This window comes from Mirounga leonina, unplaced genomic scaffold (genome assembly GCF_011800145.1).
Source record: "Mirounga leonina isolate KUSES-001 unplaced genomic scaffold, KU_Mleo_1.0 Mir_151, whole genome shotgun sequence".
Lineage (NCBI taxonomy): Eukaryota > Metazoa > Chordata > Mammalia > Carnivora > Phocidae > Mirounga > Mirounga leonina.
The window spans coordinates 95,255,638-95,399,816 of NW_023270377.1; the positions used below are offsets into that span (position 1 = coordinate 95,255,638).

Below are 144,179 nucleotides of genomic sequence, written 5' to 3' on the forward strand. Positions count from 1 at the left end.
CACAGAAAGTAGTCTTCGTCCTTCCTGAGCTGCACAGAAAGTAGTCTTTGGTCCTTCCTGAGCTGCACAGAAAGTAGTCTTCGTCCTTCCTGAGCTGCACAGAAAGTAGTCTTCGGTCCTTCCTGAGATGCACAGAAAGTAGTCTTCGGTCCAGTTAAGGAATATTTATCAGGTCACACTACTTCAGGCTCTCTTCCTATGAAAATGTGAACGTGCTAAATGCCTTTTCTTTAGATCAGTGTGACTCAGGAACAGCTTTCAACAGGTCAAAGCTGAGAGCTCCAGCAAATCTACTGTTAACAGAAAACACTCTTGGCGCCATCAAGAGAGCAATACGGGACATAGGGCTTCTCTTCACAATAAAGACAGCAGCGCTTTCCAAAGTGCACACCTATCTGGAAATTGCAGTGTCTGTGGAGGTATGAAAGCAGGAACAGAGGCTGCATGCTAAGCCCACAATGCTGAGCTTCTCCAGGTGTTTCTTTTAAGGAATCCTGAGGTATGTTGCTGAATTACAGGCTCTTTGATGCTGACAAAAAACATGGTGAAGAAAACACAGAAAAGACAACAAAGATGCAAGTTTTAGAAAGAAAGAGAAAGAAAGAGAGAGAGAAAGAGAGAAAGAAAGAGAAAGGAAGGAAGGAAGAAAAGAGAAAGCAAGCAAGCAAGCAGGTAGGTATTTTGGGGGGATTAGTGTTAATAGGGGTACATGTGTATATATATGCATACTGACTCCAATTTCAACTTATTTAGAAGAAATTACCATTAGTATCTACAATGGAGAAGCATAGATTCAAGCATATTTAAACACTTTTAACATAGGCTAGAGAAACAGAACCAAGAGTCATAAAAGAAAGCACAATATTTCTAATATATCTATGTACAAACACATACATACATATCCATACAAACGCACACATGTATATAATGCACACACACACACACATATATATTTATAAAATATAAATTTATGGATAAAGTGAAAAGATCATTAAGAAAAGATACAAGAATTAGGACAGACCAGAAATGTCAGTAAGCTGTAATTTTTCTCGTTTTCACAAAAATAACTGCTGGCTAGAACCAACATGGTGATCCTAATTAGTATCAGGACTACCCTTTGGGTGAGGTGTCCTGTTCCACCCTCTTCCCTCCCCCCATCACAGTTGACTGCTCCCCTCTATGACCCAGAATACTTTCACTTTGAGTCTTTCTTAGCATCCGTCGCAATCATGATGTGTTGTCCTATGTGCTTCATTTGTCCTCCTCCACTAGGCTTTGAAGTCCTTACGATGAGGGCTGTGTTCCATTCATCTTCATATCTCTGGCAGCTAGTGCAGTATTTGGCCAATAGACGTACCCTGTGTCCTCATGGAAACCTAGCCACTGTCTGTCTCAGACATCAGTTGTACTGTTAAAGCACCTTCTCCCTACCTTCCAGGCCAGTTCTCCCAGCATGGCTCTCTTCTTTATGCAGAGAATCAACATCTGTCCTGTTCTGTTCACAGGGGCTTTCTTTTACTTTCTTCTATAGGGGAAGAAAGGCCAAGTCTTTGCCACAAAGGCTGATGCTAATTGTTCTTATGTGCTGTTTAAAAAATAGGGGCGCCTGGGTGGCTCGGATGGTTAAGCGTCTGCCTTTGGCTCAGGTCATGATCCTGGGGTCCTGGGATCGAGTCCCGCATCGGGCTCCCTGCTAGGCGGGGAGCCTGCTTCTCCCTCTGCCTCTGCCTCTCTCTCTCTCTCTCTGACTCTCATGAATAAATAAATAAAACATTTAAAAAATAATAATAATAATAAGACTATTAGAGACCTAAGATTAAGTGCTGAAGTGGAAAAGCAGGGAACTTGATCTAGACAGGAGGCAGAGGTCTAGGAGCCCCTCATAGATGAGATTTAGGAAAGGAGAATGGGGGTAGGTCTTTTTTTTTTTTTTTTTTTGTAAGATGTTATTTATTTGAGAGAGAGAGAGAGAGCACGAGCAGGGTGAGGGGCAGAGAGAGAAGCCGACTCCTCGCTGAGCAGGGATCCCGATGCAGGGCTTGATCCCAGAACTCCTAGCTGACTGAGCCACCCAGATGCCCCAGGGGGTAGGTCTTTTAAAGCCAAAACTCTTAAACCTTGTCTGTCCCATATTAACAAATTAAAAGGTTTGAGTCATGTTGTTTGGCTGGTGATATCTGCATTTGTTGTTGTGTAATTACAGGGCTAATTAGGATGGTCTTCTTTGGAATACAGTATGCATTTGGGCTATTTTGGGATTATGGGATGCAGGTGCCTCATGACCTGCCCGAGGGAGATTATGTCATCCACTTGGGTGTCAGCAGATGCCCTGGTTTCGGCAGGCTTGGTGGATTGGTCAGAGTTCAGCAACACACACAATTACCCTGGGGTTTGAGGGTAGAGTTTCCACCTCTATTTCTGGCAGGGAGATCAAGCCCCAGCCCTTGTCACGTAAACTGTGTGTGACTCAGCACTTCAACAGTCCTTCTATGAGGTAAGGGAGAGGAATGAATATTCATTCAATGTCTATTATGTGGCAGAAACTGTAGTGCACTTAGAAACTTTATAAATGAGGGGCACCTGGGTGGCTCAGTCGGTTAAGCGTCTGCCTTCAGCTCCGGTCATGATCCTGGGGTCCGGGGATCAAGCCCTGCATCGGGCTCCCTGCTGGGTGAGGAGCCTGCTTCTCCCTCTCCCTCTGCCTCTGCCTGCCACTCCCCCTGCATGTACTCTCTCTCTCTCTCTCTCTCTCTGTCAAATGAAAAATAAAAAAATCTTAAAAAAAAAGAAACTTGGGGCGCCTGGGTGGCTCAGTTGGTTAAGCAACTGCCTTCAGCTCAGGTCATGATCCTGGAGTCCCGGGATCGAGTCCCGCATCGGGCTCCCTACTCAGCGGGGAGTCTGCTTCTCCCTCTGACACCCCCTCGTGCTCTCTCTCTCATTCTCTCTCTCAAATAAATAAATAAAATCTTAAAAAAAAAAAAGAAAGAAACTTTATAAATGGTAGCAAGTTGATATCACCACTTTACGTAGGATGCCATATAGCTATTAAGTGGTAAATCCAGGGTTAAAAGTCGGGTCTAGCCTGGCTTTAAAACTTTGGTTGATAGCCCCTGATGCCCTTTGACTACCTCAAATGGCCGCAGTGGCTCTCACGATACCAATGAAGGGCTGGGCAGTTGACTATAATATTAGGGTCCAGATATTTATCCCATTGTGAACTTTCTCTAGGTCTTCTAGGTTTTGTGTTACTTTGCCAAGTGAAAAACTAGAAATTTAGAGCATCAACAGAACTGACCAGGGGCATAATAACTCTCTAATCAGATGGAAAGAAAAAGGCAAAACTGAGTGAAAACAAAGAAAGGTTGAGAGTATTTAGGGTATAAGAAACTAATGAATTAACCAGGTCTAATGTTTTATTGTTTTTTTTTTTTTTAAAGATTTTTTTATTTATTTGACAGAGAGAGACACAGCGAGAGAGGGAACACAAGCAGGGGGAGTGCGAGAGGGAGAAGCAGGCTTCCCGTGGAGCAGGGAGCCCGATGCTGGGCTCGATCCCAGGGCCCTGGAATCATGACCTGAGCCGAAGGCAGATGCTTAATGACTGAGCCACCCAGGCACCCCTGTTTTATTGGTTTTGATAGTGGAAAAGCAGTATGTAAAAACACATGATATAGAAAATGCCCTGTATGATAGAATTCACCAAAATTCCAATGAAGTAAGTCATCTGAAAGTGCTCTAAGAGCATGAAACACCCCACAATTATGAGAGATCCTTTGTGCAAGGAGAAACCTTTATCTATGTATTTTTTAAAGATTTTATTTATTTGAGAGAGAGCATGTAAGCACATGAGAGAACAAGCATGAGTGGGGTGAAAGGCAGAGGGAGAAACAGGCTCCCCCTGAGCAGAGAGCCCCATGTGGGGGTCGATCCCAGGACTCAGGGATCATGACCAGAGCCAAAGGCAGATGCTTAACCAACTGAGCCACCCAGGTGCCCCAAGGAGAAATCTTTATCAGAGGAACTTGAAACATCCTTATGTTTGCCTCTCCTTCAAGAACTAGAGCAGGTTTAACAGTTGCTCCTTGATGAAGAAACAGCTCATGCTTCTTTTCTCAGTTTGGCAGGTAGAGAACAAAATTAACCTTGAGGAGAAGAAACTTTCTGGGACTATATGAGGCTCCATAACTGTATTCTGAATTGTGGCCAAGAAGGTTGGGTAGCACTTTTCAAACTATTTTTAGAAAAATACATAACGAGTGCGATAAAGTTGTATAATCTAAATTAAACATTAATGGCATGCCTAGGGACTTTGTACCATGAAAATATTTTTACTTAAAAAAATCAATTTTTATTTTATCTCTTATATTCACTCTCCTTCCACTAAGTTTCTTAGTGCCCTGTCAAATCCTCCCCTGCCACTTCTCATTCTTTTCCTCTCCAATCTTAACATCTCTCACTGTACTTAGGAGAAATGGTTTTTTTGCTGTTCCTTCCCTGATTCTTTGAGGTACCTGATCAAATACTTTTCTGAGTCTGAGTGCACATTGTGCCTTCCTCCTTTTATTCTACCCTTCTCCTTGTTCTTTTATTCCTATCCCTACCTCCTTAGAACTTCAAGTTCCCACTACAATTTCAAATATAGTATATTTTGCTGTTCCTTCTACAAGAGAGTTTAAATGCCTCTAATTACACCGTTTTTCCCATTCTTCCTCTCTTTTGCAATTCAGATGAAGCATAGCAGTACCATTTACTTGATTCTGCTCTCTGATTTGTCATGTCATGTTGATGGATTTCATTTTACATGAGTCTTGCTTAAATGGTGTCCCAGCACCCCATCTGTGTCTGAAAGAATTGCTTCACAGGCAAAGCAAAAGGGCCACAGAGCTGTAGCCACAATGGGCTTTCCTATTCAAACAGTGCCAGGTTGCTATTCAACTCTTGGTTGGAAAGTAAGTTTAGTTACATTTGCCTGAAAAGATCCCTTCTATTTAGTCAGATTGGCAAGGTCTTGTTTTAATCTGGACATGGTCACAAATGAAAATTACTATAACCATATTTCCATGGGTCTAGACTAGTATTCTTCAAATAAAGTGGGGTCTGTGCAACTTCCTTGGACAATGCTTGGACATCCTCATTCCTTCCTTCCTTCCTTCCTTCATTTATTTAGAGAGTGAGCCAGGGGGAGGGGCAGAAGGCAAGGGAGAGAGAGAATCTTGAGTAGACTCCATGCCCAGCACAGAGCCCAATGCAGGGCTTGATCTCAGGACTCTGAGATCACAACCTGAGCTGAAATCAAGAGTTGGATGCTTAACCGACTGAGCCACCCAGGCCCCTTCTCCTTATGCTTGACAACTACCTGAGAAGTTGTGTTGAGAGAAGAATAACACATGTATGTGGCAGGACAGTATTTTGAACATTAACTTACGTTTTCCTCTTTTCCCATCCATTCTTTCCTGTTAGCCCTATCCCTTCCCTGACACTCACCCTTTAGGCTACTAATTCTTTTTTTTTTTTTTTTTTTAAGATTATTTATTTATTTATTTGACAGAGACATCGAGAGAGAGCACAGATAGGCAGAGCGGCAGGCAGAGGGAGAGGAAGAAGCAGGCTCTCCGTGGAGCAGGGGGCCTGCCACAGGGCTCAATCCCAGCACCCCGGGATCCTGACCTGAGCCGAAGGCAGATGCTTAACGACTGAGCCACCCAGGCACCCTAGGCTACTAATTCTTTTGCCTTTATTGCCTCAAGAAAAGAATGGAAGCAAACACAGATTTTTGGGTTGTTTTTGTTTTTTGGGTTTTTTTAGTTAGAAAAATAGACTTTGAAACTCTAAGCAGGAAAGAGTTGGAGTCTGTGAAGGTAGAAGATTAAGCTTTTGAAATTTCAAAGCCAATGCCTTAAAGGACTCAAGGCTTGGACTGTGTATAATATGTCAGAGCCAGACTTTTCTGCCTTTTGAGACTAGCAAGGGTCTGGATCCAGGAGAGCCAGTGAGGAAGCCAGTGGTGGTTTCAGAGATGTACACTTTCTGCCCGAGAGCAGAGGGAACATGAGCCTCCCAGGCTAAGGTAAAGGCAGTGGGATCCCAGAGTTCTGTTCCCCGGCCAATAAGGAGCAGAAAGCAGAAGGAATGACTGGGAGAGCACCAGGGCTCCTGAGCCTGAGGCACCTCCCTAGCACAATTCTAGGGAATGAGTGGGAAGTGGTGAGAGGAGAAAATCCTGACTTAGCTGATGTCACATCTCTACCACTTGGTGGCATTTAAGGTCACATATAGGAAAAGAAAGTTAAACAGTTCTTGTACATTTATTTTCATGGCCTGAAATTCATATACACTACTCAGTGGGAACAGATCTCAGTTCAGGTCAGGAGTCTCTTGAAGCTGTGTGTGTCACTGGGCAGTTACTCGGCTTTTGGGAACCTTGGGTTCCTCATCATTAAAATGAGGATGTTAATATTAGCTGAATGTAAGCAACAGACATTTTTGTAGGTCAAAATTGTTAAAAATCAGCAATTTCCTGTGATACAACCTAATAACTACTTCACAGACATAAGAAAAAATTAAATAGAATAATGTTCTAGTACTGTCCCTTGTGTTTAGTAAGTGCCTAATAAATATGTGATTTATAAAAAGCTATGTAAATAAAACCCTGTGATCTAATGGTCATAGCATAATCTGTGCTTAAAATATCTGCTCCATACTACACAGAATATGAAATGCCTGTTAGGAGTTCTCTTTCTTCTCCTTTGATCCTCTTGCCCTTCTTCCTCCTCCTCCTCCCCTCCTCCCCCTTCTCCTGTTGCTTCTTCTCCTCCTCTTCCCCCTTCCTTCTTCTAAAAGTCTAATTCTTATTCTCTTTCTTCTTTATACAGTTTAATTTTTTAAAGAGTTAATATGTTTTCATGGTTCAAACACCAGAAGAAATACAGTGAAACATCTCCCATCACATCACCGCCCTCCATCTATCTAGGGTATTATTTCTTGTATATTTTCCTGATGGTAAACACATGTAAAAAAGTGAGCATTGTTGTGTGTGTTAGAATTCTAAGATAGCTTTAAAAGTATCTGTATTTATATGTATATGAACGTATGTATGTATATACTTACACATGTTTTAGCTGTAGTCCAAGCCTATCATCTAATGAATAAGAAGCTGAGGCCCACAGAAATCCTGCCTTTTTGCCCGAAGTCACTCAGAGAATCAGTAGGGCTCGAACATTAATTATACTTATACACCACTCTACAAGGTCTCACGTTACAAATATGAACCTTAAATGTAAATAACCTATTTTGTTAGACAAATAGAGCCTTTTTTTTTTCTTTTGACTTATGGGTCATGGAAGCCAGATTAAAGTACGTCACTATTCTTGACTTCCATGTTTGGAAATTCTCCTACTCAATAAAAATTTTTTTGTAACCCCAAAATCAATACCCATGACACTTTCATGCTCATTCCCAGACATGAACAGAGTGGCAAAATTTGAGTTGCTGACTGTGCATGTTCCCAGCTAAGGTCCAACAAGGGGATTCTTTGCCTTCTGATACTATAAATAAACATCCCTTTTGTGGTCTATCTACTGCTAATTTTTTGCATTTTTGTGCTTTTTGCAGTTGATTTTGCTGTTTAAAATGGCCCCCAAGCAGAGTGCTGATGTGCTGCCGGCTGGTCCTAAGTGCAAGAAATCTGTGATATGCCTGAAGGAGAAAACAGTTAGACAAGCTTCATTCAGGCAGGAGTTGCAGTGTTGCTGGCCATGAGTTTAATATTCATGAATCAGCAATGTATATTAAGGAATGTGCCTTTAAACAGAAGCACATATAAAATAAGATTATGTATTTGGTTGACAAAAATGTTGTGACCAGAGCCACATAGGAACCTAACCCTGTATTTCCCTTAGGAGCAATGGCTCAGTACTTGCTAATTCCATGGTGACAGAGACTATACAATATAGATCCTGTGACTATTAAGAATCAGCTGTGTATTAGAGCACAACACATAAAGCTTTCCTATCTTACTTTTTAGTTCTTAGTGTCAGTTTAAGTTTTTCTTAAATATGATAGCTGTGCCATCATATCCCACAATTTTGAGCCTAAAAAAGATAAATTTTCCATTGCAGTGCACACATGGCTTTTAAATGGTAGGGGTAGAGGTATTATAGGAGGGCACAGACTTAAAAGAAAGCCACTGCTGCTTTGAGTGGTTCAAATATCTTGCCAATTTCATAGATCTTGTACCATTTATGAAATAAATAATGTGGCAGTAGCTACCAAGTTTATAGTTCCTTCAGCAGTGTTTATGTTTTTTGTTAGTGTTAAAGAAGTTTACAGTAATCTTCAGTAAGAAATTATGAGTGCATATCATTCTCTCAATAACATGTAATCTAACCTTATTTTGCCAATAATAGAAAATGCAGTTCTTATCTCACTGATATGAGGAATTCTTAATTGCAGGAAACAAACTGAGGGTTGCTGGAGTGGGGGGTGGGGTGGGAGGGATGGGGTGACTGGGTGATAGACACTGGGGAGGGTATGTGCTCTGGTAAGCGCTGTGAATTGTGCAAGACTGTTGAATCTCAGATCTGTACCTCTGAAACAAATAATGCAATATATGTTAAGAAAAAAAAAAAGAAGAAGAAGGTAGCGGGAGGGGAAGAATGAAGCGGGGGAAATCGGAGGGGTAGACGAACCATGAGAGACGATGGACTCTGAAAAACAAACTGAGGGTTCTAGAGGGGAGGGGGGTGGGAGGATGGGTTAGCCTGGTGGTGGGCATTGAGGAGGGCACATTCTGCATGGAGCACTGGGTGTTGTGTACAAACAATGAATCATGGAACACTTTTTCTAAAACTAATGATGTAATGTGTGGGGATTAACATAAGAATAAAAAAAAAAGAAAATGCAGTTCTTATATTAATTACAATGAAAACCAAGGGCTGCTTAGCAAGTTTTACTTATAACCCCAAGTGTTGCTACCATTCACATTACAGTGAGGAATGGGTATATCCTTGTGATTTGATAAAAGGTACATATTTCCAGAAGGGACAGCATATTAAACTTTATTGCTCTCTTATTGCTGCTTCATATCCTTTTGGACTGTTATACTTTATAAATAGACAAAGACAATTCTACTGAATTATACTTCAATATGAATGAGTTTACCAAATGGGCTCCCAACCTAAATTCTACCAGAAGACTGTGGTGGAAAGAAATGGGTAGGTGGGCATGGGAAGAAAGGTTCAGCAAAAGACAATGAGCTAATCTGTGTAAATGACCAGTTAGAAGTTGAGCTGTGTCCCTCTCAACAAGATTTGCTGAAGTCTTAAGCCCTAGTACCTCAGAATGTGACTTTATTTATAGATAGGGTCTGTGCTGAGGTGATTGAGTTAAAATGAGATCATCAGGGTAAGCACTAATCCAAAATGACTGCTGTCCTGACGAGAGAGAAATTGGGGTGGAGAGAGACACACACACACAAGGAGAATGCTAGGAAGAGATCAGGATGATGCTTCTGCAAGCCAAGGAACATGGAAGATCACCAGCAAACCACCAGAAGTGAGGAGAGAGGCCTGGTACACATTCTTCCCCCCAGCCCTCAGAAGGGAGCCACCCTGCCCACAGCTTGGTCTTGGACTTCCAGCCTCCAGAGCTTTGAGACAGTAAATTTCTGTTGTTTAAGTACATCCCCCCCTCCCCCTGGTTTGTGTACTTTGCTACAGCAGACCCAGGAAACTAACACATGGCCCATCACTCCTTGGAGAATAAAACTAGTCCCTTATGGGGCTTCCAGTTTGGCTTCATCTCAACAAAACCAGAAACAGATTTGCTTGGGAGCTAGACCTGATGAACTGAATCCTGCTCAAGATCATGAAACCACAGCCTCAACCTTGCATGGAGCACAAATCTGATTTCAAAACCTATCTCAAAGGATGGCTCACCCCCAGGCCCTTTAGGTCACTGACAACTGTCTTAGACTCTCGCATCCAATGAAGCTTGACTGCCTTTGTGTCATGGGAAGTTCAAATTAATGCAGAGAGAGAAAGAGTGTCTGGGAAGAGCTGCAGGGGACTTTAGCAAGGTCTTCATTGTTATTTAACAGTAACAGTGTAAATGCGTCTTGATTCCTACCCTGGGTGCTGATTACTTCTTTTTTTCTTTTGTGCAGGCAACTCTACTTGGAACTATTTCGGGCTCAGAGTGGGCATGATTCTTTGTTCACTCTGCCCCATTCCCCGAGGTTTCCCTATTGATGGGAGATTACTAATGAATGAAGATAAGAACTAAGTGAAAGTGGCTTTAAAAAAATTAAATAACTATTTCCATTGTGTTATATATTTTCAACAACACATTCATTAGTTATTTTATATCTCTACTGGACATTTTGGGATGTGAGCCTTGCAGTACCTACATAAATTCTTCTGTGATGATAATTGTTTGGTTCTTTGCCTAACCACTTTCCAGGTATTGTGTCCTCAGGGTATGAGATGGGGTCCAACCAGAAATCAGAGCCCAAGTGAGGTAGTTCAGTTGAGGGAATTTAACACGAGGAACTAGGTACAAAGGTGTTGGAAGGATTGGAAAACCAAACTGGGGAAGGATGGGCACCCCAGTGAGTAGCCATAGCAGGAAGCCTCTCCTATCCATCCCTAGGGTCAACAGAGTCCTGGAGCCATTGATGCTGGCTGGACCTGGAATGGGAATCATAGAGAGGCAGCCACTGTGGGAGAAGCTCCCTGAATCAGAGAGGAGGAGAAATACCTTGGTTTCTCCTCTTCTTCTGCCAGTGCTCCTACTTTGTCTTTTTATCTTTCATTGTCCTAATTTCTTTGTGGCATAGGCAAGTGAGCCTAGCAAATGGAGTTGGCAGGAACCAACTTCCTTCAATATAGCTAGAACAAGAGAAGAGCAAGAAACTAGCACACGCATACCGAAAACGGTAAGTTGAGAAGCATAAAACAACCTCCTGGAGATCAGGGGAAACAGGAAGTTATAGGTTTTCACAATAATGAGGCTCTATGAAGTACATTTACACACACTGGGAAATAACAAAGGGTTAATAGGCTTAGAGAGGTACAATTCAGTATGTAAAAATTTAGTACAAATACCCAGTTTGAAATGTAGGCATTAGAATCCAAAAAATACTTTTTTTTTTTTTAAGATTTTATTTATTCATATGAGAGAGAGAAAGACAGAGAGTATGAGCAGTGGGGAGAGACAGAGAGAGAGGAAGAAGCAGACTCCCCAGCGAGCTGGGTACCCAACGTGGGGCTTGATCCTAGGACTTGGAGATCATGACCTGAGCTGAAGGCAGATGCCATCCAGGCGCCCCCCCAAAAAATACTTTTCTTAATTTTTGCTGATATCTTTGCTATTTTACATTTTTTGGTTATCTGAAGTTAATTCCCACATCTGCTTGGAAATTGCACTTTGAAATTGCTGATATTAACTTGCTTACTTGTCATTGCTTTTTCTCATGACAGTAGATTATAAAGAAAAGTAACTATTTGAGTTTTCTGTCTATTTGAAACTCTGTAAGTAAGATGTTCCTGTTTAGGGGTACCTGGGTGACTCAGTCATTAAGCGTCTGCCTTCGGCTCAGGTCATGATCCCGGGGTCCTGGGGTCGAGCCCCATGTCCGGCTCCCTGCTCAGCGGGAGACCTGCTTCTTCCTCTCCCACTCCCCCTGCTTGTGTCTTTAAAAAAAAAAAAAAAGATGTTCCTGTTTAGTACTCAGTGGGCACTTATCTGCAATAAGGAAGCCAAAAATAATAGGGAATAAACAAAAAAAGGAATGATCTAATCAATGAACAGAATGAAAGCATATACTTTCAAGTTAGCCTTACATTTTCTGTCCTATTATTTATTTTGCATGGTAGTGACTCCTTGGGGACTCTTATTTATTTATTTATTATCTTATTTATTCCATGTAGCATCATATGAGAAAAAGATTGATACCTTAAAGTGATCTACTTAAAAATAATCTCTGTAGATCCATATGCACTTAAATTGAATTGAAAATTACTCCTTGTCTTTAATTAATTAGCTTAAAAGTTTCAAAAAGTAATTTTTTTTATTAATCAAGCTCTTTTTGGTAGAATTTAAATATCTGTGGCAGATGCCTGATTCACTAATTACACATGCATCTTGCAATAATTAATGTTTGGAAGAAAGCACTGTATCTGGCATACTCTTATTCATCATAAAAATGTGTATTTTGGAAAGTAATAAAGGAAGCATGTAAAATTATAGAAACATAAGTTTCTATAACCACACACACACACACACACACACACGAGGCCTTAAAACTATACAGATAAAATGAGGCTGCTGTAGCTGTAATTATCTAGGTAATTAATAAAATTCATTCACCTAGAAACATGAACATCAAGTATGTGCGGACACTAGGGTAGGCTCTGAGAACATACAGTCACATAATCCCTGGCTTCAGTTTATAAGCGAGAGAGAAAGCCTAAGTAGCTACTAGAGGGGCTGTGAGAAATGACTACTGGCAGGGACCCCACGTAGCGTAAAGAAAGGGGGTATCCCCCGGTGGAGATCATTAGCAAGTTTTCAAACTCAGATCCGAGCCTCTGGATCTTGGACAGCCCAATCCCAAGCCTTGGCTTCCTGCCTGTGCCAAGCTCCAGCCTGGTCTCCCACCTTGAGCTAACATCACCTTGCTGTACACACAGCTGCGCCTCCTTGCTTGCCTCTTAATTCCAGTTCTCAAGGGCGCCCCTTATAAATTAGATTCCACCCCCATCCGCCCACACACACCACTTCCCACATCAAACAGATCGTTAGGCCCATGCGTTACGTTTCTCAGAAATATCTCTGAGTGTGTACCTCCTTTGCACCCCCACAGCCTCGGCTGTAGTGTGGGTGCTAGCCATTTCTTAATTTGTTCATTCACAACGGTCTCCTATCTGGTCTCTCCATCTCCTGTTTTGACCTGCTGTACTGCAACTTTCCACTGGCAAGGAACTATCGTTCCAAAACATGTTGTTCTCTTTCCCAGTATCCTCTGGAGGATCCCCGTTGTCTACATACGGTAGTTCTCAAACTTGCATGTGTTCCAGAATCACAGAGGGAACTTGCTTAAAACACAGATTCTTCCTTAACCCAAACTTCCAGAAGTGGTGCCTGGGCAATCTGTCTTTTTAACAAGCTCTCCAGATGGCTCTTTGCTGTCAGCTGGGTCCTAGTTTGGGAACCAGAGTTTTGGAACTGCAAGATCAGGTCCAAACTTAGCACACGAAGTCATTCACATTGACCCTGACCCTGTACACAACTTATACCACAGCTGCAATTCTATCCCGTTTCTTAAACTCCCACAGTTCCTTTAAGCTTTTGTGTCGCTGCACATGTCATTCTCTCCAGAATTGCCTGTCACCTGCTTTACCCTGGCAAGAATGCCCGACACCTTCTTTTGTTGAAGCATTGCCTGGTCTCTCAGTGAGTTATGGGTCCTCCTCTGCTTCTAAAGTCCTGTACAAATCCCTTTTCACGGTGTACTTTAACATTTATTTGTCTGTTTCCCTACCTGCACCTTGACTTCTTCAAGGGGCGAGGCTGCGAATTACTCATCTCTTTAATCTTATGTCCAGCCCTGTTCCTGGTTCGTAACTGGCCCATAAGTAAATGAACGAATGGATAAATGAATGAGCAGAGTTCTAGTTACACTGTGATAAAAATTAGCTATGTATGAGGCCATTACTCTTTATGAACTGAATAATTATATGCCTTCCACTGGAATACGATTAAGTGAAGTTAGCACAAGCTCATCAGCATTAGAGATGAAATGGAAACCAAAATAAACAAATGCTACTGCAAAACCATAATGGTTGCTTTCCCAGTGCAAGATTGAGGGAATAATTAATCATTTAAATTAATATAATGTTTGGCACATGTCCGACATCTTAATTTTTCATTTGCCTTTGTGTTCATTTGTGGACTGACAATATAGACATATACATGCCATACATTTTTTTTTTTTTGGCAAAATCAGTATTTTTCAGTGTATTTCTGTTTTTGTTTTTTTTTGGTTTTTTTTGTTTGTTTGTTTTCTGGTCTTGCAATATCCTCTTCTAGAGGGCTGGTAGTATTTTTTTTTTTTTTTTTTAATGAAAATACTATGAGCCCCCAATGACTAAGCAAGAAATTAGCATCAGTTACAATTAAATTCAGTTACAAATTTAATTGTAAATTAATTTTAATTTGTAAATTAAAACTTAATCGCATCAGTTTACAATTAAATTCAGTTACAAATTTAATAGACTTTGTTTTATGCTTGCCTTATATTTATTACTTCTCTTTGGGTAATAAACACTTTTTCCCCTGTGTGACTACCTCTCCTCCACTTCCTATCTACGTGCTTCTTTTTGGTGGGGTTGGTAGGGAAGAGGTGGAGTATGTGACCCAGGCTTAGCCAACTAGTCACCAGGAAGGGGCCAGGAAGGACACCCAATCCAAGCCAGCCAATGAGTGTTACTCCCCATTTCTTTGTTGGGGCCATTGAGAAAGATGTACTCTCTGTTCTGCTGTTGATAAATTGTTAGAACATAGGCCATTTTTGCCACTGTGTGGGTAATGCTGCCTGAGAATGAAGCCAACACAGTGGCAGGCAAAGCCAAAATGAAGGAAAGGCAGATTCTGATATTTTTGAGCTTTGCATCCAGAGATGCCTGAACCCATATGCCTCTCGGAATTTACACTTATTTGAAATCCACTCATTCTAAAGAAAAAAATCCCTTTTTATTTTTGAGCAGACTTGAGTTTGGCTTTTCTTATTTACTACCGTAAGTGTCTTGACCCACTGGAAATTATGCCAAGATTTTATAGCATCATTGAATTTGTTATATTTCACAAGAATTGTTTGGATTTTCTTTCTTTCTTTTTTTTTTTAAGATTTTATTTATTTATTTGACAGAGAGAGAGAAAGCAGGGGGAGAGGGAGGAGCAGGCTCCCTGCTGAGCAGAGAGCCAGAGATGGGGCTCGATCTCAGGACCCTGGGATCAGAACCCGAGCCGAAGGCAGCACTTAACCAACTGAGCCACCCAGGCACCCCAATTGTTTAGATTTTTCTATATAGCTTTTATCCTCTATGAATCTCTAGAGATATATTTAAGTAGAGGTACACTCTACTAGTTTGTTGTGAGAGCTTAAATAAGTCACTTAATTCTGTGTTCCAGTTCCCTCATTTGCTAAAGTGGGGAGGTATACCAAGCCTCTCATGTAAAATTATTATTCTATGAGAGAAACATCAACTCGATGTTAGAGCAATTGACTACTATTCAAGGACCATAATTTCCTAGGCATAAATGCTGCGGTGGTACATGGTGTATGTCAGGGAGGGTTGGGGTTAGGGGGAGAAAGCACAAGGAGAAAGTTTGATAACTTCATTTTGGATAAACCCCAAACAGTTAAGTAATTTATTATTTTTCAGGTTGTCATTATTAGGTTCTTCTATAATTAGTGGACTTGTTCCAGAAATGTGAGGACTGTCACAGGTTGTCAAATTTACCAAAGGATGAATATAAATGTGTCTGAAAAAATGTATTCACAATTTAGTTTCTTCTCCTCAAACTGGAACCAAATGCAGTTTTAGATTGAAATAAGAAGCCCAGACATTTTTCAAATATGTGTTTTCAAGAGCATTGTAATGACTGAGAGGCAAGCAGAAAAAAAAAGCAATAAATACTTAAAAATCTGAGTTGCTCGAAAACTAGAATCAGTTTTTTTTTTTTTTTAAGATTTTATTTATTTATTTGACAGAGAAAGACACAGCGAGAGAGGGAACACAAGCAGGGGGAGTGGGAGAGGGAGAAGCAGACTCCCCGCCGAGCAGGGAGCCCGATGTGGGACTCGATCCCGGGACTCCAGGATCATGACCCAAGCCGAAGGCAGTCGCTTAACCAACTGAGCCACCCAGGCGCCCTAGAATCAGTTTTAATAAAATAGCATAATATGTTAAGCTAAATGCAATGTACACATTGGCCACATTGTAATTTTAGAGAACTAAGAACATACTTGTTTTTATCCTTCATTGAAAAAATAATCAAGGTACCATTTCCTGGAACATTTTTTTTCTCTAATTGGCAAGCATATATATGTGACCTCCAGTTCATCTACACCTAACAAAAGTCACTGTAACCTACAACGTGTGTATGTTTTCCCTCTCAAATCTATATTTTTTAGTTTTAGGTATTAATACTTAAATTAATGACTTGCTCCTAAGACAAATCGAACTTCCTCTGATTGGGTTATCCTAAAAGCTTTCTATGATTATGTTGTGACATTTGCATTGGAGTTTCAGTCTGGCTAACTTCAGCGATTTTCCTCTTATCTTATTAGACCTTTTTAAATTACCAAATTAATGTGTATTCATTGTAACAAGACAGAAAATACAGAGTAAAAGGAAAAAGTTAATAACCTCCCTCTTCAATCTCATCCCTTTTAGGTTTCCATTGTTTTCTATGCAACCTTCCGTAACGTCTCTATGTTTATACCACATATAAGTATGTACAGTGGTCCCTCTCGATCCTTGGGTGATACATTCCAAGACTCCCAGTGGATTCCTGAAACCGTGGATAGTACTGATCCCTATATATGTTTGTCCTGTACGTACATGCCTATGATCAGGTTTAATTTATAAATTAGGCACAGTCAGAGGTTAACAATAACAATAAAATAGAACAATTGTAACAACATCCTGTAATAAAAGTTATATGATTGTGGTCTCTCTTTCTCAAGATATCTTTTTTTTTTTTTAAAGATTTTTTATTTATTTTTTGACAGAGAGGGACAGCAAGAGAGGGAACACAAGCAGGGGGAGTGGGAGAGGGAGAAGCAGGCCTCCTGCTGAGCAGGGAGCCCAATGCGGGGCTTGACCCCAGGACCCCGGGATCATGATCTGAGCCGAAGGCAGACACCCAACGACTGAGCCACCCAGGCGCCCCCCTCTCTCAAGATATCTTATTGCCCTTGTTGTGATGCTGTGAGGTTATAAAATGCCTACATGATGAGGTAAGTAGGGGAATGAAACAGGTGTTGTGATGTAGTGTTAGGCTACCGTTGACCTTTGAAACTACCTCAGGTGCTTCATCTGCTTGCAGACCATGGCTGTCCCTGGGTAACTGAAACCATGGAAAGCAAGACAGAAAGGGGGGACTAAGGTACATATAAAGTAATGAGAGAAAAACTCTCTAAAGGCCTCATATACAAGGGAAGCCATTTTAGCTTTCATTGTAAGTCAACATGACTGTACATAAACTTCGTTCAAACCCAAAGCCTGATTTATGGCCCGCCACGCATGGATAGTACATCTGCTTTGTGAATGAGCAGCCCAATGGAAAACCGTCTTGTCCTTGAGATGTCCATCAGTGCTCCCACTGCCTGCATTCCTTTACGATAAAATTCATGATTCCTCCCTGTATATGAATCTATTGTATGTTGAGCTTTGACAAGACGTATTTAATTCTGGGGGCGCCTGGGTGTCTCAGATGGTTAAGCACCTGCCTTCAGCTCAGGTAATGATCCCAGGGTCCTGGGATCGAGCCCCAAATCAGGCTCCCTGCTTGGTGGGGAGCCTGCTTCTCCTTTTCTCTGCTACTCCTCCTGCTTGTGCTCTCTTGTTCTGTCAAATGAATAAATAAAATCTAAAAAAAAAAAAGTATTTAACTGTGTTAAAAACTGTTCATTCTCCGGAGCACTTTCTTCCCTGTGAAGAGCGTGTTTCCTGGGCAGCTGTCCTAACTTGGGCTCGAATTAAACTCTCCTTCTTACTTTTAGAGATTCTTAAAGGTTTGTTCATTTTGCATCAGTAGAGCTTTCCTTCCTTTCTCCCTCTCTTATTCCTCTCCTTTTTTTATTTTTCCAAATATTCGATCACACTAAAGATCAAAGGTCACAAACTGGTGGCCTACAGTCTAGATAGAGCAAAGAAAATGTTTTGTTCGCAAAACATTGGGGAATATTTAATATGAAAAACTGGAAGATCTGGCTCCACATGCCTACATGGCAATGATATTACTGATGCTGCATGGGCTTTCCAATTTAACGTGGTCCTCTCCATTCCCTATTGCTCACCCACTAATCACCTGTAAGCATTTGAGTTTATATCCTTCTGATATTAAGCCATACCAGTTGCTCAGTAACAACTTGCTTTTTGTATTTAGCATTGTATCATGGCATTATCAATCAGGATTAGATTCAGCTGCATATAAAAGAAATACCAAATTATGGTGGCTTCACCACTAAGGGTTTATTTTTCTCTTACGTAAAATAAGTCTGAAGGTGGGTGGTCAAGGGCTAATATGGCACTTCAGGGCAATATGGGACCTGAGCTCCTTCCATTTTTTTCTGCTCCATTTTCCTTAGGACATGGCTTCTAGTCTCAAGGTCAGTTAATCATCCATAGTGGCTGAAGAGCTCCATGTACTTTATCCATGTTGTAGGCAGAAGAAAAGTAAAGGGAAAAAAATTGGTATTCTGAGTAAACCCTTTTTAAAGTTATTTTCTAGAAACTCCACTCAAGTACTTCTACTTATATCTCACTGGCCATAACTTGATGGCACTGCCACAACCTGGTGCAAATGAGATTGAGAAATGTCGCCTTTTGGCGGGCACATAGGTACCCGAGTAAAATCCAGGTATTGTTATTAAGGAGAAAACAAAAATATCAATCTCTGCTACATTTCCCTGCAGGTTATTACTGACATTTGAAAGAAATTGTGAATGCCTCTCAAGACCCAAGCTCCCCTTCTTCTATGTTAAAAGAAACCTGAGATTTATCTGGTCAGAGAGGCACTTGAAGAATGTATTTCCAAATCTCCAAATTTTAAAATAATTCTTTTTTTTTTTAGATTTTATTTATTTATTTGACAGAGAGAGACAGCGAGAGAGGGAACACAAGCAGGGGGAGTGGGAGAGGGAGAAGCAGGCTTCCCGCAGAGCAGGGAGCCCGATGCGGGGCTTGATCCCAGGTCCCTGGGATCATGACCTGATCATTATCAGACACTTAACCGACTGAGCCACCCAGGTGCCCCTAAAATAGTTCTTTGTGATCATAATCTTCTCTCTCTTCTGTTACAGTACTTTTATTTTTTTCGGATTCGCCAAAATGGGATTCCTAAGACTAATATGTACTAATACACAGAAATAAATGAATTGATATCGATAGCTAACTCTGTAGGAGGTAGGGCAATTCGCATTCTCAGGAACAGTGTACAGTGCATGTACATTTCTATACACTTATCAGCACTGGATTTTTTTTTCTCATTTTATTTTTTAAAAGGTTTCATTTATCTGAGAGAGAGAGAGAGAGAGAGAGAGCGCACATGCGCACAAGTGGGAGGGAAGGGGCAAAAGGAGAGGGAGAAGCAGACTCCCCGCTGAGCAGGGAGCCCGGGTTCAGGGTTCATCCCAGGACCCTGAGATCATGACCTGAGCCGAAGGCACCCGCCTAACTGAGTGAGCCATCCAGGTGCCCCTTTTATCTCATTTTAAATGTTGTGAATGATGGGTTAAAAATGGTATCATTGTTTAATTTGTATTTCCCTTACTACCAGCAATGAAAAGCCTCTTTTTCTATGTCAATTGCCCATTTTAATTATCCTACTCCTCTGTAGGGAGTTTGTGTTAATGGTCTTTGCCAATGTTTCTGTTGGATTATTTGCACTTCTTAAAATTCTTTTTAATTCTTAGAATACTAACTTTTGTTATATTTAATATAAATATTTTTTAATCTATAATTTCTAAAAAAACCCTTAGTCAATGAAAATCCAATTGTTTATGTAACCAAATCTTTCTTTCTCTTTTTTTTTTAAAGATTTTATTTATTTATTTGACAGAGAGAGAGACACAGCAAGAGAGGGAACACAAGCAGATGGGGTGGGAGAGGGAGAAGCAGGCCTCCCGCCAAGCAGGGAGCCCGATGCGGGGCTCAATCCCAGGGCCCTGGGATCATGACCTGAGCGGAAGGCAGACACTTAATGACTGAGCCACCCAGATGGCCCCCAAATCTTTCCATTAATGGCTATGGGTCTCTAATTAAGAAAGTCTCCCCCACTTTGAGATTATACAAATATTTTCCCAAATTTTCTCCCAATATATTTAAAGTCTTATTTTTGCTATTCAACTCATTCATTCAATTGATATTTGTTGTGCACTTATTATGAGCTAGTTCCTTTTCAAATTTTAGAGGGCACGTTTTCTAGTTGGGAGAGAGAGATAATAAGCAAATAAATCCATATATAAGTAAGGCATTTCATTAGAAAATTAAAACATGGTGACATGCGGGAGTGAGACAGGCTCCTTCAGAACAGGTGGTCAGGAAAGGCTGTCCTGAGCAAGTAAGATTTAAATGGATTCTGCAATAACTAATGATTAGGGCAGAAGTCCAAGGAAAAGATGCAGGTAGAGATGGCCTCGGTTTGTGTGAAGAAGAGCAAGAAGGCTGATGTGGCTAACTCATGAGGGACAGCAGAAGTTGGAAAGGGAGGCAGGCACCAGAATACGATGGGCTTAGCAGACTACCACGAGGAATATGGATTTTACTCTATACTGCAGATTTGTAGTCCATCTGGAACTTGTGTTTATATGTAATATGATGTGTGTGGGCGGCGGTTGGGAATCTAACCTGTATTTTCTTTCATATTGATTTACATGTTAAATAAATTATTCATTTTTTGTAGTGGTGAGGGAAACGAGACAGTGATAGATCCCACAGCATCTCACCTCATTTCAAACACTGTACAGATATTATTACTATATGAAATATATTTTCAATTGAAATCAAGCATATAATGAGTATAACATTTTTTATCCCAGGGATGTGGCCATTGAGTAAAATCCTTCCAGAACTTCTTTTTAGAAGTTCACGGGCAGCAGCAGCTGGTAAGTCACTTATGAAAACCAGTTTTATTACTTTATAGTCACACAAAGCTGCTGATCAAAAAACATAGCTCTTGTTAATCAGCCATTTTATTCACTGGACTTGGGCTCTGAAAAAAGTGACTTTAGACCAATTCCAAAAATCAAATCTACCCACAAAAGGCCAAGATTTGCCACCAACGGAGACATTTAAGAGAATGTGCCATGGGCTCTGAAGGCAAGTCTGTAAGAAACCTTCTAAAAATATTCTGCACAATGGTAGTATTAAAAGAGTAAACCCATAGGCCCCAAGATAACTTCTGTGATGAGGAGGACACATTTTTGGATGTTTAAGTCTGTATGTTTAGGTAATAAGTAAAAGAGTCATTACTTTATAATTAAACCACAGTCCTCTTGATCTGTCCATAAGATCATTCTGTAACTTATGCTTCCTTAAAATTCAAGCTTTACAACAACCCCATAGGTTAGTTATTTCTGCAAATTTACAGATGACAATAGATTAAAGAATTCACACTCAAGACTCTCTTTTTTTAAGATTCTATTTATTTATTTGAGAGAGAGAGCGAGTGCATGAGCAGGAGGGTCAGAGGGAGAGGGAGAGGGAGAGAGAATCTCAAGCAGACTCCATGTTGAACATTGAGCTGGACAAAGGCTTGATCTCATGACCCTGAGATCACGACCTGAGCCAAAACCAAGAGTCAGATGCTTAACCAACTGAGCTACCCAGGCTCCCCCACCCTCAAGTCTCTTGATTCTAAGTTCAGTGCTGTCTCTACACACTAAGTTAGTTGACTAAGATCACACAACTGGAGTAGGGAGAAGCCAAGGTTCATAGCCACTCCCTCTAACCACTAGGCTGCATGGACAGCTTGATCATTTATCTATCTGTCCTTAATCAATACTCTCTGTGGATCTGATTGGTCTGCTAATTTGCAAATAGTCATTCTTGTAGAAATTATGTTGATTTAAAAATAATAACATTTCCCATTTTAAAATAATGGAGATTGAGGGATATATGAATTTCTTGGACACTTAAAATCCAGAGACATTTGCTAAGTTGGCCTGAAAGCACAAATAACCTAGGAAATCTCACAGTAACTGGTAACTAGCATATCACTCAAAATTAAATAATACTGTGACATTACAACTAAAGAGCCCTGAAAAGAGCTGGGCTTTGGTCTGGGTCCTGTTCCCTAGTTTCTCTAAGATACTGGGAAAGTCACTTGCATTCTCTGGTCTTCTGTATCACTTAGTATTCTTAAATTTGATGTAAGTAATGAAAGCTGATTACTACCAACTTAAGCAAAAGGGGCTTTCTTGGGAGAATATTACAAGACTCACAAATGTTTGAAATGTTGGGGACCAGGCTTAGAAAGTGACAAGCACCTGGTTGATCTGAACTAAAAAGAAATCGGGGTGCTATTAGGGAAGAATGGATATGGGGCAGTCAAGCAAACCCCACCCATCCACCACTGCTTTCCTTTTCATGTCTAACAAGATCATCTTTGTGAGCTCTTCTAGCTCCGACATCCTCTGCTTCTCTGTATTTGGAGGAAGGGTACATATGCAAACAGGGTGGTCAGACGTGTTCCGGCTAGATGTGCATCTGAAGGCTGCATGCTGCTGAGGAAGGCTGAATCACAGCAGCACTACAGAGGTTCACCAATTTTGGCACTAGCAAGTAGGAAGTAGGAGGGGTCTTAAGCAAGCAAAGTGTTTGAGTAGACAAATTATGAGGAATAAGCACAAATCATTTTTCTGAGTGTTAGAAGCTTCCAAAGGTTTCTAACAGTCACATTCTTTACAAAGGGCAGACCTGACTACATGAAAGAGACTATCCTAGAAGGTTTCCTCATGCCAATGAGATATAGTATCTAGCACTGACCTGAGCTGCATATTGGAATGCAATATACATGTAAATGTTAAACAGCTTCCCAAATCAAAAGTTGAAAACTGGTAGCCCGCAGGTCAGATATAGCCTGCAGAGAATTAGTTACCAACAGATAAAAATACAGATTTTCAATTTTTCTGGAACAAAGGGAAGCTCAGGCAACACTGGGTCTACATCTCTGCATAGCAAGAGTTTTCTACTGCCTTTGCTGGGGATGTGGACTCTCCATATTGCCAAAATTCCTCAGGGTTCCCTTCAGTCATAATGGCACTTGCTTGGACCCTGGGAGCATTCCAGTTCTTGACCGTTGATGTAACTACTTCTGTGACAACCCACACAAAACCTGTGTGTGAGCAGCCATCTTGAGGATCCACCAGTGTGGGTTTCCCTGAGCGACCTGTTCAAGTTCCTAACCTCGGTTCTTGGGGCCCCTTTGGTAAGATCCTTTCACTCCGACTTACTACTGGTAATGCTGGAAACAACTATTTACCCCAACCAACCCACATGTCCCTTTTCTGTCACAGCTGATCTTCAGGCATCTTTTCTCCCAAATGACCATAAATATCTGATGTTGTAAAAGGCAGCAAAGAATCCCCATTTAGTATCTTCTAAAATGTAGGGAAAAAAACAACTATGCATCTGAACAGAGAACCACTTCTGCATGACTTCTTGTTAGACAGTCACTGAGAAAAGCCTCCCTGGGGGATTTTTATCTATTTTCTGTGAGTAGCTGTGGATGTGCTGGGCTCTAGTTGGTAATGATGATTCCCCTGTCTCTTCTGCACATATTTGATCCCATCTGGATGTTACTGCAAACATAATTCTATCCCTGATTTATAGCACACGATGTATTATAAGACCATTCACTTTACTCTTTACTTTGTGGGGTCCATTCCCTACAAAGCAGTCACATTTCCTTGCTTAAATCTCTTTGATGGCTTTCAGGCTGCTTTTAGGCTAAACTTTAAGATTCGTGGAGAAGTATACAGATCCTTGCAGTTTGATTCTTACTTATCTCCCCGGCTCCATCTCCTATTGCATCTTCCCCGGCTCACATCACTTTGACCATTTGGGTCTTCTTTGAATTTGTGAAAGAAGCCAAGCTCTTTCCCACCTCAGGTCCTTGACTCTTGCTGTTCCCTGTTCTGGAGGGCTCCCCTTCCTCCTCACCCTTTCCTCTATCTCCCACCTCACCTTTAAAATGTCACTTTGTCAGAGAAGCCTTACCTATATTCCACTTCTCTCCCATTCTCCCACCCTTATTCCGCATTTCTCATAGCCCCCTGCTCTCTGCGACTGCTTTTAACACAATTTATGTTTTCCCACTAAACTGAGAACTCTTAAGAGCAAGGACCTAATCTATTTTGTGCCCAGTGACTATTCTGGGGCAGTACGGTCCCTGCCATAACTGAGTAGGTGAGCAATACTTATGTCAAATGAATGAAAAACCCACTTTCCATACCGCAGCCCAGTCTAACAACTTACTGTTATCTTCTGTTGTGAATAAGACATCCATCCTTTCTTAGGGAAAATATTTTTTATTTCAGCCATATAAGCAAATTGATAATTTATCAGAAGATTAGCCTGGGGGAAAGCTGTTAAACCTCTACATTCCCCAGGTGGGGTCCCACACCATCACCTGAGAAGTTGTTGTAAATGCAAATTACCAGGCCCTTCTCCGGACCACCTAAACAGAAAACACTGGGGATGTGGCCCAGCAACCTGTTTTAACAAGCCTTCCAGGTAATTCTGATGCACATTTAAGTCTGGAAACCATTGTTCTAGGCTCTCCAGTTTTTAGCCTTTTTTCCCTATTTTTTTTTTTGTCCTTAATTCTTGGTATAATCCTCCTGGTAAAGTAGTAGAATCTTAAACTACCGCAGATGGAATCTCTGTCATCATCCAAAAGCCTTGAATAACGGCCTATTGGTGTAGGGTACATTATGCAGAACGTACCCCCAGGAGGTTTTTCCTCGTGGGTACAGGCCTGCCCCTGGGGGGCCTGCAATCTAGACAATGTTTTAACACTTGTTACGTGCAATGTTGTAACAACGCACAGGTGTAAATGACTAAAAACTCCGCACGAAGGCAGAAGAGCTACGGCGCAAGCCTTTGTTCACCCATCCCTCCCGACTGCTCACCCTCGGTCTGATATCGCTCTTTTCCACTCAGAAAAGCAGACTCTTCAAGTTACAAGAGTGTTGTGTGCCGCTGAGAACGTTTTCTATTAGGCCGGTTTTCCCCGGGGCACTGGAGAAGATATTCACGGCTGCGGGAGGCAGTTCCGTTCGTCTCTCAACCTAGCACACAAGTAATTGAAACTAAAAAGCCCTACCAGCTTCTGGAGAACCGGAGGCTCGGGCCGATTTCCCCGCCCCTACCCTCTGGGAAAACCCGAAGTGGACTTCCTTAACGTCGGGACGCGAGCGGCGGCCGCCGGCAGCACGTCACTGCGCATGCTCTCTCGCCCCTCCCGCTCGGAGCCGGAAGGGGGAGCGCTCGCGGCCTGGGCCCGGCCTGGCCGGGGCGGCGGCACCGGCGGCCATCTTGGCTTCCCGGGGCAAGGCGGCGTGGGGGAAGAAGTTGTAGGGTGGGGGCAGGAGGGAGGAGGAGGGGAGCGAGAGGGGGAGGAGGCCGCGGCGGGGCAGGGCGGGGACTGCATGCCCGCCTGGGTTGCGGAAGTGGTAGCCGCTGACCGAGCCTGCTGCTTTCTCGCTACTGCTTCGGCTTCCCGGCTCCCCCCTGGACGGAGAGGGCGACCCGGCTGTGGATGGTCAGATAGCTCCGATCTCCCGCCGCTAATCCCTGGCCCCAATCAGCACGGAGCAGACGGCGGCAGCGGCAGTAGCAGGCGAGGAAGATGGCGGGACGGCTGCCGGCCTGTGTGGTGGACTGTGGCACGGGGTAAGGGGGCTGACGGGCGGGGGTCGGGTGGGGGGGGAAACTGAGGCGGAGGTGGGAAAATGGCGGGGGAGGGTAGAGGTCGGGAGATGGGTGCTGCGGTAAGGTGCTGCCGCCGGCCGTGTCAGTCTTAGCCGCTCTGTGTTGCCAGGGGTGGGGCCCGGAGCCGGGGCCTCCCTTGTTGCCTCGCTTCACCCGTTGGGACCGGCGCGGGGGCGCGGGGCCGAGAACCCCCCTGGGAGCGGCTTGCTCCGCGCCACCCCTCCCGGCCCTTCCCGCATCGCGGCGGGCAGCGCCGCCCAAGGAGACGTGGGGCCGGTCGCCCCACCGGGGCCCGCGGTGCGGTCGGGGTGGTCGCCGACCCGGCGCACCCGGCTCTCCTTTTCCTCCACGTCCCTTCCTGCCCGTGAATTGGGGGACCGAGTGGATCGAGCGCGGGGACAGCCTGGCGGAGGAGCGAGAAAAGAGAAGCGCTCCTTGTAGGTTTTGCAAGATTGCTGTGACAACACTCTGCCCAGGGTGTGGGTGGGGAAAGGGAAGAATCGGACTCTGAAAATGGGAACCTAGTCGGGGCTTTTATTTGACCACCCACCTCTTCTTCCTTTCCGACTCCGGGTCTTTTCCATCTCCTACTGCGCTTTTACCGGTGAACCAAGTCACATTTTAATTTGAGAGAGAAAGATGTCATGTGTTACTTCTCTTGCCTCAAAAAAGTCCCCCAGTGAGCAAGCGCGCTGCAACTTCCTTAGTTTTGTCAAAGCCGCTTCCTGCTTTCGGCCTTTTATACCCTTATAAGGTAGTTTTTCGTTTCCAACCTGAACACATCTTATTAGAACTTTAAAAATTAAGCGTATTTCAAATAGATTGAATTACTGGTGCTAGTTACCAGGTTATGTGAACTTAAAAATATATGCATTAGTGTTTCGCTGGGAAGGAGGAAGGGAAGCACCGAGGAGAATAATTTGTGTGTGTTCATTCTGTGAAGGTATCTCAGATTGAGAAGGAAGGTACAGAACTATAAAGAGACGTGGTTGCTTTTCAAGGAGTTACCAGATCTGTAGGGTAGCCTTTTAGCATGTAGACTGGCGTTAAAGTGTATAAATAGGCATTTTAGAGTTTGGCACACTTTGTATTTTCATAGAAAATACTGTCTATATTTTAATGTGGAATGACTTCTTTATGTTACAGTGTTAGGAGTGTGTGTGTGTGTGTGTCCTGTGCGTATATATTTTTACATTTCTAATTCCAAACATAATCCAATGGGGGGGGGGCGTGGGTTGTGAGAGGTAGAGTATCAGCCTATTTTCCCTCCTTTTATTATTCAGCAAACTTTTGTTGCCTAAAGGATTGTGTGTGCTCCTAATTCCATTTGCTCTCTGTAAAACAGCTCTAATCTTCATGCTCAGAACTTCTGTCAGTGTGACAGTTTCTAAAATCCCAGCCATGCATGTGGAAACAACTGATTTATTAACATTTTCTTTTGGGAAACACCAGCCTACTTTAGCCTTAGAACTTCCAAATGTATTGTTTTGGTGGACAGCTTATTAAAGTTATTATTTTTTTATCCTAATTTCCTTGAGCCAGTATTTTTTTCCCTCTCTCTCAGTCTAATTGGTGAGTAGTTTCATGCTTAGGGTCAGTTTTAAAATTAGATTTGGCCCCAGTGAGAAGGAATTTTCAAGTGCATTTTGTTGAAGTGAAAAATACTGCTACATAATTAATATTTTATGTTTTAGAAACTATTGGGTTGTTAATAAAATTAGTGTAGATAATTGTAATCCTAATAAGTAACAGGGTAACAAGTAGGATGTTACTTTTTCCTCATTCTATTTTTCCTCTTTTGAAATCAGTTCTGGTTATTTTTGAGTTAGTATACTAGGTATTTCATTGAGGTTAACTGTCCTTAAGTGACCTCCTTCTGATAGGGCCACCCTGAATTTGAAACACATGCTGAGTAACCAGGAGGTGCAGGAGGGGTTCAATCTATACTTAGGATTATTTTTGTTTTAATATTTTCAGTTATTACTACATTATTACATTTTACTTTATTGCATTAGTTTTACCTCACAAAGGTGAGGTAGTTATCTGGACACTCATGATTTAAATGGAACTGATTAGGATTCCCCATTGCCTCTCACCTTTTTTAACATCTGTCAGAGCTCCATTTATTTTGGTCTTCAAAAGTTTTTTGGTCTTTTGTGTTGCCTATTAATGCAACTCCTGGAAAGTCACACCTGCAGCTTTATTAGCACATAGAAGATAGCTCGTTGAGATTGGGCCTGCAATAAGCGTATTTAAGGAAGGCCTTCATAGGGAGTTTTATGTTGCAGAGTACTGTGATCCCCAGATGCAAATTGTGCGCCTATAATTTGTGTGTTTCTTTGTGCTTTAGAGAATGCATTCATCTATTTGGTCTATAATTACAATTACCCACTTAATATAAGTGAAAAGCTATAACTTGAGCCTGGTTGCTCATTCCATTTCAGAAAAAGATAACTGAAAAAAGTGGCCATCTAGGAAACTTGATGTTCTCCGATAAGAAAAGCTGTAGGAGTTAGGAAACATGCGGCTTAATCCCCAGACTTAAAGTTAGAGATCCTCCAGCAAAGATCCTTTATCTCAACATAAGATAAAGAATCACCTAAGCTCAGGGCATAAAAGAAAATAACTCCTTTTGAAAAGAATTTAAAAAGAACTATTTCTTTAATACTGAATGATATCATATCTACACTTTTGGTTTGCATTAGAATAGTACTGCAGAAAAAAAATTTGGGTAGAGATTTTCATTGATCGAACTGGTTGCTTTAGAACTAATTAAGGAACTCAAATCTGCTACCAGTGGTGAGGGAAACTTTTTTTTCAAAAGCTATTTTATAACATTGTTACACTTGCGAATTTAAGAGGATCCTAAATTATTTTTTGCATGTTTTCACTCATTTCTTCAGCGTTCAGGCCAAATAAAGGAACTCCTTATATACATTTTATGCTATAGCTTGATTACAGAACTTTACATTGTTAAATTTCCTTTTCCCCTTTATGTCTTCCTTTTTTACCTGATCAGTACTGCTTTGGTAAATTATTTCCATTATGATAGCAGAGGTTAATACGGCCTTATTGTAGAACTATATATTGGTATCTAGATATATTCAGATTTAGAATGAATTCAGGAATTTCCGTAATCGACTTAAGCTTCCTAGCATAATTTTAAAATGTAAGCATAAATATTTTGTTGGAGTCCGTGGATGGGGAGCTTATATAATTCATACTGTGGTCACATTCTAGCAATTAGTATGGATAGGATGATCTTTGAGAACCAGTGGGGAAGGGCTGAGTGGGTGGGGGAAAACATAAATGGGAAGTTCATGTTTCCTATGTGAATTCTGAACATAATATTTAATAATAACACTATTTCTCCAGCCATCTCCAAGGGCAGAAACATTTGTAGTATCTTGTTACCAAAAAACACTTAAATTCTTATTCCTTTAGGGGTCATGTTTTGCATGCCCTTTGAAGTAAGTGTAACAGGCTCCTTCCTGTTGAGAAGTCACTTTTTTTTAGCATCTTTTTTTTTTTTTAAGTTTAAATTCAATTAGCCAAGGTACAGTACATCTTTAGTTTTTGATATTATGTTCAGTTATTCATTAGTTTAATATAACACCCAGTGAGGGTTGCAGAAAGGGAGATGGGTCGGGGGATGGCATATCTGGGTGATGGGAATTAAAGTCACTTTCTTACTTAGACTTACCTAAAATCTTTCTGCTTTCCTTTCCCACCAGTCTCTCTCCCTGCATGCATATTTTGTGTTGAAATATTGACTTTGGGTTGTGTATATATATGTAATCTAATGAACTTTACAGCCTAATTGTAAAACACAGTTGAGAAATTTATTTTTAAGCACAGAATGGGAAGCTCCACTAGTGGAGGACTGCTGGTCAGGATTTTTATTTATCTTATTTAGTTTTGTGACTGTCATTTTTACCCCATTTTACAAGTGAGCAAACAGGATTAGAGAAATTTAAATTACCTTTTTAGTGGCTGTAGTTAGCAGTTGGTAAGAGTTGCTATTTGGACTTGAGCTTTTCTGTTTTGAAGCCCTGTGTTCTATTACACTGTGGGCATTCCTGAGCCCCTTATCAGAACTATGCACGTTTCTTTGTTTTTGTTAGTAAGGTTAATTCTCTTCTTGTTTAAAATATTGTTATAAATCCTAGCCTTATGCATTTGATTTAATGAAATAGAGAAACCATTCTTGTGGAAATCTTTCAGATTTGAGATACATACATACATACATATATATACATATATATGTACATATGTGTATATATACATATATGTGTGTGTATGTATATGTGGATATGTGAATTCCTAGCTTATTTCCTTGTCACTTTGCTTAAATTGAAATTCTGGAAAAAGTTTACTCTCTACATTTTGTTTAATCAGGAAATACTAACAGCTGATATTTATTAAGAATTACATGTCAGACCAAGTGCTGAACGCTTTATTATCTCATTTACTTTTCACATCAACCTAAGAATTATTTCTGTTTTAAAGAAAAATTTAGGGTTTAGAAGAAGTTAAACTATATGCCCAAGGTATTATAACAAATAAATGTGGTACAGCCTCTACTCTATATAATAGTCTCCTTACATAGAGGATGAGCCTTTGACAAATCATTTAGATATTTTTTTGAGAGAATTCATTTATGATGTTTTAAAGGCAGAAAGCAGTGTTAGTAATTTAAGAATTACTTGCACACATAGAAAAGGTGGTATTGCCAAATCAAGGCTTACTATATACTTGGCGGCCGGTCAGACACTCTTGGAATTACAATGAAAATGTGTAATACAGTCTGCTCTCAAGAATCTTAATGAGATAAGAGCTAAAAATTATTTTAAAAAATTAGGATGATAAAAGACTGAACTTTATCAAATGTTAAGATATTTACTTTTGTTATAGTAATAGCTGCTCTGTAGGTTGTAAGAAAGATTATTGTGGTCAGGAAGAGTCAAGGAAGTTGCAGGGAAGGTAGGGTATGCGCTCTCCTTTTAAGGATTTGGATATATATAGGAGAAGGGAAAGCATATACAGCAGAAAGAAGAGAGTAGTAGCTGCTTCTTATGTTTAGCCCTGTTAGCATACATTGCACCGCCCCCTTCCATTCGAATTGAGGACCATGTAATAATGCACATCTAGATTATGTGATGTGAAGGGGAACTAACATTTATTGAGCACTTGCAGCAGAACTTTGATTCAAAATATTTTTACTTGATAGGAAATAAAAATCCTTTACAAGAGGAGTTAAATGTTGTAAATAGGGCTTTTAAAATATTTGCAGAATGGAATGCAGTTGGATCGGATGTAGAGGAGGTATTTGGGATGAAGTTATGGAACTTGACACATAATATGAACTCACATCTTTGTTGAATGAGCGAGCAAATGAATGACGGAACAAGAATTAGCGGTATGGTTTAAAAAAAAACTGCCTGGGAAACACCCCATGCCCAGTGACTCAGAATCTCAAATTTAGATGATCTTCCTAGATGATTTTTAAGCAGCCCTCTCAGCACCAGCTTTGCAGAAATTCTAAAATAGGATATTGGCAGTGGGAATAGAGCAGAAGAGAGAAGTTTGGGAAAGGTTGCTTCTTTTTTGTTTGTACTTCTGCAGTTGTTTTGTATTATGGTTAGCAAGGGCTTTGTAGTCATAGCTGTTTTTGAGTTCAAGCTTTTCTAGTTGTATGACTTTGTACACCTTAAACTCTGCAGGTCACATTTTTTCCATGTGTGATTTGGAGATCATTGTATCTACCTTGTGGGTGGGGTTTTTTGGTTTGTTTCTTGTTTTTTGAGATAATGCATGAAAATGGTTAGTCATACTGCTTGACACACAGTAAAAACTTGATACATCATAATTATTACAGTTATCGGTTAGTTCTCTTTTATTGAATTGACATTTTTTAAGGACAGGAACACGGTGTCTTATGCTTATTTATTTTTCTTCTGCACTGCTTGGCTTAACACAGTGCACAATCAGAATGTTTTGCTGACTTGAGAGATGGAGGTATTGCTAGGGCTTGGCAATTGATTTTGGTAGATTGTAGTCATCAATGAAGAGTTCAGAATTTTGAGTTTGAGTGGGACAATTAAGGGAGTTGGTTTTAAGAAGCTGAGTAAAATTGTTACTTGAATTTGTTACTGAATTTGGATGATTATCATAATTGGAAATATTCTAGAGGAAGTTGAAAATACAGGAACTTCAAGAATGAAGGTGGAGATGTGGCAATCATCGTTACAGTTTATAAATTGAAGCTAATAAAATGATAAAGAAAAACAAAAAGATTGGATATTTTACTGTTCCTTTTAAAAATCTTGGATATGTAATCTGGCTTTTTGAGCATCACAGCGAGAAGAATGAGGGAGCACACATGGCTTGGAAGTGATGAGTGATCAGGTATGCTGACAGCCAGTCTTCTGTTTCATCCCACTTTTTAAGAGGCAGAATCCATAGGAGGAGATTTTAGCTCAGCATAGGGCTAAATTTCCCTCCACAGTGCTCCTCCTTGTCCAGTGTGCTTCCCCACCAACAGGTGGAAACAGCTGAACGATCGGAGTAGGGGCAGGAGTGTGGAGTGGTTAAAATGTAGCTTCAAGCAGTATGTTTTCTGAAACCAAATTCCCCTATAATAAAGGCATTTGAATGCTTGTCTGCAATTCTATTGGAACTTGCAGGCTATTTAATGACATTACTGATCTATAATAGCCACTGGCATAAAGAGGCAAGACCAAAGCAGTTAAGTAATAATAACACTACATTAACACGCTTTATAGTTTATCAAGCACTTACAAATTCATGTATTATTAAGTAACAGCACAAGATAAGGTCATGTTATTGGATTAATGTTTAAATTTGGTTCTCCAAAATAGGATAGTGACTAATACTACTTTGTGTGCTGGTGGTTTTATATATTTATATGGACCTTTATATCATACAATAAATATATAAAAGATACCTCCATAATTGATTAATACCAGAACAAAAAAAACCAAATAATATCTTAATTTTTCCAGGGGACCATTCGTGTAATTTTATTTTCTTTCAAGATTTTTTTCAAAACCTTTCATAACTGTTGACTTAAACTCAAGTCATTCTTACATACTCCTTATAACCAGGAACGGAACAGCCTTGAATTTGTGTGGTCTGATATATTTTCCTTTCTAACTCCTCTCTACCCCTAACACATACTTCACAAAAATATTTTCTTCATCTGTTCTGATGCTGAACATTACATCTTTAAATATTCTCTCCTTTAAGTCTTCTTGCCCATTGTGGAAATGCAATTCCCTTGGGAAGGGTGTCTTTAAGACTTTTTTTTTTAAAGATTTTATTTATTTATTTGACAGAGAGAGAGACAGTGAGAGAGGGAACACAAGTAGGGGGAGTGGGAGAGGGAGAAGCCAGCTTCCCATGGAGCAGGGAGCCCAATGTGGGGCTTGATCCCAGGACCCTGGGATCATGACCTGAGCTGAAGGCAGACGCTTAACGACTGAGCCACCCAGGTGCCCTTGTCTCTAAGACTTTCTCAGTTACAGTACTTAGTGTGAATGAGAGGTTGCTACAAGGAGATTGAAAGTCTTAAGATGGGGAATTAGGGTGCAGAATGCCTTACAGTTCACGGTTGGTTTTGGAACTGTGTAAAATTACAAACTGTGTCTTTAGTATCGGTCCATGATAAAACTATTGTTTGCTTGCTTAAAGTCTTAGAGCTTAGTATAATTAAATATGATGCGTTTTTCTTTAAGCATTTATTTATTTATTTATTTATTTATTTATTTATTTATTTATTTATTTTAAAGATTTTATTTATTTATTTGAGAGAGAGAGAAACAGCATGAGAGGGGATAGGGTCAGAGGGAGAAGCAGGCTCCCCGCTGAGCCGGGAGCCCGATGTGGGACTAGATCCCGGGACTCCAGGATCATGACCTGAGCTGAAGGCAGTTGCTTAACCAGCTGAGCCACCCAGGCGCCCCTCTTGAAGCATTTTTAACTTCAGTTATTTCAAGACCACAAAAATAGCATTTAATGTGTATTTGTGAAACTTACTTTAGTGAATTAAGGGAAGTGCCTAATGACTTACATAGAATTATGGAGATGAAAAAGACTGAGAAATAATTTAACCCTCTTTATTTATAAATGAGACAGAAGTCCAGAGTTGAGAAATGTTTTTCAGGATTGCTCCTACTTATAAATTGATAGCATTGTTGAATTCTCTTAAATTTTCTTAGGAGTTCACATTTATGAGTTATAGTCGTTGGAGTTTCTTTTTGCCAGTTGAAATAACAATAAATGTTTTTTAAAGTTAAAGTAGTTTGGTTGAGGCCTGGTTCAATACATGCTTCAGAAATCTTTAAGCGTTTTTGTTGTAATACAAATACAAATGCATACTAGATGGCACAGATGCAAAACTAATTTTGTTTCCCATCATACCATATTTTTTTTAAAGATTTTATTTATTTGACAGACAGCGAGAGAGGGAACACAAGCAGGGGGAGTGGGAGAGGGAGAAGCAGGCTTCCCGCTGAGCAGAGAGCCTGACTTGGGGCTTGATCCTAGGAGCCTGGGATCATGACCTGAGCCAAAGGCAGACGCTTAACTATCTGAGCCACCCAGGTGTCCCCCCCATCATAACATTTTAACACAAATTCAGAAACTGTTTTCATAAAATGAATGCCTTTTTAAAGGAAATACGCTTTTTTATTGTTTCAGGCATTTAAATTTTAGAAGTACTTAATTTAGTTTTTGGATTTCAGTTATTTAAAATGTTACGTGGGATATGTACAAATCAGCCTTTCAGAGAGCCCTTTAGGAGTTATGTTTTTGAGATAATTATTTATAACCTTTTCAGAAACCCTATGAAATGTAGGTACTGTGATATAATAACTATCTTAAAGGTGAGGAAACTGAGGTATAGAGAACTTAAGTAACTTGCTCAAGTAAATGTAGCTATAGTTAAGTAGTAGATCTAGCATCGAGCCCTCAGGCAGTCTGGTTCCAGAGCCCACTGTTAATACTAGGCAGTCTGGTTCCAGAGCCCACTGTTAATGCTGCCTTCAGTTGGGGTATAGTCAGTATCGGTGGTTACATTGTTAACCTAGTCTTTGAAGAGTATTAAAATTTAAACATACGTTTTTTAAAAAAAAAATGTTTTTAGAACTGTTAATTTTTAGTACAAATATGAGATATATAGGGAAGTCTTAGTGACTAATTCATTGATTTGATTAACCCAAAACACAAGCAAGTTAATCGACATAGCATTATTTATTAACTGCAGGGACAGGCATTATATGAAACATGGTAAAGCTGACAATTGCTGGTTAATTCAAGACAGCTTAACTAAGGAAGTGATGTTTAATTACATATAACTTCAGAATAAAGGTATACATATTTCTGAAGCTGCAGTTTGAATAATTGATGCCATACAAAAGTTATTTCTCTCATTAATGCCTGCATTAAAAAAACAAATGAAATAGTCGAACTTAAGAATATAGGATTATAAAAAAGAAACTTTTTATTAGACTCAGAGTACTTAATGTTTGGTATTTGAATCTGAAAATAGTGAATATATAGATTGAGAGAAACACATGGGTTGCCAGAAAGTAACTTTTTTTTTTTCCTAAAATAGAATTAAAGAGATTGTTATCTTCTGGAGTTTAGGATGAATTTTGATGCATTTTATCTAAAAAGTACACAGTTTTAGTAGAAGCTTATGTTTCCTGTTTGAAAGTATGTATTTTAAAATTTTGCTTCATATTAATCAAAATGGTAGAGGTAATAGAGCAAAGGAAAGAGGCCTTTTTTTCTTTTCTTGATTAACCTGTTATTCAGATAATGGACTGGTTGAGCATTTTATTGCTTCCAAAATGCATTTCGAAGGGGCCTGCTTTACTTGTTTCAAGTTGCCTTGTTGTCAGGAAAGTTATTTTAAAAGTAAAACAAAACTTTTTTTTTTTTTTAGTAGTGAAACAGGATTTAAATTGATAGGAAGATTCTGAGAAGTAGAAATGAGAGAAATGTAATGTGGTTATATCAGTGAGAAATCTTGGATGCAAACAACAAAATAACTAGTTAATGTAAGCCAGAAAAGTAATTATTGTGAAAGGGTATGTAAGTGTAGATCACAAAATTGATGGGAAGGCTGGAGAACCAGGCTCAGAAAAGCAGAGAAAAGGAGAGACCAGGCAGCGAGAGTCTGCTATCAAAGTCATGTTGCGGGAATTCGGCAGGATGCTGGCAACTAGATACTAGCAATATAAATTATAAAACATCTCTTCATCTTGTAGTTATTCGGTCAAGATTCAAAGTTCTGACCTGAGCTCAGATTGGTTAGATAGATATCAATCATGTGATGTGTAGTAGGTGGCAGGAGTAGAATGTATCAGTATCGGGTCTGTCATTCTATAAAGGGATGTGAGGTTTTGTGACCTGCAAAGCCTTAATCTTTGGTGGATTCATCAGAATAGGAGTAGGGATTTGATGCTGGCAGAAAAAGTAAGTGTCTACTATTGGGAGAAAGATGAGGAGGGGAAGTTTGTTGTCCATTTGTCTTTATGTTGCCTTAAATTCCTCATTTCATTTTGATAACTGCATGATCCTTTTTAATAATTAGCACTTTGAGTGGACATTCTTTTCCAAAAGTGCAAAAACCGAGTGAGTTTCACACAGTGTTCATTCTAAATGTGTGAATCAAGAACAGTTTTTTAAAGGAATAATTAATGATGGTGTGAATAATATTGGATTTTTCATTAGAACAGAGGTGTAACAGTCTAGTAATTTTGGGATTATGGGATATTTTGGAAAGTAGGACCAACTTGATAAATGCAGTGATACGATAGGCCATTTATTTAAGCCTTTTTTTTTTTTTTAGAATAGTGAACCTGAATTATAATTAAGAGAATTTGAACTGCACTATTTTTTTCTTTTTCAGAGATAATGGGCCGTATATATTTATTTATATACAACAAAAAAACTAGGAAGTAGGAAATAGCTTTTACATCTGTTTTGTTAATAGTTGGAAGAATTGTTTTCCAGTAACGCTAGTGAGCATCTGTGCAAATGCATACTTTTGCAGTACTTGTGTTATAGGGAATATAAGGATGATTAGGAAATGATGCCTGCCTTTAGGAAGCTTACATGTACATAATAATAACAATATGGTAAATGCTCTGCCAGGTATAAATGAAACTTTTTTGGAATCATAGGTGAAGGAAAATTTACTTTTTCCAGGGAAGATGTAAAAAGGCTTCCTGGTAGAGATCATAACTGAAGTAGGCCTTTAAGGATGAATAAAGTACTGATAGGCAGGAATAAAACTAGTGTACAAGGTAAGAGAACAGTGGTAGGAAACAAAGTGAGGTGGAAAAGTATAGGTTGAATTTGGATATATTAGGTTTGGTATGGTACAAGGAAACAGTGATGTTTAATATGGTACAGAGAAGTAGTGAAATACTCGATATGGTACAGGAAAGTAGTGAAAGTGTCTAAGGTATGATGATAGGTGCTCAGTAAGTGCTTCTTGAGTTGAATTAAAGAGATATGTTGGAGCTGGATTATGGAGGTCTGGAAGTCCTTGAATTCTGCACTGCTTTGGTATTTATATTGTAGGTAGTACGAAGCCATAATCTATCATAAACCAAGTTTATGAGAATAGGAAGTATATTTGGTGACTTCATTATGGTGATTTATGGTGATAAAAATAATAACTAACAGTTATATAGTACATACTGTGTGCCAGGCACTGTTCTAATTGCTTTATATGTATTAATTCATTTGCTACCTAATTCTATAAGGTAGGTAGTTACTCTCTTTTAAAGATGAAACTGACACAGAAAGAGTAAGTGGGGAAGATCCCATAGTTAGTGTGACAAACTATACTGTTAGTTCTTTCTCTAGTTTTATTTTGGAAGTAACCACTCATATTTAAAGGAGACTGTACAAAAGTCGTTGACTTTGGGAGCTGGTAGGTATTTGAGTTCATTTCTAGCTTTAGTATTTTTTTTTTTTAAGATTTTTTATTTATTTATTTGACAGAGAGCGAGAGCAGGAACACAGGCAGGGGGAGTGGGAGAGGGAGAAGCAGGCTTCCCACGGAGCAGGGAGCCCAATGTGGGGCTCGATCCCAGGACCCTGGGACCATGACCTGAGCTGAAGGCAGATGCTTAACGGCTGAGCCACCCAGGCGCCCTTAGCTTTAGTATTTCTTTGCAGTGGTTTCTTCTTCTGTGAGGTGCAGTTTCCCCAATATGGAAACAGATCCATTTTGCATGGTTTTGATAGCGATTAGGGATACTATAAAGCACATAGCAAAATAACTGACATACAGTAACAACGGCAGCTATAGTTAAAATTGCTATAAAAAGGTATTGCAAATCAATGAGATCATATGATAATTGTCTTTCTCTGATTGACTTATTTCGCTTAGCATAATACCCTCTAGTTCCATCCATGTCATTGCAAATAGCAAGATTTCATTTTTTTTGATGGCTGGGTAATATTTCATTTTGTGTATATATATACCACATTGATAGGAGGAATTTAAGAAACAAGGCTGAGGATCATAGGGGAAGAGAGGAAAAAATGAAACAAGATGAAACCAGAGAGGGAGACAAACCATAAGAGACTCTTAATCTTAGGAAACACACTGAGGGTTCCTGGAGGGGAGGAGGTGGGGACGGGGTGGCTGGGTGACGGACATGGGGAGGGTATGTGTTACGGTGAGTGCTGGGTGTTGTGTAAGACTGATGAATCACACACCTGTACCCCTGAACCAAATAATACATTATATGTTAATTAAAAAAAAACAAAACAACAACAGCAAAACCCCAAATAAAGTCATTAGAAGGCTTAAAAACAACAACAACAACAAAAAACTAGAAACAATCTAGATGTCCTTTAACTTGTTTAACAAACTGGTACATACACCATGGAATAATACTTAGCAATAAAAAGGAATGAACTATTGATATATGTGGGGGAAAAAAAAAGGTATTGCAAGTAATCAACTACTTATTTCACCACTGGAATTCTCAGTTCTATGCTGAATACTATGGTACATACAGAAAGCCATGGTATGATTTTATTCTTTAGGCTTACAGTTTAGTTCCAGAGATGAAACTAATGTATGTGAAATAACTAAAGATGGTATATTAGTAGTTAATTGGGGAGATTAATAAAGGCTGTAGTTTTTGGGAGGATGGTTTATGAAGGAGCTGAACTTGCTCAAATTCTTGGAAAAGACTAAGTAGGTTATGATAGATGGAAAGGAAGGAAAGCTTTGTTATTGGAAGCTAAATTGGAAGCTTTATGATGGTAGGATGCCTTTTTTGTTCACTCTCTCCAAGTTATGGCCTCGTGCATAGTATTTAATAATGCTCAGTAAATATTTTATTGATGAAGGCAAGTCAGGCAGGAGTTTCAAAATATTTGAGGGAGGGATCCTTTAGGAGATTGCCCTACTTGGAGTTGACCCTGTTTGGAGCTGTGGGACAGCAGGTAGTTAATTTTATTTATATCTTAACTTATTCGGAAGGATTTTAAATGGGAAACAATGGTTTAGAATTGATTTGATTGGCAGTAGATTGTGTAGATCATTAAGCAGAAGATTGATAAAAGTTAAACTTAACGCAGTGTCAGTCTGAGTCTTGTATTCTATTTTTAATAGCTCTGTTGAGATATGATTCACGTACGTAAAATTTACTTTTTTAAAGTGTATAATTGAGTTATTCACAAGTTTGTGTAACCATCTCCACAGTCAACTTTAGAATATTTTCATCACCCCAGAAAGTACGTCATACGCATTAACAGTCAAACTTTCCATTCTCCTTTCCTTCAACCCTCTGGAGTTACTAATTTCTTTCCTGTCTTTATGGATTTGCCTGTCGTGGTCATTTCATGTAAGTGGAAATCTACATCTTTAAGTGGTGGATAGTTGGACTGGTGTACTAGCAAAGAGGTTGGGAAAACATTGCTAAGTCTTAGAATAATTATAGGGATGGGTAGAGAAATAAAAGGAGGCTCATGGATAAAGGAAAATGATCTGGGGTGGGGAGAATTTACTGAATACTTAGTGCCATCTACTGTTAACCTTTTTAAATCCTCATGGCAGTCTTGTGAATTCAGTTTTATGCCTTATGAATTAGGAATAAAGTCTACGATCATAGGATAGTAAATGGTGGAACAGACATGTCACTCATGACTTTTTGATTCTAAGGTCCATATTTTTTCTTCCCCACTAGTGAAAAGGAGTTAGATTTTAAGTTTTAGATCTAAAAGGACTGGGAGAATTCCATTTCTGTTAAACACAAAAGAGTCCACTTTCTTCCACTCAACAGTTTTATCAGTTTTTTTGTGTGTCACGTTAAACATTGACTTTAATGTAATGAGAAGAACATTGGAGGGAATTGGAAATGCTTTTCAAATAATTGCTAATTATCTTTATAGCCAATACTCCCTGTGAATTAGCCACTGCATTCTTGTCCTAAAAGTTCCTAACACTAGAAGTACAAAGAAGACTATAGCTAAGCTGAGAATTGAGGTATTACAGAAGTTAAGCAGTGGGTTTCATTTGTAGACCTCCATTTTCTTTTAAAATTTGATATTTATCCTTAGTATATACTTTATTTTTATGATACAGTAAAGGTGGAAGCTGGTCATATTGAGATAGAATTCTTTCAACTTTAAATTGGTGGTTAATACTCAGAAATTTTGGAAAATGGGTTGCACTATATCATTAATGTTCTTTCTATCCTAAAGTTTGAGGGTCTTATATTCATTTTGTTATATGGTTTAAGATTGTGGAAACATGGAAAGTTAAAATTCTAGTGCTCTTTCTCCCTTACATAGGCTGTAGATTATTAACTGGATTTAGTGTGGTAACCTCAATACATGTTTGTTCTTTTCTGGAATGATTTTTTATCATAGCTTTTTTTTCTAGTTCATTTTGAACTGTTTTTTTTTTTTTTTTTTTTTAAGATTTTCTGTTTAGTGGTTCAGTATCAGTAACATATTGGAATCTTCAAATAGCTTTTTGCTGTGAGATGATTTTCAAAGCAAAAAGAAATACGAACCATTGTATTAAGTTAAAGTACTCTTTGTCAACCATATTGCTTTTAATAAGTAAAATTTGAATTTGCAGAATTAAAAATAATATCCATGCTAATATTTTTTAACAAGCATAACTGGTTTTACTACTTGAACATATTTTTCTTAAATGGATTCTTTTCTTTTAGAAAAGTACAGTGAATAATAGGACAGATACTCCTGTTTATCAGAATTATTGCCTGCTAGCATTTTATTATATTTGTTTCATTTCTTTTTAAGAGTGAGAGTGCATTACTGATGACTATTACCATTCCCAAATCTACTTTCCCCTACCCCAGAGGCAGTTAGGACCATGATAGACCAACCATTTCTTACATAAAACTCGTTTGTTTTTTGCCATTCATTACTCCCAGTGCAGGTCATCCCTCTTTTGTAACTTTGTTACACTGTAACTTCATTACATTTCCACTACTGTTCTTCTAGTCACTGAGCCTTTGATAACTTCAAAAGTGCTTTTTGAATTCTCTACTCTGTTTCTTGCTCTAAGCCATTTCCAATTCCTTTTCCCTCCTTGCTGGCCCAAATCAGCATTGGAGATTTTTTTCATTGTTGTATAGTTCAGGGAGAGTTTTTGTAAATTTAACTTGCTGCCTTGGGGTCACAAAGGAAAATTTTGGTTTAGTTTTCCAAAATACTATATTGTGCTAGCTTCGCCTTTTTCATTTTATGGTCTCTTTTTAAAAACCATTTAGAAAATGACACTTTCTTTTTAAATACAGGAAAGTGTAGAGAAGTAAAGTAGATTCATAATTTGACTGCCCAGATAACCCAGTGACGGGTTTTAAATTAAAGTAATACATAAGCAAGTTCATGCATGAATTATTTCTGGGATATGTAAGTGATTTACTCTTGGAATGGCAACTGGGTGGCTAGGGGATATAGGCATGGTTGGAAACTTAACATTAATATTTTTTCAGTATTATTAAAATTTTAATGATGGGCAAATGTTATCAGTTTAAAAGTTCTTGTACTTAAAAAAAGTAATGTATATGTATGGTTAGATCATTTAAGACAGAATAGTGTATATTTAGAAAACAAAATTCTCCCTTCTCTCCATCCTGCTGCCTGGAGACAATCACAATTTACAGCTTCTTTTGTAGAGTTCCAGAAGGAAAAAATGTATGCATATTCTAGCATTCTATAATAGAATTGTTCTTGATGTGTAATTGTATTTTTACTCTGCATGTAAATGTAAATTTCTGTTTACAATTGACATCAAAAAGAGATACCACATGAAAGTCTCTTTGAGATTTCAGGGTATTCACAAAGTATAATTTCCCTGTTTAGAATTGACATTAAAAAGGACTAGGTTTGAAGTATTCTTAAGATAGTGCAAGGTAACAAGTGCAAGGTAACAAAGTGTACTTTAAGCAATAATAAAAGTACACACACATGAACACACATAAGTACACACCATTTATAAAGAATGGCAAGTTGGAAGGCATTAAGACTCTACTGATTTTGCTTAGGAATCATACTATGAAAATTGAATGTATCCAAAAGGAATGATGAAAATGGAAGATTTGAAAAGGGCCTGCGAGGAAATGAAGGATTGGGGTGAAATAAAACAAAAACAATAACGGAAAGAAGGATGAGCATTTATTTTATGTAAGTGCTAGGATTTATGTGTTCTGTTCGTAACTATAATTATCAAGATTTATAAGAGTAATTCCGTCTACTTTAGATATTTCAGTGTGTTTTGCAGGGGTTGAGGGATATGAAAGTCAAGTGGGTATTTAGAGGAGTCTGGGGAGGTAAGTAGGCATCAGACCATAGCATGTTGAGGAGTGGTCTTCAAACTAGTAAAATTAATTGAGATGTTCTAAAAAAGCAGGGGCTTGATTTTTCAACTGTTAAACCAAGCTTGGATTCTTAGGCTAAGGCTCACTTAGTTATGGTATATATATATACCCTTTTTGCATATTGTATTCGTTTTGTTAAGGATTTTTGCATCTGTATTCATGATGGATATTGGCCTGCCATTTTCTTTATTTGAAATGTCTGTCTCTGATTTTGGTATTAGAATTATGCTATCCTCATGAAAGGGTTTGGGATGAGTTTTTTCCTCTTTCCTGAAAGAGCTTATGTAAAATGATTATTTCTTCCTTAAATGAGTGATAGAATTTACCAGTGAAACTTGGGCCTGCAGTTTCCTTTTTGGAAAGGTCACTGATAATTTCTTTAATAACTATGGACTTATTCAAATAGATTTTTTGTTTCATCTTGTGTTGATTTTGGTAAATTGTATCTTTGAAGGAATTTGTTCATTACATCTTGAGTTTATTACGATGGCATGGTTGTTTATAATATTTTTTCTTACCATTTTCATATCTATATGATCTGTAGTGTTAACCAGCTTCCCACTCCTTTTGTTGGCAATTTCCATATTATTTTTTCTTGATCAGCCTATCTTTTCATGGTACCATCTTTTTCTTGTTAATTTTCTCTATTTCCTATTAACTTGATTTCTGCCATCCTGTTTATTGTTTATTTCTATTTATTTTCGGTTTACTTTGCTTTCCTTTTTCTAACTTTTTAAGGTGGAATCTTAGGTCACTGATTTTAGACCTTTCAGTTTTTTCCAACATAAGCACTGAAACTTGGAATTTTCCTTTTAAGCACTATTTTAACTGCATCCCACACATTTTGATGTTAAAATTTTTATTTTCACTGTTAATCAGCTTGAAATAATTTCCCTTGTGGTTTTTTCTTTGAGTCATGGATTATAGTTAGAAGTGTTTAATTTTCAAATGTTTGGGGTTTATTTAGGTATCTTTTTATTATTGGTTTCTAACTTAATTCCTTTTTAGTCAGAGAACATTGTATTTATGATTTTAATCTTTTACATTTATTGAGATTTGTTTTATGGCTTAGCATATGGTCTAGGTCAGAGATTGGCAGACTTCTCTGTAAAAGACCAAATAGTAAGTATTCTAGGCTTTGTGGGCCACATATGGTCTTTGTTTTATGCTAGTGGGCCAGGCATGGTCTCTGCTGCTGCTTTCCTCTCCTCCCTTTTGTCTTCACTTCTCTTCCTTCTCCCAAAAACGCAAAAAAAAAAAAAAAAAGTAAAAGCCATTTTAAATTCACTAGTGATACCAAAACAGAGGCTTTTTGTTTTATTTTATTTTTGGGCCATAATTTGCCCATCCATGGTCCAAATGAAGGTACCATGTGTACTTAGTAAGAATTCATATTCTGCATTTCTTGAGTATATTCTGTAAGTATCAGTTAGACCAAAATGGTTATTAACGTTGATCCTCTATGCTTTTACTGATTTTCGGTGTGGGTATTTATCATTTTATCCATTAACTGAGATACTGTAAGGTTGAATTATCTCAGCATTTAATTGTGATACATTTGAAGTATGTTGAAACTTATGTTAATAGGCACATACACATTTAAGACTGTTATGTCTTGATGAATTTATCCTTTATATTATTATAAAGTTACTCTATCTCTGGTATTTACTCTTTTTCTTACAGAGTAGTTTTATTTGATATTAATATAGCCACTCCAGCATTCTTAGGCTTGCTTTTTGCTATCCATCCATCATTTTTCATTCTCCATCTTTATATTTAAAGTGCATATCATGCAGACAACATATAGTTGGGGCTTGGTTTATTATTATTTTTAAATCAATGCTTCCTTTGAATTGGAGAGTTTTGTCTCTTTTAATGTAATAATGGCTATGGTTGGACTTAGGTGTACTGTTTTGTTTATTTTTAAAAAATTGTTGTCCCTGTTTGTTGTTCTTTCCTCTTTCCTTCCTTTTGAATTATTTGAATATTTTTTGGAATTCCATTTTAATTTACCTTTGGCTTTTTAACCATACCTCTTGGCATTTTTTAATGATTGCTTTAGGGATCTAAATACACATCTTTAAGAAAAGTTGCTACTCACAGTTTCTTTAGAGTTAATTTAAAACTTCATGCAGAGTAGAGACCTTGCATCTCAGGAAGTCTATTAACTCCCCTGCCTGCTGCTTCCCATGCCAGTGCTTCCCACTGTCCTTTTATGTTGTAGTTGTCATAGATATTACTTCTACATACAGTATAACCCCACAAGATAATATGATTTTTGCTGTAGTTATAGGTATGTTCAAAAAACTAAATGTAAAAAAAGTCTTTTTACATTTATGTGTTTACTGTTTCTGATGTTCTTTATTAATGCCTCACTGTCCCACTGGTATCATTTTCCCTCAGCGTGAAGAACTTTAGTCCAGGTTTGATGGCAGTGAGTTTCTTTTGTTTGAAAATGTCTTTATTTCACTTTCATTTTTGAAGGATATTTTGGTGCATATAGATTTTTGGGTTCACTGTTGTCCTACCCTCTTCAGACTTTAAAAATGTTTTTCCACTGTCTTCTGGGCTTCGTAGTTTCTCATAAGGTGGTAGTAATTTGAATTTTTGTTTCCTGTTAATGGACCTTTTTCCTCCGGCTGCTTTCAATATTTTTTCTTTATCTTTGATTTTTAGTTTGACTATGATGTGCCTAAGTATGGTTTCTTTGTATTTATACTACTCTGGGTTTTTTTTCAGCCTTTTAGATCTATAAATTGCTGTCTTTCACTAAATTGGTAAAGTTTTCTGTCATTTATTCCTTCAAAAAGTGTTAACTGCCCTGTGTCTTCTCTGTCTGGGACTTCAGTATATCACCTTTTTCATATTGTCTCCCAAGTTTCTGAGGTTCTATTCTTTTTTCTTCATGTTTCTTTTTTTACCCCCCCCCCCCCCCCGCCTTTTTTCAGATTAGAAATTTCTGCTGATCTGCCTTCAGGTTCACTGATTATTTCCTCTGTTACCTATGTTCTGTTGTTCAGCTCATCTGGTGATTTTGTCTATCTGGTATTGCATTGTTCAGTTCTAGAATTCCATTTGTTCTTTATGTAGTTTTAGAGTTTCTGGTGATGTTTACTATGTTATTAGTCATTACAAGTACACTTTTCTTTATTTCATTTTCATAGTTATAGCTTCTTTCCAGTCCTTATCTGATAATTCCAACATTTGGGTTATTTTGTCTTCTTTTTTTTTTTTTTAAAGATTTTTTTAATTTATTTATTTGAGACAGAGAGAATGAGAGACAGAGAGCATGAGAGGGAGGAGGGTCAGAGGGAGAAGCAGACTCCCTGCCGAGCAGGGAGCCCAATGCGGGACTCGATCCCGGGACTCCAGGATCATGACCTGAGCCGAAGGCAGTCGCTTAACCAACTGAGCCACCCAGGCGCCCGGGTTATTTTGTCTTCTGTTGAATACTTTTCCTTGGAGAATGGGTTACATTTTTAAATTCTTCATGTGTGGAGTAATTTTGGTTTATATGAAGAAATCACCCTTGTTTATCTCTTTTCTTGTTGATGAACATGTTTTGCTTACACTTTTGGGCCATTATGAATAATGCTGTTTTGAACAAATGTGTACACATTTTTGTGTGGACATGTGTTTTTATTTTGGGGGGGTATGTACTAGAAGTAGAATTGCTGGGTCATATGGTAAGTGAATGTTCAAGTGTTTTCCAAAATAACCGTATCATTTTGCATTCCAACTATGAATGTATGAATGTTACCTCAGTGTACTTTTAATCTGCATTTTTTTAACCCCAAGGAGTTGAGCCCCTTTTCATTTATAGCCATTTCTACTTCTTTTTCTTCAAATGGATACTGTCTTTTACCTTTCCTTCTTCCTTCCCTCCTTTCCTCTTTATTTCTTTCTCTCCCTTATCATCACCTTCTGGGTATCCTATATATATTAAGGAGATTAATTCTTTGTCTTTGAGTACAGTTTTTCTCTGTTGGTTTTCTTTTGGCTACTTTTGGTATGTTTTGTGAAGAAGTTTTTAATTTTTGCATAGTTGAAATATCAATCTTTTTTAGTGTCTGGTTTTTAAATTATAGTTAGAAAGCCTCTTCTACTCCAGGGTTACAAAGAAATTATCCTGTATTTTAAAACTTACGGTTTAATTTTTCTTCCCTTTTAATCTTTGATGCATTTAGATTTATATTACTTCAGCATGTATGGTATAGTATGTACCCAATTTAATTTTTTTCCAGGTAGCTACAAAGTATAGGTTTTTTTTAAAAAATTGTGGTAAAATAACATAACATGAGAACATTGTTAAGTGTATAGTTTAGTGGCATTGAATATATTCACATTGTTGTGCAACTGTCACCTCCATCTTAACTTTTTCATCTTCTCAAACTGGAACTTCCAAACTGACTGGTATGTCCTACTTACTGTCTAAAAATTTGACTAGGTACCTTATATAAGTGGAATTATACAATATTTGACCTTTTGTGATTGGCTTATTTCACTTAGCATGATGTTCTCAAGGTTTCATCCATATTGTCGCATGTGTCAGAATTTCCTTCCTTTTTAAGGCTAGTATTCTACTGTATGTATTTACCACATTTTGTTTATCCTTTCACCTGACAGTGGACACTTAAGTTGCTTCCTCCTTTTGGCTTGTATGCACAATATTGCTGTGAACATTGGTCTTCAAGCCCCCTGCTTTTTCTTTTGGGCATATACCCAGAAATGGCATTGTTGGATCCCATGGTAATTCTGTGAAGAATTATCATATTGTTTTCCACAGCAACTGTACCATTTACCTTACTACCAGGAATGTGCAAGGGTTCCAGTGTCTCCACAGTCTAACCAACATTTGTCCTTTTCTTTTCCCTCCCTTTCCTTTCCTGTCCTGTCCTGTCCTTTCCTTTCCTTAATAGCCAATCTAATGGGTATGAACTGGCATTTAATTTGGTTTTGATTTGTATTTCCTTAGTTATTAATGATGTTGAGCATCTTTTCATGTGTGTATTGGCTTTTTGTATATCTCTTTTTTGGAGAAATATCTATTCAAGTGCTTTGCTCATTTTTTAATTGTATTTGTTTATTTTGTGGTTGAGTTGTAGGAGTACTTTATATATTCTGGATAGTAACTCTATCAGATAAAGATCTTCACTTAAAAATGAGTTCGCATCTGGATAAACCCATTGTAAGTTGGAAGTATCCTATGTCAAAAATGTATTTAATACATCTAATCTAGCAAACATCATAGCTTAGCCTAGCCTACTTTAAATATGCTCAAAACCTTACATTAGTCTACATTTGGACAAAAGCATCTAACAGAAAGTCTATTTTATAATAAGGTAATATGTAATTTATTGACTGCTTGTACTGCTAGTAAAAAACAGAATGGTTGTATGGGTACAGAGTGATTGTAAGTGTATTGGTTGTTTATTATGATCACGTGGCTGACTGGGAGCTGAGGCTCACTGCTGTTGCCCAGCATCACCAGATGTATCATACTGCATATTGCTAGCCCAGGAGAAGATGAAAATTAAAAATTCAAAGTACAGTTTCTCCTGAGTGCATATCACTTTTGCACCATTGTAAAGTCAAAAAATTTTGAGGTGAATCATTCTAAGTTGGGAACTGTGTGTATATGATTTGCAGATGTTTTCTTACATTCCGTGGGTGCCTTTGCGCTCTGCTGATGGTGTCCTGTGGTGCAGATTATGATGGTGTCTAATTTATTTTTTTGTTATTGCCTGTGCTTTTAGCATCACATTCAAGAAATCATTGCTAAATCCAGTGTCATGAAGTTATTTGTCTATGCTGTTATGAATGTAGGAAAATGATTAAATGTTTCCATATAGTTGATATGCTATAGGTAGCTATTTTTGTCTTTTTGGGAAGAGCACATTTATTTTGATTATGTATTGACCGTTCTGTATTATGTTCATTAGATTCTTCTTTTGGTGTTTGTTCTGAAAGTAATTTATTGCTGAATATGCTCAGCCTAGGGAATTTGATTTCGACCAGGGATGGAATGTTGATTAATTTGGTGAACTTGATACATGAAGGTTTCCTTAAGGGAATTTCTTCTGTAATATGGTTTCTACTTCAAATATCTTACTGCCGTATTTGGGAGATGGTATTTATGCACATGAAAATAACAATATAGGCTTGTATAGTGAGTGGTTGTTGAAAAAGAGTTTATTGAATGACTAATAGTTAAAATGATCAGGAAGGACTTCATGAAGGAGTCCTAAGTTGTGGTGGGAGCATTTTGAGAGGGTGCAATGTAAGCACAGATAACATGCGATGGGAAATTGCAAGTTATGTAGGGGAAAATGAGTAACAAGTGCAGTGTATTTTGAGCTGAGTTCATGGAAGCAAATGATGGGAGACACTTAAAAACTTTAATTGTGGCTTATTGTGAAGTACTGTAATATTCAGCTGAAGGAATCAGAATCATGTAATATTTTTTTTTTATCTGAAAGGGACTTTAGGAATTACAATGAATTAATCATTTTATAGAAATGGGAACAAGTTTGTACTTAATTTTGTGGGCAGTACAGCTTCATTTGAAGATTTTTGAATTAGGCAATGATTTTTAGGGTGATTATTCTTTGTAGGGGTCATAGAATTGGAAGTAAGGTATTCTGTTCTGTTAGGGCATTGCATATAATGACTTGAACTGCTTGGTGACTAATGGCAAAAAAAAGTGGAGGGATTAGATGAAGGAATAATTAGGTATTAATCCTTTCACTAAGTGTTAAGAGAGTAGACTTTTAGAGTGTTGTGGCTCAGACAGTTTTAGAGTGTCTTGTTTTTTTATGTCTTTATTGTAGTAAGACGTAAGTCAGTTCAGTTTGTCTCCTGTAGGGGCAAAGTATACTGTTGGAAGGATAGAAAAGTTTTCAGAGTGGCAGTAATACTTAACTTGAATTTTGTAGGATGGGTAAGAGTTTAGCAGCTGCATTCAGTGTTGAAAGGGGAGCATCTCCTGTAGTTGGAACAGTGTTAATAGTGGTTCCGTGGCATGAAATGAGTTGGTCTGTCCAGAAACTGTTAGCAATTTTATGGCTAGGGAGACTGGTGTAGTGTGTCAGGGCTGCTGGGAAAGGTGGTCAAGAGGCAAATATTAAAGGAGCTCTTTTCTATGCCTTGCAAAGAAGTTTTGTTTGTTGGTTTTTTTAAACGTGGACAGTGGGGAATCTTGGAAGAGGTTTAGTCAGAGCATATCCTATTTGGATCAGTTTATGTTTTCTACTTATTTTTAGTGATTTAACATATTTGGCACTCTAAGTTCTTGAACTTAGTTTTGAGACTAAAATATCCCCCAGGGGCGCCTGGGTGGCTCAGTTGGTTAAGCGACTGCCTTCGGCTCAGGTCATGATCCTGGAGTCCCGGGATGGAGTCCCGCATCGGGCTCCTTGCTCAGCGGGGAGTCTGCTTCTCCCTCTGACCCTCCCCCCTCTCATGCTCTCTCTATCTCATTCTCTCTTTCAAATAAATAAATAAAATCTTTAAAAAAAAAAATATCCCCCAAAGAGAGCTTTTTTCCCCCTCCTCCTTATATTGGGGGAAAAAAAAAGTTCTGCAGATATTATTAGAATCCAAGAATTTCACAGCAATTTACCTGCCTGCTCTTTAGCAGTGAGTTTGAATATGGAATAATATAAAATGTGACTTTCTCTTTAAAGCCTGCTCATAGTTAATAGGTTTTCATGCATAGCTACAGAAAAAAAGTCCAGCTGTCTCCTGTGTAGCCCACAACATGCTGCTTATTAAAGCTCAGTTTTTATAGTTCCTAATCATCGTTACCATTATTTTCCTATTTTAAGATTATAGGCTGAATCCACTGTGGCAAAACATTTAAAAATTACAGTTATTTTGAATAGTAATTCATTCAAATGGTATGAGAAATATTTAATAAAAAATCTCCTTATCACTCCTGCCTGTCACCTACCCAGTTCATTCCCTGGAGACAAGCAAAATTAGTGTTGCTTTATATTCTTCCAGAGATATTCTGTGCCTGTACAATCAAATATATTTCATATGTTCTTACCGCTCTTCCTTACTTTTGTACAAATATAGCATACTTAAAACATTGTTCTGTCTCTTGCTTTGTTCGATTAACAATACATTTTGGAGATTGTTCCATATTAGTCCATAAAAAGCTTCTTCAACCTTTTTTAATAGCTGCATAACATTTTAGCATATTTAACTAGTTTCTCATTTCATGTTTATTTTTAGTCTCTTGCTGTTATAAGCAAGATTGTAGCAAATGGTCTTGTTATATGTTATTTCAGGTATGTATGAGTATCCCTGTAGGATCAGTTTGTAGAAGTAGAATTTCTTGTTAAAAGCTGTGGGTATAATTTTGGTATAGCTTTGGAAAGTAGGGATGTTTAAATGCATTGAACCTATAGAATTTTGTATATTTACTCACAGTGGAATCTCACTTCATAACAAATGGAAATCTGAGAAATAAGTTCATAATTGCTAAGATATTAGTGAAATCGTCATAATTCTCCTTTTCGTTTTGCAGGTATACAAAACTAGGATATGCTGGAAACACAGAACCACAGTTTATTATTCCTTCCTGTAAGTATTCTTTTAAGTCACAAATAAGCTGATTTAAAGATCTTTTCCGTAATACAGTAAAAGATAATTGTTTCTGACACTGTATAAGATTTAGTCCTTTAGAAACATGGTTTGCTAAGTGTGACCTCATTTCCACACCTCTCACCATTCATGTTAGCTCTTTAGTTCTTTGTTTACCAAATCTACCAAATGTCTCTTTTTAAAGACAAAAATAAATGAGCTGATAAGTAAACAATTTTTTGCTTTGAGGATATTGCTGTTAACAGTGCATGGATGTAAATATTAAGTAGTGCATCCTCCATCACATACATATGAAGACTCTTCTTTGGTGTGTGGACGTGATTACCGTTTGCCAGGCTTAGGCTTATTGACATCCCTGATGAGAGTCCATGTTTCAAAAGAAGGATGGCATCTCTTTTTTAGAGATGTTGACTTTAGCTGTTTTTTAGTATCTTATAACCATACTTAAGTTGTGTTTGTTCTGTCCTCTTGTTAACTTCATTCTGGCCTGGCCATTGACTTTCAGTAGTTTGTCAGTAGTTTTTAGAAGAACTCTCACACTTGGTTTGTTAGTGTTCTCATTTGTTAGCATGGATTATGTATCTCGTTCTTGATGGACATACTTTTGTACTTTAGACTTTCAAACAGTTTACCTTTCATACATTATATAGTAGTACCTCTGATCTACTTGTCCTGCTGCCATATGAAGACTTGAAATTATCAGATGAAAAACGTTTGGAGCCATTGCTTGGTGATGCTGACTCCTAGAGTGTCCCCAGTTTTACACAGGAGTTTATGTGACTGAATATTTTTGTGTATTGTATTCTTCTTAATTTATGAAAATAAGGAAATGGAAAAATGAACATGTAGGGATAGTAGTGAAAACAGCTTAGGTTTCAAATCAGTGAAGTTGAGAGCAAGGTAGAAATTACTGGGCTTGTCAAAAACTGCATATCTTTAGTTTCAAATGGGCACTCATTGGACATGAATAGGTCAGTGGTTTTGTAATTAATATAGCAAGGACAAAATTAAACGTGAAATATGGGAAATGCATTGTCAAAATTGTATTTAAAAGGGGAGCTTATACACACACACACACATACATACATGTATACACGTGTGTATATATTTTATTTTTTTAATTTTAACTCTCCAGTAACAAACCTGTTTGGACTTTGTACTTGTGATATACTTTTAGATACTTAAGTACGAATTTATTATGTAAGAATTTAGGCTACTACCAAGTGGTACAAACTTCCAGTTATAAAATAAGTTAAGTCATGGAGATGAAAAGTGTACAGCATAGAGAATATAGTCAATAATACTGTAGTAGTATTGTATGGTGACAGATGGTAACTACACTTAACCATGGTGAGTGTTGAGTAATGAATAGAATTGTTGAATGAGTGTGTTATATACCTGAAACCAGTATAACATTTTATGTTGATTATACTTCAGTTAAAAACAAAACAAAAGAATTAAGGCTACTACCTAAATCTAATTCTTTAAAACATAGAATGGATTTTAGGTGACATTGATGAAATAGCTCATTCACATGACTATAGTGGTCTTAGTTTAGTGGTACTATTGTATTTTCCTTATGTTTTATTTATGCATGTTTGTTGTCTACTTTGAAAGACAGGTGTGTGTGTGTGTGTGTGTGTGTGTGTTTTAACTTTTCCTCCACATTTGTGTATCAGTATATTGGTTGTTCTTTATTTTAAGAATTTGATGACAAATACTAGCTTTTTTTCTGACTAATATGGAATACTTTTGTGGACTTGTACTTGACTTCGGTTATATTTGAGTTTAGTGTTAGAATCTTAGGTGTGTTTATATTAATTTCCTAATCCTAAGGCCACCATAACAAAGTACCAAAAACTGGGTGGCTTAAAACATTAGAAACTTACAGTTCTGGAGGCTAGAAGTCCAAAATCAGGGTGTCAGCAGGGCCATAATCTTACTGACAGTTCTAGGGGAGAAACCTTCCTTGCCTCTTCTAGCTTCCCATGTTGGTGACAATGCTCGGTGTTACCTTGTGTATGCATCACTCCAGTCACATGACTGTCTTCTCCCTGTCTTCACATTGTCTTCTCTGTGTGGCTGAGTCCAAATTTCCTTTTTTGTAAGGACAGCAGTCATAATGGATTAGGGCCCACCCTAAAAATCTCATTTTAACTCAAAAGACCCTATTTCCAAATAAGGTCACATTCTGAGGTACTGGGGGTTTGGACTTCAGCATACCTTTTGGGAAGACAGTTCAACCCATAAAATGCCAATTTTGTTATTTCATAATTTATAATCTTTTATAAGGTTATGTTGTGATTAAACATTTATTTCATGAGATTACTGATGTTTTATGTTCTTAAGTGGCTGTGTTGTCTTTGTTGGAGACCCATATAATCTTGATCTTTTGAACCTTAGGATTTTATCACCATTGTATCCAGTCTCTATTTTCATCTCTTTGCTAAAATGTGCAATTTTAGTTTTCATTGTCTTTCTTATGAGAAGTTGCAGCATGTTAAAAATCCATTTCCCTGCTGAAAGAAGATTTTTGATTTTGGAGTTTTTTTCCACCAATTTTAATGCTGCAAGTCCAGTGTTTAACCAGCAGATACATACAGTTGATTGCCACTGATGAGCATGGATATTTGATCTGGAAAGCCTGTTTATATGGTTCAAGGTTATTTGCATACATCTTTGTTTTTCAGGAAACTTATAGTGAGCCATCTGGATGTCTATGTACATTATAAATAAATTACTAGAGAAGCTTTCTAAAATTTTGAAGGAGTAGACTGGATTTAGAATGTCATTCATTCAGTATTTTCTACCCATCTTATTAGGGATATAATTGTTATTAAATGGAAGTGTATTTAAGTGCATGCAGATAATTATTTTGAATGAATGACTGCTTAACTTGATGGATTCAGAAATTTATAACTTAGTTAAAAATATATAACAGGTTTTAGGTCAAGAACTGTGTGCTGGATTTCTGAAATTATTCGAGGGGAGTATTGTGATTTTTACCTAAATGATTTGAAATTTCCCTTTGTATATGTGATTAAAGTTTAACAGAACCCTCTGCCAGTGTTATTTTTAAATTACCAGTCCATAATAGTGCAAATAGAAGAAAGCTTTTTTAAAAAAAATTTTCCTTGCAGTTTTCCCATATTCATTTGTTAGTGTTTCCAGTTTTTTCTTTCTGATTGTCCATTAAGCATATATTGACTTGGTGGGATTATAATTTTACTCAAATCGAAATAGATCTTACATAGTTTTAAAAAATACAACTGAAACATTCCCACAGCAGTACTCTTTTTTGGCCTTTTACACTTGAGGCCTTGTCTGTGGATGGAAGTTGAGATTTCATTGTGTTAAATGAATTTTGTCATCGATTTTTTAAATGACCTCTGTGCTTTAACAGTTTTAAGTGTGTTAGATCATGTTTTGTTTAGTAATACTTTATAATGGAAGAAATAGAAGTTAAAATTCTGTCTCATTTGAAAAAAGCAAACTTTGACATGTATAAATAACTTTTATTTTTGAGGTATTGCTATTAAGGAGTCCGCAAAAGTGGGTGATCAAGCTCAAAGGAGGGTGATGAAAGGTGTTGATGACCTAGACTTCTTTATTGGTGATGAAGCAATAGAAAAACCTACGTATGCAACAAAGGTATATTTTTATGATTTGTAAAAATAGTATTTTCTTTTAAAACTCAGTTTGTTTGGGATGCCTGGGTGGCTCAGTCGGTTAAATGTCTGCCTTCGGCTCAGGTCATGATCCCAGGGTTCTGGGATTGAGTCCTACATCGGTCTCCTTGCTGGGCAGGGAGCCTGCTTCTCCCCCTGCTTGTGCTCACTCTCTTTCTCTCTCTCACAAATGAGTAAATACAATCTTTTAAAAAAATTATTTCAGTGATTGTGGCATCTGGAATTTTACTCCGTTACAGGCCTGATACCCTCAACCTCTTCACCAGAGAAATTTCTTTTTCCCTGTAGCTTTTCCCAATCTTGCTTTAACTCTTTTTTTTTTTTTTTTATCCTGAGAGGAAAATTTTCACTCACATGAGCGGTATTTACTTTTCCATACTCACTAGATCTCAGAGCTGTCAATGTGAGTGGCTTTCTTTTACCTCCACATTGCTGTATCTAGAGACATGTTTAGTTTTGAATGTTATGTTTGAGGTACCTGAGAGACATCTTATACATTGTTAGGCAGTCAAGTAATGTGGCTCTTGGAGCTCTGAAACAGGACAGCTGGAGACAAATACTTGGAAGATATCAATAAACTTCTAGAAAGGATGAAATTAGGGGAATGTACTTGGGAAGAGGCCCAAGATGGGGCCTGTTCAATGTACCAGTTAGGTTTGGATAGAAAAGGAAAAGCCTACAAAGGAGATTGAGAAGCCGTGGTTAGAGAGCCTGGGCTAGACAGGAAGGAATGTAAATAGTGTGGAATCTATCAAGTAAGCTAGAGCCCATATATTACTTACTGTCTTTAGCTGCAAGGATGTCATTTGTAACCTTAATAAGAATAGTTTTAGAAGAGTGAGAACCCAGTGAGGCTGGGTTCAGGTAGGTTGGATTGTGAATGTTAGGCCAGGAAAAAATGACAGTAATGTTCAGTGAGGTTTCGCTGCAGTTGGGAGGCAAAGATAGTTGAATAGACAAGTTGTGGGGTGAAGATGGAAGAGATGTTTAAATGCTAATGTGAAGGAGCCATTAGATTTAAGTAACAGGAAAGATGGAGTCCAGTCCAGGTCTCTGAGAAAGCTAGAGGAATGGGATCCAGAGCACAGATGATCTAATTGATCTGTGGAGGGTCTCTTACATTATAAAGAAGTGAAACGGATAAGTATGGAATCAGTTTTATAGATTTGGTGGAGGAAGGTCGGATTCCTGACTTTTGGCCTCTGCTTTCTCTGTGAAATACATGGTGACATCATCTCTGCTGCCCAAGGAGTCGGGGGAGAAGGTGAAATATGAGTGATAGGACATTTAAAATTATCATTGTGAAGAGTGAAGATGAACAGAGTAGCGAAATAAAGACTTGCCACACAAAGTTAGGTTCATTTGAGAATAGCAATTACAAATTCTTAGTTTTATCAACCTAGTTATGTATGTGCCTTCAGTATAATCAGCATTCCGGGTATAGGCAAATTTAGTGAAGTGTCATGCTAGGTTGGGTTTTGATAGGTGGAATAACAGAAGGAAATATGAATACTCAGAGTGATGGAGCATAAAATCTAAACTCTGTGTGTGTGTGTGTTTGGGCAGGTTTGATGGCTAAGGAATAAATAAATAAAAGCCAGTGGACTGCAAGTCTAATTGTGATCAGGAGTATAGTGGGCTGCTAGAGTATGGTAGGAGGAGAAAAGGTAGTAATCAGAGAGGGTTGAATTTGGATTTTAGGAATTTAGAGATGTAATAGTGATACTAAGATCTAAACTGCAGCCAAAATGGAAAAGAAATTTTTGAAGGTGATGAAGTCAGTGAGCTAAGAGGCCAGAGTTTTTCTTCACTGATTGTGTTCTCTTAAACACATTTTTAAGTCTTCCAAATGCTACAAACAAACCAAACAGTAAAACTTCTCTCAATCTTTATGTGTACTCCTTTTCCTCAGCCTTTTAGCTATTGTTTTTCTCTTTCTTTTAAAACCAAACTTCTTGGGGTACCTGGGTGGCTGAGTCGGTTAAGCATCCACTCTTTATTTCTGCTTAGTTCATGATCTCAGGGTCCTGAGGTTGGGTTCAGTGGGGAGTCTGCTTGAAATTCTCTTCTCCCTCTCCCACTCCCCCTGCTCACTTGAGTGCTCTCTCTCCCTCTCTCTCAAATAAATAAATAAAATCTTAAAAAAACCTCACCAAACTTCTTATTTAGTTTCAGATTCTTTGAGCACAGATTATTATTAAGCTCTTTGTTAATCCCATTGTGTATAATAATCTTCATCCTTCTTGATTTGTCCATCACAGGATTGCTGTGGTGATTCTCTTCCTAATATTTACATTATGTATTTTAATTGAACCGTCTGAAAATATGTTGTGGGAATAATTTCATTGATCTCTAAATAGTAAAGTATGCGTCTCCTAAGGATGATCTACAGTGTCATTAAATCACACCTGAAAAATGCTGTCCTGATTTAATATTCTCCATTTTTTGATAGTTTTATTTACTTTTGACATTAATAAGATTTCATTTGTGTTTTGTTTTAATAGTGGCCAATTCGCCATGGTATAGTTGAAGATTGGGACTTGATGGAAAGGTTTATGGAACAAGTGATCTTTAAATATTTAAGGGCAGAACCAGAAGACCATTATTTTCTTTTGGTAAGTACAAATTATAATTTCACCAAGGACATTTTTGAAGAAACAATGAGAACGTTTTCATCACATCTGTACTCACTAGGGCATACTTTGTTGTTTATTATCCTGTGTCTAAAAGACTTTGTTATAATGCTGTATTGTCTTTAAGATCATCCTGTTCTGGGTTTTAGTAGAGTTGTAATATGTTGAAGCAACAAGGTTTAGGCACTTAGAAAGTGCTTTTCATAATTAATATGTAATCTTTATGATAGGAACAGTAAGATTCAAAAAAAGTTGGAAATATGGCGCTTCGCTTTTTTTATTGAACTGATGTATTATTTCACTAGTAATTCTTGGCAAGAAAAATACGATGTAATTTTTAAACTTTTCTTATTTTTATCAAAGCAATGAATGTTTATAGCTTACAAAAATCAAATGCTGTAAGATTTAAAACAAAAAAAAATAGCACTCTCCTTCCTCACCTTTCCCAGCCTTTGATTCATATTATCTAGAGACACTTTGGATTTTTAAAGAGCTTTTTGTGATAGTTATCTCACAAATTTAAACATCTTTTCTATTTCTTGTTTGTTTATTTAAATATTAGACACTACCTACTGACTTCCTAAGTAGGAAAAATGAGGCTTTTGTTTCTTTTACCCTCCTTCTCAACACAGAATCCTTATGTTCTCCCCCTCTCTACAGTATAGTTATATGAAATGTACATTCTATATTTTATTGTTATTTGTGAATAGTTTATGGGTAGACCACATAAAGTTGAAAGAATTTTACGATAAATGTACACAACCTAGACTCAAGTATTAATTTTATTATAATTGCATAAGATATCAGGTTATCCATCACTTCATCTTATATTTTTAATTACTTCAGAATGAGTTTGCAGATAGTTTCACCCCTAAATACATTAGCATGTGTATCATCAACTAGAGATCATTATTTGTTTATAGTTCTTTTATGTATGTAAAATTCACATGCTATAAAATGTATAAATCTTAACTCTACCATTCTGTGGGTATTGACCAGTCATTGGCATACTTTCTCTGAAGGTCCAGATAGCAAATATTTTTGGCTTTGAGCGCCATCTGGTCTCTGCAGCTACTCAGCTCTGCTGTTATAGCAGGAAAGCAACCTTAGATGATACCTGAATGTGTTCCAGTAAAATTGTATTTACAAAAACAAGTGGTGAGCTGGATTTGTCTTATAGGATGCATGATACAATTTGCCCATCTTCTGGTTTTAACAGATGATACATCGGTGTAACCTAAACCCTTATCAAGATATAGAACATTACTATCAGCTTGGAAAGTTTTCTGATGCCCTTTCCTGATTAATTCCTGCCCCTGTGCCTAGAGGCAACCACTGTTCTGATTTTTTCTAGCACAGATTGGTTTTGCCTATATTTGAGGCTTATATAAATGGAATTATAAAAGATACGATCTTTGGTAAGACTTCAGCATAATTTTTGAGACTCATTCACATTGTTGCATATACCGGTAATTTGTTGCTAGATCATATTCTATTGTATGAATATGCCTCACTGTCCATTTTCTTGTTGATGATTACCTGGGCTGTTTCTAGTTTTTGACTGTTAACGAATATTTTGGTTATTGTGAACATTCTTATACAAGTCTTTTTGTGGACATGTTTTCATTTGTCTTATATAAATACCTAGATATCTAATTGCTGTGTCATAGGGTAGGTGCTTCCAGGACTTTTTCCAAGGGGTTGTACCTTTTTGCACACCCACCAATAACGTGTTAGCAATCTGGTTGCTCTACATTCTATCCAACGTTTGGTGTGTCAGTCTTTTTAATTTTAGCCGTTCTGGTGGGTGTGTAAGATTTCTCATTTTGGTTTTAATTTGCATTTTCCTGATGACTAATGATGTTTTATTAGCAGTTTTTTAATGTGTTATTAGCTATTATTATATTTTCTTCGGGAGGTCTTCTGATTATATTTTATTTTATATAGAACTTTTGTTTTTCTTAGAGTTTATAATTTAACTGCCTTAGTTTTTTCAGTTTGCTTAATTTTATATGTATCTATCACTAAATTATCTCCAAAGCCTTGAACATAGTTCCAAAACTCTTTCAAATAAGTTTAAAACACATCATGTAGTTTAGCTATTAAAGATTTTACCTAGGCACAAAGTCTACTCCTAGTTGACCATTTTCTTTAAAAACCTTATAGTATTTTAGTGCAAAAAAAACCCAAAACACCTTATAGTATTTTTTTAAATTAACAAAAAGATTTAATTTTCAGTGAATTCAGGTTTTATCCATGTTTCTCTGTAATTTGTGCTCTTGAAATTTAAAGAATCATTCTTACCTCACGGTCAAAAACATCATTCTTCTGTTTTTATGAAATTTAAAAGTTTTTGCCTTTCATTTTAAATATTTGAGATAACAAAAAGAATGGTCAAATCAGATTGGTAAGAATCAGAGGTCTTACCCGGTTTCAAGCTTTAATAATTTAAATGATTTAAGTAATCTCGAGACATAAGGGAAACATGAAGTTCAGGATTGCAAGTACTGTTTCCTCAGTCCTCTCTCACCTCATTAGAATGTGTTCTGGCCCAGACTTAATCTGCAGGTTTCTAAATGATGTATGTGGTCATATAAACTGAAGAGAACTATGTAAATATCTCCAATTTAATACTCTTAACAGTTATATAACTTAAATAACAGTTTCCAAGAAGCATGGCATAAATTTGTAGAATCTTGGCTTATTTACTGTAGTTATAAACAGACCCGGTACATCCTGCTGAAAACATTACAATATATAGGTGAGAATTCTGCTGCTAGAAACACCATTGGTATGTCTCCCTGAGGATCTGTCATTACCCTTTTATAAGATGATTTGACTAGGTCTCCTTTCTCTCTCTCTCATTCCTTTAATCAGTGTTTAATGATGTAATGTAGGAATTTGGTTTCTTTTTTTGTGTGAATAACTATACTATTTTCATATATGCATAGATCTGTTCGAGTTCTTTTTATAGTTTTTCTTTGGTCTATTTGTCTATCTTTGTATCTCTAAATTTAAGATTTTTAAATAAAATTTTGACATAAATTATTTCTTATTTAAAAATTGCCTAAAAGTTGTCAAAATAATCTGGTCTTGTCGATTTAAAATGTTATTCAATTTAATAGACTGAACCTCCACTGAATACTCCAGAAAACAGGGAATATACTGCTGAAATAATGTTTGAGTCCTTCAATGTTCCAGGCTTGTACATTGCTGTGCAGGTAAGAAAGTTCACAAGTCAGGATAAGCTTGACTCTTGAATTTTTATCTGGTTTAATTCACTTTTTTTTTTTTTTTAAGATTTTTTATTTATTTATTTGAGAGAGAGAGAATGAGAGACAGAGAGCACGAGAGGGAAGAGGGCAGAGGGGGAAGCAGGCTCCCCGCCGAGCAGGGAGCCCAATGTGGGACTCGATCCCGGGACTCCAGGATCATGACCTGAGCCGAAGGCAGTCGCTTAACCAACTGAGCCACCCAGGCACCCTAATTCACTCTTAAAAATATATTTTTTATGACCTCAAAGCATATCATAGTTCTCTCCTGAATCAGTAATTTAGAAATCATAGGAAATTGAATTAGTCAACAAAAGAAATGTTGAAGGAAGTAAGTTAATGATCTTTAGATAATTCAGAGCTTTTCATGGGACAGAAATAAGGGTATTAATATTTATTGAATGTTTATTCCACATCAAGAACTTTATATACGTATTCATTTATCCTTGAACCATTTGGTGTGTCCTTTTTTCATAGTTTGTTTTGATTGACTGATTTACTGCTAAGTGTATTTGACCACCTTCTCCTTTGTGCCCTCTGTATTCTGTGTATCATAAATCCCTGTAATATTTTATTGAACTTACTTTGTAAGTGTATTTTCATGGAATGGCTTCTCTCCCACCTCTCAGGATCACAGCTCACCTCTTGTTTTTTAACCCTGTAGTGAATGTGATGTCTAGCATATCACAAATGCTTAATAAGTATGTAAACTATTGTATAGTTCTCTTAGGTAACAATGATTATGATGTGTGATCCTGTGTTAAAATAGGAGAATGGCCTAGATAACTTTCTAGGTCCCTTTCAGCTATTACATTGCAAGTAGGTAAAAGTTTAGCTCTGTTTTTAATTATTGGCCATGTATCTTGTTGGAGGCTTGGATTGTATGAAATTCAGTTTTTAAAAAATCAGTTAGCTGTGTTAATTTCTTAATTTGTAAACTTAAAAAAAAAGAATTGTACTTTATTTCCCATGCCAGTCTTTTTCATAGAAAAATGTAATTTCATCAACTTTGTTTCCTATTAAATCATATTTAGAAGTGTATAATGGCTTTTTCTGTGGTTAAATAACTTGTTATATATTCCTAAATGCATGTTGCACTTAGAAAATTTGGAGCTAATCTTACGATAGAGATACTTGTTCATAGGCATCTGTGTGTGGAATAACTGGTGATTGGGTGTTTGTGTATTTCTTTACTTACACTTTGTGGTTTGTATACAGGTTAGCCCATATAAACATAATTTTAAGTCCTGGCAATTTTAGTACTGTGATACTTCATGTTGGTCTTCCCCATTTTGACCCTTGTAAAAACATGGAATATTTATAAATATGCCCCTAAAAGTAAATATAAGCCTGTAAGTTTGTCTTAAAATGTAGGATGTGAATAGTTTTATTGAATAATGTAAATGAGTTTTGTGTATTGTCTTGCCAGAGGTGACTATAGTTGCCCCTTGAATAACACAGGTTTGAACTGCATAAGTCCACTTATATGCAGATTTTTTTCGATAAATAGAGTACTATAAATGTTTGGCTTCCTTACGATTTTCTTAACATTTTTTTCCTCTAACTTATTTTACTGTGAGAATACAGTATATGATGTAACATACAAAATGTGTTAATCGACTGTTTATGTGTTCTGGTCAATAGCAGACTATTGGTAGTTCAGTTTTTGGAGAGTCAGAAGTTATACTTGGATTGTCAGCTGCTTGTGTTGGAGGGATCAGTGCCCCTAACCCTGGTGTTGTTCCAGAGTCAACTGTACATTTAAAATTGAAGTACTCTGTGAAATATTTTTTTCTATTAACTCTTTGTGCTTGTTTTTATTTTTTTGCCTGTCACATTTCTTTTTGTCTAAGGCTGTTCTTGCCTTAGCTGCATCTTGGACCTCAAGACAAGTAGGAGAACGGACATTGACCGGTACAGTAATAGACAGTGGAGATGGTGTCACCCATGTCATTCCTGTGGTAAGGATATTTTAAAATTACCAAATAGTCCTATCAGATAACAAATCTGGCAGAGTTAAATGATATGAATTAATGCTACTTTTAAAAAAAATTTTAAATATTTGAGAAGTTTACTCTGATTTGGCCATTTGTTCAGCTAGGGCTGTATTTTGTTCATATTAATATTAAAATTCTATAAACAAATTCCAAAATCTTCCTTTGTTATTAGGTTGGTACTGTAATTAGAATATGATTTAAAAATATTAGAAATTGTTTCTAATTCATAATTAGAAAATGTTGGAGTAACCAGAATGGAAATATGCCTTTTTTTTTTTTTAAGATTTTATTTATTTATTAGAGCACGAGCGAGAGCATGAGTGGTGGTCGGTGGGGGAAGAGGCAGAGGGAGAGGGACAAGCAGACTCCTTGCTGAGCAGGGAGCCCGATGTGGGGGCAAGATCCCAGGACCCTGGGATCAGGACCTGAGCCGAAGGAAGACACTTAACTGACTGAGCCACCCAGGCGCCCCTATGCCTTTCTTTACATTTATGTATGTATAGTATGTCTTGAAACAATTTTTTTTTCTTTTTTCTTTTCTTTTTTTTAATTAACATATAATGTATTATTTGTTGCAGGGGTACAGGTCTGTGATTCATCAGTCTTGCCTTTCTTAAACGTGGAATTCTGTCTTCTGGTTTGGCTGTGTCTGTGTTGTATGGGTTAGCCAGTTGATAGTCTCTCTTATCCTTAATTAACAGATTTCAGTTTGGTGCATAGGTTAACTAAATAACAGTTTGTTATAAGCACGTGGCCATTAATGACTTCTGGGAATTATTTTATTTTATGTATTTTATTTTAATTAAGCTCTACGCCCAGTGTGGGGCTTGAACTCATAACCCTGAGATCAAGAGTCACATGCTCTAATGACTGAGCCAGCCGGGTGCCCCTGGAAATTATTTTTTTGAATAAAAAGCTCGAGTTATGATCGTACTTTATGGTTTGGATTTAGTAAAGCCTATTAAGAAAAATGCACCAGATTGGATTATTTGTTAGAGATAGCATTTTTTCTGCCAAGGCCCTTGTGCTTCCAATTCTTAATGACAAATTAGGCTTTTTATTTTGCCTAATACACTAAAAAATGACTACTTGGAATCATACTGATAGTATTAGATATATAGAAAGGTTTATCTTTTAAAATTTTTATATTATATTGACTATCCTGTAAGAAATGAAATTATTTTGAACTTTTATTTCTTCATTACTAGTCATTCCTATTTTTAATGCATCAGGCAACCTCTTTTGAGAATTATATACTCAGGGTGACTACTTTTAGATTAGATGTCATAATCTACCCTCCCAGTGTCACAATAGTTTCAGTAATAATTGCCCCTTTTTTAGTAACAGCTTTTTTGTGATATAATTTACACACCATGTAGTTCACCCATTTAGAGTGTATACTTAAGTGGGTTTTTTGTATATTCACAGAGTGCATCCATTACAACACAGTCAATTTTAGAACATTTTTATCACTCTAAAAAGAAACCCTGTATCTGTTAGCAGTCAGTCTCCCCCTGATAACCTTAGCCCTGGCAACCACTCATACACTTTCTGTCTCAATAGATTTGCCTTTTCTGGACATTTCATGTAAATGGAAATCATACACTTTGTGGTTTTCTTTTGTGACTGGCTTCTTTGATGAGGCCTAAAGTTTTCAAGATTATCCAAGGTGTAGCATGTATAGTACTTCATTTCTTATTATTCCCAAATAATGTTTCATTCTGTGGCTATACCAGATTTTATTTTGTCATTGGGGGATATTTTAGTATCTTGGAAATTGGGATGTGTCCAATATTTCATGTTTTTTTTTTTATAGTTCAGTTTTCTTTATTAGGTACATAGAGATTCTTAAGATTTTCATTTAAACCTCAGAATCTATAATGTAGGTTATATTGAAGACCTCAGTTTATCCATTAAAAATGCAAATAAATGAATTGCTTTAGATCACCAAATAGTAGGTTTTGGAGCTAGGATTCAGACTGGTTCTGTCTGACCCCGGTCTTAATATCTGCACAACTAATCAGTAATATCAGTATCTTGATAATATTTAAATAGGTAATTTTCAAATATAAGTTATCAACATGAAAAAGAATGAATTTTTATAAGGATATTAAGAATTGGATATTTCTGTGTTTTGTTCTTTTTTTCCTTTTGCTTTCTTTTTTAATTAATGGAGTATTCTTTCATAATTCCATTTTATCTTTATTGACTTATTAGCTGTGTTCTACTTCTTTGTTATTGTCATTTGCTTATTTTTTGGTGGTTGCTCTAGGGTTTATAATAAACATCTTTAATTTATAATCTAACTACAAATAATCTATTTTATAAATAGGAAGTGTACAACAATGTACTTCCCTTTTGCACTATAATGGTCACTCATTTTATTTCTACATGTTACAAACTTATAGTGCATTATTAATTTGTTTCATTGTAAGTAGTATATTAGTTTTGTTAGGGCTGCTATAACAAAGTACCACAGACTGAGTGGCTCAAACAATAGAAAATTAATTTTTTCACAGATGGAGGCAATAAAATCAGAGATCAAGATGTTGGCAGGGTTGATTTCTTCTGAGGCTTCTCTGTGTCTTCTCTCTAGGTGGCCTAATTTTCTCCATTCATCTGCACATGGTCTCCTTGTGTGTCTGTGTCCTAATCTCTTCTTTTAAGAACATAAATCATACCAGATTAGGATCCACTCTAATCACCTCATTTTAACTTAATTACCTCTTTAAAGTATGTACTATGGTGAGCGCTGTGAATTGTGTAAGACTGATGAATCATAGACCTGTACCCCTGAAACAGATAATACATTATATGTTTAAAAAAAAAAAAAAAAAGTACCTGTCTCCAAATACAATCACATTGTGCGGTATTGGGAGATAGCACTTCAACATAAGAATTTTGGGAGGGGTAGGACATGTCAGCTGAGAACAAATCTCCTCTTTAAAAGAGATTTTGAAAAAGATAAATTTCTTTTATATTTACGCACTTAGCATTCCCAGTGCTTGTTTCTTGGTGAAGGTTCAGATTTCCATCTAGCATCATTTTCTCTCTGCCAGAATGATGGCCTTTTAACATGGCCTTTTTTTTTTTTAAGATTTTATTTATTTATTTTAGAGAGCATGTGTGATGTGGGGGTAGGGGGGAGGAAGGGGCTTAGGGGGAGGAAGAGGGAGAGGGACCAGCACACTCACACTGAGCGGGGAGCCCTATGGGACCAATCCCACAACACTGAGACCATGACCTGAGCTGAAATCAAGAGTTGAATGCTCAACCAACTGAGCCACCCAGGCATCCCTGCCTTTAATATGTCTTATTGTGCTGGTCTACTGACTCTGAACTCTTTCAACTTATGTACATCCTTTGGAAAAGCATTTTGCCTGCATTTTTGAAAGATTTTTTACTTGGTGTAGAATTTTAGGTTGATAGTTTTTTCCTTTCAGTATTTTAAAGATGTAGTTCTAATGTCTTTTGGTTTACATTGTTTCTGAAAATAAGTCTGCTGTCATTCCTATGCTTGTTTCTTTGTGATATTTCTTACTTGTCTGGCTCCCTTCAAGATTGTGATGTACCTAAATGTGTTTGTGTGTGGTGTTTTTTTTTTTTTTTTCTTCCCTTTCCCATTTCTTCTTGGGGTTTGGGTTTGTTGAGCTTCTTGAATCTATAGATTTGTAGTTTTTTTTTTTGTTTTTTTTTTTTTAATCATACCTGAAAATGAGACTATCTGACTCTGCTTGGGTTCTCCGACCCATTATTGCTGCCTGAGAACGCTTCCTAGGCAGTGAGATGGGATGTTTATAGCACTCCTATTGTTTGTTTTCCCTTATCATTGGGAACACTGCCCTACTCTACCTGTTCAGTGTCTGAAAATGTTTATTTCATTTCATTTGTCCTGTTTCTTTTCTTTAAGGTGAGAGGATAAATCCAATCCCTAATACTCTGTCATGGCCAGATGATACTCTTTGATAATGAAATTTAATTTTTTTTTTTAAAGATTTTATTTATTTATTTGACAGAGAAAGACACAGCAAGAGAGGGAACACAAGCAGGGGGAGTGGGAGAGGGAGAAGCAGGCTTTCCCGCTGAGCAGGGAGCCCGATGCGGGGCTCGATCCCAGGAGCCTGGGATCATGAGCTGAAGGTAGACGCTTAATGACTGAGCCACCCAGGCACCCCAATGAAATTTAATTTTGTCACATTATTTTTTGTACTTCCGACTCATATCAGTAAATTTATGAATTCATTGTGTAGAATTTAATTATTTGGCATTAATGATAATGCATATAATGCCTCAGCCTTGTGAAATTGGTACCTACTTCATTAGGAAAAATGAGTTTGTGGATTAGTGATCAAATTTCCTACAATGCTATCTAAATTGTTTATTGAAATTATAAAAGATTTTAAAATAATTTCCTATCTGGTCTGCTATCAGAACATTTAAAACTTCTGAAATTCGTAATTTCTGTGTTGTTCAGTCATTTCAGTCTTGGTTATAAACTCTTACCAGTAAAAGAATAATCTAAGTTCTGGCCATTCTTGTTCATAATATGTGTACAGTATTATAAATTATATAATGTAGTATTGTGAGGAATACAGTTGAAGAATAAAGACTAGAAGAATTCTCCTAGGATAAAGCAGTATTTGGGAATATAAACACACTAATTTGAGAAATTAATCTTTGATGGTTATTTAGGTTATATTAATTTTGAAATCATTGAAAGTAAATTTGCCACTTTTTTTTTTTTTCATCTAGGCTGAAGGGTATGTGATTGGCAGCTGTATTAAGCACATTCCAATCGCAGGACGAGATATAACATATTTTATTCAGCAGTTGCTGAGAGACCGAGAAGTAGGAATCCCTCCAGAGCAATCCTTGGAAACTGCTAAGGCAGTAAAGGTAAAAAAGTAATGATGAGAGTATGATTCAGTTAGAAATTAAAATCAGATTTACAATATTAACATGAGAAACTATCAGGTGAAGAACAGTACTTAAAAAAACCTTTTGTTTAGCCAATTGTAAATTATTACTCTTAATTATATATATGTTTTCTCTGTATTTCTTGTAAGGAAATTTTGCAGGATTATCAACTCTGTGCCTGTTGTTTCCACATTTCACATTTGAGTCAAGAACATTTTTTTTTTTTTTAAGATTTTATTTATTTATTTGAGAGAGAGAATGAGAGAGAGAGAGAGAGCATGAGATGGGGGAGGGTCAGAGGGAGAAGCAGGCTCCCTGCCGAGCAGGGAGCCCGATGCGGGACTCGATCCCGGGACTCCAGGATCATGACCTGAGCCGAAGGCAGTCGCTTAACCAACTGAGCCACCCAGGCGCCCGAGTCAAGAACATTTGTACCAACTGACGTTAGCATACATTTTTGTGATTATTCCCTGTGTAAAAATAATTAGTTCACTTCACAGTCCTTGTATCTCAGTTTCTTCACTGAATTCTTTATTTTAATCCTAACAATTTTCTGTTAAAAAAAAATTTTTTTTTTATGTAATTATTTCATTTCACTATAGAATAGAGGTGGTGTTTGGCTCAAGTGATATAGCAAACAGAAGAAAAATGTGAAGACTAAGGTGTTTTAATAATTTGTATGTTATATAAGTCTTAGATTAGTGAGTGCTTCATGTAAACTGTCAAAATACTTAGCATTGCTTTTTAAATTTATCATTTGCCAACCTACAAAAATTTCAGTGGGTTTCTCATATGTTTTCAGTATGTGAAAGCAAAACTGCCCCAGCAAAAATAACTTTATTGCCTATCTTTGCCTGATTATAGGGTTTCTTTCACTCTTCAAAGGTTAGGAATGAAAAAGAATTTACTACTTCCTAGTAGTAAAGGAATTATGAAATGGCTGCCAAAACTTACCCAAAGGTTGGCATCAAAATTAAATATATAAAAAATTAACATGAATACTGCTTCAGCATCTTTGGAGTTTAAAAAAATAACAAAAGCAACGAGGATTCACATCTGTTGGAGAGCATACTGATGCTCAGTCTGAATGTCTTTTAAGAATTATCATTTCCATGTAATTCCTACTTCCAACGTTTGGAGAAAGAAGAGCTACAACAACATAATCAAATTGTCCTTTGTTTTCCATATTCTTTCCTTTTATGTCTTTCGATTATTAGTAATAATGTTTGCATCTGTCGTGGAGTAGAATTCTTGATGTACAAAAATATGTGAAATGTGTGTTTTTCTTTTTAAAAAAAAAATGAGACTTGGATTTGGGAGTCCATAAATTGCAAATAGAATGTTATAACCCATAACATTTTTTAATTGTGTTTTTGATGAAAACTTTTACTTAGTACTTATAACCAGATATTCAGCAATTTAGCATTGCAGGTGATATAGTAAAAAAGAATAGTTTTTATTTTCAGCATTTTTTCTCTTGCTCATTTACTTAGACCATATTCAGTTTTATTCCAGGAAGGTATTAAGGATTAAGGGTCTGTATTATATTGTGGGTTATATCAGCTATTACTTATTCTCCAGTTCTGTATTTATTTTATGTTTTCTCCTCTTCATAATGCAAACTCCATTAATTATTGGAACTGTATAAAATGTTGAATGACATTAATGTATGTTTTCATGAGATAGTAGAGGTTCTCTCTTTAGTTGGTCAAATCTTATTCACTTTATATATGAAGCCAGGAATTATGTGTAGGAGATGAGAGATGAGTTGTTTATTTGTACCAAACATAAACTAATGTCCTAACATAAAATTTTCTTCAGCTTAACTTCTTAATTTTATTTTCTGAAGATATTTGTTCATTTGATTCTAGTTCGCTAAAAATATGTCATCCTTTTCTACTGTTCCTAAAATGAAGAAATAATTACTCATTTCTTTGTTTTCTTAGGAGCGCTATAGTTATGTCTGCCCAGATTTAGTAAAAGAATTTAACAAGTATGACACAGATGGATCAAAGTGGATTAAGCAATATACTGGAATCAATGCTATCTCAAAGAAAGAATTTTCTATTGATGTTGGTTATGAGAGATTCTTGGGACCTGAAATCTTTTTTCATCCAGAGGTAAGTTTTTTTTTTTTCTTTAGATGGAATTGTTTTGAAATATTCAGCAGAAATTATCAGTCAACCATAGAAATTCAGGAAAGAGTTAATCTCAGGAACTTTCTTTTGTCTACTAAAATGCTATAGTGAGTTATTTTCAAGAGGAAAAATTGCCTATGTGAAATAGGCTAAACAAGTTACTACACATATTTAGAAAACTAAAACATGTCTTTTTTAATATTTGTGGCTTATGTGGGGTCATGGAAAGAGGGGAGCCTTTAAAATTTATGACCATTTAAATGAAATATTTTTGGAAAAATTCTAGAACTACCACTGGCCCCATGTAAAATAACCATTAAACCAAGAACCATTAGTTGACTATCATAACAAAATATTAGTAAAATAGTTTTCTGTGTCTAGGAAATGTTAGCAACATGCAGGTTTTATTAAGTTAATGAAATGTGTGCTTTAAATGAAAAATTCTTCTAGTAACTTAGTATAAGAAATTTATTAATAGGATTACATTAAATGCATACTGTGCTTATTTGGCATTAAAAACGGCTATTTTTAAATATTGTTTATTCACTTAGCAAATAGTGAATATAATTTTATGGTCTCAGTTTAAGTATGGGATATTTAAAGATGAAAAATTGTTTTATGTTGCTCTTACTGAGTTCAGAATAAGGGAGATGAATATCTAAACAGGTGTAGTTGCTTTAATATGCATGGATTTGGGGAGGGCATAGGAACAAAGAGCATCTAAGTCTGCTTGGGGGAACTAGGGAAACTTCTTAGAGGAGGTGACAGTTGAGGATGAATATGTATTTGTCAGGCAGGTGTGTTAGGGGAGTATCTTTCTGACAGAGGAGATAGGCTGGGTAGAAGTCTGGGATAGGAGAGAGCTAGATAATAAAATTATAAAGGAAGGGGTTGGTAGGAGATGGGTCCAGATGGGTGTTCATGAGGGACTAATATGCTATAGAAAAGAGTTTACTGGATTCTGTAGTTGTGCAGAAATCTTTAGTGCAAATGACACAGATTCATGTATGGTATTAGAAAGGTCACTCTGACTGCACTGGGTTGGGTGGATTGAAACAGAGGAGTGAATTGTGTTGGAAACAGGTAATGATGAGAGTGTGATTCAGTTAGAAATTAAAATCAAATTTACAATATTAACATGAAAAACTGGAAACAGGTGATTTTATTGCAGTTTTCCGGATGAAGCCTTCCATCTATTCCCCCTCTTCTGACATTAGGGATCCCATCTGCCCCTGCTCTCAGGCCAAGTGGTTTGGGTGGGTCTTGGGAGAGATGCCCCTGGATCCAGCCAGTCTGAGCAGGACATTCCCCCAGCCATGGTGTTTGGTTCAGAGGTGGGCATGTGCCCTGAGCCCATCCAATCAGAGCGAATCCCAGGGATTCTGTAGGTACTCTTAGAAGAGCATAGCTCTCCTAGTGGATTTGAATCTGAGGAAGAGAAGCTCATCACCAAGTGGAGCTTTAGAATGAAGCCAACACATGGGAGAAAGTAAGGTCAATAAGAATGAGAAAGAGGTAAGAGAAAAGCAATAGAATCAGCATGACTTACTGATTACTTAGATGTGAGGGGAGTAAGAATATGAAGAATCTGTGATGATTCCCATATGTGTATCTTGAACAACTGGATGTGAAGGATATGAAAAGGGATTGGAGATCATGATGAATTGGCATATAGCTGTAAGTTGGGAGCAAAGGAGTGAGCACCTGGGATAAGGCATTGTGGTCGGACAAGTATATGGGTGTTTTAAGGCTTAGCACATTTTCTTTGCAATCTTTAAAATAAAAATTCATAAAAGGATATATGTACGTAGTTTTAAAAGTCACATAACACTGACAGGCTTAAACAAAAACAGCAGCTCCTCATCCTCCACCCCTACTCTCACTCTTTTTGTGTTCTGCAGAGCATTCACTAGCTCTCACTTAGCCAGCACTCTTGGTAATTACCTGCACATTTCCAGATATTTGTCCTCCTATTTCTTGACATAGCAATGTAAGTAATGATCTACCAACTTCCTTTTAGGTTAGTTGATATTTCCTTAGACCCTCTTCCCTCAGCCTGTCTGTATGTTATGTTATAGTTATTAGCTAAATCAGTAGTTTCACAGTATATGAATAGTATTATATTGTTAGTGTTTTTTGCTTTTGAGGCAAAATTGTAATATTGTAAATTTTTTCTCTTAAAATTGAGCTTTTCCTAAATTTTTGCCTCATTTCTTCATTTGTGTCATTTTCTCTTTGTTCATTTATTTCATTTATTCATTGAGGTTGTAATTAACTGTTTTTACAAGATCTGGAAGGGATCCTGGGGGTCTCACTATTTCTATATAGAGAAATTTAACAGGTTTTTTAAAACCTTGTTTTACTTTTCCTTGTGGTTTCTTATCGTTTCAATTTTGGGGACTTCAAGGTTCTACAGGGTGAATGGATTGACTTCTTAGCAGTATGCCCCTCTGGAAGCACTTAGGATGTAACATTCCTTTTTTGTAATTTTCTTTTGTCATTTTAGTAGTGATTTAAGAAGATAGATAACCACGTAGCTGGCAGTCAGGTCCCATTTTTCTCTGGGGTCATGTGTATGTGAACTGCTGAAGTCAAATGAATTAAAGGTCATGAGTTAAGGAACATCAGTTGAAGTTGAAATATTGGAGAGAGATACTAAACCTCCAAGTGGAGGACAGGAATTAGAGAATTATAGAAGATCCAGGACCAAAGTCCTAGATGAATAGGATCATTACCCCAAGATAGGTAATAGCGTGGGAAGTAAGAGATATCTTGGATTTTAAAGGAGGAAGCATTTGAGTGCAGTACTCTTGACAGACATCCTCAGCTAAGGTCTTGACAGTCTCAAAAAAATCTGACATGTTAGATACGTAAATAAACTGTGTTGTTTTGGTTGTGCCGTGTTGCTTAGGAAAGGGATCATTGTCTGGATGTCAGTTTATCTTGTTGCTAATGTTTCATATATAATTTTTTTCTATTAATCTTTGTCATTTGATATACACCAAGCTTTCTTCATTAAGTTTTTTAAAACTTTGAAACACCTTTTACTCTATAGCATTTTTTTCTTTGTAAATAATTTCTTCTGTGAGAAATCCATGTTTTTCTTTTCTTCAAAGTTGTTTTTTAAAATCAGTTATGTATATGCACATTGTTTAAAAGTCCTAGTTATTGAAATTCTGACAAAAACTAGGAGTGTCCTGCATACTTCTCTCCCTATTTTTTTTCCTGGAGGTAAGCACTTCAACCTTTTTTAGTTGATTGTTTTGGTGATTGCCTTCATAGCTACAGTTTGCTTTGGTTGCATTGCAACTTCAAGTTTTTTCAGTTTTAGGCATTTTCTATCAGTTTCCAGCTATGGAGGAAGAGGATTGCCTTTTCTCCCTTTTTTTTTGCCATGACAAACAGTGCCTTTCCATACCTTTTTGTCCCAATAATTACAATTTCAGTTAGGTAAAAATTCAGTGCCTACATTTTTGTGAACACAAATTCTAATTAGATCTGAGTCATGCAGTTTACCATGAAATATTTTCCTGTCCTATATTTTGTTTTCCATGGGAAACAATAACTTATTTGCTTAGTTTTAAAATAATGATCCTTAATTCACTTCTAAACTCTATCCACCAGTTTTATAACTGTCTTCTCAGGATATTCAGATGCAAAGGGTTTTAAAAGCAATTTACTTTTCCAGAGCATATGTTCACATGTCCCAATCTGAACCTGCTTCCTTCTGCACCTGGTACAGAGTTGTCATATTCCTTCACCATCATTGTGGGGATTCCTGTTGCCTCTCACTTAAATCCCTCTTCCCTCCATCCCATACCTTTCCCTTTCTTTATTTTGGTGGAAATCATTTCCCATTGGGGTTCCTGATAAAAAGGGCACATGAGGGATGAAAATTTCAAGACCTTGCGTGTCTGAAGATGTATTCATTTTATCTTCATACTTGTCTGATAATTTGGGTGTAGAATTCTAGATTGTAAATCATTTTTCTTCAGCATTTTGAAGCCTTAGCTCAGTTGCTTCCCATTATAACTTGAAGTAAAAAACTGTTCTGATTTCTAAACCTTGTACAGGGCCTGCTTTTTTTCTTTCCAGATACTTGTAGATTATCCCTTTGTTCCCCTGACATTCTCGTGTGCTCTCTCTGTTTTTTCTTCTAGTTGTACTTTTTCTTTTTGTTCCCCTCTCTAGGTGATTTCTTCAGTTTACCTTCTGAACCTTCTGTTGAATTTATTTCTGGTAACATACCTAATTTTCAAGGGTTTCCCCTACATCTGCTCTTGAATATTTCTTTTTTATGATGCTGTGTTCTTGTTTCATGGTTGCATATCTTCTGGTTCTCTGAGGATGTTAGTCTAGGTTTTTTGAAGGTTTCTTCTTTCTGCATAGTCTCTTTGTTTCAGGTTGCTTTTTCTCTTTGTTTTGATTACTGTATTTTTCATGCTAGAGATTTTTGGGGGCCACTCATTTAAGAAGGGGACACTAAAAACCTGATTGGAAATCTGAGCTTTGTGGGTAGGGCTTTTGACTATGGTCTTTACTTTGGAGGAATGCCCTATGTGTGTTTCCTTAGATCATTTCAGATGGTTCGATTCCCAAAAAGATTACTGCCTGGAGGGTAGAGGTTGGCAGCCAAATGGGAAGAGGGTCAGCATTTGTGTGTTGGAGTGGGCTGCATACCTTCACTTAAAAGCCCCCAGCTTTCATTCCTTTCAGCCATGTATAAGAGTCTGGGGGCTCTCTAATTTATTCCCTTAAGAGAATAGATAAGCCACCTTTCTCCTTGGCTGAGGAGGAGGTATTTCATAGACTTCTGTAGTTGGGATCTGTGACTTTGCTTTTCACAGAGGCTTTCAACCATTGTTCCTTCCTGTCCTTCTTCTACCTCACTTTCAGTGCTGATAGGTACAGCCAGTTCTTTTTGGGGGTGGTGGTGGTGGTGGTGATAGAAAACAGCCTTATTCTTGGCTTTCCCTACTGATGACTTACTGAGTGTTTTGGAGGGAGTGTATAGTCTTGTCCATCTGCAAACATTGCAGTTTGCCAAATTTTGTTGCTGTTTCTTCTCTTTCTGTTCTCTCCATACATTTGGGATTATTCCTTTTTTTAAAAAAATTTCTTTCGGGTGCCTGGATGGCTCAGTCATTGGGTGTCTGCCTTCAGCTTGGGTCATGGTCCCAGGGTCCTGGGGTTGGGCCCCATGTCGGGCTCCCTGCTCGGTGGGGGGCCTGCTTCTCCTTCTCCCACTCCCTCTGCTTGTGTTCCCTCTCTCGCTGTGTCTGTCTCTGTCAAATAAATAAATAAAATCTTTAAAAAAAATTTCTTTATTGGTGCATTTAGTACGGAGAGCAAGTTGAGATATGTGTGCTTATTAGTTCACCATGTTTTTCCAGAATAGACTTTTTTTTTTTGTATACTATGAACTGTGTCACTTCCCAAGTGAATTTTAAGATTCTGTCTTCTGTAGTTTTAGATATCCTCTGTCATTTGGAAAATTCACTCTGTTTTTTGTTTTGGCTAGATGAAAGTGTAGGTATCTAAACTTGGACACTAAACATAAACTGTATGAAAGAGTAAGGATATTTATTTTTTGAATTGCTAAATTCATCACAAATGCTTGAAAGAACTGTTTTTAGATGGAATAGGGTTGGCACTCTGATTTTTTATTTTAAGGGAAATGTAAATTTTTTTGACAAAGCTATTTGGACTGCTTTGTTTACTTGGGTGTATTCTCTGTAAATTTTTCAGAAAAGAGGTTAGATACTCCTCCCTTGATAGCCACTTGCAGTAGTATTAAGACCTGATCAGAGAGCATTTAGAGACAGGACTAATCCTTTTGCTGAAAGTGAAACCAAAAGGCCTAAAAATATTCTTAGTGGGGACCCTAGGTTGAGCATAGTCAAGTATTGAGTAACCTACAACAATTTATTGTTAATTCTTACTCTTTCCCTTTATTAAGTATCCATTGTTTGCTGCTTTACTACATATTCTACTCATTCTCACCTGGGATTCTATATAGCACAATGGCCCATGAGCTTTTTGTGAAGATGTATTTAAATCAGACTTCATTTCTTTCTTTGCAAATCAGAGTATCTGTGGGTTGATTATGAGTATGTGAATATATAAAGCTCGTATAAATTCTTTCCTTTGTATGTTCTTGATTAAAAATTGTTATGAGAAGGGCATAGCACAGGAATGAATGACCCTATTCCTGCCTTTTACTTGCTCATGTTATAGCAGATAAACTGTCTTAAAGGTTAAGGAAAGAATTATGGGAGGGTTAATCTGTTGAGCACACGCGCTCCTGTGTGTGTGTGTGTGTGTTGTTTAGGTAAATATTGAAGGAATATGGCTAACAAAGACAGTGTAGAGAATTTGTAAGTTCTGTATTAATAAGTTGATAAGATACTAAGATATTGTAGAACATATTTTCTGTCATTAATATTTTCTGTTGTTAATGTTCTTTGTCCACATTTTGGGGATTAAATCTCATGACCAGGTCTCAGGTTGAAGTATCATTATGGGATCATAAAAGCATGTTTTGAGAACTTAAGTTTCCTTAGAAATTTCATAGTCTAAAATCTAGAGAATTTCTACAGGTCACAAAATAAAATTTTCAGGATTCCAATTCTTTTGCTCATTCTAGTTAATGGTGGACTGAGCCATTCTCTGCCTCTAAACTAAGCTTGTGTATACATGGCATACAGAGCCAGCCAAGTTGAGTTATATTCTCCCATTTTCACAGAATACAATATGGACAACTTCTGACAGATAGAACAAATAGTCTATAGGTTGCTTTCTCAAGGTTCAGTATGAGCCACATTTCTATACCCACTCTTAGGTATTCATTATCCCAAGGAATTCTATATCCCTGTTAGGGTTTCTTATGTATACTCATCAGCATGCTTCAGAAGGATAGATGTTGGCTGTCATTTTTTTCTCTTACTATGATAACAGAAGTCAGTAGAATCTTTGTTAGGGATATCTTACTTCATCTAAATTAAAATATCTTGTATCATTATGCTTCATCACTTAAGTAACATTAAATCTCTTTTCATTGTATGCCCAGACTCTAAATAACTTCAAACTAATTTTAATAACTGGAAAAAATGGACACATCTAATAGTTACCAGTCAAGTTATAGAATCCGTTTAATGAACAAAGGAACGTTGTTTCTCCCATTAGACAAGCTAATGGGAAAAATGAGAGGCCAAGAGAGGTGGTTGGCAACTCATTTTCTAGACAGTTACTTTAAATTTTATTCATTTGAATAAAATAGACTTGTTTATTTTGACAAATTAGAGCTGAATTTTGACCTTAATACCTAGGAAAAAAGAAAAATCCCATGTAGCATTTCCTTTCTAATTTTAAAGAGTAATATATGGCCACTTACATATATTTTTGCAAATTAGGTCTTTGTTCCAGAATACAAGTTTAATTCTGAGATCTAACATTTCCAAATTATTTATATATATATGTGTGTGTATATATATATATGTATGTATATGTTTGTATAGTTCCTCTTAGGAAATACACAGTATGATTTTGGAGGGTCATAGGCCTGCATGTAAAAATAAATGATGGGGAAGAAAGGAACCCTTCCTTAATCTTACTTCTCCTTGTATAAGACCTGATGTTGTATATAAAATTTTTTAAAGAATTTTTAACCTCATTCTGTTTCCATAATAATTGAAGTTGTCAAACTGCTTTACATCTCAAACCTACCTATCCAGTCTGTTAAAGAATTCTGAAAAGTTTTGTGTAATACGTGTACCTTCCATTCCAAATAAATACATAGTAATATTTTAATATTTATCATATTGAAATCTTATTTTAAGAAGTAAAATATTATAAAAAGAGTATCTTACCTTCCTCAGACCTTTTCCTTTTCTATTTGGTTTCCATCCTTTTTCCTCCTGAGGGCAGTTGCTGTCATAAATTTAGTGTATATCCAGTTCTTATGTTTAACTGTGCATGTATTTACAAAAACATATATTTTTAAAGGATTTACATATTTGGAATAACTCAAGTTTTTATGAAGTTATATTTTTAAAAAATGAGTTTTGCTTTTGAGTGTCAGCTATTTGGAAATAGTTTAACTATGGTGTATCATCATGTGAGTATACAGTTCTCATTATTCATAGTAGATACTCCTATAAAGTTGCTGTGAATGCTGAATTAGTGAATACTGAACCATTGCTCATAGCGGGAAACGGTTCAGTTCTGTGAGCCTTAGATTCCAACACTTTTGTCAACTGAACATGAAACCTTGTTTTATTTGTGTTTCTGTTTAAAGACACACTGTTTAATATATATCGTTGATTTATTAGCATTGATATCACGGCCAACAGCAAAACTGTGACTCATGCCTGAATGCACCTTATCCAAAACTGTATTTTCTCCATGACATATATCACAGCCTTAAGCTTAGGAACAGTAGATGGCACTTTGGCACTACTGTGGTTGGGGACCCTTTTTATTTTATTTTATTTTATATTTATTTTAAGTTTATTTGAGAGGGAAAGAGCAAGCGAGAGCACAATAGCACTGGGAGGGAGAAAGCAGACTCCCGGCTGAGCAGGGAGCTCGACGCAGGGCTTGATCCCAGGACCCTGGGATCATGACCTGAGCTGGAGGTAGATACCCAACCGACTGAGCCACCCAGGTGCCCCGGGGACCCTTTTAAATAGCAAAATCACCTGCAAAAATGTGGAAACTGTGGCACTAAATAGATCATGAAAAGGACACTTACTTACAGCATAAAAGCTGAAATGAATAGACAGCATTTCCTTGTTTGACCTCAACTACAAATGTGTCGGTCAACTCATTTTCAGAGCTCTGCTCATGTGCATGCCTACAGATTTTTACCAGCTCATGCTATATGTGTGGTTTTACATTTTTGCTATTCTGATAGTTATGAAATGGTATATATCATCATTACTGTAATTTGATTTCTTCTGAAATCTCTGATTTCTGTGTCTTTAATTTTGAATTAGAGACCAGAATTTGTTTGTAAAAAGTTCTTTTATTTTTAAACTGAAAACTTTCTTAATTTTGTATTGTGATATGTATTAGTAGTGATCTAATTTCTGTCATATATCCACTTTTACTTACTTTTCAGTTTGCTAATCCAGACTTTACTCAACCTATCTCAGAAGTTGTAGATGAAGTAATTCAGAATTGCCCTATTGATGTCAGACGTCCTCTCTACAAGGTCAGTATTTACAGCAAAATTGTTCAAGGTCTTCTTTTAAAAAACTTCTTTATATTTCTGTCCATTGTTGAGTATTAAATTTAAAAATCCTCTCTTCAAAAGCCTATGATAGTATTTTAATACTATTTCTTATGTCTTTATTTTTCTCTTTCTCTCTAAATAAAAGTCATACTTACTTATTTATTTTTCTCCACTAATATAGAATATTGTCCTCTCTGGAGGTTCAACCATGTTCAGGGACTTTGGACGTCGCTTGCAAAGAGATTTGAAAAGAACTGTAGATGCCAGGCTGAAATTAAGTGAGGAATTGAGTGGTGGCAGATTGAAGGTTGGTTTTCTTAGTTATTAGGGGGAGGGTTGATGGTGCCTTGATTATTGTAATAGGGATGGGAGATGTCAGCCAACTTTTGCTTTTACTTAGGAAAATAAGGATTTCTATCAGACTTTCTAATGGAAGTGGTTAATCATATTGAGATCTTATTTTAAGAAATAAAATACTAACAAAAAGAGTACCTTACCTTCCTCAGACCTTTTCCTTTCTCTCTTTGGTTTCAATTCGTTCTTTTTCCTCCTGAGGGTAGTTGCTGTCATGAATTTAGGTATATCCAGTTCATGTTTTTAACTATGCATGTATTCAGAAAAACATACGTTTTTAAAGGATTTACATATATGTAATCATTCAAGAATATCATATTTATGATATTCTTGGTCATTTGATTCCTCTAGGATATTATCAACATTTCTGGAAAATATTCTTAGTCTGTGTGAGTGACATTATTTCATATGTCTCTCACAGATAACGTATATAGAGAAGAATTCCTTGCATACTCTAGGGATAATATTCCTTAAGGATCCACACAATTTTAAATAGTACTATAGCAGTACAACATAGCTGAGTTGAGAGAGAAGCTGATGTTGTGGGGTCAAGCCTGCTTGCACAGACTCATTCTAGCGTCCCCCACAGCAGCCTCATAGTGTGAAATCGAATTGGTGGTTTAGCAGAAATAACTTTTCTTTTACATGTCCTGGACTTTGGGTTTGCTGTCAAAATCAAAATTAATTTTAAATTCTCAGATATCTGCTTTCTATATTTATGAGACAGTTTTTCAGTAAATATTATGTTTCATCCTTGTTCAATGTAGAATATTGAAGCAAAACATTGATTTAGAGGATACATTGCTTAATAAAAACACGTTTTATTCAGCTTGGAAAATTATCAAGAATTAGGGCTTCATCTGAGACTACTAGTCGTTCAAAATTACTTAAAAGTAAAATACAATCCTCTAGGGTTTGCTGCTGCTTTAGAAATTGCATGACCACTGACTGTTTTCAGCCCCTAAATTTTGATTATCTTAAATTTATCTCTTGGGGAGCAGTAAAAAAGTATGTTTAAGTAGTTGTTTAGTTTGTGGATGGACTCATTATAGACATACGAAATGAAACATGCTGTTTTTGAGTGTAATATTTTAATAAAGTGAAAATTTAACATTTTTAGGCTTGTACATTTAAAAAACAAGAAATGAGGAATTTTTTTTTCCCTCCGTGATATCAGCACTGTACTGACATTAATGATACAGGAGAAACCCAGTTTACTGGAGGACTCTGCCTCCCTTTTTATTTTACTTGATATTCTTACTGATTTTCATATCATTTTAATATATCTGTATCTAAATCTGGCTTTATTGCCTTTCAATCTGTAATTTTTAATGGCAACTCAATAGCTTTTCTTAACAAAAAAATAAGCCATTTTTTATGACATGTAAATATTTTTAAACTTTTTATTTTGAAATAATTTCGTACTTACAGAAAAGATACAAAACCTAAAGGAATTCCTTTATATCGTTCACCTAGATTCTCCAAATGTTAGCATTTTATATTTGCTTTATTCTCTATCTATAAAGATACGTACCTATGCAAATATACACACATGCAAATATTATTCTCTGAACTATTTGAGAGTGAGTTGGAAATATAGTGTCCCATCACCCCTAAATATTTTAGTGCGTATGTCCCAGAACAGGACATTGCAGTTGTCAAAATCACAAAACTAATCTTGATACAATAAAAAATCTAGTTATAGACCTGATTCAGGTTTCACCACTTCCATTATTGTCCTTTATGGCAAAAGGGAGAAAAAAAATACTGGTCTAGAATCCAGTCTAGGACCACATGTTTGAATTAGTTATTATGTCCCTTTAATCTGGAGCAAGTACTCAGTCTTTTTTTTGTATTTCTTTCTTTTTTTTTTTTTAAGAGTTTATTCATTTTGGAGAGAGAGTGAGCAAGAGAATGCACGCAAGTGCTCTTGAGTGGAGAGGGTTAGAGGGGGAGGGAGAGGGAGAAAGAATCTGAAGCAGACTCCACACTGACTGAGCCACCCAGGTGGCCCTTTTTTGTCATTCTTATTTAACCTTATTGCTTTTGAAGAATATAGACCATTTATTTTACAGAATGTTTCTCAGTTTGGGATTGTCTGATACTTCCTCATGATTAGTTAGGTTCAGATTATGTACTTTTGGCAGTAATACCACAGAAATGATGTTGTATCCTTTTTTAGTGGATTGTATCACTAGACACATGGTATAATTTGTCCCAGATGTTAATTTTGATCAGTTGGTTAAAGTTGTGTCTGCTGGGTTTCTCTATAAAGTTATTATTTTTTCTTTATGTGTAATAAGAGTCCTATGGGAAGATACTTTCAGACTATCCTGTTTCTTATCAAACTTTCAACCACTGGTTTTAACATCCATTTTTCTTTCCTAAAATAGTTACCACTGTGTGGTAGTTGCCAACTGGTATTTTGCAAATTCCATCATTCCTTCTATGGTTTTTAGTCTCATTTTACTGTAAGGAAGAATTTTTCTTTCTCATTCATTCAGTAATACCTCTATAAAAACCTGATTTTTCATATTATTCTTTAGACTATATCATCAATATCATTGTGATAAAATAACCTATCATTAATACTATTAATATCTTTAATTTTGATGCTCAAATTTTTTTCAGATTTGGCCAGTGGGAGCCATTAAAGGTGGCTTTTTGTCCTTTTGATGTGGCCCTAGTATTCTTTAGGCTTTTTGCTACTCTTTGACCCAGCAAAATAATTCAGATTCATCTTGTACTTTCTGTTCTTCAATATTAGAATCAACCTTTTTTTTTTTTCCTGAGACACCCTTGTTCCTTTTAGTGGAAAATGCTATTAAGGAACCAAATTTTGGGGATGGGTGGCTCAGTCGGTTAAGTGTCTGCCTTCGGCTCAGGTCATGATCCTCGGGGTCCTGGGATCAAGTCTTGCATCAGGCTCCTTGCTTAATAGGGAGCCTGCTTCTCCCTCTGCCTGCCACTCCCCATGCTTGTGTGTGCTCTCTCTCTCTCTGACAAATAAGATCTTTAAGAAAAAAAAAAGAACCAAATTTTGGACACTAGGTATATTCATTGTTACTGAGGGTCACTGCCTCGGGCCTTCTTGGGAGTCAGAACTAGGATGTACTTGTGTGCATGTATATACACACACATCTGTATCCAGTTTTGTATTTATATAAATTAAGAACTCTTAATTCATAGTGATACTACTAGCTCCAGAATACCAGAAGTTCATTGTAGCCTTCCACTTTTTCATGTTTGTAATGCAGTTCTCTGACAGTGAGAAACTTGGCTTCCATTATCTACAGTGTATTGATGTTTTTGCTCGAACTGGAATACTTATTATAGTGCTTTCAGAATTGTTAATCCATACCACAGTGAGAAGTATACTAACTGGAGTTCAATATTTACTTAGTTTTTATCTTTTTTAAAAAAGATAAGGAGAGGGAGGGAGAGTCCTAAGCAGTCTCTTGACCCTGAGATCATGACCTGAGCTGAAACCCAAGAGTCAGAGGCTTAACCCACTGCGCCACCCAGGCCCCCTTACTTAGTTTTTATCTTAAGACAGAGGGCTAGTCATAATACTGTGTTCATAAATTACTTGGGTTAGTCCCTTTCCCCACTTCAGTGTGGTTGTTACTGTTTTTTTTTTTTTTTTTTTAAATAAAATTAGCTTAATTTGTTTCTGTTGTATTCTGTTTTGCTTTATGTGCATCCTGCCTCTTTTAAAGTTTTATTTACTTTTGAATATACAGTTTTGTGTATATACATTAAAAATTAAATGATACAGAAATTGTTATTTGAATTTACTGTTGAACTGCTCTTACTGTGTCATTTTTAGCCAAAACCTATTGATGTACAAGTCATTACACACCACATGCAGCGATATGCAGTTTGGTTTGGAGGATCCATGCTGGCTTCCACGGTGAGATAAAGCTTACATTTAAAATTTGATTTTTTTTTTCCAGTTAGAAGAAATAGCCAATACATATACAATATAGAATAACAAGGGAAATTTCTTTAAATTTATCTGCAATATATCTGTATATTACATGAGGAAGTTTTAAAATTGGTTACATATATATGTACATAGTATTTTAAAAAGTAGAAGTTATTTGGATTTTATTTTTTGCTTGTTTTTTAGAGTGAAAATTTAGTTTTAAAATTCATCTGTAGGGAAAGTTCTTTTAATCTTGTGATGATACAGATATTAGAAGGTTCATTGTTTTTTCTGTGCAAATATTTAAAAACACTAAGATCACTGCATAGGAAGTATGATGTTCGAAAGTTAGTAGAGGGAATTATTCTAAGGGCCCTTTCCCCAAACCAAAACATCTTAAAACCTCTTTAAAAGGTAATTTAGCATCATTAGCCTATTAAATATCAGTGCTTTATCCTGTAGTACACATAATATTAAATAAAATGAAGAAGCTTTTATCTGAATTATTGAAAATTACATAAACTTGGATTTTTAAAACCATTTAAAAATAAGAGGTAAAAGTTACTTTCTTCCTTAATTTTAGTTATCTTCTGTTTGTGCCATATAATAACCTGGTGAGTTTGTAAGTTTGCCCTTTGAAGAAGTTAACAGAGAGAGAGCCTCTGTCTATACCAGACCTTTAGTGAGGAAAGCAAGTTAATCTAGAAGTTTTTGTATATGACTAAGAGGAGTTTATATTTTATTTTATTTTAAAAATTTTATTTATTTTAGAGAGTGAGAAAGAGAGTGAGTGTTGGGGATGGGGGAGCAGAGGGAGAGGGAGAGAGAATCTGAAGCAGACTCCCCAGCGCTCAGCAGGGAGCCCAACAAGGGCTTGATCCCATGACCCTGAGATCATTGACCTGAGCTTAAAGAGTCGGACACTTAACTGACTGCACTGCTCAGGAGCCCCTTATTTATATTTTAGATTAATGCTGCTTTTTTAGAGTACTGATTTATTGTACAATGTGGGGAAATCTTATCAGAATAGTCTGAGCTTTTGAGAATCAGTCTTCCAGTCCTCAGAATTTCAGAATCATGCTGAGGTAGGGGGATATGTGTTAGGACATGTGTTAAATCCTACTCTTCATTTCTGATAAAGATTTATAGCTGATTTTAAGTCACGGTTTCTAGAATTTTTAAGCTTCATTCAAATATCGAGATGGACTAATAATAAACATTTTAGATTTAACAAATCTATTTTAAAGCATACTGAGAGGGTGGTACATTTTTGACCTTTGTAAAAATGCATGTTTTTATTTTCAGCCCGAGTTCTACCAAGTATGCCACACCAAAAAGGATTATGAAGAAATTGGACCTAGCATTTGTCGTCACAATCCAGTGTTTGGAGTCATGTCGTAAAATTGATTTCATAATTATTGGGGTTAGGGAGGTGGGGAAGAAATAATCTTTCTGATTACCTGTTTTGTCTGGATGGCTGGTTTTGAGGTTTTAAACCTGACTTGAAGTAAGAAGACCAAACATAATTATACAGGAATATTTTAATAAGTATATCAACATGAGAATGTAGAGGAGAGCCAAAATGATTAAGTGTTTTTCTTTAGACTGGATATTTGAATCTTATGTGTAACAAAAAGAAGTGGGTTTTAGTTCTTTCTGTGCCCTGATATTTTGTATATTATTGAATTATCCAAGATTTGATGGGATTTATCGGTATGTAGATAGCTCTATAATGCTTGAGTTGTACACTTCTAAGTGTGCAATGCAAGAGCTTGTTTATATTTCATACTTTTTATACTTTGAGGAAAAAGTCAAAGAAAAACTAGTATTTGAGGAAAAACAAGTGACCAAGTAAAGGATAAATTAAGAAAAAAAAAAAGCCTCATGAGACTTGGCGTACACACACACTCATGGGATTCCAGTTATTACAAATGGCTTCCACCCCCTTGTACCCCACAGTGGTTTTCTTTGCAAGTGCTTTTGGAACTAAGAAGCTAGTATCTTGGATTAACTGATGCCCACTAGTGCTTTCTGATTACTCGAATCCTGTTTCTTGCTTTAAAGAAAAAGTAAAGATAAGACTGTTGGACCAGTACTGCAGTTCTGTAGTGTCATTTCTTATTAAAAATAAATAATTTGATTACCAAAATTGGTATATTTAAAGCCTAACACCATTCTAATAAAGGCACAAATTTCTTTTTAATACTTGTTTCAAGCTCTTTAATCTCTTTATAAGTTAACTAATCTATTTTCTTCAAACCTCTGCGATAGTTCTTTAAAATCACAACAGTTGGTTAGCAAGCTCACTTTTTTATGTGCTCTAAACAAATAATTGTGAAATTTTAATACATTGAGTGCTTTCATTTTGATAACTGGATCTCCATTTGATATTTTCATTTGTATAACTCATTTGCAGTCTGAAAATTTTTTTAGTGCCAGTCCCTGACATATCATGGAAAGTTAATTTTCTTTGCATTTTAAAATATCTGGACCATGAAGAAAAAGTGATGAAAATAAATTAAAACTGAATTACCTTTTCTAATGTTTTTTTTTTTTTTTTTTAGAAGCAGTGTCATTCTACTTTGTGTGTATGTATTTTATATGATTTCTGTTTCTGTTGGAATAGTGGAATTCATTGAAATCTCTATAATGTGTATGGTAGAAAATATCTGTGAACTTGAAATTTTACCAGTTATATTTATAGAAGAATAAAAATAGAAGATGTTTTTTAGGCTTTTTAGAACTTCAGCATTAATTCCAGTGAACACTTGAACTTCATTATCCATGAAAATGCACATAGAATTAGTATATGTCTATCTAAAAGTTAAAGAACAATGAAAGGGTCTTTGTTGTTTGTATTTAATATAAAGGTAGAATTGAGGAGTAAACTTTAGATTTCATTTAGAATGAAGCAGGATACTTAAAATTGTATTAATCATTTCTGTGAAACTTGAGGTTGGGAGTAAAGAGCAAAGTGTATGTCCTCTGGTAGTGGTAGTGTCAGAATCAAAGATCTTTTTTTTTTTTTCCCCTCACTTAAAAAAGTAGTTCATGAACATGTTAAAAAAAAAACAAACAAAAAACAATTCAAACAGTACCAAAGAGTAGTGAAAGTAGGTTTCCTTTTCACTCTATCTTTTCTTATTTTCCCATTACAGTTAGAAATGTCCTTGTGTCCTTGTAATTTTCTGTGAATATAGAAAGAAGTATAGCTCCCTTATTTTAACACGAATTGGAGTTTGCTACATATACTGTTCTTCATTCTGCCTTTTCAAAGATCTTTTGATACAGAACTAAATGGATAAGCATTAAAGATTTCATCCTCTTGGTCCAATAAAGTATTATTAGCATTGCCTTAAATATGTCTTTTCCACCTAGTATTATTGAATAGTAAATGAGTAAGCTCAAAAGACATGTTTACAGAGCCACAGATTACAATCTCATGCATACTTTTTAAAGATGTTAACTGATATAAAAATGTGAAGGTCAAAAATTTTCCTTTAAACTTACATGTATTTAGGGAAACAAGAAGACTCAAACGTTTCCTATATATTTCTTGATAATCCTTTTCCTCTGCCTTTATAGGACTTAGCTATAATATGATAGAAACAGTGCTCTTATTTCTTCACATCTTTCCTATCACTGTATATCGTTTTTCAACTTACAGCACCTTTGGTTGTATATGTATAGATGCTGGCCAAGATGAATTCAAATCTGCAACACTGATTCGATGTCAAGCTACATGAGCGTGGTACATTGGAAAAACACCAAACTGAGACCAGTGATTGAAATTTTTATTCTGGTTCTACAAATTGATGTTAGAACTCCTTCAACTTTAATTTTGTTGTTGTTGTTGTTAAAACATGGAAGATAAATTTGTATAATCTTAGACAAATTCTTTGAACTTTCTGGACCTTAATTTAGTTTACATAGAAGGTGGTGTTATATGGATTGTATGGATTAACAAGGCAGTTTTTATGATTTGTGAGAATTGATTCATTTGTGATAGTAAAGATGTTTTCTGATGTCTCCATTTTAATAGGCAGGGCTTTGATCAATTGGGAAATATTAACGGACAGAAATAAAGTAGATGATGTTTCTCGAACTTGCCTACTCTTCAGTAAGCTGGTTTCCACAACTTAATCTTTACCCCTTAGTAAATGGCATAGACCTTCTTCCGGTCTGCCTTCCTTTTTGATAAAAGATACAGCAGTTATCTGTTCAGGTCCACCAATATAATTTTTTGGTTTGCTTTCAAAGCTACTTGAACAAGTTGAAATAACTGTTCCTGCAGTTATTTGTAGGAATATCTTCAGAAATAATAATATGAAGTATAGGGATAATAGGCTATTATATTATTTATTTACTTTCTCCAGAGAGGTCCTAGAGAATATATCTACAGAAATAGAAACTTTCTTCATTCAGATAACCATAATGGTGGTACCAGGGTACTTTGTAACATTGTTGATGAAATTATTTATAGTGTCAAAGGGTATTTGTGCTATTGTAAAGAGTGTTGTTGTTCTTCTAAATACTGGACTAATCAGTCCGTGATAAAGTCCAGTGTATTTCTGCTTTTCTTACCAGCTCAGCTTTGACTCCTGTGACCTTCTACTCCTTTATCTGGTTCATATCACCATGCCTGAGTACCTCCAATAGCCTTCTGCAGTCTCTGTAGCTGTTAGCACCTAGATTCCCAACTTAGGTTAATGTCACTAAATATATTACCTAAAGTACACAGAAACGAACATACTTAAACTCTGAGTGAAACCTCCTACTCTGTGCCCTAGAGCATATTTCAGTGTAATAGCATGTAGCCTATACTCTTGGCCATGGGCAGATTTGTCAGCAAGAAGTTATGGGGAACTTTTACAGCAAATCCTAAAAATAAGTACTTGGTTTTTAGAGTTAGGCCCATATCACATCTAAGCTGATCTTAAGAATTTTTAAATCTGTAGGAGGGTCTGGAGGCTTGAAAGGATTTCTGCTACTCTTTGTTGATGATTCCTCAATACTGTTCATTCCTCTTCCATAGTATTTGTTTATCAGCATACCAGCACTTTCATGATAATGTGCTTGGTCTTGATAGAATCTTAACAAAAATAAATTAAAATCTGGTTGTCTCTGGTACTTTCTATGCCATAACCCAGTTTAACTGAAGGCACTTGGAACTTGGGAGCTGAATTAAATAACACCTATTTGATTTCAGAATTGTATTAATCTTGCTCCAAGTGAATGCAGCAGCAGTAAAAAAAAAGGGTACAAAAATACAAATGAATGATTTAGCAAAAATGGCAACTGAAAGAAAATGAGAAAATTAAAAATTAGAAAAAAATTGTGTTATTTTGATTTAACAAATGATTGATCTTTACTGTTTTTCAGCATTCTATCACTTTTGGTGACTTTTATACATTACATTAAAACTAAGGTGCTGAATCAAAATGGTTTCACATTTATTCAAACACTACAACTCATTTATACTACCCATGTACTGCATCAGATTTTGGGCCTCCAGTCCCAGAGGCATTTCTTAACCACATACTGTGTTTCAGTCACTGTGTCTGATGATGAATAAAACTTTCTGTCCTGAGCTAGTGTAGTGGTAAATACACAGAGGAGTGAGATTTCAGAGATGTCTTAATAAGCCTAGGGTTTTTCTTCATAAAGATGATGTTGGCTGTGGTGGTGGTTTTGAGGGAAAAAAACTCGGCTAAGTACGATAAAAGTTACAATGTGTGGCTCTTGTTTAAAATTAGTCTTTTATGTGTTCCTGACATTCTTAAAACAATGAGAAATGTTAAATCCAACGATAGTTGAAGAAAGTAATTTCATAGTAGGGATCATTCTTATTCATTTGGTATTTCTAGTGCCTTACATATTACCTGGCACATAGTAGTGGTTCAGTAAATGTGTTTGATAGATGAATGGATGAGTGAATAAAATCCATCTTTCATTGTGAAATTAAAACTTTGAGTAATTTGTGTATATAGTTTTTGGTCCTTTAAAAAATACCCGTATTTATCGAGGAAGTAAAACTGAATTACTACATTTTTCTGTTCCTCTAGTTTTTATCTTAAATAAAAGTGATATTCTGTATAAAACAGTGAAGGATTATTAAGTGATCATAAATTTTCTGAAGTGGGCCTTCAGTAGTTCTTTAGGTTTTGGTAGTTTTTAAGTCTTTGTAGTATAAATGATTGTGCACTCTAAAGCTGAGCATTGTACAATGCTAACTGAAATGCTTTAAAATATTTGGTACCATTCAACAACAATAGTAGAAAACTCTACTAATTTCTAGCTTTGCTTTTTTGTGGACCAGTTTTGATTCTCTCTTATCCAAATCCCATTTTGAGATAATTTAGAGATAATGACTTAAATCAAAACTTCCACCATTTTCTTTTCTTTTTTCTTTATTTGAGAGAGCATGAGAAGGGGAAGGGGCAAAGGGAGAGGGAGAAGCAGGCTCCCCACTGAGCAGGGAACCTGATGCGGAGCTCTATCCCAGGATCCCAAGATCATGACCTGAGCCGAAAGCAGACGCTTAACCAACTGAGCCACCCAGGTGCCCCCAAATTTCCTCCATTTTCAATGCATGAGAATTATTGGTATGGTAGATTGTTCCTCTTTCTTGGAGGCTTATTAGAAAGTTGATATTGGAATTGAGAGTACATTCTTTCTCTTATTAGGAGTACACAGTATCTTCTGCAAACAAATTAAGAATCTACTGTTCAGAGGGTTGTGCAGTAAGAAAATATGAGACTTGTGCTTTGGTGCAGTAATGCTTAGAGATCTCTTGTACCTTTTTGAGATGACCAAAGTACAGAGCAGTTCTATTAGAATAGACTGATTTCTCTTTCCCAAGACGTTGAATGGTGAGTAAGAATTTGGTAGGTGGAGAGTAGGTAGAGAAGATATTTTAGGTATGGAAGAAGCAGCCTGAGTAACAGTGAGTGACTGTGGGCAGGGATGAGTGTGTTATGACTGTAAGCAAGTTGGAAATAGTGGCGGGTTGCATTGGGGATGTCTGCTGTCCTCACGCATGGACTGAAAAACTTAAAAATGGATGCAGTTAAGGTTGAGACCACTCATGCAAACAACTGACATCAGTAATATGGAATTTTCAGTTTGGTCTAGTCCTAATCATATTGTACAGATGAGGGAACACACCAATATTATAAGTGACTTGGCAAAGGCCATATAAGTAGTTAGGGGCAGAATAAGACTCGGTAATGATTTTTTTAATGTTTTATTTATACTGAATAGCATATGGCTTATTAAATAGTTTTCTCAAAATTTACTTGGCAATGACCCATTGAGTTGGGAGAGCTGATACCATTATTGTTGTAGATGCTGCTGATGAGAGGGAGGTATTAAATGACCTTCAATATGTCTACCAAATCATGCGTGATGCCCATAGTTAGCAGGTTAAAGTGCTGAGCTAATAGCAAGAGCCTAAAACTCAGCAAGTCTGTTGGAGACTGAATTGGATGTTATGAGGAAATGATCTCTTTAAAAAAAGAGAAAGAAAAAAGAGACTGCTCTGTATACAGAACAGCCTTTGAAACATTGAACTGTTGTGATCTAGGCCAAGTAGTATATTTGAGCTCTTGCACATTTTGGCCATGTCTCTCCAAAATAGCTAGATTTATGTACCTATTAGCAGATCTCCTACTGAAACTTAAACTTGTCAGTGACATAACTGGATTTTTATGAATTAGAAAGTACCTGAACTGGTTTTAGAGACTGGGAGAGCATCTTTAGGCTACAGATAAAAGTGAACTTTGTGATAATGTTAGGAAATACAATTCTTGGCATGTGGCAAGTGCTCAAATATTTGTTGAATAAAGTTCTGGATAAAAAGCACTTGTGAAAATGGTGTTTCTGATCCTATCACTGTTTTGATAGTAATTAAGAATACTTATGATATAAGTAGGGTGATAATCTATTTTTAAAATAGAGCACATGTTTGGGGCACCTGGGTGGCTTAGTTGGTTGAACATCTGACTCTTGATTTTGGCTTGGGTTATGATCTCAGGGTTGTGGGATGGAGCCACACATCAGGCTCCACACTGGGCAGAGGAGCCTGCTTGGGATTCTCTCTCCCTCTCTCTAAAAAAAAAAAAAAAAAAAAAAATCACGTTTGGTACGAATTACAATACTATTTACATATCCATTTATAGCTGTCTTTTAAAAATTCATCCCTTTCAAGATGGTCCATTGAAAAAGTGTTTCAACACTTTTACGAATGTATGTTTTAATAAACTCAAGGTGAATGATCTGCTAATGAACTCATATTCGGATTACATTTGAATTGTATGTCTATGGATTCACCTGCCTCTAATATATCTCAAAAGAAATAGGGTTATTTGATTTGAACAGTACTAAATTTTTCTACCTATTTTTTTTCTTCACGTTCATAAAACAGAAAGTTGCAACTTTGTGGGCATTATTCTTTAGGGCACTTGAAGCATGACTGAAATGGCTTTAAGTAACTGCTCCCCCCCCCCCCCCCCCGCCCCAAGGAAGTGACTTCTTAAACTCCCAGGTAGAAGAATTTTCATTCAGGCATTAGCATTCTAGTAGCAGTCTTGAAATTGAAGTAACTACTTGTCTTTGACCTCTTTCACAAAGAAGACCGTGGTTTTTTCAGAGACATTTAGCAAGAGAAGAAAGGAGAGGCAGATGTGGCTTTTGAGTTTTGAATCTTTCAGTCCATCCACTAGATGTCTCTTTTTCTCCCCTCATCTGTGAATGAATATATTCCAATTAAATTTGCTGCTGTCAAAAGCAAGTTGGATCTAAGTTACGGAAATAACACATTTCATGTTTCCATTTAAAGTGTGCCATTTTCAGCAACATACCCATGATTTCAGTAAAAACAAAGATGTTCCTTAGGCTGTGACAGTAATTCAGTGGAATTTATTCAGCAGGATCAGTTTGGAACGTTTTATATGCTCAACACTGTTCAAGGTGTGTGGGGATATAATAGGCAAAACAGACATGTTTCTGCCTCCTGGAACTTTAAAAGAATGTTCAGGCCACAGCAAAATATATTAAAACTTCAATCTGAGAACCATCATCATTTATATTCTTGTTTTAAGGAAAGCCAGAAAAGGTAAGGGTTTGGGTAATATTTTAAGCTTTTTTTCATGCTTAAAGTTCAGTTTTTAATAGTACTTCCTAGTATTCTCCACGTTTCTTTATAATTTTGTACAATTTCTCTTTAGTGATAAGGATCATTGAAAAGATGTAAAGTTTGATTGCAGAGTCAACAAAGAAATGGAAGACAGATTTCCTTCCCTAACTATTAAGGTACATGGACATGATAATTGCCTTTAATTCATCATGCAGATATCAGGCAACCATCAGCTTAATGTCCCACATTTTCCTATTAATATATGTAGTGTAAATGAAGGTTCTTTTCTGGAAACAAAGTTCAAAAACTATTATTGTTTTGCAACATGTGATGTAGAACTCCATGAGTAGTTTGTTTTACATGATTGGTTTAGCCAGTTCTTACTGTTTTAGCATAGAACTAACCATAGGCAGCCTGGTCCTAAGATACTTGAACTTTGGGATGGGAGAGGATTGTGATTTTGGTGGTAAATTCCAGAATATATTAAGTCCGGATATTCCCTCCTCTGTTCTATAGTCTAATAATTTATTGGTTAGTGATTTCCCATAGAAAATCCCAACTTTTTTTTCCTAACCGATGAACATCTTAACAGTTGTAACAAAAACAGACTTTATGGTGTTCTGTGACCTAATAATTGTGTCGTCTGGGTTGCTTGTGTTCTTGGGTAGATAATGGCCCATTCCCAAGAAGCTTTCCTGCTTGGGCCCATTATGGTCTCAAAAGTGAGCAACATAACAATAGCAGAAGGAAGTGATTAAAGGTTAAGTGGATGTGGGGCATTTTAGCGGAAGTAGTAAATAAACTGGTTCTACTTTATCAAACAAGCATTTTTCTCTTCTCTGTGTGCTGCTATGTTCTTCTAGAGCATCCTCATAAACCTCAAAATGAACTCAGCACAAGCCAAAGCTCACTCTTCAAAGAATCTCCCCCCACCTCTGTCCCATGGCTATTTGAGTTTGGGGGATGGTGATTCAGATTGAGATCAAAGCTCCCTGAAGCTAAATACAAATGTTTTGAAAAATGAAATAAATGTCCCATGTATTGTTTTGACTTTGCATAAGTTAAATTTTAGGTGGCCTTGAGTTACTTTGCAGTGAGGGAACTTTCAGATTACACCAGGTGGGAGACCTCTGGCTCGAAGACACAGCTATAGTAATAACACATGTCATGTTGCTCCTTATCTCAAAAGGGGGCTCCACATGTTGAATGAAAACAAAGCAGTCTTTTTTAGGGAGAGGCATTGCTGACATTTGTCATCACTGCTGCCTCTGAACGTGTGTCTTATGTGCCCTGAGATGAATGCCCGTTGTCCCAGATGTGGCTGATCATCAGGACGTGGAAGAACGCTTGGTAAGGAATGTTCTTTAAGAATGGTTTTCATTTGGTAATCTCAATGTTGACGTGAACTCTTGCTTGCAGTTTGGTGCAAAGCAGAACTGCATTATGAGATGGGAATTCTGGCGTTCACCAAATCCTTGTAAGTTTACCCTAGTTATTCAATGAGTAGAAAGAGTCTAGTGTCATTTCTTTAGGTCTTGTGAACAACAGCTTTTTGTACTGGTTGCTCTCTGGTTTTCACCCACCAGGCCAGTTTACAAACAACTTGAAGTGTGTTAACATTTCATGATGAGAGGAAGTGGAAACGTTCCTCTGACACAAAAGCCCTTTACTTAAGGGGTACTTCGGGGTTAAGACAGTTTTCCACTCCCAAATGGTTTCATTATATTCTCTATAATGGGTGTGATTGTTTGATGATGACATATTTGAACTGAGATGATCGAACAGACATTACTTGAACAAATAAAAACTTGACAGGCTATGCCTTTTTAAGCAATTATGTATGCCTAGGGCAGGATAAGATAGAAAGTGCTGATTATTGTCACCATTCATAAGAGCAAAATCTGAATGATGCAGATTTGAAAGTATACTGCTCTTGTAGAAGAAGGCTAACCCGTGTGCCTAGCTGCTTGCTTCTTTTGCAAGTTCCCTTTGTAGGTGCAACGTTGCTGAATGGATTCCTGTTGAAATCCTGTTAGATGTTTCTTCCAGCTGAGGAAGAATGGCCTGCCTTCAGTTTTGCAAGTGGGAGGTCTTTCTTTTGTTAGAAGAGCTTCCTAACCTGCCACTTGATGTCGCCTGATCTTAGTTTTGCTTGGGCCTGATATGCCGCCATTGATGAAGTTGAAATATTGCTATTTCTTGGTAATCAGGTTAAATCCAGAGGATATTTATGAGCACCCACCACATCGGAGACAACTGCTAGATCTTGATGGGGATACAGCACTTTGTATTTGTAGTCTAGCTTGGAGACAGCTCTGAACATTACTAACCAAAATGCAGGGCATTGTGTTTTGAGTTGTCATGAGGTGAGAAAGTAAAAATTAGCTCAGACTAAGAAAATCTAAATCTGCCTTGCCCTGCATCAGATACAGATAACACCAGCTGTAGTTAACAGGAAAAAATATTTTTCCCAAGGACATGCTGCAGCTGTAACCTGTCATAACAACTCCCTTCCAGTGTCTACTGCTTTCTCACTCAGAGGAACTTTGTTCTCTAAAACCAAACTATCAGAAATTTTGCTATTTGAAATGACATGGGTAAGAATGAAATATCCCACTTTTACATAATTTACTTTGATCCAGAGAAGTTGCCTCGGTTTCCAAACAAGGTGCAGAGCTTCAGATAAGGGGTTTGGGACACAGCACTCCACATCTAAACTTTAGTTTCCAAGGATATGGGCCCCTTGTTCCACTTTGCAGTCCAGATTTGATGTCCAGCCCTCTACGTTCAGTCCTGCTTTGCTCTGAGCATATTGCCATATTAATTTATTTAAATTTTTGTTTAAATGCCCAACCCCAAATCTTGTAATTTCCACCTTTCCTCCATGTGCTGTGTCCTTCATAGTAATGGGTCAGTAAACGACTTTGTCAGACTATTGATTTGCTCCTGAGGTCTTAGGCTGATGGGCTAGGACAGAAGTGCATTAAAAGTGCAAAGCACAGTAGGATCCAGAAACTGATTTTGACTGAGTGTTCAGGAACACTTCAAGAAGGCAATTGCATTAATGATTTATTAGGTGTCACTCTTTAACAGTTTGATATTACAGATTTGAGATCATGTAAACTTTCTCCTTTTTGACAATTAAATTTTTTTGATTTTTTTCATTTTGACAATTCTCAATCTAGCATTAAATATATGTGTATGTGTAATGTATTTACATAAGATGTACATTACATACCGTCCTGTGTCGAGTTTTTTTCACTTTTATGATTTTATGTGTAGATACTTTACTTCCACAAAAGTAGCATCTCTTCTTGGACGGTAGAGTCTGCCTGCTTAAAATTTCACCTGAGTTTTTTTTCAATGTCTTGGCTGGTGTTGTGCAGTAGATGTTCAATAAATACTTTCCACATTGAATCAAGGAAGTTTTGTGTCTTAGCTATTTCTTTGATACTTTACCTAAGTTTGAAACCAGCAGATTGTGGTATCTTCATCACAATTCCACCTCTACCTTATAATATACAAATTACGCTTAGGCAATGAGGCACTGAGCAATTGAAGCTTTTTATAGCTCCATTTGTCTGCAGTCACCTAAATGTCAATGGATAGATGTGTTTGTCATAATGTGTGGTAAGTGCAAATAAGCCCCCTGTTAGCAGTATCATGAGAGATAAAATAGATGCACAGGAACTCAAAGAGGTGATCAGCTGTCAGATTCCACTCTAAGGAAATAACCATGTCATTTACAGTTGAAAATGTGCAGAAGTAAATGCACAATTCCTCACCTCAACCTGATTTGTTTTTCAAACCTTTGCGAATTTACTTTTGTTCATCCACCACTTCAGTTGAAGAAGAGTGAACTAAACCATCAATTAAAAATAGCTCAGGAAAATCACTGAAGACATTAATAGATTGGAATGTAGCAACATTGAAAGCACAGCTTCAATTTACTCAAGTGCCTTCACCCTGGGCCTTGCCCTTTATGTAGGGGACTGGTGGAGAAACGGAAATCTCTGCCTCTCAGAGCCGATATCAATACCTGTACCCCTAGCATTTCCCCCCATCTTTCTGCTGTGCCCTTCTTGGTGGAGAGGCTCTGTCCTCAGGGTGTCTCCTCCTGTGGTTGACAGATGATGTTGCTGTTTCGGGCTTCACATCCAGACATAATCAAGTCCAGCAGCAGAAGAGACCTCTCTTCCTGGGTGGTCATTTAATTTTAAGAGAGGAAAATTTCCTGCAAGCTTCTCAGAAGAGCTCTCCTTATGTCTCAGTGATCAGAATTGCCACGTATGTCTGTCCTAAGTGGGATGGATTTCAATGACTGGCTTAGTGGGAGACCAAGCGGAGGAATGTGACTTACTGAAACCTGGCAGTTTGGAAGGGGTGTATGTGCCCGCGTGCTTGGTTGTTACTTACATGTGCAATCATGTCTGCTGCACTCAGAGCAGAGCAGGGATTCAAGACCAGTCTGTCTCATCCCGAAGCCCGCGTTTGTCTCACTCCCCAAGCTCACATGTGGATGAGGGTTTCCTGCATGTGGCTCTTGTAAAAACATGACTGGAACAAATCCCAGTTTTTGAGAGATTTGCACTTGTAATTATATTTGGGTTACATAAGTACTAAGATGTGTTCACTGGCTCTGAACATTAGCCAAGTGGTGCGTAGAACAACTGTGGTCTTGAGGGTGGCCCCCCCCCCAGCAAGAGGACGGCAGCATAAAACAATTCTTCTGACTGGTGTGAGTGTTTATAGTGTCCCTCTTGCTCTCTCCTTACTGAGAAGTGCTGGCTACTGAGTTTGGGAAGGTAAACAGATTAAGGAGTCCCTTGAATTTCAGGCTAAGGGATACAGACTTTGTTTCCTTCTTGCTCCAAGGAATATAGAGTCATTGAAGATTTTAACCAGAGGAAGACATGACCCCGATTGTGATTTAGGGAGACTAAACTGTCAGAGTGGATAAGAATTGAGAGATTTATTAGAGGTTTTTACATTTGTGGGAGGTCTGACTCTCAGTCCACCGAGTCTGGTGTGCCAGAAATGGCCATTTTTTCATTTTCTTCATGTTTAGTTTTCAGTTTCATTCTGCTGGGCTGATAGGAAATTCAGTATCAGCCATTCTTTGGCACTCCTGCCTTCCCAAGAATGCTCTGGAATCTGGAAGGATTACTACATGCCCGGTAGGCCTGGGAAGAACCCCTGACCTTCATTCCATCATGGTCGCACCGACATCCATGAAGGCTGGTGGCTTCCTATGGCTTAGAGTGTGCGAAGCTTTGTGAATTCTGGGACCCTTGTAGCCCAAGGTCCAGGTTTCCTAAAGACACCAGACGGCAGTCTCTGAGTGGTGTTTCCTTCTCCGGGTTCTGCCATCAGTACCACTGCCATCACCGTCCCCCAATCTCCGACCTCTTTTTAAACTTTGAATTCAGTGAAATTTATAGACCTTCTGTGTTGAGTTGGAAGCATTTGGATAAATGGAATACCCATATAACCACATCCCATTGAAGGTACAGACATTTCTCTCACTCCAGAAAGTTCCTTCCTGCCCCTTTCCAAGCAGTCCTCTTCCTACGCTGAGGTAGCTAGCTACTCTTCTGAGTTCTATCCCCATAGATTAATGTGCCTGTTCTAGAATTTCATATAAATAGAATCCTACTCCAGCTTCTTTCCCTCAACACTTTATCTGTGCGACTCATCATATTGTTGTGTATGACAATAGTCATTCGTTTTTGTTGCCTAGTATTTTTTTATTGTGGAATACTATTTCACTTTTTTTTTTCTTTCCCTTCTCTCTTCCTCTTTCCATAAAAGCATCTCCTCCTTCACCTTGTTGCTCTCAAAGGCATTAAGTATGTTTTCTCCAATAAAAGCCAGAAAGGACTTTGCTAGAGGCAAGAATGCACAAAGTATTCACTGTCTTCATGGAATAGAGGAGGGAAAGGCAACATGAAAACACACAAATTGATATCTCAACAAATTAGCCTGCCCCACGGTCATCCCGGGAAGAGGTGATGAGGGCCTGAGTTAGAGTGGAACATGGAAACAGGGTAGAGAAAGCTGGTGCAGGGTGGCACCCATGGAGGCACCCATGGAGGAGCACCAGGCCTGGAAGGACAAGGCTGAGCAGTGTAGCCTGGGTGGTGCCTGACATGATCAGGTTGGGAGTAAGGATGAGTGTTGGTGCCAATAGCAGAACTAGGAGTAGAGCAGGTCTAGGATGGAAAATGATGAGTTAGTTTGGTACCTGTTGATTTTGAGGGGGGTATGGAAGGTAACACTGGAAATGCCCACTGGGTAGGTGAAACTAGAGATCTCCAGCTCAGTAGCATCTTCAGAACTGAGGGTGAGGTCAAGAGTTATACACATAGGAGGTGAATGTTGAAATCATGAAAAAGGAAAGTTAAAGGAGATAAATAGGCAAGGACAGAGCTTTGGAGAATGCCATGCAGAGGGCTCAAGGAAGAAGAAGAGTCAAAGGGGCAAGGAGGGGTGGCAACAGTCTCAGGATGAGAATAGCAGGGTATGGAGTGTCTTGGGAACTAGGAGAGCAAAGGATAGGGGAGTAGCTGGCAGAAATGCCAAAGCTGCAGGGAGCTGACCAAGAAGAAGACAGAATGGCAGGTCATTAAATTTCCCAACTGGAAGCTCACTGCTGGCTTTTGAGGGATCAACTACAGAAGAGAAATGGGAGTTGAAGTAGGTTGCATGGAGCTGAGGAGTAAAAGAGGGTACCGAGACACAGCCAGTAACTGTAAATAGCTTTTTTTAAGAAATGTGCACTTAGAGGAGTAAAAGAAGGGCTCAGGGGTAGCAGGAGAATGGGAGGAAAGGCTGGAGGACAGGTTGCAAGGTTTGTGTCCTTGGGAAGCATTGAGCAAGTGGCCTGGGCAAAGGAGGCAGGAGAGAGTGTTTTTTTTTTTTTCTTTTATTATGTTAATCACTATACATTACATCATCAGTTTTTGATGTAGTGATCCATGATTCATTGTTTGTGTATAACACCCAGTGCTCCATTCAATACGTGCCCTCTTTAATACCCATCACCAGGCTAACCCATCCCCCCACCCCCATCCCCTCTAGAACCCTCAGTTTGTTTCTTGGAGTCCATAGTGTCTCATGGTTCCTCTCCCCCTCCGATTTCCCCCCCTTCATTTTTTTTTTTCTTTTTTAACATATAATGTATTATTAGTTTCAGAGGTACAGGTCTGTGATTCAATGGGGAAGCCAGCTGCAAAGATGGAGCCGAGGAGTGGGCTCTCAGCTCGGGATTGCCATAAACTGTGATCCGGGGCACAGTCGGGCCACTGCTCTTCCAGCAGGGACCCAACAAGTGGCAGATCCGGGGAGGAGTGGTGCGCGAGTGCACCGCAGGAATCTGCTGGGTTTGGAGACTCCAAACAGGGTTGTGTGCCAGAGATAGAAACGCTCGGTCACAGGCTGGATGAGCATGGAGTGCAGCCGGAGACTGGGGAGACAGGAGTGATTGACTGCTTTTCTCTGGGGGCTCACTGAGGAGAGAGTGTTTCTGACTCAGTTTTCCAGAAGAGTTGTAAGAGACAGTAGGATGGAAAGTGCCAAGGGATGAGTGAATTAGAGGAGTCCGTCTTCTGTTGGAGGAGGAGGAGATGATGGGTGAGCCCTTCCTGGGTGAGAATGGAGCATTCCCGCTGCAGTCGCTTGTTGTCAGCATGACATGCTCCTTAAGAGATTTTTCTGTTCTATTTACTCTGAATATAAACCCTGAAGTTTATAAAATGACCCCTTTAGGGTTCAGGAGGTTGGATTTCAAAGCAGTGCATATAGGGGAGGCCTTTTCCAACTGCTCAGGCTAGATGGTAGAGATCACTCTCCCAGGAGACAATCTGTAATGTCTTATATTGTGGCAGATGGCAGCAAGCCCTAGGTTAGGAACCCAACTATGATTTATTAGCAAGAGATACTGGCCATGTGTCCTCCGATCAGATTAATCAGGGACGGAACTATCGCATAAACAGGTGAGATTAGCATTGGCTGGGAGGCTGGCAAGGCAAACCTGGGACATACTCGACTTTGAATTCAGAAGCACTGCTTATTTGCATTCATTTTCAGAATTATATCTGCAGCACAAAAGGAGCTCCCAGAAGATTGGACGGGCTTCACAGTGAATATGATGCTTGTGAGCATGCGGTTTGCTCAGACTAGGATGATTCTGTAACTCCTTGAGTGCACGCCAGTGTATAGCAAGACAGAGACACTGTGGCTTTTTACTTGATGGCCAGGATCCTGGTTGTGTTCTGGAGGGTTGAAGTTGCCAGAAATCTGGCTACCTCTTAAAAAGGATGTTGTATTTTTTGAAACCTCTAGCAAGTATTCTCAGTATGGCTACTGTAAAAGGTCCAAATATACACAGGTTGAAACATATGCAAATATATTTGTTGAACTTCTAGGTGGAGGACACTGGTCCAAGGCTGCCGCACTCATTCACATTGTGGTGGCTTCTTCATCAGATACTACAGCTTTATTACTGACCCCTCGAGAAATAAAGGACACCTCCCACCTCCCACCTCCCTTCTCACACCTGTGGATCTTGAGACGTTCTGTCATTTTCTTCTCTTACCATGGCCTAACCTCAAACTACTTATGGTTGGTGATATACATAGCAACATACAAAAGAATAAACAGTGTAGGAGGCCATCTTTCTGGAAGATTCCTGTATTCAAGGACAGTCGTTTTTCTAAATGTTTAGAAATCATTTCCTAAATTCTACCAGTGCACCCTGAGTGAGGGTAGTTCAGGAAGTGGAGGCCCTAACCGTATGTTGCCTTCCAGCCCCCACCTTCCTTCTTCCCTCCCACCACCATCCTGGGCTTCTTGCATGTAAACTCGCTCTGCCTGGAGTTGGATGCGGCACAGCACTGATCACCTGGAAGATGTGCTCTAGGCCTCTGGGAACACATACTCTATGACAGGTGGCGGCAAATTAAGCCGGCAATTGAAAAAGGACCTCTGTTAGAGGAGCCATTCCAGAGGGGGAGAGGCAGGGAAGACAGATCGCTGGAAAGTGGCCAGAACCATTTGGTGCTCGGCATCAATTTGATCAATAAACACTTCCTGAACACCTAGATAGAAGCTATTCCAGATTCCACAGGCACACACAAATATCAGAGAGACCAACATTCTGTCCTGTGTTTAGGAAGACGGACAACACATGGAGAGGTGCATGGACAATTCTAGGCTGGCAGAAGTCTGAAGAAAGGCTTATGTAAGGTTGAGCTGAAAATTATAGCCACCACACAATAATATGATAATGCATGTCGATGGCTATGTGCTAGATGATATGCAGACAGTGGGAGAAACAAAACTGTGGGGTTTTGGAAGGGACACTGGACAGTCCCCTCAATTTAAAGATGAGGAAACTGAGGCCCCTTCTCCATGAGCTGAAGTGGTTTGTTCAAGATCAAGGTCACTCAGTTGTTGGGAACCCTGTGATTAATAGTACTACGACCAGGAGTACCAATAATAGTACTAATGATAGTACTAACTGCTATTATTGGCTAAGATTATAGAGCACTTATGTGTGCCAGCCACTATCCTAAGTGCTTTAAGTATGTTAACTAATCTAATATAGCAGGTTATGTTATTTTCACCCCGGAAATGGTATTCTCACACATGGGAAAACGGAGGCAGAAGAGTACCAGTACCTTGCCCAAAGTTCAGCCAGTAAGTGGTAGAACTGAGACTCACATGCCACAGTTGGGCTCCAGAGCTTGTGCTCTTAATTTCTCAGTTCCTCATGGCCCCTCAGGCCTCTGACTCCTGGTCCAGTGCTCCTTGTCCTTGGACTGGGCATTGTCAGTGAGGTCAGGTGGCACTGAATGAGGGATTACATGACAAAAGTGATGTTTAAGATTACCAATATGGCTTCAGTAGTCTACAGTCTCCATACTGTAGACTAGAGAAGAAATGGAGAAGGGACAGCAGAGAGAAGAGTGTCTAAATACACTTATGATGAATGTTTGGACCACAGCAGGGATAGAGAAGATTACATTGGACAGGAATGGTTGGTTAGCAGTCATTCACTCCGTAGTATGAATCAGTCTGTCCTGTTGCTTATCCTTCTAGAAATCAGAACTCTATGACTGTAGAAGGAAGGAATGGAGAGAGGGTACAGCAAAGGGAAAGGACAAAGGAACAAGAGTAGAAATGGGACAGATACTCATGACTTCCCTGTATTCCTCACAGAGGTCCTGATCTTTTGGGGGTGGTTCAGTGTACTTTAGGTAAATGTCCATTGCTCATTGAATGAGGTAAAGAAGGAAGAGAACAAAAAACAAAACAGAGAACAAGAAAGATGCCATCTCTTAGTGGGAAGGAGACCTTAGCTAGTGGGTAAAGATCACTTAAGAGCCCAGCATGGTTTTGCAGATTGGGGTCTCCCTCAGGGAAAGACCCATCTCACTGTCCTAGCAGACAGCCTTCAGCTGTAGAGAGCCTCCTTGTTCTAGGTCCAGGCCTTCCTCACGTGACCCACATCCAATGACTGGCTGATGCAAGGGCATAAAGGTCAGGACAGAGGTTCAGCAGAAGGGGCCATGGTAAGCCGGGGAGAGGACCCCACAAAGGGTCACTGGCTGTGCGAACATGTTCATGGAATGAGGTGTGACTAGATTTCTCAAGATAAAACCCTCATCAATAAGTTTCTGTGATAAAGAGAAGCAAGAACTGTACTTTGAGAGAAAGAGAACAGACAACGAATAGCTGTTTGAATTCTTGGTAAACTGGACAGAGGAGGCCAGAAAACAGAGACTCTTCTGGATGCTTCTGATTGGTTCTGAGAATAACTGCCTGCACGTGGAGTCCAGCATTTAAGGGGCTCAGCCCATATTTGAATGCAGAGCTCTCCTTCCGTCTCAGAGTAGCATTTCCATTGGCACGCTGCTGCATGGGCTCAAATGCAGGACGTGAGCAGTTTCCCAACTATCCACCAGATGGTACCTTCCTACCAGATATTAGGTTTCAGGTTGTGGCACTCCACAGTGTTTTTCCACCCCATAGACCAGCTACAGAATCAGACGCCTGCCCTGGCTACTGTTAAAGGAAAGGAAGCTGATGAGAACACATCTCAGGGTGGGAGCGCTGAAGGGCCAGGTGGGGGCGACTACAGTGTTTTTATTTTCACGAATATGGGACTGAAACCAAAGTGTCCTTTTTGTGATGGGGAGAGCCATGTGCAGATATGTGGAATCGAGTCCTAGAGAAGTCTCCCAGGGAGGACAGGACTGTGAGTTCAGCTCCCGATAGGCCTGGTCATAAAAGTCCTCGGTGCCGCCTTGGTGGTGTTCCTCTGGAGTCTGCTCTGCACTGCTGAGTGCTCTGAAATGTAGCCAGTTGTCCCATAAAAGAAAGCCTCTGTTGGAGACACTTGCTCATTGTTGAACAGTTTGGGTTCTGAGGCCTGAGCAGCAGCCTCCCCGGGTTGCTTAGTGTCCTTGGAATGGGAAGGCAACCGGTCTTTACTGCAGGGTGACCACCGTGTCCAGGTTTGTCTGGTACTTTCCTGCTCCTGGCACTGGGGTGGTTGGTCATCCTGCCTGCCTGGAACAGTACACACCAGGGACAAGGCTAGACCTTCACACATACGCAGTGAGCCGGGGGATTTGGGGCGGTGCAATAATATTTTCAAATTATGAATCATTTTGTCGCTGTTGTTTTCCTACCAGATTCCTGTGTCCCCTTTTGCCAGTGAGACTTATGTCAGGGAAGGCAACGTTCTGGAGGAAAGGGGTCTTCTCTTGGTTTCTGAGTTTCAGAAGTTTAGGCCGTAGCCGATAGATTTGGGAGAAGATGTGGTAAATAAATGCAATTTCCTCAGGTTGGGGAGAGAGGAGAGAGTGGCTGGGGGGATGAGAGATTGGGCCTCTGAACAGGGAGACACGTTGACTCTCATCTGCTTTCTGCCAACTGCCCTGGCAAGGATGGCTATGTGTGCTCTTAGGGTGAGGGCCCTGAGCCCCCGTGGCTGGGGGGGAGCAGAGGAGGGGTGTGCAGACCTCAGAGAGGAGACGGTTGTGTTCTCGCCCCAAAGCAGAGGGCCAGAGAGCTCCAGGGGCCTCGGAGAGGCGCAGAGCCAGCAGGGGAAATCTGTGGGCTTGCAGGCACCTCTCAGAGAGTGGACTGTAGCACAGTGCCCCTCCAGACTCGTGTCCACCTGGGGCTTCACCACACGGCTGGATTTGGTGCAGATATTGTCAAGTTAAGATGAGGTCGTCCTGGATTAGGGTGGGCCCTAATGCAATGCTTTAGTGTCCTTATAAGAAAAGGGAAATGTGGACCCAGAGCTGCACACACATCTGTGAAGATGGTAACGGGGCCAAGGAACGCTCAGGACTGCCAGGAGTGACAAAGAGGCCAGGAAGGATCCTGTCCCAGAGCCTTTGGAAGGAGCCCGGCCCTGCTGACACCTCGGTTTCAGACTTGCAGCCTCCACAGCTGTGGGAGGATAAGTAAGTGTCTTGTCATTTTAAGCCAGCCAGGTTGTAGTGCTTTGTTCTGGCAGCCCCGGCCAACGATCCTGACAGGAGTGAGGATGATGGAGAGGCACTTAGCGTGGTCACAGCTGACGAGCAGGGGGGTGGGGAGGCCAGCACAGAGACCAGCACTGAGCACCAGATGGGCCCACCGTGGCACGGGACACCTACAGCAGGAGCCCGGACTATGGGCAGTGACATCTCTGATGTCAGGAAGAAGGAGGCCTAACACAGCAAGTACGTAAGAAAAGGAATGATTACTATTAAACGTGTCTTCTTGCTTGGGTTTGTGGGCTAAGATTTGCTGCTCCAGGGGCTGAGGCTTAGGGTGTCGACCAGCGAGTCAGCCACGGCCACCGAGCAGTCCACCGTGACAGTGGGGTTCAGGCCTGCCCCTGCCGGCTTGCCAAGCCCTCCTGTCCTTCATTTTCATCCCCAGTTTTCCCTGCCACCTGCCTGACATTGTGGCCAGACGGGACTGGGCCCTGTGCTCCAAGCGCAAGCCTGTACTTCCTACGCCAGCCCTTAGATCAGCGGTACCTTTGCTGTGTCCTGTCTGCAGGCTCCCTGTTATGCCAGGCCTGGCACAGGAGGGCTTTCCGAGTCTCCCAAACACATTGTCATCTCCTTTTCAACTCTGACAGTTGTCCTCGAGTATTTTTGATGGCAGTCCCCAGTGTGTCTCGTACTCCTTTGTATCCCCCCATAACACTAGCATGGGGTATAATCATTGCCCCAAATGCCACTGTATTCCACAACACACTGTGGGCCATACGTCTTGGTTTGTGACTGAAGCAGGCCCTTTATGAGTTGGGGCATGGCCTCTTGCCTGGGCTGCACTGGCCCAGTGGACAGAAGACTCTGTCATCAGGACTGAAATATCATCAGCACTCACGGGTGTGATTTATGATTTTCCAAAAAGGTGAAGGAAGAATAAACATTTGGGGCCACTCTGTCTGAGGAACTGGTCCACGTGCATTGGGGGCGGCTCTTGTAGCCTCCCTAATAAAGCAGAGTAGGATCTGCAAGTCCCTTGGGTGGCCTGATTTTATCACCTCACTGACTGCTTTTCACTCTCGTATCTTCCTCTGCAGATGCCTGAAGTCCCCTGAACTGGCCACACACACCTGCATTCTGGAATCAGAGATAAGACAGGAGAGGCAAGGTTTCTGGGAGGGAAAGGGAGCGATTTACATTCTCACTGAGGTCTGAGCGGATGCTAGCAGATTCTTTCCCAAGAACAGGTTTCACCTTGGAGGAGGAAGTTGGGCAGGGAGAGAGCAGGGGTACCCTGAGCTGGCTCACTGGCCAGGGTGGGGGTGAGCAGAAAAGAAGGAACAAGTGGCAGAAAGAGGGCCTGGGGACCCAAAGATGAAGTTCATCTACTTCCTTTTTTTTTCTGTTATGGGCCCTGTCTGATTCTGACATTCAAGGGATCTCCAGACTGTTGATTTCACAAACCTAAAAAGCCATTTACTGACAACATTCTGAAACACCGGAAAGGTTACCACTACTATTTGGTTAAATAAAGATGTAAAAAATAAAACGAAAACCCTATCACATAAAAGAAAGGATGTTTTACTGGTAAAAAATTGGGAAAGAAAATCTCAGAATAAAGGACAGTCCTTTTAAATTGGATGAATATAGCTTTAAAGGAAAAGAAAAAATGACTATCTCCCCCTTCTGTGGGCCCAGGAAAATGTTGTCAGAGACCAGCATCCCAGTAACCAACTGGTTTATAAGAATCACATCCACCCTGATTCTGAAGGCCCCACCAGTTTATAGTTCATGACACTATGCTGCCCCCTGGTGGGCAAAAGGAGTTGATGTAGCAGCTAAAGGGGGTCTCAAAATACACTTAGGGCCTCCTCCCAGCAATTACTTGTATGTTCATTTAACACCCACCATGTGCCAAGCAGGGGCCATGTGGGGTGAGGACACATGGAAATGAGAGAACCTGGCCCTCGCTCTCAAGGAGGTTTCCTATAACACTGATGTGCCAAACAGAAGTTGACAACAATGTTTGGCTTTGGGTGTTGAAATGTCGGCTCCCCAGCACCATCCCCCCTGCCTGCCAGAGGCTGCATCATGGAACCTAGTCAGCCCCTCAGCGTCAGAGCAGGCCTGTCACTTGGGTCCAGGTGGCCACCTAGAGCTTTATCTCCAGCCCTGCCCCGAAGCCAGGGCCCGCATGCACTGATGAAGCTGGAAGGTGGCTGGTCCCGCACAGGGCGTTTCTGCTCTCAGCTAGCTCTTCAGCAGTCTCACTCCTACCTATTCAGCCACCCGTGGGGCAGGCAAGCCTACGTTTTCCATGAAGTCCTTTCACGCCTACTCCAAACCCACGAGGACCTCTATGACCTCAAGATTCCTCTCTACCATCGTTTCCTCTAATTGAAATTTTTCAAGTAGACAAAAAAGTCCCTGATGGTTGAGGCTCTCTTTTAACAGTTCTCTAGCCATCTCCCCTTCTCAGAGTACATCCTGGAGCTCTCAGTTTTCTCCTTTAATATGCAGAGAAGCTCCCTACCTCCTTTCATATATTAGGGCCACACTTACGCCTCATCAAAATATTTTTGTATCAAAAATGGGAAATCATTAAGTCAGTTTAGGCTAAGTTGTTTGGCTGTGACAGACAATCCCCAAATCTCTACAGCTTAAAATAACAAAGGTTTATTTCTTCTTAATGCTACATGGCCCGTGTGGATCACTTGGGGATAAGGCTGCCAGAATTAGCAAGGACCCTCAAATAATCAGTAATTTTTTTTTGGAATAAGTATGTCCCCCAAAATGCACACTAACAATTATTATCATTTTCTGAACTTCAAATTTAACTGGGAATCCTATAATTTATCTGGCAGTGCTACTTGGGGGCTCTGCTGCTCGGCCCCATTCTGGACCCAGGCAAACATCACAGGAAGAAAGGGGATATGGCCATTTGCACACCGGCTCTTGAAGTTTCCTTCTGGAATATATAGCATTTCCAATCCCATCTTTTTTTTGTTTTGTTTTGTTTTTTTTGGTCAAAGTGGGTCATTTGGTCATTCCTAACCTCAAAGGGTTCTGCCATGTGCCCAGAATGAGAGAACACGGGGCTATTTGTGAAAAGCCCAAATCCCTGCCCTAGTTACATATTCTGGTAACAGCTGCTAAGAAAATACTACTTTCTCCATCTTATTACAATAAATTATATCAAGTGTAATCTTTATCCTTGTGATTTCTATCTAATGGCTTACTATTGATTTCTTGTAAGCAGAGAAAGCTTTCCTTACCCATTTAAATACATGGAGACAACTAAACGCTCCCTTTCAACTTTTTTTCTCTGCATTAAACACCTCCCCATGCCTCCCATATTTCCTTTGATGTAGTTTCCAACCCTTTACCATCTGGTCACTGGCTACTTGGTTATATCTGACTGCGAAGTGAATGTGATGGGAGAAAAACAAAACAAAACAAGAAAAGGTGGTTTCTTGTAGGGATAAGCCAAAGATGACGTTTTGTGTAACCCTTTGTTTTTGTTCCCTGTATGGCCTACAGAAGATCAGCAGTTTTTCAACCCTCAGCAACAACAGAATCACCCAGAGAAACAAATAGGTGAGGTACACGCTTCTCCACCAGGGATTCTGATTCAGTTGGCCTGGCCTAGGCCTGGGTATCTGGACTTTGTAGCAGTTTTGTTCTGCTTATCTATAGCTACATAACAGACCAACCCCAAACGGAGGAGCTTAAGGCAAAAATAGTCATTTTATTATTATCTTTCCTTGTCCTTGGGGCTGACTAGAATCAAACATATAAGAAACCAACTAATATTTTAAGAGAATTGTATGGGCAAAAATGCTACCAGCTTGGAGTAAAAGAGACTGCACCCATTTGATACTTAAAACAAACTTTGCCAACCCCCCAACATTTTATAGGTTGGGAGTGGGCTGAGAGCTCTGCTTAACCCCAAAGAGACCATATTCCTTTTTAGATATAGCAAAGGAGAATAGTGAAAAAGGAAGGACCTCTCAGTGGACAGAGCCAAGGACCATGGAGAACAGTGGACTGGGGAGTTTCTCTGGGGGGAAAAGAATCAGTGGGAGCTAATCAAAGAATGTGCCCCTCCCCTCCCTTAGGACAAGGGGCTGCTTGTAGTATCTGCTTGGAGGGACTGGAGGGACTGTTAATACTCCCACGTTGCCACCTCCAAGTGGGAGTGTTTATTGTGTTCCTGCCCCTAATTGCATATTGAATTTGTCTGTGGGAGCAAGTGACTTACTTAATTTCTGAAGCATCCCCACCTAAAGGAGGCACATCCAAACTTGCTAGAGAGGTGCTTGTGCTTATGCATGGATCTTGGACTTTGAGCTCAGAATGGCACCTGGAGGGGAGTTTGACATTGTCTCTCTTGGGGAGGGTAAGTGTCCGCTTACGTGCGCAGGGAAAGGAACTACATGTATGGTGTACAGCATACAGATGGTGGTGGATTATGTTCTTATTCACCAAATATTGTGGTACCCTTCTCTGCAGGGCCTCTCCCTGTGGTGAGAGGGCTTTACATCCTGATCCTTTGGTATTCAGTGTGACCATTTGATTTGCTTTGACCAGTGACATGTGTGTGTCAGAGGTGACAGGAGCCACTTCTGAGCAGAAGGATTAAGAACCCCGGTGTTCACTTTTCCCTCTGCTATGACAACTGGCGATGTTCTCGATAGAAGCTGCTTTTCCAGCCTTGGTCCTGGAGTAAGGATGATGCAGAACAGAGCCACAGCTGACCCACAAAGAATGCAGCATATAAAAAATTTAACTTCTGTTGTTGTAAGACCCTGGATGCTAATACTAATGAAGAGGGGTTGGGCACCCTGACAACTCTGAGCAGCCTTGGGTCTCTCTTGCATGATGACTACCAACTGCAGAAGAACACAGCCTTTTGGCTGCCCAGTTTTACTGTCCTCTCTGGGGAAGACTGAGTTCCTTCACATTTCAGCATGCCTGCCATCAACAGTAGGTTTTGGAGAGCATCCTGGGAAGTGCCAGCCTCCAGAGAACCTCCTGTTGACAGTATTCTTCTCTGTGGAGCAGAGACTGTGGGAAGACCTTTGGTATTCTAGGTTCTGAGCTAATAAAAGCTGGCTGGACACAGCCAGGTATTTCAAGATGGTGGCAAGTCAGAGGGTCCTTCCATTCTTACCTGCTGGGGATTTCTGTTGCCTTGGTGACATCTCAGTCTTGGCATTCTCATTACATGATGAAGACATTGGTGGTGACAATGGGAAGGATGAGAAGATGAAAGAAGTGGTACCCATAGCCGGTTCTAGACAGCAGAACTGAGGCTCAGGTATTGAGGTAAATTAAAGATACTTGTCCCCTGAAACCTGGATCAGCCTCAATCATCCAACAGAACCAGCACACCAATAGAATGTGGCTGAAGCAATAGTGTATGCCTTCCAAAGCTAGGTCAGAAAAAGCCTTGCAGCTCCTGTCTTGGTCTCTTCGAATGCTACCTCAAGACTCCAACTTACTGTGTAAGAAGTTTGGCTACCCTGGCATCACCATGTTGGCATAGTTGTATTCAGGTGCTCCAGCTGACAGTCCAGCTGAGCCCAGACTTCCAGCCAGTCCTGCCCAGGTCCCCAAAATATGAGTGAAACTGTCTCGGGCCCTTTAGTCCAGCCAACTCACCATCGAAATACCACAGACCTACCTCAGTTAATGCTGATATGCTAATAACTGGCCTGCTAAATATGCTAAATTTGGCCTGAATTCCAGACCCACAAAATTATGAGATACAATAAAATGGTGTTTTCTTAAGACAGGAAAATAATGGAACAGATACACATGCACTTACTACTCACACCTTGGTGCCTGGTTTTCCTTTTCTCTTAATGTGGATCCTTCATGTTGCATGCCTGGATGCTCTAACCAGATTTCACCAGTTCGGAGGTATGATTAGCCTGGGATCTCCACCTTCAACAGGGATTATCCAGATAAACTCTTCATTCAAACAGGGTTTGGGTTACCCTGAGGGCCCAACTTTGTTCTCAGCTTAAGTCTAACAAGTAATCAATCCAGTGTTTAGTGAGCACCTCCATGGGGAGGGAACTATGCTGGATGGTAATGTATGAGGTCTTGCTACAGAAGGTGAAACAGCTCACGGTGGTTTAACACTCACATGCTCAATTAATTTTGTTTCTTACAGTTACCTTGTGAGGTAGGCATTATTTTATTACATGAACAAGTAAGTTGAGGTCAGGCTGCAGAAATAGTAAGTGCCAGAGATGAGTTTTGAGCATCTAGCAGGCTTATCCACCAAACAGGCTACCATGGATGTTAAAGCCTTATGAGACCATGAGATGTTAAAGCCTTCATTTTATAAATGAGAAGATTGAGGACCAGGAAGAGGGCATAATATCACTGCTGTGTTCTATCACTAACCACGAATTCTTTGGCCAGTACAACTCCATCCTGGCCCTAAAGGGTTTCTGGAGTGCAGGCCAAAACCATGTTGAGTGAGTGTCTTTAGAACTGTTGCTTTAGGAGGGAGGTAGAGGAGATGATGTTGGCACTGCCCTTTCTTGTATGTTCCCAGAGAATGCAAGCCTTTGGTTATCCTCCTGTTTAGCTCCTGGCTGAGAAGTGGGGGCTGTAACTTGGCCAATGAGCAGTTTGTGGGCCCAAAGCATTGTATTGGTTTTATGGGCTTTTCTTTGGAGAAAGCACCCTCCAGGAAACCATCCACCCCTGAAGTTTGGGAAAGTCACACAGAGAGTTCCATTTTTGCTTCAGAGCATGGAAAAACAGAAATAAGTCACTGGGGCTGTTCATGAATCGGAAGTTACTCAAAAGACCATTCCTGGCTTGTCCTGGATCTCTTGGTCTGCTGGAAGAGCAATATCCAAGCCAGTACCCATCAGCCACAGTGGGAACTGTGAAGAGGCTCGTGCAGAACATGAAGTATTTACAAGTGGAACAGGAACCCTGTGTGACCTTGGAGAAGTCCAGATGGAGTGAGTAACTCTAAGTTGAAGTCTCTCTGGAAGTTAAGTATTTATGAAGCACTTTGCACCCACAAGGTGAATTTCAATCATTTATCATCCAAACTCACAATATCACGGTAACATGTAAGTTTTTGTATTATGGCTGATGACCCAAACTTGAACTACTGCCTGTAAGACAGGGGATATTTTCATGCACTTGGGACATGTTTTTAATGCCATTGTGAAGTAAGATCAGGAACTTTTGAACTAAATACCTGAGTCTTGATCCAGACCCATCATTACCATGCAAGCCTATAATTCTCTCCTGTGGCCCTCCTGTCCTGGCTCTCCTGTTGTCAGGCAGCAGTGAAAGGTGAATTCTTTCATATGAATCCCTGACAACTCTTCTCTCTTTATTCCACAGCATTGTGATTTGCCTTTGTGCAGCCCTTTTGTTCTGAGATGACCAGATGACATATTGGGATGTTGATGATTTTGAATATGTGTATGGCTGAGAAGATCACACCAATTAATTTTCATTCAGAATTCAAGGTGAAAACTTCTTTGGATTGTGGCAGTTGAAGCTGTTTGAAAAACTAGGGACTGATTATGTTTTTTTCCTGAAATCTCCAAGAAGCCTCCAGGAAGGCATAGCTATATTTTAGTTCTCATTCAACTGTTCATGTGACCCCACTCACGAAAGGCCTTCTTTACATAATCTACCTTAATCTCTCCAATTGTTTAAAACCCTATTCTACTTTTTGGCTAGAATTATTGACCATAGGATCTAAAAGGATTTTTATAGGTCAATTGGTCATACCCTCTCATTTTACCAATGAGGAAACCAGATTCTAAAAGGAAGACTAGAATCCAGGCATTCCAAGTCTTCCTTCCATACCCTGTTTCAGAATCCTGTGGTGTTTGATGTTGTTAAATGTTTTTCCCATAGCTATACAGAATGCATTTTCACCTTGGATTTTTCTATATTCCCCAACATGCATTGCACAGGACTCATCCACAGCCAATCAACAGTTGACTGTTAATGGCCACCTGCAGTGCTGTGCTGAGAAGAACTCAATCAGATCTGCTCATGGCTGGCCCTCTCTCAATGGTCAAGTTTCTCCCCCAAAGTGACCTCTGCAGAGAGGACTTTAGCCACCCTAGCTAAAGTGACATCCCTCCCCCATCCTCTCAGCCATACTCTATCACCTTTCCTTGCTTAACTGTATTTCTAGCACCTTTCTTTATCTGAAATGATCAATCTTTCTTGTGCATTGCCTCTTCTCCTACTGGAATGTGAACTCCAAGAGGGCAAGGACTTTGTTTCTCTCATCCACTACAATGTCTCTGTGCTTTTTAGGGTGCAGATATGTAGGAAAAACTCAGTAAATATTGGTGGAATTGATGGACAAATGCTGTATTGATTAGTGGTGTCTGCCAGTCAGTGGATAGACAAGTCATGATGTTGGTGCCAAGCTTTTGTCATCATAGGGTTGGGTCATTGGACAACCAATCCTGGATGACAAACTGGCTTCCTCCTGACATGCAGCTTGATTTGGCTTGACCAGTCATTAGGTACTCTGGAAATAGGAATTTCCTTAAATTTAATTCCTTAAATCACCAATTAAGAATTTAAAAGGAGAAGGGCACATTTTTCTGCTGTTATCTCCTTTCCTCAAAAGTATTATAGTGTCTTATTAATCACAGAACTTCTATGATATTATGCAATTCTTCCCACAGCAAATATTTATTCATTGACCACTTGAGTTTTTTCAGTGCCATTTTAAAGGGATTTTTGACTTTCCTATTAATCTAGAATAGCTGCACCATAGTATATAGTACACAGTGCACATTGGTGTGACCAGTTAAGATTCAAGTGTACAAAGCCATGAGCAAGTTCAGGTAACTATCTAAATTAAACTGTTTTAAAGTAAGGTGAGCAGCATCCATTACCTTAGCCCTGAATGTTGGCTGTTTTCATCCATCCTTTCTTGGAAGCCAATATTTGAAATAGGCTAGCGTAAAGCAGGAGAGGCTTGGGGAAAAACAAACAAACAAACAAACAAAAAAAAAAAACAAAGAGGGATTTAATGCTTATATATAAAGTTACAAATTCATCTTGATTTTTTTTTATCTCTTTTTAAAGAATTGTGGTATATATGGAAACATTTGTAGCAGGTAGAGGTTTTTGGAAATTGGCTCATTTTTAACCCAATCGGTACTGTTATTTCATGTCAAAAGCAAGATATGTTTCAGTGCCCTGGTAAATCTGATCTGATTTAATATTCCCTAGGACTCTGGAGTTGTATACCATCTCTACTCTCCTAAATTTGATGGTGTCAATATGACCTGACATTTAATTATTTGCATAGCCTATTTAAAATTAAAATAGCAACAGGCACTGAGTTCTTTTCAAGTTTTAATACACTCTCCCTTTAAAAATATATTTTTCATAAATTACTCTGCTGTCTGGCAGGCCATCACATTCTTTAGTTCCTGTAATAAAAGGGGAATGGTGCTATGTGGGTGTGAAATGTGAAACGTGGAGGAGAACACCGTGGTTAAACAAGAGCGGACACTGATCAAGTCCATTAATCACAGTGCCTGTTAAATCTCTGCAAGTTGAGAACTGTAGCATCCAGGGATTTGATTAAAGAGGAAACATAAAATGGCAGAAGAGGTCCAGTAGCCTCCTGGGCAGGTCACATCTCAGAGCCCCTGATAAAAGGATGTTGCTTCCGGTAGGGTTTGTTTTCCCAGGGTCATTTTTTTGGAGTTTATTTGCTAAGGAAGGGTGGGTTTATTTGCTGAGGAAATGTGAGTTTATTTGCTAAGAAAAGCTCCAATGTTTCCTTCTCTTGGGTACTGGAAAATCACCAAGTCCGTATTACAGAAGCTTGCAAATCTCTTCAGGCCAGTGTCTCATGTCTTTCCATCTTTGGATGACCCTGATTCTCCTGATTTCCATGTATCACAGAGAGACCCCCTACTCTTTTTATTCCCTCAATTCCAATGTCCCATATCCATGACCACAAGGATTCCCAAGCACTTTTTTTTTCTGCAAGCACTTTGGAAGCATTTTTTAACCCTAGAGGCAATGTCTATTTTCATTGGTGCCACCTGGTCATTCTTTGATTTGTTTTTCATCTTGTTAATTAACTCATTCAAAAATATTGTACATTTATAGCTAAGCTCAAAAATACAAGTGTGAAGAAAGGTAAGAAGACTCCAGAGCTCTTCTCTAAGTGCTTACATCATGGAGGAGAGAGAGGTCCACAAAATATGGCGAGGTCTGGCTACCCCAGAGGCTATATGAGGTACAACAGGGGCAAGTAGAAAGGAACTCTGAACTCTCTGGGGGTGGTGTCAGGGAAGGCTCCCCGGGAAATTCTCAGGTGGGAGAGGAGCTGGGAGTCTGGGAATGGGAGACCCAGTGAGAGTGAATGCATGTGCAAGGATTAGAGGTGACATCGGAAACATGGCTTGCTCGGGAATAGCAAATTTGGCAAAAGTGAGTGAGAATGAGGTGTGGAGGTGTGGAGGTGTGGGCAGGCAAGCAGGAGCCAGGTCATAAAGGATCCCTGTTCCAGGGGATAATGGGAAGCCATCCCAGGGTTTTCAATGGGTGAAATGTGTTAGATTTACATGTTGGAAAGACCATTCCTGGGGCAACATGGACAGTAGTTGGGAGTCAGAAGAGATTTGAGTGAAGGAGGAAACTAGGAGTTAAGCTTTAATCTGGATGAGAAATGGCTGGAGCAGGAGGGAAGAGGAATGGGAAAAGGAAATTTGGGACATGTTCTAGAAACCTGCAGGACCAGTGTGAGTTAAGACAGATCTGGTGAGAAGTAAGACTTCAACTCAGTCCAAGGCTGCTTTTACTTTGCTCATAAAACCTCAAGTAGGCAGATGATATGCCATTTGTGACCTACTATTGACTCTCTTGCTTCTAGAGGGGTCCTGTATTTTGGAGGTTTTGGCAGTCCACTTCAGTGAGATGTCCACCAGGACAGGGAGGCCAAGGGCTATGGGTTCCGTGGCCTGGCCACATCAGAACCTAAAGCCTCTGATAGTTCCACACAAGGCAAGTTGCACCTGTCACACTAAGCTCTGGATTCTGAGTCCTGAGATTCTGGATTGAGCAATTTCCCCTTTTCTCTGCCAGTGCTTTAGGGCCTGAACACCTCTTATGTACTCTGTGTCTTTCTATGGGCAGGAGCTGCCAAGGCTTCTGATACAAAATGAGTGCCTAGCCATTATGGGCGAAAGGAAGAGTCTAGGCCATCTGCAGCTAGTCTGTCTTCCAGCACAGGTAAATGGGTGGATGGTCATGCCATGCATCTCTCACAGTGGTGAATATGGTGAAGAAGCAGGATTGGAGAAGGCTGAACACTTCAGGGCATGTGAGTTTGAATATTTATTTATTTAAAATTTTTTCAACCTGATGAACTCATTCTATGTCAATAAATATTTATTGTTGGATATTTATTTATTTAAAATTTTTAAAATTTTAAGTAGGTTCCACACCCAACATGGGGTTGAACTCACAACCTCAAAATCAAGAGTCACAAGCTCTACCCATTGAGCCAGCCAGGTGCCCCCTATTGTTGGACATTTAGATTGCTATTATTAATGATGGGGTAATGACTATCCTTACAGTAAAAAATTATTACACATTCTTAATTATTTCCTTTGGTTAACTTCCTAAAAGTAGAATTGTAGGGCCAAAAAGTGTTCAAATTTTTAAGAAATCACAGCACAGTCCATCTGTTTGGGTCCTGTATGTATGAAATATTGAGAGAATTTCTTTAAGTCAGAATTCATTGACAGTGACTAATCCATCACCATTTTATTATATGGTTCACTTTGCATATTTATATAACTTAAAAACTAAAATACTTATAGTGAATTCTGGTGGCAAAGTTTAGTTCTTTCACACTGAGTAAGTGGCTAGAACCCTTGACCAGTGGGACCAAGAGAACAGTCCCTCTTTTAGACTATTTTGGATATTATTCTGCTTATTGCAGATTGCACGTATCTGTGTGAAATTCTTAATAATTACTTGTGTACTTGTCCAAAGTTCTGCTTTAAGGTGCTGGCTGACTTTATTGTAACTAATTTTTTTGAAAGATGTTACTGCTTGCTAGTTGCCTCTTTTTCTACTGATGAGAAATGGCTGTATGAGGTATGTCCCCTGACTTTCTAGTTAAAAGTTCTGTGTTCTCTGAGGTGCTGAGTAGTCCTAGGAACCATGGTGGTCGAGGAGAATTTAAGTCTGTTCTGTTGGGAAGAGTTTCCTTCTGGGTGGTAGTCTGAGCTGAAAATAGATCTTTCATTGAGCTGTACTGCAGTGATTTCTCACGGAGGGCTCAGCACATGACTGTAGAGCCACTTCACTCCTTCACGCAGTGAACACTTACCAAGGATCTCTTGTATGCCAGGCATCATTTGATGACACTTGTGAGCAAGACAGACAACACCTCTGTCCATGTGGGCTTCCATTCTTGATGGGAATTCAGACAGAGAGCAAATAAAAAATAAGATAATATCACATAATTTTAAATGTCATGGTGGCAGCAGAAGAGATTGATACAATAAGTGTAGCTGGGGTAATGGTGGTAGGAATGCATCATTGGATTGGTGAGGAGGTGATGTTGACCTGAGAATTGAATAATGAGAAGGAGCCAGCCTCAGGAAGATCTGAGGGAAGAGTGGTTAGTGGAGAACATAAGTGCAAAACTGTCCCTCAGCACCGAGTTGGTATGTGGGAGCCACAGAAAGAAGGTAAGGGTGTCTGGGGCAGAGTGAGTGCACAGTGGGTGGTCGGAGATGAGGTGAGGGGCAGGTAGGGAGAGGTGATGTGGACCCTTGTGGGTTATGGTAAGGAAACCAGATACTTTCAAAGTGGGTTGAGAAGTTTCATGTGTTTTAAGCAGGAGAGTGGCATGTCTGTTTTATTTTTACAAAGACTGTGGGAAATGGATTGCAAGGTAGCAGAGAGATCCCTTGTCATGAGTAAATAAAGAGTGTCTGGAAAGAAGGAGTGCTAAACTCTGTTCAGTTCTTCTAAGAGGCTGAGATGAGGACAGAAAAACATCCTTTGGATTTAGCAAAATGGAAGCCATTAAGGACTTAGATAAGAGACTCTTCATTGCAGAGGTCAGGATGGAAAACTGATCAGAATGAGCTGAAGAGAGAAATGTGCTCAGGAGAGAGACTGGGAGGGAGAAGCTCTGGGCTTGGGAGTGGCCACACAGAAGTAAGGCAAAGGAATGCAAAAGGGATCAAAGGAAACTCTACATACTGGGTGGGGTAACTTCCACCTCATTGCCTTTCCCAGCAACCAAAAAGCTGGCAGCCGGTTAAGTGTGAGGCCAGGAGGTGGGAGGACTTCTGCCTGGAGAAACTGTCCAGTGTAAGATAGAATAACGCCACATACTGACATCTAGGAACCACAGCAAAGGAGTCAGATACTTGCTCCCTCATGCTCAGTGAGCTCACCAGGTAGTAAGTATACTGCACTCTGACACACTTAGCTTCCAGTCATGTTTTAGTGCCTTGCTTTTAGACGTGAACAGAAAGCCAGTGAAGAACATATACTCAGAAGAATCCTTTATGATGAAACACAGAGGACAAAACAAACAGGAAAAAAAAAAAAAAAAAGAACCCGGAGAAGTCAGACAATGTGGAGATCAGACAAAAACTTCCAATACCTTCAGCGACATAAGAGAAGATTTTACATTCATCATTCATGAAAAACAACAGGATACTGTAATGAAGGAATATTCAGAGAAAAAGATAGAAGGTTAGAAATATAAAATGTGCTAAAAGAATTGGTGTAATAAAGTTAAGGATATCTTTCAAAATATAAAACATAACACAAATATGGGGAGAAAGCTAAAAAATTCATACCACTATGAAAAAAATAAAAACTGAAAGAAAAGGAAAATTTAGCTATTTGACAAACCCAAGATTTTAAACTGTAATAAAACAAAGTTTTTAGTGCTAGATATTAAATGAAATGAAAAAGAGACATTTATTGACATAAATAGTTATAATTAAGTGGAAGAATGCATTTTAAGGAATATTGGCTTGTTTTTAAAACTATATTCATGCAAAATAAAGTCCAGAGGATATATATCAAAATAAGTATCTCACTAGATTGTGAGATTATGGGTTATAGTAGTTAGGATAGGCTGAACCATTGTAACAATAGACCCCAATAGTCAATGGCTCAAACTTTTAAAAACAGCTTTATTGAGATCTAATTCACACACTATCCAATTATCTTATTTAAAATGTACAATTCAAGGTTTTTTAGTATATTCACAGGTATGTACAGCTATCACCACGGTGAATTTTAGAGCATTTCATCATCTCAAATAGAAGTCCTATACCCTTTAGCTAACTGTCACGCTTTATTCCTACATTGCTAACCTCCCAACGATAAGCAACCACTGATCTACTTGCTGTCTGTAGATATCCCTATTCTTGACATTTAATATGAATTGAATCATAGAATATGTGGGCTTCTGTGGCTGACTTCTTTCACTCCGCATAATGTTATCAAGGCTGGTCAGTGTTGTGGCACATATCAGTACTTCATTCCTTTTGATGGAATTTACTGCATTTTGTTTATCCATTCATCAGTTGATGGACATTGGGTTGTTTCCCGCTTGTTACAATGCTGCTATAAACATTCAAGTACAATTTTTTTTTTTTGTGTGTGGAATATATTTTAACTTACCTTGGGTGTATATACCTAGAAGTGGAATTGGTTGGTCATATTGGTCACTCTGCATTTAATTGTTGGAGGAATTGCCAGATTGTTTTCTTAAAGTGGCTGCATCATTTTAAATTCCCACCAGCTGTGTATGAACATTTCAATTTTCCATATCCTCACCAATTTGTTCATTTTTTTTTCTCATGTTTCTTATCTTTGTTGTCATATCTAGGGCTCCTTTGCCAAATACCAGGTCGTGAATGAAGATTTACCTCTATGTTTGCTCCTGAGATTTTTATAGTTTTAGTTCTTATGTTAAGGTCTTTGATTCATTTTGTATTTATCTTTGTATACGGTGTGAGGTAAAGGTTCAGTTCCATTCTTTTGCTTGTGGCTATCCAGTTGTTCCAGTGTCATTTGTTGAAGACTATTCTTTCTCCTTTGAATGGTCTCAGCACTCTTGTGGAGAACAGTTGACCATTGATGTATGGGTTTATTTTTGAACTCCCAATTCTATCCCATTGATTTACATGTCTAATCTTGTGCTGGTACCAATTTGTCTTGATTACCATTGCTTTGTGATAAGTTTCAAAATTGGGAAGTATATTCCCGCCTATTTGTCCTTTTTCTGGATTTTCTAAGCTATTCTGTGTTCTTGCAATTCCATATGAATTTAGAAAAGGCTTGTCAAGTTCTACAATGAAGTCAGCTAGGATTCTGATAGATACTGCTTTGAATCTGTAGATTGGTTTGGGGATGATTGCCATCTTTTAAAATTTAACTTAATTTTATTATTTTTTTATTTATTGAAGTGTAGTTGACACACAATGCTACATGGGATGATTGCCTTCATAATATAATATTGAGCCTTTGATCCATAAGCATGACATGTTTATTTATTTACTTAGCTCTTTAATTTCTTTCAATAATGTATTGTAGTTTTTAGCATATAAATTTTGCACTTCTTTGTTAAATTTATTCCTAAGTATTTCATTCTTTTTAATGTTATTATGAGTGCAATTGTTTCATAATTTCATTTTTGGATAATTTATTACAAGTGTATTAAAATACAATTGATTTTTATGTATTGATGTTGTATCTTACAACTTTGCCAAGCTCATTTATTAGTTCTAATAGGTTTTAGTGAATTCATTAGGATTTTCTATATATAAGATCATATCATCTGTGAACAGAGATAGTTTTACTTCTTCCTTTTCAATATGATTTCCTTTTATTTATTTTTCTTCATTAAGTGCTATTATATACTGAATGTTTGTATCTCTCCCAAATTTATGTTTAAATCCTAACCACTGATGTGATGGTATTAGGAGGTAAGGTCTTTGGTAATGTGATCAAGTTTTGAATGCAGAGCCTTATAAAAGAGATATGAGGATACAGTGAGAAGACTGGTCAATGAACCAGGAAACATGTTCTCACCAGACAGAGAATCTGTTGGTGCCTTGCTCTTGGATTTCCCAGCTTCCAGAACTGTGAGAAATAAATATTTGTTGTTTAAGCTACCCAGTCAGTGGTGTTTTTCTTATAGCAGCTCAAATGGGCTAAATGCCCCAGCTAGAACATTTAGTACAATGTTGAATAGAAGTGGCAAGAATGGGCATCTTTGTCTTGTGTCTGATCTTAGGGGAAAAGCCTTCAATTTTTCACCAGTAAGTAAGATGTTAGCTCTGGGCTTTTCATAGATGCTCTTTATCAGGTTGAGGAAATTCCTTCTGTTCTTAGTTTGTGGAGTGCTTTTATCCTGAAATAATGTTGGATTTTGTCAAATGTTTTTGCTGTGTCTATTGAGATGATCATGTAATTTTTGTTTTTATGATATAATGTCTTACATTAAATGATTTTCCTGTTTTAAACCAACCTTGAATCTCTGGGATAAATCCCACTTGGTCATAGTGTATAACTTCCTTTATACATTGCTGGATATTGTTTGCTAGCATTTTTTTTTAAAGATTTTATTTATTTATTCATGAGAGACAGAGAGAGAGAGGCAGAGGGAGAAGCAGGCTCCCAAGGAGCAGGGAGCCCGATGTGGGACTCGATCCCAGGACCCTGGGATCATGACCTGAGCCGAAGGCAGACACAACCATCTGAGCCACCCAGGTGCCCTGTTTGCTAGCATTTTGTTGAAGGGTTTTACATTCATATTCACAAGAAATATTGGTCTGTAATTTTCTTTTCTTGTGGTATCTTCCTGGTTCTGTCATCAGGGTAATACTGGCCTCACAAAATGAGTTGCAAGGTGTTCTCTCCTCTTCTATTTTTGGATGAGTTTGTGAAGACTTGGTGTTAATTCTAATTTAACTGATTGGTGGGACTCAGTGGTGAAAACATCGAGACCTGGGCTTTTCTTTGTGGGTAGTTTTTTTGATCAGTAATTTAATCTCTTCACTTGTTTTAGGTCTATTTAGATTGTCTACTTCTTCTTAAGTCAGTTTATGTAGTTTGTATCTTTCTAGGAATGTGTCCATTTCATCTAGTCTAACTTATTAGCATGTATTGTTCATAGTATTCCCTTAGAATCCTTCTTATTTCTGTAGGGTTGGTAATAATGTTCCCTCTTTCATGTCTGATTCTAGTAATTTTGAGTCTTTCATCTTTTTTTAACTTACTGTACTTTTTAGCTCCAGAATTTCCTTTTTTTAATAATTTCTATTTTTGTTGATATTCTATATCTGATGCAAAATTGTTATTAAGCCTTCCTTTACTTCTTTAATCATGCTTTACTATAGTTCTGTGAACATATTTATAATGGCTACCTTGAAACCTTTTTTCTGTTAAATCTTTTGTCTATTCACTCTGACAGGCAGTTTCTGTTGCCTGTTATTAGTCATACTTTCCTATTTCTTTGCATTCCTTGTAATTTTTTTTTAGGGAAACTGATATTTTAGTTAATATATTGCAGCAAATCTGGGTATTGGTTTAACTCCCCTCAACACTGCCTAGGCTTTTTATTGTTATTCGCTTGTTTGCTTGTTTAATGACTGGCTGGATTATTTTAGTGAAGTCTGTTCCCTGCCTTCCCCACAGTATTAATCCTCTGATGTTGCTCCTCACCCTAGGATGAAACCACATGGCGGTGGTACTGATAAAGCTTTCTTCTACTCCTTTCACACACAGCTATTAAGCTCCATTAATTGACAGCGATTGCTCCAGGGTTTTAACAATGCTCTGGAGTATATATTCCTCTGCAAACTAATCTAATTAAATTGTGGTTCTTTTGTAGGAATGATTTTTGTGGTTAGTGTTTCATATTTGTTCTGATCTCAAGAAAGCTCCTCCCAGCTGTGTTATTCCTCATTTCTCTACTGTAGTAGCCAGCCTACACTCTAGGCTGTATCTTCATTGATCCATGGAATCTCCTTCCAATTGCCTTTCACTACAATCCTTATTATTCATGAGAGCATTCTGAGACTTGAACTTCTACATGCTCTGTTGAAAATGAAGTCAGTTCTTTTGGGAAGATATTAGGAGCTATCTTTTTTATGACCTGCTTCTTCCCCTAAGCAAAAATCTTTGAGGCAGGACTCTGGGGCTGAGAGTAGGGAAAATGGCAAGCCTCTTTGAAAGACACCCCCACTCTAGGAGCTGCTGAACATTGTTAGGGGGCAGCAGCCTGGGTTCTTCTCAGCTTGCCTCTTCTGCTATGGAACCACTGATTCGTGAGTCAAAGAAAGGACCATCAGGGCCCTAGTATTCTCAGTGTGCCACACCCAAGGTAGAACCTCTATTCCATGAGTAGGAATTGGGTGGAAGAAGGGAATCTCCATTTCTTAATCACACTTGCCCAAACTTAGCTTTAGCAATAAGGTACTGAGGATGGAATAAGAAACACAGATATCTTGTTCCCAAGTAGGAGCCCTAGGCTCTTGACTGAAGTAGTCTGGGATGAAGTGTCCAACTACTGAGCTGGAGGGAAAGAGAAGAAAGGAACAGTATTGACTCAGATACCATAGACTCTCATCTTTCTGTCTGAATTTTCATAGATTTTCTTGAATAGGTACTTCTTCCTTTGCTTTTTACCTTTAGGACCATTACCAAAGGCTTTGAATAATTATTTAAAAAAAAATAATTTTCACCAGTTTCATTGGGAAGTAAGTAGGTGGCACTTCTTTTTTAAAAAAAATTTTATTGTTATGTTAATCACCATACATTACATCATTAGTTTTTGATGTAGTGTTCCATGATTCATTGTTTGTGTATAACACCCAGTGCTCCACAGAGAACGTGCCCTCCTTAATACCCATAACCAGGCTAACCTATCCTCCCACGCCCCTCCCCTCTAGAACCCTCAGTTTGTTTTTCAGAGTCCATCGTCTCTCATGGTTCCTCTCCCCCTCCGATTTCCCCCTTTCATTCTTCCCCTCCTGCTATCTTCTTCTTCTTCTTCTTTTTTTTAACATATATTGTATTATTAGTTTCAGAGGTACAGGTCTGTGATTCAACAGTCTTGCACAATTCACAGCGCTCACCATAGCACATACCCTCCCCAGTGTCTATCACCCAGCCACCCCATCCCTCCCACCCCCCACCACTCCAGCAACCCTCAGTTTGTTTCCTGAGACTAAGAATTCCTCATATCAGTGAGGTCATATGATACATGTCTTTCTCTGATTGACTTATTTCGCTTAACACAATCTCTAGTTCCATCCACGTCATTGCAAATGGCAAGATCTCATTCTGTTTGATGGATGCATAATATTCCATTGTATATATATACCACATCTTCTTTATCCATTCATCTGTCGATGGACATCTTGGCTCTTTCCACAGTTTGGCTATTGTGGACATTGCTGCTATAAACAGCGGGGTGCATGTACCCCTTCGGATCCCTACATTTGTATCTTTGGGGTAAATACCCAGTAGTGCAATTGCTGGATCGTATGGTAGCTCTATTTTCAACTTTTTGAGGAACCTCCATACTGTTTTTCAGAGTGGCTACACCAGCTTGCATTCCCACCAACAGTGTGGGAGGGTTCCCCTTTCTCCGCATCCCAGCCAACATCTGTCATTTCCTGACTTGTTTATTTTAGCCATTCTGACTGGTGTGAGGTGATATCTCATTGAGGTTTTGATTTGGATTTCCCTGGTGCCAAGCGATGTTGAGCACATTTTCATGTGTCTGTTGGCCATTTGGATGTCTTCTTTGGAAAAATGTCTGTTCATGTCTTCTGCCCATTTCTTGATTGGGTCATTTGTTCTTTGGGTGTTGAGTTTAAGAAGTTCTTTATAGATTTTGGATACTAGTCTTTTATCAGATATGTCATTTGCAAATATCTTCTCCCATTCTGTCGGTTGTCTTTTGGTTTTGTTGACTGTTTCTTTTGCTGTGCAGAAGCTTTTTATCTTGATGAGGTCCCAATAGTTCATTTTTGCCCTTGCTTCCCTTGCCTTTGGTGATGTTTCTAGGAAGAAGTTGCTGCGGCTGAGGTCGAAGACATTGCTGTGTTCTCCTTTAGGATTTTGATGGACTCCTGTCTCACCTTTAGGTCTTTTAACCATTTTGAGTCTATTTTTGTGTATGGTGTTAGGAAATGGTCCAGTTTCATCCTTTTGCATGTGGCTGTCCAATTTTCCCAACACCAATTGTTGAAGAGACTGTCTTTTTTCCATTGGACTTTCTTTCCTGCTTTGTCAAAGATGAGTTGACCATAGAGTTGAGGGTCCATTTCTGGGCTCTCTATTCTGTTCCATTGATCTATGTGTCAGTTTTTGTGCCAGTGCCATACTGTCTTGATGATGACAGCTTTGTAATAGAGCTTGAATTCCGGAATTGTGATGCCGCCAGCTTTGATTTTCTTTTTCAACATTCCTCTGGCTATTCGGGGTCTTTTCTGGTTCCATACAAATTTTAGGATGATTTGTTCCATTTCTTTGAAAAAAGTGGATGGTATTTTGATGGGGATTGCATTGAATGTGTAGATTGCTCTAGGTAGCATCTTCACAATATTTGTTCTTCCAATCCATGAGCATGGAATGTTTTACCATTTCTTTGTGTCTTCCTCAATTTGTTTCATGAGTATTTTATAGTTTTCTGAGTATAGATCCTTTGCCTCTTTGGTTAGATTTATTCCTAGGTAGCTTATGGTTTTGGGTGCAATTGTAAATGGGATTGACTCCTTAATTTCTCTTTCTTCTGTCTTGTTGTTGGTGTATAGGAATGCCACTGATTTCTGTGCATTGATTTTATATCCTGCCACTTGACTGAATTCCTGTATGAGTTCTAGCAGTTTTGGGGTGGGGTCTTTTGGGTTTTCCACATAAAGTATCATATCATCTGCAAAGAGTGAGAGTTTGACTTCTTCTTTGCTGATTTGTATGCCTTTGATTTCTTTTTGTTGTCTGATTGCTGTGGCTAGGACTTCTAATACTACGTTGAACAGCCGTGGTGATAGTGGACATTCCTGCCGCGTTCCTGACCTTAGGGGGAAAGCTCTCAGTTTTTCCCCATTGAGAATGATATTCGCTGTGGGTTTTTCATAGATGGCTTTTATGATATTGAGGTATGTACCCTCTATCCCTATCCTCTGAAGAGTTTTGATCAAGAAAGGATGCTGTACTTTGTCAAATGCTTTTTCTGAATCTATTGAGAGGATCATATGATTCTTGTTCTTTCTTTTGTTAATGTATTGTATCACATTGATTGACTTGTGGATGTTGAACCAATGTTGCAGCCCAGGGATAAATCCCACTTCGTCGTGGTGAATAATCCTTTTAATGTACTGCTGGATCCTATTGGCTAGTATTTTGGTGAGAATTTTTGCATCCGTGTTCATCAAGGATATTGGTCTGTAATTCTCCTTTTTGATGGGGTCTTTGTCTGGGATCAAGGTAATGGTGGCCTCATAAGATGAGTTTGGAAGCTTTCCTTCCCTTTCTATTTTTTGAAACAGTTTCAGAAGAATAGGTATTATTTCTTCTTGAAATGTTTGGTAGAATTCCCCTGGGAAGCCATCTGGCCCTGGGCTTTTGTTTGTTGGGAGATTTTTGATGACTGCTTCAATTTCCTAGTGGTTATAGGTCTGTTCAGGTTTTCTATTTCTTCCTGGTTCAGTTTTGGTAGTTGATACATCTCTAGGAATGCATCCATTTCTTCCAGGTTATCTAATCTGCTAGCATAGAGTTGCTCATAATATGTTCTTATAATTGTTTCTATTTCTTTGGTGTTGGTTGTGATCTCTCCTCTTTCATTAATGATTTTGTTGATTTGGGTCCTTTCTCTTTTCTTTTTGATAAGTCTGGCCAGGGGTTTATCAATCTTGTTAATTCTTTCAAAGAACCAGCTCCTAGTTTCGTTGATCTGTTCTACTGTTCTTTTGGTTTCTATTTCATTGATTTCTGCTCTGATCTTTATTATTTCTCTTCTGCTGGGTTTAGGCTTTATTTGCTGTTCTTTCTTCAGCTCCTTTAGGTGTAGGGTTAGGTTGTGTATTTGAGACCTTTCTTGTTTCTTGAGAAAGGCTTGTATTGCTATATACTTTCCTCTTAGGACTGCCTTTGTATCCCAAAGATTTTGAACAGTTGTGTTTTCATTTTCATTGGTTTCCATGTATTTTTAAAATTCTTCTTTAATTTCCTGGTTGACCCATTCATTCTTTAGTAGGATGCTGTTTAGCCTCCATGTATTTGAGTTCTTTCTGACTTTCCTCTTGTGATGAGTTCTAGTTTCAAAGCACTGTGGTCTGAAAATATGCAGGGAATGATCCCAATCTTTTGGTATGGGTTGAGACCTGATTTGTGACCTAGGATGTGATCTATTCTGGAGAATGTTCCATGGGCACTAGAGAAGAATGTGTATTCCGTTGCTTTGGGGTGGAATGTTCTGAATATATCTGTGAAGTCCATTTGGTCCAGTGTATAATTTAAAGTCTTTATTTCCTTGTTGATCTTTTGCTTAGATGATCTGTCCATTTCAGTGAGGGGGGTGTTAAAGTCCCCCACTATTGTTGTATTGTCGATGTGTTTCTTTGCTTTTGTTATTAATTGCCTTATATAATTGGCTGCTCCCATGTTAGGGGCATAGATATTTACAATTGTTAGATCTTCTTGTTGGATAGACCCTTTAAGTAGGATATAGTGTCCTTCTTCATCTCTTATTACAGTCTTTGGTTTAACATCGACTTTGTCTGATAAAAGGATTGCCACCCCAGCTTTCTTTTGGTGTCCATTAGCATGGTAAATGGTTTTCCACCCCCTCACTTTCAATCTGGGGGTGTCTTTGGGTCTAAAATGAGTCTCTTGCAGACAGCATATCGATGGGTCTGATGCTAATGTAATTTCAACTGGTCCCCGGAATTGAGCTGAATATCTACTGGACCACTCTGATCACCCACGAAACCAGACTGAGATGTAAGAAGATCTGGATCTCTACAAACAGAATATTGCAGGTGGTTGGTTTTGAGGTACGAAGCAGGGAGCCGTGATTCCGAAGGCAGATATCGGAGGATAAACGACAGCGGGAGGGTGCCTGGCCATGGGGATCCTGCACTGCCGGTGAGTGACAGCCTCACGTGCTGTGGACAGGCACAGAATTGCAGACCGGTAGCAGCTGGGAAAGGACTTCAGGGCAGCCCCCAGTGCGGAGACCCAGAGTGGCAGGGTCGCGCCTGCGAACTGCATCCCCCCAGTCGGAAACCCAGAGTGGCGGGGTCATGTGCACGCCAACTGTGTGTGGTTGGCGGTTTTAGAAGCACAAAGGGCAGAGACGTGCCCCAACCTGGAGGCAGGACTGGGGGAGCTGTGGAGGGGTGCACAACGCAGGCCGCTGCAGTTTATAGCAGCACAGACAGAAACAGAGATGGTGTGGCCTGGAGAGCTCACTGAAGAATAGACTGCGGTCTCTCTGCTCTGAGGCAAAGGGTTGGAAATGGTCTCTTCTGCTCTGACTCGCGGAAGAGACACGGAAAGCCGCCAGGGAAAGCCACCAGAGAACAAAAGCCCCAAAGACTGATTCCCACTGAGCCCATCCCCTGCCACAGGGGGGCAGGGCAACTCTGCCCAAACAGGGTTGCCTGAGTAACAGCGTGGCAGGCCCCTCCCCCAGAAGACAGGCTGGGAAAACAAGAGGCCAGCAACCCTAAAGTCCCAAGAAAACAGGTGCATCTTGCTTGGGTTCTGGTCAATAATTTGGACTCTATACATTCCCTCAAACACCCATCAACAGAATGACTAGGAGAGGAGTCCCCCAAATAGAAAAGACTCCGAGATTATGACTTATGCTGCAGAGTTACAAATGGATGCAGATATAACCAAGATGTCAGAGATGGAATTCAGGCTAGCAATTGTGAAGAAAATGGCTAGAATGGAGAAATCAATTAATGGCAACATAGAGTCTCTAAGGGCAGAAATAAAGGTGAATTGGCAGAACTTAAAAATGCTATCAATGAGATCCAATCCAATCTAGATAATCTAACAGCTAGGGTAACTGAGGCAGAAGAGGGAATAAGCGACCTGGAAGACAATATAATAGATAAAAAGGGAAAAGAGGAGGCCAGGGAAAAACAACTCAGAATCCATGAAAATAGAATCAGAGAAATAAGTGACACCATGAAGCATTCCAATGTCAGAATAATTGGAATGCCAGACGGAGTGGAGAGAGAGAGGACTAGAAGATGTATTTGAGCAAATTGTAGCTGAGAACTTCTCTAATCTGGGGAATGAAACAAACATTCGAGTCCTAGAGGCAGACAGGACCCCTCCTAAGATCAAGGAAAACAGGCCAACACCCCGGCATGTAATAGTAAAACTTGCAAATCTTAGAACCAAGGAAACATCTTCAGGGCAGTTAGGGGGAAGAGATTCCTTATGTACAGAGGGAGGAACATCAGAATAACGTCAGACCTATCCACAGAGACCTGGCAAGCCAGAAAGGCCTGGCAAGACATATTCAGGGTACTAACTGAGAAGAACATGCAGCCAAGAATACTTTATTTGGCAAGGCTTTCATTTAGAATGGATGGAGAGATGCAGAGCTTCTACGACCAGCAGAAACTGAAAGAATATGTGACCACTAAGTCGGTCCTGCAAGAAATATTAAGGGGGGTTCTATAAAAGGAGAAAGACCCCAAGAGTGATCTACAACAGAAATTTACAGGGACAATCTATAAAAACAACGTCTTCACAGGCAACATGATGACAATTAATTCATATCTTTTAATAATCACTCTCAAGGTGAATGGCCTAAACACTCCCATAAAATGGCACAGGGTTGCAGATTGGATAAAAAGACAGGACCCATCCATATGCTGTCTACATGAGCCTCATTTTGAACCTAAAGATACATCCAGACTGAAAGTGAAGAGATGGAGATCCATCTTCCATGCCAGTGGACCTCAAAAGAAAGCTGGGATAGTAATTCTTATATCAGACAAATTAGATTTTAAACTAAAGTCTGTAATTAGAGACACAGAAGGACACTATATCATTCTTAAAGGGTCTGTCCAACAAGAAGATACAACAATTGTAAATATCTATGCCCCCAACATGGGAGCAGCCATCTACATAAGCCAACTGTTAACCAAAATAAAGAGTCATATTGATAACAATATGTTAATTGTAGGAGACCTCAATACTCCACTCTCAGCAATGGACAGATCATCTAAGCAGAAAATCAATAAGGAAACAAGAGCTTTGAATGATACATTGGACCAGATGGACCTCATAGATATTTACAGAACATTCCACCCTAAAACAACAGAATACTCATTCTTCTCAAGTGCACATGGAACTTTCTCCAGATTAGACCATATACTGGGTCACAAATCAGGTCTAAACTGATACCAAAAGATTGAGATTATTCCCTGCATATTCTCAGACCACAGTGCTCTAAAACTGGAGCTCAATCACAAGAAAAAATTTGGCAGAAATTCAAACACTTGGAAGCTAAAGACCACTCTGCTCAAGAATGTTTGGGTCAACAAGGAAATCAAAGATGAACTTAAACAATTCATGGAAATCAATGAGAATGAAAACACATTGGTCCAAAACCTATGGGATACTACAAAGGCAGTCCTAAGGGGGACATACATAGCCATCCAAGCCTCACTCAAAAAATATAGAAAAATCCCGAATTCACCAACTCACTGTACACCTTGAAGAACTAGAGAAAAAGCAACAAACAATGCCTAAGCCACGCATTAAAGAGAAATAATTAAAATTAGAGCAGAAATCAGCAGCGCCTGGGAGGCTCAGTCATTAAGTGTCTGCCTCTGGCTCAGGTCATGATCCCAGGGTCCTGGGATTGAGCCCCGCACCGGGCTCCCTGCTCAGCGGGAAGCCCGCTTCTCCCTCTCCCACTCCCCCTGCTTGTGTTCCCTCTCTTGCTGTGTCTCTCTCTGTCAAATAAATAAAATCTTAAAAAAAAAAATTAGAGCAGAAATCAATGAATTAGAAACCAGAAACGCAGTAGATCAGACCAACAAAACTAGAAGTTGGTTCTTTGAAAGATTTAATAAGATCGATAAACCACTGGCCAGACTTATCCAAAAGAAAAGAGAAAGGACCCAAATTAATAAAATTATGAATGAAAGGGGAGAGATCACGAATAACACCAAGGAAATAGAAACAATTATTAGAAATTATTATCAACAACTATATGCCAATAAACTGAGCAATCTGGATGAAATGGAGGCCTTCCTGGAAACCTATAACCTGCCAAGACTGAAACAGGAAGAAATTGACAACCTGAATAGGCCAATAACCAGTAATGAGATTGAAGCAGTGATCAAAAACCTCCCAAAAAACAAGAGTCCAGGGCCTGATGGATTCCCTGGGGAATTCTACCAAACATTCAAAGAAGAAATAATACCTATTCTACTGAAGCTGTTTCAAAAAATAGAAACAGAAGGAAAACTTCCAAACTCATTCTATGAGGCCAGCATTACCTTAATCCCCAAACCAGGCAAAGACCCCATCAAAAAGGAGAATTTCAGGCCAATATGCCTGATGAATATGGATTTCAAAGTCCTCAACAAAATCCTAGCTAATAGGATCCAACAATACATTAAAAGGATCATCCACCACGACCAAGTGGGATTTATCCCCGGGATGCAAGGGTGGTTCAACATTCTCAAATCAATCAATATGATAGAACACATTAATAAGAGGAGGGAGAAGAACCATATGGTCCTCTCAATTGATGCAGAAAAAGCATTTGACAAAATACAACATCCTTTCCTGATTAAAACTCTTCAGAGTATAGGGATAGAGGGAACATTCCTCAAGTTCATAAAATCCATCTATGAAAAACCCACAGTGAATATCATCCTCAATGGGGAAAAGCTGAGAGCCTTTCCCTTAAGATCAGGAACACGTCAAGGGTGCCCACTCTCGCCACTATTGTTCAACATAGTACTGGAAGTCCTAGCAACAGCAATCGACAACAAAAAGAAATAAAAGGTATTCAAATTGGCAAAGAAGAAGTCAAACTCTCTCTTTTCACAGACGACATGATACTTTATGTGGAAAGCCCAGAAGACTCCACCCCCAAATTACTAGAACTCATACAGCAATTCAGTAATGTGGCAGGATACAAAATCAATGCACAGAAATCAGTTGCTTTCTTATACACTAACAATGCAACTGTAGAAAGAGAAATTAGAGAAACGATTCCATTTACAATAGCATCAAAAACCATAAGACACCTCGGAATAAACTAACCAAAGAGGTAAAGGATCTATACTCTAGGAACTACAAAACACTCATGAAAGAAATTGAAGAAGACACAAAAACGATGGAAAAATATTCCATGCTCATGGATCGGAAGAATAAACATTGTTAAAATGTCTATGCTACCCAGAGCAATCTATACCTTCAATGCCATCCCGATCAAAATTCCAATGACATTTTTCAAAGTGCTGGAACAAACAATCCTAAAATTTGTATGGAATCAGAAAAGACCCCGAATCACCAAGGAGATGTTGAAAAAGAAAAACAAAGCTGGGGGCATCATGTTGCTGGATTTCAAGCTATATTACAAAGCTGTGATCACCAAGACAGCATGGTACTGGCACAAAAACAGACATATAGACCAATGGAACAGAATAGAGAACCCAGATATGGACCCTCAACTCTATGGTCAAATAATCTTTGACAAAGCAGGAAAAAACATGCAATGGAAAAAAGAGAGTCTCTTCAATAAATGGTGCTGTGAAAATTGGACAGCCACATGCAGAAGAATTAAACTCGACCATTCTCTAACACCATTCACAAAGTTAAACTCAAAGTGGATGAAAGACCCCAATGTGAGACAGGAATCCATCAAAATCCTAGAGGAGAACATAGGCAGTAACCTCTTTGACATCACCTACAGCACCTTCTTTCAAGATACATCTCCAAAAGCTAGTGAACCAAAAGCAAAAATGAACTTTTGGGACTTCATCAAGATAAAAAGCTTCTGCACAGCAAAGGAAACAGTCAACAAAACAAAGAGGCAACCCACAGAATGGGAGAAGATATTTGCAAATGACACTACAGATAAAGGGCTGGTATCCAAGATCGGTAAAGAACTTCTCAAACTCAACACCCAAAAAACAAATAATCAAGTCAAAAAGTGGGCAGAAGATATGAACAGACACTTCTCTGAAGAAGACATACAAATGGCTAACAGACACATGAAAAAATGTTCATCATCATTAGCCATCAGGGAAATCCAAATCAAAACCACATTGAGATACCACCTAACACCAGTGAGAATGGCAAAAATGGACAGGGAAAGAAACAACAAATGTTGGAGAGATTGTGGAGAAAGGGTAACGCTCTTACATTGTTGGTGGGAATACAAATTGGTACAGCCACTTTGGAAAATAGTGTGGATGTTCCTCAAACATTTAAAAATAGAGCTACCCTATGACCCAGCAATTGCACTCCTGGGTATTTGCCCCAAAGACACAGATGTAGTGAAAAGAAGGGCCATATACACCCCAATGTTCATAGCAGCAATGTTTGCAATAGCCAAACTGTGGAAAGAGGCGAGATGCTCTTCAACAGATGAATGGATAAAAAAGATGTGATCCATATATACAATGGAATATTACTCAGGCATCAGAAAGGGTGAATACCCAACTTTTACATCAACATGGATGGGACTGGAGGAGATTATGGTAAGTGAAATAAGTCAAGCAGAGAAAGTCAATTATCATATGATTTCACTTATTTGTGGAACATAAGGAATAGCATGGAGGACATTAGGAGAAGGAAGGGAAAAATGGTGGGGGGGAATTGGAGGGAGAGATGAACCATGAGAGACTATGGACCCTGAGAAACAAACAGGGTTTTAGAGGGGAGGGGGGAGGGGGGATTGGTTTGCCCGGTGATGGGTATTAAGGAGGGCACGTACTGCATGGAGCACTGGGTGTTATAGGAAAACAATGGATCGTGGATCACCACATCAAAAACTAATGATGTACTGTATGGTGACTAACATAACATAATAAAATTAAAAACAACAACAACAACAACAAAAAAGAAAAAGATAAAAACAAAAACAGAACAAAACAAAAAAAAACAGAATATGATCAAATATAATCAGGCTGGTGTGTAGATCAGTGCCACATACTAGATTTTGGGCGTATTTTGGTCTGTTAGAAGAAACTGCCTCCCAAAATTTTAAAGAAAGAAAAACTTACATATGTACAAAAATAAAGGTTAATACGATGAAGGGATGGAATATGACTGTAAAGATGAAAATTACAAAAGATTTTATAGAAGGAATTGCTAAGATAAGAAGTTTGAAAAAAGAAGAGGATTTAAAAAAAAAAAGAAAAAAAAAGGGAGAGAATGTGATCAAGCAGGAGACTAGAACAAAGCCATACACTAGAGATTTAGGGTATATTTTGATCTGTTAGAAGAAACTGCATCTCAAAATTTTAAAGGGAGAACAGCTTTTATATACATACCAAAAATAAGGGTAACTACTGTGAAGGGATAGAATATGACTAAAAATGAAAAATAAAAATGTTTTTTTTAAAAGGGATTGATAAGATGTTGGTTGAAAAAGGGAAAAAGAAAAATTAAAAAAAAAAAGACAGTTAAAAAAATTAACTTTGAAAGATTAAAGAATCATGGTAACAAAGCCATGAATTCTATGTGCAGTATTCCCCTAGCGCTAGAGTTCTGCCATCAGTGGTACTTCTTAATGCTGAAATTAATTTCTTAATGGATCAAACTTAATGGAGGTTTATTTCTTAATCTTGGAGTAGTCTGGGGCTAGACTTCAAGGTTAGCAGATGGTCTCTCTCCACAAAGTCCTTCTAGGACCAAGACTAATATTGACTCTGCCATTTTCAAAAACCTGGCTTTCCAAGTTGCTCTGGTCTTTCCTTTCAGTCTTCCAGGGAGAGGAGAGAGCACAGAAGGGTGTGCAGGGGCGTTTGTGGCCCATGACAGTAAATAGGACATAGCACTACCACTCACATTTCCTTAATGAGTAGACTATGAGACTACATCGCACTCCCAGTGGAATGTAAGTGTTCACTTGTGCAACAGAGGCTGAGAAGTATAGTTTTTACCATGTGCTTATTAGCATTTTCCCACATAAGTACTTTTAATTTTCTCATAGTTTATCTTTATTTTCTAATTTTCCACAATGATTTTATATTTAGTGTAATACAAATATAAATTTAATTTAAAATAGAGACTAGGCAGTGAGAAACTAGAGATAGGGAGTATATAAACAATCCCTTCTGAGAAGTTGTGCAGGTGTCATTTCTGGAGGGAGAAACTAGGTTATGAGAAGGTAATTAAACATGAAAATTTGAACATATTCTTGTAAGCTAAGAATTATCCAAGAGAAAGGAGACAATTGATAATGAATACTTCAGTTGGCTCTCCTTAAAGACTATATAGAATCTCTTTCTCACTTGAGAGAGGAGAGGAAAGAAAAAAGAGAAAAGTTTGAAAATGTTTGCCCATGCTAAATTTCACTCACTAGAGGGGAAGTTTCAGGATTTCAAAGCTTTCCCTGGAAGACATTTAAGCAGAAAGAAACTGTTTATTGAGCTTGACAAAGTTAACAAATTGTGAAAATTTCCAAAGCTAATTGTTGTTGTTTTTCTAAAAAATTGCTTTGATATGTTGAGAGTTTTAATTAGGGTCATTAAATACAGAAATTCTTAGGTTGCAAAGAACACCAGAACTACCCACTGATGTGCTGATGTGTTGTACCTTAACCATATCATGCAAAATGAGACCATCATGCAATGGGGCTGTCTCATAAACTTTCATGGAACTTAATACAATATAAGGCAATCTTTTGAAAAATTTTATCAACCATAAAAAAGAAGTACTGTGGAAATATATAAAGGGACTGGCTAATTCTCATTGAGAGGATTGGGATCAGCTTCAGAGAGGAAGTGGCATTCGAGAACATTCTGGAAGGACAGTAGGATTTTTTTGACAAAGTCCTTGGGGAGAAGGCATCATGGGCTGAAAGTGACAATATGGCTGGAAAGCAGGGCACAGGATAACAGGAGGAGCTAGAAATTGGCTTGACTGTGGCCTGTGAACATGGAGAGAGACTCAGTGGAAGGTAAGTCCAGGGAGGGAGGTGACAGCCAGCATGAAGGCTCATGAATGCCAGCTCAAGAATTTGAAATTTCTAGTCTTGGTTCTGATCAATATTTAGAAAAATTTATGTTAATAGTGTGGAGGGAAGAGCAAGAAGGGGAGAAATACTAACAGCAGATTAGAAGGAGGTGACTGGCATGGTGTTTTCAGGAGGGGAGATGTTGACTAGAGCCAGCACCGAGAGATGTGGGGGAGATATTGAGACTCCCCTAGAGTGTGAAAAGGAGGTTTTACAACTTCCAGAGGGAACAAAGTGGTGATCACAGGTGTGCAGGGCTCTTTGACCCTTCCCTAGACGGGGAATAGAGAAAGTTTGAGATAGATGCCATTTGAGGAGCCAACATATGGATTCTTTCTCTCTGTAGAACATTCTTGCAAACTCTCAAGGGAAACCAATTCTTCATGTTGTTAAAGTTTCATCATAGATTTATGGGGAAGGCATTGACAAAGTTGTGGCATAAATTGTTCTTCAAGTGCCAACTGTTCCCACCAACAAATCACTAAGGATTCTCCGAGATTTGCAGTTGTGGCATTATTGATTTTGTACCTAGCCTAGGATGCACTGAGCTGAGTCTCCTCTGTGGCTGCCCCACTGCCCCATCTGATCACCTCACTTGCACCTGGAAAAGTGCCATTCTTTAGTGGGATTAAGTCACCAAGGTCCGCATAGGCAAACACTCCGGGTGTCCCCCAGAGAGCTGCCCCATCTGCTCTGGCTGGCTTATGCTTGGCATTTTGCACCAGGCACTTCTCTCTGTAACTCTGTCATTGACATCCCCACTCTCCCAGTCATGCGGCCCGTCCTTCATTCATTGGCTCATATGCATCTAGCAAGACTTCGCTAGGTGCTTACAGGCTGTCTGCCTTACTGGGGGGCCAGTCTAGCAGTGAATCCCACAGGCATGTCCTTGGTGGGGAAGAATGGGAATTGTAAAAGCCTATGAAGCATGCTGTGATGGGGGATCCACAGGGTGCTAAGGGAACACACAGGAAATGTGTCTGGAGCAATTCTGGGAGGAAGTGGCCAGGTGAGAACTTCAGTCATCTTCTGTGAGTTCCTCTCCTGCACTCAGTGACCCCATGTACAACACAATACAATACCTCTGCTAGGTCAGTTCTTTCCTTTCCATATCTTCCCATAAAGGAACATTTACAATAGTCTCTTTGGGAGGCAGACTTATAGATGCCAGGCAGACCTGGCATACCAGCTCTGTGGCCTGGAGCAAGTTATTCTCAGTCTCTTCAACTAAACAATGGGGACATCAATGCCTTCCCCATAAACCTATGATGAAGAACAAATAAGATAATATTTTAAAAATAGCCCCAGGCCTGGCACTTCAAAGATAATCATTCCAGTCTCTTTCCTGTGCCTGCAATTTCTCCCTTTGTTTAATACACTCTGCTCTCAGCTGCTGAATTCATCTTCCCCAAACTTTAATCTTATCTCTCTCTGGCTTGAAAATTTTCAGATTCCCATAGCCTGTGGAATAAAGTTTGTACCAGTAGGAAAGAGATGCTCACTCTAAGGGATGAATGAAGAAAGTGTAAGGAAGAACAGCTTGAGAGCACAGAGCAGGGACCCAGGGCATGTAGTCCATTGGGCTTCTGGACTGTTCCTTGAGGAGGTGATCTTGAGCTGAAATATGAAGGATGAATAGGAGTTTACTAGGCATTAGGAGGGATGGAGGGAAGAACATTCCAGATAAGGGCACAGACTCCTTGAAGAGGAGAAGGAGGAGGGGAAAGGGAGGAGGATGGGGAGATGGAGGAGGAGGTGCGAACAGCCAGTATGGGACTGGAGTGCAGAGAGCAGCAGGGAGGGGTGAAAGGAACCAGGGCCATTCAGGACAGAGCCTGGTAGGCCATGCCCTTGTGGAACAACTTCCATATATGAAGAATGGGAGACATGGAAGGTTTTTAAGCCATAACTTGTTTTCACATCAGTTTCTCTTGTTTTAGGAAGGGCCATCTCTGTATTCTTTATAGTAAACTCCATAGGTGCTTAAGAAATTTGACTAATGAAGTGAATGCAATTGTAGTTGTAGAAATAGAGGAAAAGGATCCCAGTAGTTGAATTTTCTGGTTACTTGGGTGAGAGTGAACTGAGGCTTCACTGTTCTTCACCATCCACAGAGTGTTTGGGGACTGCTGCCAAGTTAGAGTTTGCATTGATTCAGCTCTCCAGGAACATGCAATGAGACTGACAAACCCTAATTCCCCCAGAGGAAGAAAACTCACACTACCCAGAGACCTAGACAAAGGGGAATTTAGCTCGCTTAAACTTGAGCCTGGGGACAAGAGAGCTGAGGCAGCTTGGCAGATTCTTGGGTATCCATGGAAACAGGCGGATTCTGGAAAAGTTTTCTTCTTGAAGGGAAGGGCAATATTGGCTGCTTCCTTTCCTCTGGACACCCTCAGCATGCGTGATTCATAAAACATCTGTCTGTAGATTCGCTCCAGACAGGGGGCCATTTTGCACCATTTCTGACCCCCTACACTCCTGTCTGCCCCTCCTGCAGAGCTCTCAGACAGTGTGTCCAGCTGTCCCACATACAGTGAGGCTCAGTCACCGGAGACATGAGTCATAGAACCCAGAGTCATGTATCTGGTTCATCCTCGTATCTCAGGGCCTAGGATGGTATCTTACACAAAGTGAAAGTTCAATACACATTTTTAGAAAAAAAAAAAAATGTGTGAAGAGTAGACGGGAATGATAGCCAAGTTCCCAGGTGGTCCTCTTCCTTAGAGTTGAGAAACAAAAATGCACAGCTCAGGCTTCTCAAAGTTTAAGTGCATACAATTAACCAGAGACCTTGTTCTGATTCAATAGGCTTGGGATGCAACTGGATATTCTGCATTTCTAACAAGCTCCCAGGTGATGCTCATGCTACTGGTCCTTGGCTCACCCAAGGAAATAAACAGAACAGCTGACTAAACCACCAAATTTTGAAAAAGGGCAATTGTCACTTCCAACAATTGATAAATTGGTAGCCATCCCAGCTCAACTATGAGATAAATGTATAGGCTCAAGTTTGCATGCATAATGGTTCAATGTTGTTTTAGAATATTCATTTCATTTACACCTGTGGGCATAATTGGGCATACATACCAACCATATGTATTGTAAGTCATCTCCACACCAAAGAGATCAGTGGGCAATTCAATAGCAATCCATAGCATATAATTCCAAGTGATTTTGTAATTATTTGAGAAACATTAAATAGTTGCGGGTTTCTTGTTTCTGGTCATAACTTCATTCATTTAACAAGCATTTGTGGAAGGTTAACCATGGATAGAGCCTCTCTTGGGGCACTGGAAGGCACTTTTTGTGTCCTTCTTGAGCTCCCAGTCTAGTGGGTGAGATAGAAAGAAAACAAATAATGACAGTATAATATGATGAATTGTCCTTACCAGGGCAATACAACAGAAATATAACATGAGCCACAAAAGTAATTTAAAATTTTCTGGGAGTCACTTTAAAAAAGTAAAACAAACAGGTATAATTCATTTTAACAGTACATTTACTGAGCCCAATATATCCAAAATAGTCTCATTTCAATATATAATCCATATAAAGGTATATTTGATATTTTACTATTTTTCATACTACATCATCAAAATCTGGTCTGCATTTTGAGCTTACAGCACATCTCAAGTTGGACTAGCCACATTTCAGGGCCCCCAAGCCACACTTGATAGTGCGGGTCTTTACAGTGGGGCGGAGAGAAACTTCTCTGCTGTTGAACCTGAGGGGTGGGTCAGGAAAGGGGATAATCAACTGTACTATAGGCTAAGGGTGGCAAGTAGTGTCTGGAAGGGTGTAGAAGAGGTGTGGGAAGCTGGATCTGCCACCTGGCCCCAAGACACAAGTGTGACAGGTGAGCGGCTGCCCTGGAAATGGTGGGGAGGGCAGACATGGTGTTTAGAAAGGGGGCTCAGGCAGAAACTCTGGAGCTCTGTGGGCCTGTGGTGCTCAGCTTCTCTCAGGCCGGTGGCTGGGTGTCAGACAGTGGCGTGAATGGGGGTGTGATGATTTTGGTTTCCTTTTCTATCTGAGTGATCTTGGTCTGAATGAGTTCTGAGCCTGGGATGGATCTAAGCCTTGGGTATCTTTTCACCGAAGGGCCACTATTTTCTGTGGTGGGGAATCTCACCCCTGAGGGGCAGGTTTGGAGTGGCCATGTCCTGCTGCCATAACTGAGGGTCATTAATTCTGAATCTAACTCAGGGACAAGATAGGCCCTTTACAGACCCATTTTACAAATGTGGACACTGAGGGCTCTGGGAGATTAAAGGCAACTCTCTAAGGTATAATGGGTGATACGAGGATGAAACTGAGACATGTGTGACTCACTCTGCTTTCTCCACAACACGCTGCCCCAAACACGAATATCCCAGTACAATACACTCCCCTGGGGATTTGCATGTTCAACTTTATAATCAATCAGCAAGCACTTATTTATACTGACTGATGGGAAAGAATGCTATGGTAAGTGTGTAGGACATGGCTTCTTCCTCAGTTACTTATGCTCTAGGAAGGACAACACACAAAGGCCTGTGACAGGTGAATAAACTGTGAAATAGAAAAAAAAATCAAAATAATTTCAGGAGAAATTTGTGAGACTAGACATGTTCAGTTAGCATTTAAAATCATGAAACTTTAACTGTGGATAAAGGAATATTGAGCAGCAACGTGGAAGTGGGTAGGACATATTTTGGGCTGGGGACAGGGTAGGTTTGCCAGACTTCCTGAAATCACACTTACAATTTGCCTAAGATTAAAGTCTTTTTATTGTTTCCTACGCTTTTCAGGCTACATAATTGGCCAAGGTGGCAGGTAAGGATGCTGATGTCCCTAGGCTTCTAGAAGGCATGTTCTCAGCTACTGATGCAAAAATCAGGGCATCGATGTGTCCATCAGGAGACACCTGGTACAGTGGGAAAAACAAAGAACCTGGAGACTAAAACCCCCAGCTTTCCATCCCACCTGAAGGTCTGTGGCCACATTACTTGATGTCTCTGAACTTCACTCTCTTCCAGGGCTGTTTGGAGAATTTAAAAAAGTGAGTAACACATAAAGTGTCTATGAATATTCTGAACCTGTTTTAATTCTTTTCTACTTCCCTTACACCTAATACTCTAACCAAACTTTGGGATCCTCATATAATAGAAACAAGCAAATTGATTTGAGCAATTTTGCTATAACCATTCACAAGTAGATCCATATGATACACACTATGTTGATCACTCAAAAGTCATTCCTAGCCCCTTTCTCCCAATAGGCTCTTGCTCTAGAGACTAGAGGACCAAATACTTGCTAGTAGAGGCCATGCAAGACAGTTCTGTCCCATTCATGATTGCATGCTGCTATGCATTATTCAACAGACAGTATATGGCCATCTGACATGTGCCAGACACTGTTCTGGTCACTGGGGGAGACAGAAAGAATATGTATATATGTCAGATAATGCTTTGCAAAAACAGTAAAACAAAACAAGGAGAGGAATGGAGGAAGGAAAGTTGGAATTATGAACAGAGAAGGTCTCACCGCAAAGTTGAAATGTGCACAAAGCCTGAAGGAGGTGAGGGAGCCAGTCATATAGTGATAGAGGGGAAAAGCATGCCAAGTGGAGGGAATAGTGGATGCAAGGGGGAGGCCTGGCCTTCTTAAAATAGTGGGAGCCAATGTGGCTGAAGTGTAATGGGCAAGGATTGTGTAGTCAGGGAGGGGATCAGAGCAGAAACAATATAGCCAGATCACATGGGCCTTCCAAGCCCTCTGAGAAGTTTGGAGTTGACTCTTGAGTGTGTTGGGAAGCTACTGGGGCTTGGAGCAGAGGAGTGCCATTTTTGATTTCTACTTTAATGCACTCACTCTGCTTGCTATATTGAAAAAGGACAGGGTGGGTCAAGGGGATGAAGGTGGGTGACAAACTGGAAGGCAGTGGGGTGATATGATGGTGACTTGACCAAGGGTGACAGTGGAAGTATGTGGACATCAGCTGGAGGCTTCTGCAGGTTTTTATTTCCTAATAAAAAGAGACAGACCATACTAAACGGATTCTTCTCCCTTTACTCTTCTTGATGAATGTGATGACCTGACCTTAGCATCCATCTTTGGTCAAAAAACATGATGAGATGTTGCCCAGGGGCATTGTTGATCCCCCCAACCAAGAGCAGTGACTGTTCATCTCTAGATTTCTTGTACTGTGAATAAACAAACCTCTGTTGAGTGCATCTTTAGGAACACAGTGCCCTCAGTGATGCCCTCCTTCTCCTGCACCTCTTTGTCAGGAGCCCAGTGACCTGGAAGACCAGGCTCCAAACTGCTCCAAGGAAGCAAAGAGCCCCTGTGTGATTGCAGGAGGAAAGGAGATCTGAAACATATTCTCTCCTAATCCCCCTTCATCTGAGCTAATTTTCAAATGGACAAAGTAATCAATTCAAGTGATAAATATAGCTTATTCAAAGGGCTGAATGAGCAGCTGGAACAATTCCCCAAACTCTGGTTTCCATTGAATAATTGAAATTATGCTAGGGCATGGAAATTTTTCAACAAATAAAATATGTCTAAAAATCTATTAAAGATACGTCTGCAAGAATCATTTGCAAAAGCCCAACTCAGCAATAAAAAATAAATTACATTTCCGTTCTTGCTGCTGTTCCCTTTGGGAAAGAGCGTATTACTATCACTTCGTGGACAAATGGAACCAGTGCATTTTGGAATGAAGGATGCGACAAGTTCTAAACCATGAGGTTTAGATGTCTAGGTAAAGATTCTACACTGGGAAGTGAAGAAGGAAAATTTCCTTGACTTCCTGGTGCTCAGATAATGTATATGCTGTTTTGTTTCATCCGTGGGGGTTTTTGGAATCAGAGTTTTCCATTTGTGACTTTGAGTGACAGACAACTTTACTCAGAGATTTTGGAGCTCATTCATGGCCATTTGGACCAGCCCTATGGGGATCAAAGTACTCAGTAGAATCCCTTATTTCTATTTTCATCTCATCCTGAGCACAGGGCTCAGAGGAGAAATTCCTTCAAAGGTAGGTTAGAAAGTTGACCAAGGGAATGTAATTTTTGAACTATAAATTGGAAGATCTTCTGAGTAATTTTTTTCTGGTATGATGCAGCTCTGCCAGTTGGCTTCAAAAGCTGGTCAGGGTTGTGTTTCCATCCTCCTCTACTCTCTCTATTGGTTCAGAGAACTTGCTGGACACCTCTTTAAATTAAGACCACGTAGCTTAAAGCCACAATCCTTTTGCCTGTTCTTTCTCATCTCATTATTTTTTGTTACAGCTCAGGGTGCTGGCTTGGGGTTCGCTAACTGCCTTGGGCAGGGCCGGATCTGTGATTTCCTCTCTCCAGATGGGTGCTGGCACCCAAGGGTTGCACATTAATGTGAGACCACGGCAGCCATATTTACCTCCAAGCAGATTCATTCCAGGGGAAGCTTGGAATGGGAAAGAGACACAACCTCTCCTCACAGAGTCCAGACCTCCTCCTAACAGAACTATCAGAGCTATGATTCCATTACTTAAAAGAAGCCATTGCCTCTGGCCCCAAATTAAGAAAAAAAAAAAAAAATCAACTGCCCATATCAATTAGCTGCTGCATTAGAGGCAGCTCATGGGCAAGCTGAGGGGATAAGTGCTTGTTGAAACAGAAAGATAGGATAATGCAACATCACACACTGCTTCCTCCAAGTGCAGAGGGAACTTCAACAATGGTACCAACCTTTGTCCTGTGAGCAAGTCAGGTGTGTTGGAGAAGGGAGGTGGAGAATGGTTCTTCTTTCCTTTCAGGGTGAGAGCAAGTTTACCAGAGCTTAGAAAGAGAGTGTCTTTAAAAAAGTAATTTCTGTCAG

General features: G+C 38.7%; 1 protein-coding gene and 2 long non-coding RNA genes across 3 annotated transcripts; all 3 read left to right on the forward strand.

Annotated features, from left to right (window-relative positions):
* The first annotated feature begins 2,432 nt into the window (after positions 1–2,432).
* Positions 2,433–8,344, forward strand: LOC118011841. The gene is made up of 3 exons (XR_004679544.1): positions 2,433–2,494; positions 4,120–4,214; positions 7,615–8,344. It is a non-coding gene; the product is annotated as an uncharacterized LOC118011841 (long non-coding RNA).
* Positions 8,345–25,402: 17,058 nt separating this feature from the next.
* Positions 25,403–85,902, forward strand: ACTR3 (actin related protein 3). The gene is made up of 12 exons (XM_035008164.1): positions 25,403–25,688; positions 51,174–51,229; positions 54,777–54,901; positions 57,444–57,554; positions 60,698–60,793; positions 62,698–62,805; positions 67,594–67,737; positions 69,705–69,878; positions 79,018–79,110; positions 79,313–79,438; positions 83,315–83,398; positions 84,719–85,902. Exons 1-12 carry the CDS (start codon positions 25,645–25,647, stop codon positions 84,812–84,814), a joined length of 1,257 nt encoding a protein of 418 aa, XP_034864055.1. The 5' UTR covers positions 25,403–25,644; the 3' UTR covers positions 84,815–85,902.
* LOC118012524 lies at positions 29,481–43,897 on the forward strand. Its single transcript, XR_004679735.1, has 3 exons — positions 29,481–29,511; positions 32,560–32,564; positions 42,288–43,897. It is a non-coding gene; the product is annotated as an uncharacterized LOC118012524 (long non-coding RNA).
* Positions 85,903–144,179: the final 58,277 nt, after the last annotated feature.

Bases quoted from the DNA above. Each gene is read 5' to 3' on its own strand.
- ACTR3 (XM_035008164.1), top strand. From the start codon at position 25,645: ATGGCGGGACGGCTGCCGGCCTGTGTGGTGGACTGTGGCACGGG. The intron at 67,738-69,704 runs GTAAAAAAGTAA...TTGTTTTCTTAG, and splicing joins AAACTGCTAAGGCAGTAAAG to GAGCGCTATAGTTATGTCTG. The intron at 83,399-84,718 runs GTGAGATAAAGC...TTTTATTTTCAG, and splicing joins GATCCATGCTGGCTTCCACG to CCCGAGTTCTACCAAGTATG.